We start from the raw sequence: 141,434 nt of genomic DNA, 5'->3' as shown, positions 1-141,434 counted from the left end.
CCTCTTCAAAGGTATAAGGATGAAAATACCCTTATTTTACTAAGTAAATTATATTATTTTAAGGGTATGTTTGTCATTTTATATAGAAAAATAAGAATATAAATACATATAATAAGATTTGAAATCATGGCTTTCAACATTTCTATTTTACCATTTAACTAAAATCTTGTTAGTTATTTATATCAACTTTTTTTAAATATATTCATTATGTAATTCTGTTTTTCATATAAATTGTGAGTGTACTATAATCTAGTGTGCATATATAGAGCTTGTGTGAATTACTGATAGCTAAGAAACAGTGTGGAAGAAAGTGTAGTGAAGATTAAGGATGGTTTATTTTGTTAGGGTGAAAAGTTATATTGCGTGAGTGGTGAAAAAGGAGAAGGAAAGAGAAAGTCTGAGAGAGGCGCAAGACAAGATTATAGGGTGAGAAATGGGTCAACATCCTCCTCGAGGAGGGAGAGGTGCTTATGTAGCTTGATCTCATGGGATATGTGTTTCTTTGTAATTGGTTATTTAATCTTTTTCAAAATCGTTATTAGGTGAGTAATGTGACATTATTTAATCTATAAGATACGTTGGTGAAGAGTAATGATTATCTTGTTGAAATAATCAGTTGTCAAGAGTGGTTGACTTGCGCATTCCCCAAACCCTAGCGAAATAGTGCTTGGGACGAAGGTAGTGTGATAAACGAAGCTAAATAGGCGGAGCGAAGGAGTTATGATGTTATGGCGAGAGCTGTTAAACGACAGAGTTCTCATTAGGGGTGAAGCAAGAAGGGTGGTAACGATCTTGAGCCTTTTAGCTAAATGGTGTAATAGCAATTCTGGTCTCTTTTAATTCTAAAATATTCAATCTCTTTTGCCTTTATCCCTTAAGCTTTTAAAATTTTATTTTGACCCCTCGTCCTGACTTCACCCTTGGTTTCATGTCTTAACAATATTCATTAAAACAAGTCAAATCATTGAAGAGCATTTCAATTTACTGCTTTTATGATAGTTATATAACTTGTTTCCTTTGGTTAACAGAGTTCAATGCCACAAAACAAAGGGTGAGCATTGGGGTTATATCACCCTACACAGCTCAAGTACATGCAATAGAAGAGAAGCTTAAACAAACATACAGTGGATGTTGTTCTTCTTCAGACAGTGGGTTCAGTGTTAGGGTTCGATCAGTTGATGGGTTCCAAGGAGGTGAAGAAGATGTCTTAATCATCTCTACTGTTAGGTCTAACTTAAATGGAGCTGTTGGTTTTCTGTCTAATCGACAGAGGGCAAATGTTTCTTTGACACGTGGAAGGTAATATTGTATAGTGTTAATATACAATTTGATACATGAATTTAGCTTTAATGTTCAATTTGGTTACTTGAGGCTTTTTCTGGTCTCTTAGTTTGGTTCTTGGATTTGGTTTTAATGTTTAATTTGGTATCCAGATCAAAGAATTTGGCTTTAATGTTTAATTTGGCATCTAGATTAAATAACATCATGTGGCCCAATAAATATTTGACATGTGTGCCATTGTAAAAAAAAAGGTACTTAATTAATAAAAAAAACTCCTGTATTAAAATTAATATTAAATGAGATAAAAAAACACTCAAGTATCAAATTGAAAAAAATTAAATATTAAATTAAACATTAAAGCAAATTAAATTAAACATTAAAGCAAATTAAACATTAAAGTCAAACTCAGTTGAAAGAAAAACTCAAATACTTAATAGTGTAATACCCTTAGTATATATTCCCCTTCTCTCTATATTGAGATTAAAGTTTAGTTTATAATTATGGTTTTAGTCCCTCTACTATATTAAAATTTGAGATTTAATTTTTTGGACATATCTATTTTTATAACTCTAGGTTCAAATGGATAATAACATTAATTGTTGCCATAAAAAAGACTGCATGAATTTTCTTTTTAAAAATAGCTTTGAACCTTCAATTGACATAATTGCTTGGATTGTGTGATCAAATATATGATCAATTTGGATTTATTAATACCGTTACAAAAATAGAGACTAAATTATGTCAAATTAAAATATGAAAGGTTAAACCCCGAATTATAGCATATTAGAGGAACTAAAATTAAATTAAACCAAGCTCGACTAACATCACCACTTCATGCAGGCACTGCCTTTGGATATTAGGGAACGAAACAACCTTCATTAAAAGCAATTCAGTATGGACCAAACTAGTCCTCGACGCCAAAACAAGGGGATGTTTCTTCAATGCCCACGAAGACAAGCATTTAAATGAAGCCATTACCACAAGCTTGATCGACCTTCAACAATTCGACATTCTATTAACCATGGATTCTCCATTGTTCAAGCATGCAAAATGGAAGATTTGGTTCAGCAAAGACTTGAAAAAATCAATGTCTAACATAAAGAATAAAGAGGTACATAAACAGACGATTAAGGTGATGGAAAAGCTTGCTAGTGGATGGCATGATGATGAGAAGAAGAAGATGATAGTGGGGGATGATGATGGGTGTTGTTTTGGGCTGTTGCAGGTGAGTTTAATAGGGGATGGTGAGTTGAGTCTGGTTTGGAGTGTGGAACTGGAAACGGTGAAGGAGAATTCCGAGTGGGTCATTCAAGTTTTGAAGGTTTGGGATGTATTGCCATTGTTGGATGTAGCTAAGGTTGCACAAAAGCTCCATATTTTATTTGCAGAATATACAGCGGAGAAGATCAGTAGGTGCAGATATCGATGCACGGAAGGGTAAGTCTTCATTTTTATCTTTCTTCCCTTCTACTACTCTACTGAAATGATTTGTGACATTTCATTTTTAATATATATTATTATCTTAATGTATATCATTAATTCTAAATAAATATTGAGCTAAACTCTAACTTAAATACATATAAGAGTCTAATTAATTTGAATATGAAAATTGATAAATACATTTAAAATTAAAAATAAATATTCTATCAAGCTCAATTGAGGTAACAAAAGGTATGTTTATCTTATAATTATTCTTTTTCATATTTAAAATTAATCTTAATATCCATAACACATATTATTGATATATATATATATGATGTACAGAAATTTGGTAGTTCCAATGAAATGGGTAGTGGAGGACAACCCTATTGAGGGGCATGAAGATGATAAAATGCAGTGCCTATCGACATCTGGGGATGCGCATTCCAATTTGAATCCCAATTCCAATTCCATTTCCAATTTGAATCCCAGTTCCACTTCCAATTTGAATCCCAATTCCAATTCCAGCTCCCTGGGTTTTCATTATGCCATAGCAATTGCTATAATTGCTATCATTGCCATGTTTGTATCCAAATATCTACCTTGGCCTATCTTCTTTAACATTACTTTTTTTATTTTTATTTTAGCTTTCCTAATCCAACTTTTAGGGTTCTCTCTCTGAGAATTATATTAACTTGTTATGGCTTATCACTGTATTTCTTTTCTTTTAAAGAGAAAAAGAGGGTTCTAATGGCCCTCTCTTGTGGGGGGAATTCTTTTCTTTTATTTTAGTTTTTTTTTTCAATTAAGCTTTATCACACTGTTAATAGAAAAAACATGAGTCCAAATCCATTAAAACACATTTTTCTGGATTGAAAAAATTATACATAAAGAGTAGTTCTGAATGTATAAAAAAATGACTTCGAATTTTGCACTTTATGTAATGCAATGAATTATTTCTGAATGCAACTGTAACATGATTTTTATATGCAATTATAATTTGAACCCAACCAATAAGCCACAATGTTCATACAATGAACTCTTATTTTGTTCAACTATTGCCCTTGATAAAAATTAAATAAAATATAAAAGAGAGTAATCTTAAATTTAGAACTCGTCATAAAAATTATGAATGTATTAAGATATAATTCCATAACAACTGAGAATTTTTACATCTTGGTATACATGCATAACCAATTTTGAGATAATTTACATTTTAGGCAATCTTCTCCCAAATATGGAATCATCAATGAACATTCTAGTTCTAAAAAAAATTTAAAAGCTATTTAATTGAAAAGCATCAAAAGCTAGAAAAGAGTGGCAACTGCATATGAGAGACTTGCAAGAACCTATTTTTAGCTTCTTCTTTTTTACCACCAGTTTTGACTAGGAGAGGAAATGTTCCAAAATCTAAAATTACATGTCATCATCAACCAAAAGCCTAGATAAAGACATAAATTAGCACAAATTTCCCTCTCAAGATTAATTACAAAATTAAATTAAATGCTATATATATTATATTAAATATGCCTACCCTATCCTAGCCTAGCCTCTCGCTCCTCCAATTGCACCCAAAACTGGTGAGTCAAATTCAAAATGTGTAACCCCGAGCAGACATCACAGCAAAAATGGTGGGAGGATCTAGGTTTTTTGCTCAAACAATCATCTTTTTTCTCCATCCATCATAATAATAGCTTCAACCAAGAATCTCAAGCAGTTTTATCCAATTTCAGTATAGTCTGGGAGCATTGAACAATCGTCGAGTCCCGAAATAAAGCCAGGGGTATAATTGTGCGGGACTATATCAAGGCTCTCTACTTCCGATGGAAAGGCTTCATCCATGCTTGAACAGAAATTGCTGCCAACACCATTGGTCCAACTGCCGTCATTAGTGACCAATGTTGGGTCACATATTAAGTTGGGGTCTTTTGATGCAATTGTTGATACTGTTTGAAATACTTGCACGGCATGTAAGTTAGGTACATCACTATGCTCCGTTGAGGCCTTCTTCAGTTTTGATTTAGGTCTGGCTGTGTCTGATGCAGGCAGTTTGTGCTTCCCCAAGGACTGCAATTTCGACCCTGACCGTGTTTTGGAATCATTAGCTGGGAAGGCAGCTGAAGCCCAATGCTGACCACCTTCGACACCAGCCATAGCTGCAGCCCTGAGAAAAGAATACGACTCTGCTTGGTTAGCAATCAACGAACAAAAAACTGTACACAAAAATGCAAAACAATATATAATTCTACAGATCAGCAACCTATCAATTAATGGAACCTAGCATGCCCTACAAAACAATGACTTGAAACTAATGTCATTGTCATCTCATTTTGATATGAACTGACAATCTGAAATAGTACGCAAGAGATTCACAAGGACAAATGCTTCTTTCAGACTAAATAACTCCTAGCCAATGATTCACTACCATGGTACTTAATTTGTAAATAAGGCAAGCAGCTATACCTGAAACGGTTCTCGGCCAAAACACTAGAAGCTTTGAGATGGTCTTCTCCAGCAATCTTGTTTATAGATGTAGCAGGATTGGGGCCATATACTGATAAATTCATTACCCGTGGGAATGGAATCATAGAGTCATCATTCTCCCTCTGGATTTCTAGTGTTATCTCTAAACTTTCTTCAATCACCTGAGAATCTTCTTTGTCAGAGAGGAAACCTGCTTCACTCCATTGTCTATTGCTCGCATCATGCAATGCAGCTGATAACAACTTGCTACACTCCCGCAAGTTTGTGAATTTCATCCTCTGTGCTGCTTCCTGTGCAGAACGCTGAGGTGTGTGGCCAAGAAAAGGACTGAGAAACCTTCCCCCTAAACGAACACCATTCCGAGCAGATGAAACATTTTGTCGATGTTCAGGATGATGCGTCACCCTCCACACAGATGAAAGTAAGAAAGTGAAGTGCTTCTGAAGAAGCAACTCATGATCTGGCTGTGTAGCGGCAAAGTTTAACAGCATTCGAATGTTATCCTGCCATGATATATGATGGGTCAGGCTTCTTGCTTCATGACTATCATACACCAATTAATTCGGAAAACGTACTTAACATTTAATGACACATTAAGTCACCATCACAATAAGCACATAAAACATAACAGAAAACTCGTTTATAAAACATCAGCCCTGAGACACCAGTAAATAGGGGACAAAGGGGGGAATGAACTGGGGGAAAATGGGTTGGGGGAAGTGTGGGGAAAAGAATTTGCTTTACAAAAGAACCTGGGTGGTGAGAACCACATTAAATACTCTCTAAGTACTGCCCCTCCTTCCCTCCTTTTTCCCAAAATGAATAAATAACAAAGCCTACAAGTTCATAGATAACTATAGGCTAAATTAATTTATATTTTACCCTACAAAATCTAATACTACAAGCGCACATCAGGGAACCATGAAAACTAATGATGCAAAATTGTTTCAGATACTCATATAGGGCCGAGAAACTTAACTGCAATTAGATAGGGGACTTCTTTGGGGAAAAAAATGTACAAAAGAACCAGTACTGCTTAAATAAAGGACTATCAACAATGAAAATGTGACAACAAATGGTAGAAAACAGGAAAGGCTTGCCCATACAACCCAAAAAAAAAAAAAAAAAACCCAATCGAGGGAACAATGCTGGCAGAAACCAAATGTAAAAGTTCAACAATCTATTTAGAATCTAGAACCTTCCAAAATATGCATCAAAAGAGCTTAAATAGGCTCAAAAGAGACAGAAACAAATCAACTTCAAAAGTTTTCTCATAGTTTATTGGAGCTGGCCATTATTCAGCACACCAGGCTTTACCTCAAATTTGAATAAAACTAGTAAAGACAGTAAGTAAAAGCTTTTGTTGTTTTGGCCAATCCCAAGTAATCTACTAGATGAACATCAAGCTGACTAAAAAAGTTCTAAGCTATTTGTCAGTTACTGCAGTCTAGTGCCTATTGTTGCCACTGAGTGGGCACAAACGAAACCTTAAATCAGGTGATCATTAAAATTTTACAAGTCAGAACAATGCTCGCATCAAATGTTTCCCTATTTCTTGCTTTTGTCCTCTTTTCACCAACCAAACACACACACACAAACACATACCTCTGTTACTTTAAGAAGAGCCTTCCCAGAGCCTGCATAGCTGATCTTTTCATTACCCAAACTGTCCGGTGCAGCAAAAACATGTCTTTGAATTAGTTCCCTGAACCTCTCACAACAATGAACTGGATGGCGGTATCTACCCCTGTAAAAGCCACCAGCAGTCATGCTGTAGAGTGTGTCACTAACCAAACTCCAATTTGGGCCATATTCATGCACAACTGCACATAAAATAGCATCCTCCTGTGCCAACCAAGAATCAGGAGATGGAACACAGTCCTTAGACCAGATATTACCCTTCTTTAATTTCTCAGGTTTTATCATTAAGACTCGTTTCATGGGCATGGATGTAATGGAAAATTTGCCTCCAGTTTTGCTCCTACTAGCAGGTTTCTGCTCAAGCTCAACAGAAAGGCTCTCACATGGTTTTACCTCCACACATTCACCAGGATGTAGCTCAGAAGGCTTCTTAAGTTTTTTGGGCTTCTTTGAGCTCTTCGCTTCTTCACTATCATGCACTATCTCAATCTTCTTACGCTTTTTCTGCATATTTGAAGAGGGTGGTGTAATATCAGAATAAGAGAGCTCTTCTGGCGAGTCGACATCGTCATCTATGAATATAGGTTCTGCTTTTGTGCCCTGTTTTGCAGGTTTCACTTCAGAATTTAAAGATCCCTTCTTCAGAGATTTAAACTTTGCTTTCTTCGGCTTCTTCTTCTTCTTAGATTTTGCCTTAGGTTCACTAGTCATTTCATTCCTGTAGACAGCAGGTTAAAATTGAAATTTTGATCCAAAAGTAGTACATATAAGGTTTTAATTCCTTCCATTAGAAGTTCTACTTCTCAAATTTCAGAAACATGAATCACTAATTTGTGGGTACTTTTCTCATATTACCTTGTTATCTATAAAGAATGTCATGATTCATCTGCAAGTCCTAGTTAGAGTATAAATTTAGAAAGTTGCAGGCTGTTTTGGCTAATTAAAAATCCAAATACAAGTTGTAAACTAAAATTTTCACATTTTAAATAGAGTATCATCTTTAGGCACAGAAATCATGCGCTAGATTCTATCAAGTCCTAAAGGTGCTGATAAGATTCCTATATGATAAACATATCATCCACTACAAAGTAGAACTGTCAAATTTACCAGATAAAATTAAGCAACTACCACTACAATTCGAGTTATATGTGTATAGTGAAATAATGCAATTGCAGATGAATCTTATACTAAATGTATCAAATAACCATCTTAATGAATCATGCAGGAATAAAAAGGAAATAGGAGTGCTAGCTCAAAAGTTTTGGGTTTAAGAGTCAAGAGACATCTTACATTGCGTCAAAATTTGCTTCGTCTGCCTCTTCCTTCTCCTTGGCTTCATGTTCTAGTTCTTCCATTAACTACAAGGTATAAATTTAGGAAACATAAAATAGCTACCTCAAATAAATCATGACAAATAGTTTAAACGGCTATATATAAAAATTTAATTACCTGATGTTGAGCCAAAGCAACTTGCTGCCGATAAGCTTCTGTGGCAAAATCAGCATCCCATTCTGAAAAGGGTTGACAGTAAGGCATCAGCTTCAAGATAGACCCAACTAAGGTCATAAATTTAGTTACTTTCCACAATTTCGAATACTTTTGATGTACAAAGTGGAACTGTATGACCATGAAGGTATGCAGATCATATGAGCCAAATAATTTGTTTCATGCTGAGGATGAATAGAAAAGGAAACAATGTAATTCGCCCTATTTTCCAACTGGTCTTAAAAATTAGAAAACTTCAAAAGTTTAATAAGACAACATACCATGCAAAAGAAAAAAGAAGTTGACAAACAGAACGAAAAGACACTTACTCTCATACACTAGAGGTTCCTCATCATCATCAATCTCAGCTTCCATTTCCTCCTTGTACTTCTCAATTTGATCAAGTTCCCATTCTGCCTCTTCGAACCCAATTTCAGGTTCCGTTTCTCCTTTGTCTATAATGGGATCCCATACTTCCAGAAAACGGATTGCATATCGATCAATTGGTCTCAACTGATTCTCAAGCAATGGGATAGCTTGTCCTTCTGCTGCAGCAGCAGCAGCCATCTTCTTCACGTCAGCCAGCATATCAACATCATCTTCTTTGCTAGCAAGAATAAGAGCTTTGTCTTCAATAGAACCACTGCCATTCAATATTAGCCCGTCATCTTTATTTGAAGTGATCATACATCCAGCCTGATCAGTTGACTCATCAGCCTTCATGTCATCCTCATTTGCAAACTCATCATCTTCCACCTTGCTCATGGCTTCCTCTGTAAACTCCTGATTGTCAACAGCCTCTTCCTGTTCAACTTTCTTCAATGCCATGTAATCTGCTTCATCTTCAGCATACTTCAAAGCAGCTTCTACATCAGCATTAGATACAGAGTCCTTGATGCCACTGTTGAGATTTTTCTCTTTCTGACTCTTAACAGAAAGAGTCCTATGACCCGAAAACAATTCCATGGGATCAAGCTTCTTAAAAAATTCAGTATTGTACCCTCCACTCTGTATAACTAGGTCATCAAGGGCACGCTTCTGATTTGCTTTCTTCAAAATATTTTCTTCAATGGTGCTTTCACTGATTAGACGATAGATATGCACTTCACGTGTCTGTCCTATTCGATGGCAGCGATCTTGAGCTTGCTGATCCATGGCAGGATTCCAATCACTATCATAAAATATAACTGTATCAGCCCCAACAAGGTTAATACCAACTCCTCCACTACGGGTTGATAAGATGAAAAGAAAAATTTTAGGATTAGTGTTGAATCGTTGCATTAATGTTTGCCTCTCCTCAGGTTGAGTGGACCCATCCAGCCGCATGTAAGTATATCCATATATATTTATGAAAGCCTCCAATATGTCAAGCATCTTGGTCATTTGGGTAAATATTAATGCCCGATGACCTTCAGACTTCAATCTTCGTAGCAAAATCTCAAGCTCTTGTAGCTTACCACAGTCGAACTGTATCAATCGCTTATCTGGAAAATATACCTGCCTACGGACAATTGCAGGCCTAATTGGTGTTAGAAGGGCAAACAAGTTTTCAGCACATTTTTCTACAAATGTTGGATGCAGGAACACAGAAGTTCCTGTTTTGCTGCACCAACAAACAGGAGCTGGGGCCCGTGCTGCTGGGATTGCAAACATGAAGGACTCAACCAGATGAATCATTGTCTGGAAGCGTTCAACTGGAGAAAGAACAATCTCAGCAAGCTTAGAGGAGTACAAGTAGGATCGGTTGTCAACCTTTTTACGGTGAATATCAAATGCAGGGTGCTTCACAGATACCAGTTCACATAATGTTGTCGAGTAAACTGGTTTTTTCCGGCATCTCAAAGAATTCCACCAAGCAATTGCTGCTGCTCGTTCTTTTGCTTCTCTTAGCCTCTCTTCTCTTAAAGCCTTTCTAATCTCTTCAAATATATTTGTCCCGTGCAAGTTCCCCTTATGTCTAGACAAGGGCCTAATTTCCTCAAGATTATCCTGGTCAACACGTTCTTCTATTAAACTTTTCGGAGTAACCAGAGCTTCTACTTCATCACTCTCCCAAGACGTCATGCTAAAATCGATATCAGTAAATAAAATTCCCAAACCCTTAAGATCTACAGTTGAAAATGGACCAGGTGAAACAATTGAACATACAGAACTACTCAACTGGATATTAATACCACCCATATCAAAAGAACTCACAATTGGTCGTCCCTCAAATAAGTCGGGATGATTACAGACTTTTCGCAGTTGCATGATAACACTGATCATCCCAAAAAAATTGGCACTAGCAAGAGTGGCTTGTGTCTCAGAGCTGGCAATGAAGTCTTCATACAAGTTACGCTGCCGTCTTGAGAGCCTACAATATATGACATGCTCATGTTTCATTGGAAGCTGCTTTTCGACATCCCTTTTTAATCGGCGCAGTATAAAAGGGCGGAGGACATTATGCAAACGATCAACAACCTCTTTGTTAACTCTTTCTTGTCCTTCTATCATGCCCGATATAGGATTACAAAACCAATCTTTGAATTCTTGATGAGACTGAAAAATGTGGGGCATTAGAAAATGCATTAGTGACCACAGTTCCATGAGATCATTCTGCAGAGGTGTACCGGTCAACAAGATACGCCGTTTTGAATTGAAGTTCAAAAGAGTTTGCCATCTTTGGGATTTCCAATTTTTAATAAGATGAGCTTCATCCAAGATCAAGTATTTCCATTTCTTTCGTTTGAAGACCTTGGAATCCTGTATAACCAGTCTGTAAGTAGTTATGCATACATGAAATGAGTTTGGTTTCAACCAGCCTTGCCTCTTCAATTTGCGCTCTTTGGCACTTCCAAAGTATGTCAGGATTTTGAAGGCAGGACACCATCTAAGAAACTCAGTTTCCCAGTTAAGCATGACACTTGTAGGAACCACAATGAGATGAGGACCCCATATTCCCTTTTCACAAGCTAGATGTGCAAGAAGAGCAATTGTCATGATTGTCTTTCCAAGCCCCATTTCATCAGCTAGTATTCCATTTAACCTTTTCTCATACATAGTAACAAGCCAGTCCAAGCCAATATGCTGATATTCGCGAAGGGGGTGTTTGAGAAGAAAAGGGAACTTTGTACGAACATTAGTAGTTAAGAATGTATTGCCAGTTGGTTGTGCTGATCTCGCAGCAGCAGCAGCATCAGCAATTCTATTCTCACTTTCCATTCCATTTTCTGACTTTCTATCAGGGCTTGCTGCTTCCTTTTCTGCGGGAGGATGTTCAACTCCCTCGGGAGCACTGGATTCAAGATTTTCATCCTTAGAAACACCCTCCTCCTTAGCTTCAACATTTTGATGCATTGTGGAAGAATCCAAGATGTCCTCTGAAAAAGCTGAGGCATAGTCCGATTCATCTCCAGACGTATCATCAGCACTGAAGTCCTATTTAATAAGAGTGGAGAATAAAGAAAAAAATTAGATACAGGAAATGCAATGCTCCAGCGAAACAGAGAAACAATTCTTTAACCTACCTTTTTATACCTTCGAAGCAATTCTTCCACAGGAATTTCACTCTCCTTTTGCAGTAAGGCAATCTGCATAAGAGCTGCAATGTTTAACAGCATAGAAATAGGACAAGAAACTTCTACAGCCAAAGTGAGGATGCAAACAACTGAAGAAATTTTAACCATAAACTCAGGAAATTGATACATATAAATATATGCCATATTGAGTATCCCATTACCTCATCTATGGAATTGCTAGAATCTGCTTTTGCTAGTTCCTCCTCCTCCAACAGTGTTGTCTCATCATCCTAGCCATTGGAAATTAAAAAATAAAAAGGAAAGAAGGCATGTGAATCAAAGTCTCATCAAACAATAATAAATGGTCAAATTTTTATCTTAACCGATTCTGGCCAAAGGGACAATGACATACACCAATAATTTTCCTGACCCAAAAAAGCTGCCCGAACTTTTCACTTTTGTTTGAGAGAGAAAAAAAAAAGGAAGGAAGCCATATAGACACATACATATATCATATTTAACAAAAAAAAAAACATATACTAAATCAATGAATTAAAACAAGGTAACTTATTCTATCCATTCCGACTTTAACTAATGAAATCAGAGTAGATACCATAATTTTAGAAATGTAACCCCTCACAATATAAAATGTGAGTAACCCGTACGGAAGTGTGGGGAAAGAGAGTAGCAATATAAATTTCAACACAGAAGAAAGCTTCATAACACTAAATATGGGGAAAATATACCGATATGCTTTGCTACCTTGCAGAACAGCCTATAATTTCTGATTTCTTCAGAAATAAAAGGTTTGAAAGGTCAACAATAAATTATATGAAAGAAGGATGAACAGTACTAAAGACTTGCTGTGCCTTGCCGCTATTGTATAATATGGTGGCTTATCTAGAAAAAATGCATAGCAATCTTAAACCAAGCAAAAGAGACCCATGGGTACCATTAAAACAGTTAAAGCACTCATTTGTTAAAAACAGATATATCCTTTTCTCTTCTCCCAACCAAACCTGCCTAACCCCTCCGACATACAGACAAAGACAACGCAAACAGTTCACAAATATCAGATACAATCTAGGCAATTTTTTTTTGGTTAAGATATCTTGAATGAAAGTTATTCATTTCTAAAAGCTGTATATGTTCAACCAATGGAATAAATACAATAACATATCATTGCAAAAGCAAAAGAAAGCTTCATAAAACATGAAGGAAGAAAACTGCAATTAGAATGCATACTTGAAAGTGAAAATCTCTTTCTTTTCAGGGTCACTCTAGCAAGCCGTAGTTTCTTTTTAAACCAAATGAACAATCTAACTACAAGGTTAGCATGCAAGAGGCTACTGATAATCTATTCTCATATGCATTCTCATGTAGGCATTCAAAAACTGCAATTATCCAGTAGAAAAATCTATCTTCCTTGGCATCAGAACATGAAAAAAAATCCATAACCAGGAAAAAGAAAACAAGTACGATACCATATGATGTACTGTCTCTTCTCCAGTAAGGGTAAAATCACCATCCTCCTGCAGATGTTGAAACAAAACCAAAAGATTAGCATTTGACATAAAAATTTATATTAACACTTAACAGTTGCATAAAACCAAAAGGTTAGTGGAAGGGGGAGAAGAGAGGGGGGGGGGACAAAGAACCAACTTAATGAGAAAGCCACTTTCTAATGCTGTCCAACCTGCTCGTCACTGAAATCATATGAAACATCTTTCGGTAGCTCCCCAGAGCTTTGTGACAGATTTCTGGGGGAGGATGCCTCAATATCTGATGAGTAGTTTTCTGACTTGGACAAGCCACCATTGCTTTCTTTCTAAAATCAGAAAATAAACATTATTTTGAGTCGTGAACTTCCTTTGCAATTCACAACAACAACCACAAACACATACAACTTACAGAACGACGAACAAGCAAGTTGGTTGTCTCAACTTTACTGGAAGGAGTGGAAGGAGAAATAAGGCTTCCATTGCCTGTGAAGATTAAAATTATAATTATAATTTCAGAAATTCAAGCAGATCAATTGATACATACAGCACAAGTAACAACATTTATAAACAAAGTCTCGCCTTTACTACTATCATCTTGCCCTGATGTACACTCATGTCTGTCCTCCCTATTATCCGGACTACCTTCTCCATCAGCTGTGAAAACTTACATTGATCAACATACTACATTGTAACCAAAAAACAAAAAATAACCAACAATACAAGTGTGAAAAGAAGGGCACAATGAATGGCAGCACACACATCATACACTTCATGTGTATATCATCATAACCAAAAAAAGAATAAACAACTAACAATGCAGCCACTAATCTATATCATAACGTGGAGAAGTTCTAGGGTGAGCATTCTAAAATAAGCTTCCATAAGCTCCAACTACACAAAACATTACCTAATTACAAAAATTATTACTACTTCTGTAATGTTTTGTATATTTATGTAATTACAAAAACTATTACAACTTCGGTAATGTTATGTGTATTTGTGTAATTACAGAAAATATTATTCAGTTGCACAAAACATTACCCAATTACACAAATTATGACAAATATTGTACTATTTTGTGTAACTCCTGTTACACAGAACATTACGCAAACTATTACAAGTTTTGTAATGTTTTGTGTAACATTAAAGCTGATGGGAAGCTCATATGAAGGAGCCTTTTTCAGAATTTTCCCCATAACATGGCATATCACAAAAAAATTACCCCCCCCCCGGTTTGCTACAAAGCGAACATAGGAAAAGAATAATGTATAAAGTTAACATGTAACCTGTTTCCCCAGCATATCGCTTAAGGAGCTCCTCAAGTGGAAGATCTATTTCACTGTGCAAAGCTGCCAATTCTTCTTGTCTTTCTTCAGCAGTTATAAGAGCCTCATCATCCTCCAGTGTTTGCTCATCATCTTCCTAAAACAAGATCATGATGAAAAAATAGTCAGATACTCTAAGCTTGATGATTTACAAAAATAAAAAATTACCTTCAAGAATTTCAATAGAAATTTTATGCTTACAGAGCTAAAGATTAAGTCATTCCATTTTAGTCCAAAGACCCATAACCTTTTCCTTTTTTACTTTCCCTTGTCACTATTTCTCTAAAGGAAATAGAAAATTAGTAAAAACATAAACTCCATCATGTCCCTTACATCACTCAGTGTTCCATAAAGTTCTTAATCCTTTTTTAATACTTTCCGAGTGACACAATATTAACAGGGTACATCATAAAGTGCATTGTTATAGCCAATAAAATAAAAAAGGAGAAAAGCATACATCCAAACTAAATTAAAACACATAGAGAAAAAAAAGATAAAAAGAAAAAGGAATTTTTTAACTAAAAGAAAATTTTCTTTTTTATAAGAATTTCATAGAAGTTTTCTGTTTACATGCCCACTACCAAGAAACTTCCACAAGTCCAACAGACTTATAATTTTCTTTTTCCTTTTTCATTATTTTCTAAAAGAAAATATATAATTAGTAAAAGAATACTTCAGCATCCCATTGCAATAGTAAACATTTCTCATTGGTTAAATATGACATAGTATAACAGGATCAACATAAACATGCCCTTTGCACAAAATTTTAAAAAAGAAAAAACGACAAAAATAAAGAACAGAAACGCATACATATCATAAAAAAGAAGATGAGATTCTAAATTAAAAAATACTTACTGATTCTTGATCAGAGTGTATGCTAAAATCTTCATCAGCATCTGCAATCATAACAGGAGAGGTTCCATGAGGCAGGCAATTAAATTACTTAGATTGATATGGCATTGATAAGGCAATAGCAAGTAAAGGTAAAACTATGAGATTCTGATTACCAGCATTCAAGTCCAAGGGTTCATCAATCTCATTCATATCTGCTTTACCAGGCGAGTTCATTTGATTTTGAGCAGGATGTTGTTGCACAGGTTTGTATGGGTCCACTAAATTTTCTGCCAACATTGTTGAGTACCTAAAGTCCAAACCAATTATAAGTTCACTTTTCCTTAATGAAGGTAATGAAATTTAGGGTAAGAAAGCGACCTCTCAGTTTGCCCTAAAAGAAATTCAAGTTGTTTATCAAGTGTCTTTTTCTTTTTCTCATCAAGCTCCATCTGATGCTTGTAAAGCACCTAGAATCACAAATTTAAATGGAAAAATAAGATTCTTGATGCTAAGAAACTGGAAAGCATTCAGATTAGACCAACTGATTATAACTTGCCAGTTTCTCTATTTTCATCCAGAATTTCTTCACGTCCTTCGAAATATTAAGTGCAACTTTCCGCAACCGCTGTTCCTCCTCCTGATCACAATGGCATACTAGATTTAACAAATTAACAGGGTAAACTGATGCCAACTCAATCATATCGTTACCTTTGATACATTTTCTACTACAAACAAAACTCCATCCTCAAAAAATGATATGTTAAAGAACAACTTTTCAGTTTAGGAAGAGAAAAAGAAACCTTCAACTTCTTTTCTCCCCTGGTGGCCTGATCCAACATGCCCTTGCTGGCTCTTAAGGCAACCTTCTTTGCCTGAGCCAATTTCCATTTCCTCTCTGACTCAAAGTCCTGTTAAAATCCAATTTAGTTAGCAAGAGACGACAGCATGGTAACTTTTCTTATTCTGCTGTAAGGACAAGCATCCAGGCAAATAACATAGAGACATCCAGATATGGAGTACAAATGTCAAAATAACATTTTAGATTTATGGATTGAAAAATGAAAACATTCAGAGGCATAAGTTAGAAAATTACCTTCGACAACCAAACCATTTCCTCTAAAACATGATCCCAGTGAGTTTTAGGACGTTGAGGCTCTTTATGCGCTTCAAGAGCCTAAAATCATGTCAACCAAAAAAATAATCAATACTAGAACACACACTAGCTACACAATCTCTTACCGTAAAATCTAAGCAGCCTGAAGTTAAATCTGGAGGTTTCTTGACAGGCAATACAAGATCAGGACAGTCACTCAGTATCCTTAATCAACTAATTCCATGCATGCCAATATGCATAATTTATGAGAGAGGTCATCTTTAGCAGAGCAAGGACTCCTACATGCAACAAACATTCAATATATGCATATCACCAAAATACCAACAGTGGTTCCTTCAAAAGTAAGAAGATACTGCATTATACAGTTTAAAGTAAAAGGAATGACTTGTTAAAAGGATCATCATGTCTACTCCAGGCATAGCAATCACCAGTTCAAAACAACAATTTGCTCCAAAAGGAAAGGATGAAGAGGCATAGGGTGAGTTTGGATGGGCGGTGCATTTAGCTGCGTTTAGTGTAAAAATAGCGGTGGCGGTGAGATTAGATACTGTAGCAATACTGTAGCGTGAGACAAAAAGTAAGTTAAATACACCGCACCGCAGTCAATCACCCATCCAAACGAAGCCATAATAGCCAACCAAACAATCATCTTAAGTGAAAAAAAAATAGAGCATAACCTTCAAAGGACAGTTTTGAGGACACAAAATGAGGTGGTTAAAAAAACTAGTTTTCGGATCAAAGTACTGAACTGGTTCAGGTTATTGTAGGTTTAACTAAATTTCATTGCTTAAACATAAGCTTCTTCTTCTGTCTTGAACCTCTAACAACAGAAGGCACTGAAAAGTTATGTAAAAAGACTAAAAATCAGTATTGCCTTATGACCTTCAATGCAAGTACCATGATAGCCAAACATTAACTACCACTACTGTTTTCCAACAGGTTTAATTATTGTAAAGGTAAAATTTAAGATTTAGGTGGGCCCATTTCCATTATGACACATTATATAAATGTCTGAATTTTGTGTATAAAGTGTGCATGCGGGTGGAACCCTAAGGACACAACCAATTCATCTCTTAGTTCTAATCTCAACATGGTATAAAGCCATCAATGAGAAAACTCAAGTAGCCGTTAAATAAATAAGTAGAAGTCACCATTGCAGGAGCCTGCAGCAGCTCCATTCATTCTTCTATTGCATCCAATTTTTCATCCGACATGGTTACTTGATATTTATTCATAAGTTGTTCCCCACTTCTATAGTACTCCAATTATCACCAATGAAAAATAAAACAGTCGAAATTATTCACAGGGGTCTAGTGCAACAAAAACCCGGTTTCTTGACCAAGGTTATAGTTATAATTGAACTAGAGATGCATTAACTATCATTTAAACTAACTGTGCAACCTAGGAACATATTGATGCTAAATCATCAAGCATACCTTAGTAGTCTTCTGATATCATTCTTAGATCTACTTTTTGAACTATCATTTATGTGCGAAGGTTTGAAGTCATGCATGCCAAATTTACACTTGTGATGCTGCTCGTATTATGACAATATTGGTGATTTTCTTTAGCATTGACATGATAATGAAGATAGAATGCTTGGTAAACTGCAACTTTCCCATTGCTGAATTTAATGTGCTTATGCCTTTAAATATGGTTTTGACAAAGCAGCAAGAGCAACGACAGCTATTCACTACAATTTTTCTGACGCTATTAATTTGGTGCTTGAACCTGTTCGTATACCCATTTTGGATCTCTTGTTCATATAGTAAATACAGTTCATGCAGCTCAACAATCCACTCAACCCCATAGCATTGGTTGCGCAAGCAGATAATGTTGTCGCGTGTCTTGCTCAGCCTTCCTCTTCCTTATGTCCATAGGTAATTGACATTAATGCCAAAAAACATATGATGAGTGATCCTTACTTGTTTTCTGCCTTAACTCGAAAATTTTACCAATTATTACTTTTATGGATGGCTCAACAAGCATTGGATCTATTAACCATTTCCTTTCACTATCCATATCTTTTGTATTATGTCTTCTTAATTCTGCATCTACTTTTGTTACTTTCCAAGATCTAAGGAGTGGGAAGATGATTGATTCAGGGCAGGTCATGTTTCTTTACTAACTAGAGTCCTTTTATGTTAGTTCATTCAAACATACAAGATCCTAGTCTGTTGCTCCAAAATTAGGTTTCAAATATCTTGTAACATTCATGAAAGTTTTTTTCAAACGACATGGCTTTATTTAACATGAGGTAGATTCAAGTTGTTCTCTATTTTTGCCTCCTTTTGTGCTGAAGTACAAACTCAATTAGATATACCTATTAGCATTTTATGAATGCATCAATGCTCTTGAATATAACATCATTTTCAATATTATATGTTTCAACAAAGTATGCTAGACTAATTTCTTGTTCTCACATATGGGATAATTGGTAAAAAAAAAGGCATTTAATTGAGTTTGGTTTGACATTATTCCTACACATGCAAGTTCCTATTCTTTATTGGGATGGTTTAGTCCTTCATATTATCTAATCAATCGTATGCCATCTTCGGTTCTCAATCATCAAATCCTTTTTTTTTTCCCTTTTTGTTTCCTAAAGAGACTATTTATTCATCACCTTTGAAGGGTTTTGTCCTTAACCTACCCCCAAGTCTCAACTTCTCGCCTTATTCTCTTAAATGCGCTTTTTTTACATTACTCTCATCTTCAAAAGGATATTGTCCTTAACCTACCCCCAAGTCAGTTTCTTGATTCATTCACCATATCAAAGTCATTGGAATTCAATTATAGTATGTATTCTCCGATCCATTAAGGAGCTATAGGTAAAGGTTTGTTGTGTCAAGATCATGAGCACTATCCAGTAATTTGTTATACAAAGGTTGACTGGGCAAGCTCTCCTTCTAATAAACATTTTACTACAAGGTATTGTGAGCTTATCAGACATAATTTGGATTCATGGAAGAATCCAAAGCAAATTGTTGTAGCAAGATCAAGTGCAAACGTTGAGTATTAAAGTCATGGCCTTAACTACACGTAAATTGTTATGGAAAATATATTTACTTAAAGAACTGTGTATTTCACACCTGCAACTATGAAATGTGACAATCAAATTGCTCTAACATTGAATCTAACCTAATTTTCCATTAGGAGTCACTTTCTAAGGAAATCATCATAATTTGTTGGTTCTCACGCTCAGTTAGAAGACATGTTTACAAAGTCTCATTAGGACCCTAGGGTTAATTAAATTTGAAGTGTATAATAGAGTTAGTATAAACATTTGCTCTAAAGTACATACTTGTAACTTTGTGCAAAATGCATCTATATAAGTATTTGTAGACCGATTCACTATTTCTCTTAGCTCTAATCTTAAACATCTTGAAAAGAAAAATGCCATCATTCATCCTACCATAGTTTGATGATTGAAATCCAAATTATAAACAAAAGAGTTGAACACCTAACAATAATATTGTTAAATATTGCTTTTTTATCTCTTCAGCTTTCCTTAAACAATAAGAAAAAGCATTTCCATCACGAATGAATGGATCTTTTCACTTTTAATTAAGCAAAATAACAAGAAAATGTAAATATTATTTAATTTATCAAGACTTGCAGTTATTAGATTTTTTTTCATAGATTCCATTAGATAACTACAAGAAGGTGCTAAAAAATACACATCTAATTAGTTAACAATTATCAATGCTTTGATGCAATATTTCCTCAATTATAAATACAATTTTATCCTTTTGATATAGCTAATGTAAAAAAATAGCGAAAATATAATTGCTTCTAGCCAAGTGCAATTTAGAAACTAATACAACAAAAAGTTCATGCAATCAAGCACATAATATAAATTTTGACCCCCACAAAGATTTCACCTCTAAACTTCTTTAGAGCTAAGCATAAGCATGGATGTGAACAACGCATGATGATAAGAGCAACAAGACTAACAATATATGAGACAAGAAAAGAGTTGCAAGAGACCAAAGCACTAGTACCTTCTGGCGCCTAGCTTTTGTCTCATGCTCAAGCTTAGGCCTCAGTCCTTTAGAAGCCATTATGTTGCTGCACTACCTATATCATATTTTGCACAGGGAAGAGCTGTGGGGGGGGAGCCAAAGAAAAATATATGAATTAGTTAAGTACCAGAAAAAAACAAAGAATTTCAATAAAAAGCATAGACAATAAAATAAATCAAACCAGATTTAGCAAAGGTTCATATAATTCAAAATGATTTATTATTCACAACAAAGAATTTAACTATATTGATAAAAATGATCATGACCTCAATCAGAATCAAAACAGAAGATTCTCAACCAACAAGATCATAGCAAATTAAAATGTTATTTATAGGCAGACAATAAGCAATCAATTTTTACTTCCTCTGCACCATACTACATCTAAAACCACATGATTTAGTGTTACTATATTGATAAAAATGACCTGACCTCAATCAGAATCAAAACAGAAGATTCTCAACCAACAAGAACATAGAAAATTTAAATGTTATTTACTGGAAGACAATAAGCAACCAAGTTTTACTTCCTCTGCACCATACTACATCCAAAACCGCATGATTTAATGTTCAAATTTTGAATCAACTTTCTGATTAGCTATAGTTCATCTGAAATCAAAGTATAAGATAGCATAATGAAAACTATCACCTTAATTTGTGGTCAAATAATATATTTCCTTCCATTCTTAGTTTGAAGAGAAAGGACTGATAGCCAAATTCTCATGACATAGGAAAGTAGAAAGCAGCCTCATGCAAGACAGCCAATAGTCCTTGGAACTCCTAAGGTAGGAGTCCCAACCAAGCTACATCTACCTAATAAGTAATTAATTCTCAATCAAGCTGAAGGAAAGAAAAGGCGCACATGCCCCAACACCCAGGACTTACACAAGGGGAGTGGAGCAACAAACCAACAAAACAAAGACGAGTAGAAGAAATCTGGTTTAAACTCATCAAATAATTAATGGAAAGAAAAACCATAATTGATATCAGTGGAAAAGATTCTTCAACTATAATTAAAATGGAACAAAAAAGAATACAAAGCATTTAGGGATTCATTAGGTGACCAAATAAATACCAGATACGACTATTTTATTCAAATTTGCACTATCCACGCAGCAAAATTCAAATCTAGCAACACTAACTCCAACTAACATGTATCAAAAGACCTTTGCATGAAAATACTAAAAAATTAAAAGGAATTAAAAACCATCGTTTAGACAGAACTGAAGTTACATGCAATTCATCCATCTTGAAAGTAACCTACTCTACAAACTAGTTCATCGTTCCAGTAAAACTCATTTTTGCTTAACTCTACACCAAAAATTCAAAGTAAAAACAAAAATAGCTAATTAGAAGCAACTGACCTAAACATCCAACCAGTTATTACTAAAAACAAAATTCAAAACAATACATCATAATGAATTCTCACAAGAACCCTGATATGCCAAACGAAACTAACTTCATTCCTTACCCTTCCCTAAGGAAATTAATCAATAACAAGGACCCCAAACAATAACTACATACAAATTCCAGATAAACCGAGGAACACAATTAACGCAAAATTTACCTACCCTTAAGCTTTAAACCAAGGAAGAAAAAAATACCCACCACTCTCTTTCTTTCAGAGGTAGGTTAAAGCAAACCCAAACTAAATAAACAAATAAATGAGAAACCAGCTCAACCCACGAATTCAAGGAGCCGTTCTAAATCGGTTTCGAAAAATAAAGGAAGAAGCAAACCACGAAAAACCTAGGGTGGGTTTTAGTTCCTAGACAGAAATAAGCTAAAACAAGACAGACCCATTGCCATTTTTAAGCCATAAAGGTGCTGTGAGATTCGCTATTGTTTTTTAATCAAAGAAGACACGATAGAAAAGAACACGCGAATAGAATATGATAAAATATAAGAAGATAGAGAAAGACCACCGACCCCAGCTTGGAGAGCAGGTTACAGTGGCTACGGCAGCGAGTTGTGGTGGCGGTGATGGCCGAGATATGGAGAGAGAAATAGATCCGGGAGAGATCTTTTTACTTCTTTAGTAGGGTTATAATGTATAAATCTGAAAGTTTTTTGGTTTTGTATTTTGCAATGTGTGACTGTTACCATAGTTATTTCTTGCCCCTAACCAGTAGTGACCTTCCACCTGTCCCGAACTTTACTAGCCCAATAGTTATTTCTTTTTAACTTGATTTTACAATTTTCTAATACGACCCCTGGACTTTTTATTTTTTAACCATTCTAATCCAAAACGAAGCAACAAATTTCCTTGTTTTTTGTTTCCAAATCCAAACCAACATATTTCAGGGGTAAATTTCTAGAAAATACTTATAATTATACATAAATAATTTAGAACCCCGTATAGTTTCAAAACTTCCCATTCAACTCCTTATCCATATTATTTTCAGAGGGTGTAATCAAGCCAAGCTAAATCCAAATACCGGCAAGTTTGAGCTCGAGCTCAACTCGAAATTCAAAACTCGATACTCAGCTGAAGCTCAATCAAACATCTATCTTTAAGTTTGTGATATAAACTTTAACTTGATTAAGCTCGTTTATCAATTTTTGTATTTGAACTCGATTAATCTAGTAAGTATTCAAGCTCAAGCTTTAACTTGATAATTAAGTTTAAAGTTAATAATATATGAGGGCAATAATTAATTTAATAATATACTTTTAAAAATATATATATTAGAATTGAAAAATTCGATAAAATCTACCACCCATTCAAGCCGAGTATTACTAAGGTCGAATTAAGCTCAATTGATAACTCAATAATTACCGCATTGAGTTCCAATTTTTTCAAGTCAAACTCAAGTAACTTGAAAATACATCCTACATCCTAGTTTCAAAATCTTTTTATTTATCACCATTATGTCAAAAAGAAAAAAAAGCAAGCCTTCGATAAGTTTTTTATAATTTTATTGTATAAAATGACTAATAAATTAAATATTTAGCATATTCATATATCCAACAAATTAAATAAGATTCATATGGTACTATTTGAATGGTTAGCAGATAAATGGACTCGGATAACAAATAAAATAAGTCGTTCCGAATATTTAAAAAATTACAAATATCCGAGCCGCTGTTATTCTTAAATAACTCAAAGAATTTGAGCCTACATACACAAAAAGGGTATCATATATAAGTTAATCATGAATCACTAAACTCTTTAATTAGGCCCCTGTTGTAGTTGCAGTCGCAGTTGCAGTTGCAGATACATTGATACTGTGTTTATATTTAAGGTAAGCTTTGATGAAGGCATCCAATTCACCATCCATCACCGATACAATATCCGAAGTCTCGAACCCAGTTCGAACATCTTTCACTAGTTTGTAAGGATGGAATACATAGTTTCGTATCTGCTGCCCCCACTCGGCCTTCACTGCATCTCCCCTTATTTGCTTGATTTCAGATGCACGTTGCTCCTCGGCTATCACTAATAACTTGGCTTTTAATCTGCTAAGAGCCTTGATCTTGTTTGCTAGCTGCGACCTCTCTTCTGCAATATGCGTAACATTTGTTTCAATGATAAATGCTGCTTTTCAAATAAACTGCTTTTGACGGTAAAAAATCATAACGATCCTGATAAATCTTTGAACAAACTGAAACTAGAAGAGCAATGAGGTGAAAAACCTGTGCAACGAACGGTAACACCAGTCGGGATGTGAGTAATCCGAACGGCGGTTTCAACTTTGTTCACATTCTGACCTCCTTTCCCTCCTGCCCTTGAAAATGAAATTTCAAGGTCTTCCTCAGGTAATTCAACGTCTACCGACTCTTCGGGGAGAAGAGGCATTACTTCAACACCAGAAAAGCTTGTCTGTATATAATCCAACGTAAGAAAATAAACGGAGGCAAGGGTTCGATGTGAATGATAAAAGATTCAACAACAACCTGATTTCTAAACCAAAGGTCTCTACGAGGTTATCGGAAGACAAAGATTTTTTTCTCAAAGGAAAAAGAAAAGAGAGGGTTCTGTTTGGCAAGAGGATACCAGTCAAACTGGTATGAAATAGCATAGCTTTTCTTGAAAGAATTCACGGAAAGCGTATTGAACTTCCATCAACCGAGGGAAAAAAAAAACTTCCATCACATATGGAACAAGTCTTTCAGGCAAAGTATCAAAACAACCATCTCATGGCAGCTATTACCGTGTACATGATCTTCCTAGTGCAACAAATCCACTCACAGTATGGATGCTTAGAAGCAAAATGCAAACAAGTAAAAGATGCAGGAAAATTAACCACTTATTATAGAAATTTCGAAGCAATAACGAATGTTGGTCATTGAGATCATCTAATTATTGGATAAGAATGGTTAAAAACAATTACCACAAAAGAAGAGGATGAGTCTTTTCTAAACAATCAACAAAGCATAACAGAAGTTACCTGACGAAGACCTTTAGCATTGAAAGGAGACTGTCGTACTATACGATGAGTTCCTTTCTCTCCAGATAGATAGCCATAAGCAAATCTGCCTTCAACTTCAATTGTGGCCGATTTAATCCCAGCTTCCTCTCCCAATGACTTTTCAACAACCCTTGTCTTATATTTCTGTTTCTCTCCCCATCTCGTGTACATCCTGAGAAGCATGTCAGCCCAGTCCTGTTGGAAAGGATCAATATTTTTACTCAACAAAAGTAAACAGAGATAAAGCTTAGTGGTACATCAGGCCCCATGATAAAAAATTAACTTCGGGGATCCACAATTAAGTCCTCATACTCGCTGATTGTCGTGAATCTGAATATGGATGAATATAAACCCTCTGAATTTGAATTAAAAGAATTTAAGTTGAATATTAGCAGCAGTTTCATGTTGTGGGATGTGTCTATGGTTGATGCTTTGATTTAGAAGAACTAGATTAAACCCCAATATCTGAAACATTTGTACTGTTTATACCAGCTGTAGGGCCCATAATAGAAGTCTTTTTATATAGTAAAATGCTTATAGCTGAAATGCTGATAAATCCCACACCATTTTAGGATAGGTTTCTTGGCTTGGCACCTTATCAAGATAGGGCCAGTTCACCCTGTGCAAATCAGTCTCTAAACAGGTGTCTAAAATGGTCCTAGAGGCAATGTAAATTGTTCCCTTGTTCCTTGTTCCTTGTTCATGTCTGTTATTCACTGTTTTTCATTTTTTCTAAGTTAAATTCTGTTATTAATCCCTGTACTTAGTAAAAGTTGTGGATTTAATCCCTATATTGTTATTTGGTCATTTTAATCCCTGTACTTTCCAAATCTTAAAATTTCAGTCCTCACTAAACAAAAATTGTTAAATTCATTCAATAAAGTTCTACTGTTTCCAAAATCTGATATGCCTAACATATTATCATATGTGTAATGTTATGTCAACTTATTACTCTCTAAAATTCCAGTTAATGGATTATTGACTGTCATTTGCATTAAGACTGAAATTTCAAATTTTGAAAAGTATAGGGAGTTAGAATGATCCAATTGGGGAAAATGGACTAAATCTACAACGGTACACATAGTACAGGACTAGTAATTAAATTTAACCAAATGGATTTAACTGCTACTATTTGGGCCAAGAGTAAAATTTCAAATTTTGAAACATACAAGGACTAAAATTTACCAATCCGAAAAGTACAGAGACTAAATCCACAACTTTTGCAAACTACAGGGACTAATAGCAGAATTTAACTCTAAAAGTGTTAAGTAGTGTTATCCTCCATCTCTTTGTTTCAGATTTATTTTGTCCTTACACTTAAGCAGGGATTATATATGGAAGTTACCATAAATTAATTTTCATCTTTTTTACTGATTATATATGGTATAATTTTCAAATTTGATAGAACTAAAAGAGGCTAACGATACACCCCCCCGACATTTAACAAAATTTGAATGGAGAACATCATTGTTTTATTGGACAAGAAAATAGTAACATAAATCATTCATGCCGTATCAAATATATTACCTGTGCATCGGTGCCTCCAGCACCAGCAGCTATAGAGATGACTGCACCTTCTTTGTCATATGGACCAGAAAGAAGTTGAGTCAACTCGAATCTGTCCAATGCCTTATTTAGATCTTTAATCACATTGACAGCCTCTTCTAGAAGTGCAGCATCTATGGAGTCCATCTCCTCTGTTAGATTAACTATAGTTTCAGCATCTTCAACCTGCATCCAATGTATGATATGAAGTACACTATATAAACAAAACATATTAAGGAAGTAGTACTTTCCCAAGTTCCAGTATAGCACATTTTCATCAAAATCTTAATTAGGATAAGTATCAGCTATAAATTTTAGGCATGATGACTTATTTGGTTCTTCAACTTTACCAAAAAAAAAGTCATTTTAGCCCTCCATTTAATTTTTTGCCAGTTAACATCTGTTAACTTTGCTAATGTGGCATACACGTGATTTAAAAAATAAAAAAATAGAAATTAAAAATTATTAAAATTATTAAAATTATTAAAAAGGTATAAAAATATTTTTCCAATTTTTTTTAAAATTAATTAATTGCTAATGTGGATTACACGTGAACCACCAGCAAAGTTATCAGAAGTTAATTTTTCCATCCATTTTTGGGTAATTTCACAAACAATACAAGTTCAAAAGTTAAAAGAGGCGAAAATTTAAATGGAGGGCTAAAAATTGACTTTTTTGTAAAGTTGGAGAGCCAAATAGGTCCTTATGCCTAAATTTTAACAACTACATGCCTATACAAGTCAAAATGTAAAAGGGAAAATTCATTCTGTCAAATGGTCTTAACAAGAAATTCATACCTTCGTTTTAAATTCATTGAGTAAATTTATTTTGTCTTTGACATCAGTCAGTGCCAAAAGAGTTTCTTGAGCTTTGGCACGATCATCCCAAAATGAGCTATCAGCTGTTTTTGATTCCAGAACCACGAGTTCCTTTTCTAATTGCTGCATACCAGCAGATGTTCTAATTTCATTAACGCGTTCTGAGGCCATTTCAACATCTTTCCTTAGAGCATAAAAATCTGTCAAAATTATTGTGATAATTCAGTGATGCTATCAGCAATATTTATAATGTGCAAATCCAACTTGCATCACATCCAAAGGTAAAAGCAGGACCTTCAGTAGGGGGTCATAAAAGGCTAATCAACACTCTCGATTGTATCAGGAAAAAATTTTTATCAGTTTGAAATTTTCTTCAAACTTTCATCATTACTTTTATACATTTTAACGATAACATCAACAATCTCTTTATCAAAATAAAATGGCACGGATCATCTTAAAGATACCGGATGAGACTGCAGTTGAAAAGGAAGTAGCATAAGAAAAAGCAAGTTGAAAGCCAAGTTGAAGAAAGAGAGCATGAAGTTTTAGTCCTGAAAGGACAAATATTGCACATTAAATCCTAATCCAGCAAAAATTGCTTGAGCTTATTAGAAAAATCCAACTGTTTTTATCTCTTCATTAAGGGCGAGTGATAGGAAATAAAAATTCAACAAGGAAGGAGCCAAAGATCATATAAAATAGTGACCTTAAATAGTTATACCAAAACTAACATTTTCTTTTCCAGAGGGCCGTATGCTAATCAGCTTGTAGAGGGTAAGAGCACCATGGAGGTCCCTGTAGATATTGTATTTTGCCCCTCTACTAAAAAAGGACAAAATAGTCTTTGTATATTAGATCAAATAGCAAACTAGTCCTATTAAAAATTCCATCCATTGCTATTGTTGAAAACTGGTCCATGACCGTCAGCATGAGGTACACGTGGCACACCACGTGGCACCATTTGGTTATTTTGTTAGCCATGCCAGGGACTAATTTACTCATTTTTTTTAGTAGAGAGGGTAAAATGCACTCCAACGCTAGTACAAGGGCCTCAATGGTACTTTTACCGCTTGTAGAGCCATTTGAAAAATGGCAAACTCTAAATCCTTAGCTGACAAGCAAGCATATGGCTCCTTATTAAGTCACATATTCAGGAGCAAGATATAAGAGGAAGGTTTAATTCCTTTATTAGTATTTGCAAACCAGAGATTCTACAATTTCCATTAGAATGGCTATCTTTGAAACTTCATCTACATTGAAAACTGCAGCTTTTGCAGTGGTTACAATGACCAGTGGCGGAGCCGGGGGGGCTGGCAGAGGCCCCGGCCCCCCCTAAAATAGAAAATTTTCCATTTAGGCCCTTTTATAATTTATAAAATTTTAAATTAGTAATGGTAAAATTGTACTTTGGCCCCAAAAATGATAAAAATGTGATTTAATCCTTTAAAAATTATAAAGACATATACTATTAAAATGATGAAATTGCATACAATTTAATTTTGCCCCCCCCCCAAAAAAAAAAAATTCTGGCTCCGCCACTGACTAATCACTATAAAACCAAAGAAGAACCTCAACATCTTCTCAATCATACATGTTAGATTTACAAATCCTTTATAAGAAACTTAATACATTAAGCATAAAATAAGATTAAATGAGCAAAACTCAAACTGGTTCTCGCTATTTTAAGCAAGAAGATGACCATTGTTTCCTGGGATATAATAAACAGCCATTTGAATAACATTACTGGCCTAGTACAACATCTTATAAAACATCAAAATTTTCAGCCCCAAATATATGAATTGGAATTTAGTAAGCTATACAGCATACCTTGCATTACCCATTCTCTTGTACTGGTTTCTACTCCTTCACTCAATTGGCTGTCCGAAGTTGCATATGTAACTGAGTTAATAATCCATACGTTAAAAACAAAAAACAAACATGTCAGCTAAAATTTCAAACTTTCTAATATGCTAAAAGAAAACATAGTAACCAACAGATGCGGTAGTAGCACATTGCACTCATAAGAAGAGAAATCGGGTCAGGAGGGGCAACAAGAAGCCGAAAGATCAGTCTTTATGTACAGTAAAAACATATACGAAGGATATCTTGGTTATGAAAGAGGGAAAAAATAGAAAACATAGTAATTTTAATATGCTTTCAAAATAAATTAAAAGAACTCAAACACACAGCATGAAGGACATAAAACCCACAAATTTTTTTCTCACCAAAAAATCCAAGAAACATATAGGATAATTCGTTTTCTGTGGCCACCATAAGAAGTTGGAGTCAAGTTACCAGAAGAATTGCAAAAGAATCATTAACACGCAACAACAACGAAATGAAATCCACAATTTTTTCTTAGCAGAAAGTCGAAGAGAACATATTGAAACCTGAACGTCTTTGTAGCCAAAAAGAGTTGGATTAAGAGATTAACTTACCAGAAGAAGTGAAACGGGGAGGAGGGGAAGAGAGAATTGCAGAAAAAGGAAATGAAGTGGTCGTGAAATGAGTCAGTGATAGCAAAAATGGAGCTTTGTTGACGTTCGACAAATGGAATGGATTTGTGGGTTTTTGAATGGTGGGTGAGCTTAAAAGAGGGTTTAAAATGGCTTCCATTTTGGGGTTATGGAGGAAAATAGAATTTAGCGGTGGAATGTCATCACTTGCTTTGTTTCAATGGTGGTATGTTGGAAAATGGATAGAGAAAGAAAGGGAGCAAGAGCAACCCTGTAAGCTCCATAACGGTAAAAGGCCGGTTTCCGGTTGCTTCTAATTAGCTTCTTCTTTTTTTTTGGTGGAGTTAAGCAAAAATAAGTTTTACGGGAATGATGGACTAGCTGTAGGTTGAGTTGTTTGGGTGGATGGGCGGAAAATGCTTTCAGTAAAAATATAATTTCGAAAAATAAATTTTGATAAAAAAATAAAATTGTTTAAAAAATGGCTAAGCCTCACTTAAGGTAATTTGCTCGGGTCAAGATTGAAATTTTAATAAAAAAACTCTGAATTTTTTTTGTTTTCCCATTTTTTGTTACTATTTTATTATTTTATTATTAATTATATTACTATTTTAAAGGTATTTACTTGTTAAATTGTATTTATCTGAGTGTTATTTAAGTATAAAAACTTTTTTAAATTTATTCGTAATTTATTGAAAAATATTTATTTTAATATTTTTAATAGATTTGGTGTATTAAAATTTTTAAATAATTTTATATAAAAATGTAATATTAAAAAAATAATAATGGTCGGACTGGACCTGAATTTTAAGCCTATTTTTTAGATTTTAAGTTAGGCCCAATCTTAGTAATCGGGCCTAAATTTTTATTAGAGATCAATCCGAATCCCGCCCGACCTATAAACAACTTTAATTTTAAGGGTTAATGAATTTTTAATCAAACTTTAAAAAGATAAAAATAAGTATTTTTCAAATTAGAGCAATCAAATAAATTTTTTATCTAATATTTTATTTTTTCATATTTTTATACTATTTTTAAATAAAATAGCATCACTTCACCTATATTTATTATTAAACAAATTTCTTGTATAAATTTAATATATCAATTTGTTTGATTTAAGATTTAATATTCAAATATTTGGTTTAAAATTAAAGTTAAATTGATAACATATATTCAAATTCAACATAAAACAATTATCACTTAATAGTGATGCCTAATGTTTACGGAACTAAAATGATGCGATTGATTGAACTAGAACTAGTGGTTTGACCATTGATCTGATTCTTACAATATTGGTGTTATCAATTGAATTTTAATTTTTAAACTAGAGAAATATAAATATTAAATCTTTAAAAGTAAAATTAAAAAATATTAAATTCTAAAATGGAGAATTTGACCAAATAAAAAAATAGTGAAAGTACTTGACAGGTCCCTCTATTATAGAGACATTATCAAATTAATCCCTCCATTATTAAATGGATTAATTTAGTCATTGAACTATTAAATTTTTCAAAATAAAGCTAAATTTCAATAAAGTTAACCTTCACTATTTGAATAACCTTATGTATTATTTAACAGAATTAATATTTTGAAAACTTTTTTTTCTACAAATGAAATCTTTTGTTCAAAGTTTAACTGCAAAAGAAAAGAAAAGAAAAAACCAAATTCGTAACATTTTTTTAAACAACCATTACAATTTGATATTAATAGATTCTTTATAATAGTACATGAATTAAATTGATATGTTTAATAATAAAGGCACTAATTTGACCTGAACTCTACAATAGAGGGAGTTAGCAAGAAATTTTACCAAACAAAAACCATTGAATCAAAGGAATATTGCAATGAAATTTTAGAATACACCCTCTACAGCTTCATGTTTGTGTTAGCAGATCTTTGCTTGGACGTGCCTTCCAAGTTAATCCAATTGACTTCACTTGATAAAATAAATAGAAAATTTAACCCTAATTGATTCTATTAGTCGAGTATTCATTCAAGGTTTTTTTTAATAGTAGTATAATTTTACGTATTTTAATAGAAAATAATAAGAATAGAATTTGAATTTTTCATGCAATTTACGAGGCTAAAATATTGTACGAGTTCTTAAATTAATTATATTTGAAATTTAGTATTTCTATTATTATTTTTAAGAATTTAGTCCCTATAATTTTTAGATTTTAAAATTCAAGTTTAATTATATATGCCTTTTAGTTAAATTCATCGGTGTCATGTTTTGAAATAAATGAAACACGTATTAAATTCATCGGTGTCATGTTTTGAAATAAATGAAATACATATTAGTAGCTATGTAATAAAAAAGTCAACATCATAATGAACTTAAATTTATCAGAAAAACATTAATGGTGTATACAATTGAATCTTAATTTTGAAATCTAAAAAGTAAGGAGACTAAATTCCTTAAATAAAAAGGCATAATGATAAAATTAGCCTCAATGTTTACATCTCTTGTCAAATTGACCCTTATTCTTTTTTGAACTAAATTTGGTTCTCAATCTTCTAAAGACAAGAAAAGTGGAATTGCTTTATTTTTAACCAAAATATTGACTAAAACGTTAAATTTTTAAATATGTCCGTAGGACCAAATTTATGCCCGGGCCCAAAGCTCACAAACCCAAACCCAAAAACACTACACACTAATTTATGCCGTGACCCAATACAAGAAACATAGGCCCAAAAATAAACCCAAACAAACAGAAACTCAAGGCTGTTGCTTGAGCCCTCGCGCCGCACGCCTCTCACCAGCGTCCCACTCTGCCATGCCTCGCGATTCCGAGGTTTTCGCAACTATACCTACAACAGAAAACAACAAGAAGCACAGTAACAAAAGGAGACTTGTTTTTTTCGGTTTATTTCCTTAGGCTATAAAAGCCATACGAAAAGCTGTAAAAGGGGATTTTTTTTTTGAAAATCAGAAAAATATGGAAATCTTTAAGTGTAATTTTCGTTCAAACAAATAGAAACAAGATGATGATAGTTTTTTCCCTCTATTTTTTTAATTTACTGTTACGAATCTTTTTTCTTTCCTCTTTTACTTTAAAAAATAAAACAAAGACTCAAAGGGGAAATCGGGGGGCCTTACCTGTTCTCCGGCCGCCGTTGCGGCGTGCGCGTGGAGAGAGGGTCGCGATGATGGGCGCTTATTGCGCCTTAGCAGAAGGAGAGGGGCTGAGACCTTTTGTTTTCCTTTGATTGCAGCAAATTGCTTTCGGGGCAAGGGGTTTCCTCGTTTGTAAAGTGGTGGGGCCCACGCGTTTTGCCCTTAAAGGGTTAATTTGCGCACTAAATCCCCGTGCATTTTCTTGCTGCCCAAATTTGCTTCACTTTTGTTTTTGATTTCGCCCATCAATTTTATGCAACTTTTAATTTGGTCCATATTAAATGTTAGGTTCAGGAATTTGGGTAAATTACATTTTTAAGCCCCCTTGTTTCACGCGCGCTCCAATGTGATCCTCCTTTCCCCTTTTATTTATGTTTTACCCCAAAACTCCCGTTTTGATTCCAATTAAGCCCTATTTTGTTTATTTTAGACACTTTTATCACAAAATTAATTTTTTTTGGTATTATTATTAATCTATTATTACTATTTTATTTTTTTACTATCATTTTTTTAGTTACTTTCCTATTATTTATTATATTATTTTTTACACTATTATTTATTATACTTATTATATCATTTTCATGATTTTTTTTATTTTTTTCCTTTAATTTAATCAATTTGAGTTATGTTTCACATTATTATATTATTTATTTATATATTTGTTATATGCTTCGTATATATATTTTTAAAGTAAAACTAATTATTTTAAATATAGTTTATTATACTTATTATATTTTATTTATTATTTTTTTTACCGTTTACTACTATTATTTTACTATTATTATTTATAATTTTTATATGTATATATTTTTCGCTACAGTTTTTTTTCAATATAATTATTAATAGACTTACTATATTATTTTTATTATTTTTATATACCATAGTTTTTTTATCAAATATTTTTTATACTAAATTATTATTATTTATTATTTTTCACTTTCACTAATTTAACATTGTTATTTTAACTTTACTATTATCACTATATATATACATCATCATTCGGCATATTATTTTTAATTCTATTATGCATTTTCGTATCGTTAATGTCTTTATTGCTATGTTTGTTATGTTATTATTGTTGAGCCCAATTTATGCCCAGGCTCACACATACAAAATTAAATAAAAAAACTAAACCCAAATATAAAAACACCTATTAAAACCCAATACAAAACAGACCCAAAGCCCAACAGATTACCCAAAACCTAACCCACATCTCTCAACCCAATACACAAAACATAAAGCCAACCCAAAACCCCAGCTGCAGAAGGAAATCGGCGCCGCAAGCTTCGAGACCAAGCAGCGTACGACGCGCGCCAAGCTTCCGAATCGTGCGCTACTCCATGCCACGCTCCCACACCTCCGAGATATCCGTAAAGGGGGGATTTTTTTTGGAAATAAAGAGAAATTACGGAGAGATATAGCAGATTTTTTGAGTAATATTTTAGTACGACCCAATAGAAACAAAGGTGATTATGAATTTTTATTCTTTTTCGAGTTTTAATCCTCAACCCCTCGTTACGAATTTGCTTTTTTTTTTCCTTTTTTCCTATATTAAAACAAAGTTTTAAAAAATAACAATAAAAAAGGATTGTAAGAGGGCCTTACCTGGCTCGTCGGCCACCGCGGTGTGCGTTTGGGGAAGGTGGAGCCGCGACGATGGGCGATCTATGCCCTTGCGAAGGGAAAAGGGGAAAACCCCTCTTTTCTCCCTCTGATTTCGGCTCAAATGAGCCACAAACAAAATAATAAGGTTTTGGGATATTTGATCCCATGGGAACGGCACCGTTTGAGGTGGGTTGACCCATGCCTTTTTTGCCCTCATGGGTAAATTCTGCGTTTGATTCCCCACTTCTCTTTTATTGCGGTTTTGGCCCCAAAAATCCCGTTTTATTTTCAATTACGCCCTATTTCAATTATTTTAGCCACTTCTATCATAAAATTAATTATTTTTAGTTTTTATTTTATTATTACTATTTTATTATATTCTACGATTAATTGTAGTATTATTTTTTTTCCCTTTTTATCCTATTATTTGTTATACTATTTTTATTATACCACTATTTATTATTTTTATTACATTACGTTTGTTTTACTGTTTTTTTACTATTTATTTTAAATCATTATATTATTATTATTAATCTTTTTATATATTTTATTAAAAGTTAACTATTTTAAATATAGTTCGTTATACCCTTTTTTATTATTCCTACTGTTTACTATTACCTTTTTCCTATTATTACTTATACTATTATATATATATATATATTCGTTCTCCCTTTAAATGTAATTATTAATAGTCTTATCATGTTATAATATTATTTCTATTATTTATTAAAAATTACCACCGCTATTATTACCATTTTTTTATACTATATTATTATTGTTATTTGTCTTAATGTAGTATGGTTTTTTTAATTTTACTTTTATCATTGTGTTTAATATCATCATTAACATGTTATTTTTATTCCCATTATATATTTTTATATCATTAATATCATTATTGCTATGTTTATTATGTTATCTTTTTTTACTATGGTCTTGTTTATTATGTTATCTTTTTTTACTATGGTCTTGATTATTATTATTAATTCTCCTTACGGTTATTATGTTTTAGGTGTTAATACATGCACTATCAAGTTTATTATTATATTGTTATTTCTTATGTTGCATACTATCATGTTCCTTAAATTTTTAAATTACCCAAATCCGTTCATTCAATGATTTATTTTCAATCATTTTTAAAATAATGACAATGTTCGGTATTTAAAGAATTCAGAGAATCGTGCCCTAACATACTGGGTTTCGCTTTCTTTGTTTGTTTTGAATATCAGAATATCCCTTTATCGGTTCACTCTAAAAAATTTTCAAAACGAAAGCAATGTTTGGTATTTAAAGAATTCAAAGAATCGTGCCTTAACGTACTGGGTTTCGTTTTCTTTATTCGTTTTAAGTATTCGAATATCCTCTTAAAACTAAAACACACGTTTTAAAGGCAATATCACATTTGAGGGTAAAAAATGTTGTGTCCTAACGTACTGGATGTAATATTTTACCTCAATGTGAGATGGTCTTTAATACACATTTTGATTTACCTAAATGTTTTAAAAGCCAATAAAATGAGGATCGTATTTTGAACTCTGTCTAAATCTTTAGTTTTCGACATTTAAGACACTAATTAGTCGATTAAGTACCAATTTTGGGCGTGTCAAGGGTGCTAATCCTTCCTCGTACGTAACCGACTCCCGAACTCGTTTTCTTAAAATTCGTGGACCAAAATGTTTCATAAGGTGGCCCAATTACACCTCAAAAAAGGATTGGTGGCGACTTTCAACTTTTGTTTTCAAAAGTCGATTCTCGTTTTCAAAAAGATGGTTTCGACAATTATATTTATTACTATTGTTATAATTATTGTTGATTTTCCTTATATTCACTATATTCTAGGTATTAATATATACATTGTCAAGCTTATTATTATACTGATATTTTCATATTGCATGTTATCATTTTTTTGTTAAGTTTCAACCGCCCCAAATTCATTTTTATTCAAAGATTTATCCTCGATTGTTTTCAAAATAAAGGCAATATTCGATATTTAGGACTTCGGGAGGATTGTGCCCTAACTTACTGGGTTCCAATTTTCCTCGTTGAACCTAAATAATCGAGTATCCTTCTTAAATCTAATTGTATGAGGTTCAAATAAAAACCTATTCTTGAAATTCGGGACGTTGCACCCTAACTTACTGGGTGTGGCATCGCGTTATATTGAGGATAGTGATTTCCAAAATCAAGGCAACGTTCGGTATTTGGGAGTTCTGAGAGATTGAGCTCTAACTTACTGAGTTCTAATTTTTCATGAGTCCCGGAGGACCGAATATCCTTCTTTTGAACCTTCATATATGAATTTTAAAAATCGAAGACCAACTTAGTCCCGAAGGTCTGAAATGTTAAACACTAACTTACTGGATATGGCATTTTCCTCATTCGAGATGAATAGGTCTTTACATTTTATCCAATTTATTCCGGTTTTCTTTTAAATAAAAGGATCGTACTCTAAAGTCTTTTCAAATTTTGACACCAAGACATTAACTAATCAAATAGGTACCAATTTTTGGGCGTTACGGGGTGCTAATCCTTCCTCGTACGTAACCAACTCCCGAGCCCATTTTCTCAAACTTAGCAGACCAAAAAATCATTGTTTTAATTGGCCTAAATGTTTTGTTAAAACGATCATTTTTAGGGTGGCCCAATCACACCTAAAAAAGAATTGGTGGCGACTCCATATTTTTAAAGTCAATCCACGTTTTTCAAAACTTAAAAATGGTTTCGACAATGTCAATCCACATATACTTCATATTTTTAATATTTTTATAATTTTTTAATTTATCGCTAGGGTAATTAATAAAACACATAGTGTCATATTAACATGAAGTGCACATGGTCTGACATATGTGTTATCACGCCAACATCATTAAAAAACTAATGCTTTAGTCATAATTTCCATTAAAAAAATTTATTTTAACTTTTTTTTAAAAGATTAATAACTAAAATTAACTAAAAAATAATAATGACAAAATATGTGAATGATAAAGACTATACTTAACATTACCAAATAACAAAAAAAAATCAAATTTAAGAATAGTACATATACTTAAAACATAATAACCAATTTACAACAGTTCATCAAATTCTTAAACAAAATTATTTTTTAAAGAAAAAAGTATAATAATTTATTTAACCCTTAAACTTTAACAAAAAATAAAAATTTATTTCAGCCCTCCACTTAAAATTTCACTTTTTTTAGCCCTTAAATTTATTTTTTGTCAAATTACTTAAAAATGGATGCAAAATTTAATGTTTTGAATTTTGTTGTCATGGCATACACATAGATGACACATCATCATTTGATTAATTTTTTAAAATTTTAAAAATAAAAAATATATAATTTATTTTTAGAAATAAAAAATCATTAAAATAATTTATTAAAAGTATAAACAAATATTTTAGTTTTTTTTAAAATTAATTAAATACACATATCATCCACATGGCAATCTAAGTGTATGTCATATCAGCAACGTTAATAAATATTAACTTTTCTATTATTTTGGGATGATTTGATAAAAAATGTAAGTTTAAGGGCTAAAAGGTGAAAAATAAATGAAGGGTTAAAAAGATTTTTTTTTATAAATTGGAGGGCAAAAAAAGTTATTATGCCAGAAAAAAAGAAGGTAGGTTGTAGAAGATGAGAGATACATCATTGTAGTAGTTGAATGGCTAAGGAAACGCAGGTAAAAGGACATGACACCTGTTAACATCCGTCACTTTCTTGGCTTGTGTCTCACCTATCGGTCAAATTAATTAATTTCATAAGTTTTTCCGACTACACAATTATCTTATCTATTTAAAAATGAAAAAATCACTATTAGTTACTTTGGGTTTTGGTTATTAACTTTAAAAAATTACAAAACAGATATTAAATTATTTAAAAATTTTTATTTAAGTTATTATATTGTTAAAATTATTATTGTATGACTTTTTTTATTAATATTGTTTGCACAAATCGAAAGTTTTTTTTCCTGTACTCATGTATATGTCAGCTTTTTTAACAAAACTGTGAATTAAAATCTAAGCAACTTTCTTTTATTTAATAGTAAATGTTAACTTTGTTGCACTTTGGCCTTATTTGATTCTTTTTAATAGTACATGGATTAAATTGATCTATTTAATAATTAAAGGACTAATTTGATCATATCCAGCTTATAATAAAGAGACCTTACAGCAATATTGTTCAAAACCAATTGAACTAGGCTAAAAAGCTTATTGAATTGGTTGAATTGAATTTTTATTTTTATTTTAATAATTTTTATTTAATTTTTATAAATTTTTAATAAATTTTTAATTAAATCGAACTAATCGAATCAACTAAACTGAAAATTAGTGGTCTAATTAGTTCGACCATTAAATCGGTTCAAAAAAAATTCTAAATATACTAACAAGAATAAAAAATTTAATTGAAAATGTAAATATAATAATTTGATAATCCCACTTAAAATTAAAAGAAAATTATAATGGTACCAATTTCAAAAAGAACAAAAGAATTGGGAAATAATAAGAATTAAGTAAAAATAAGAGGACATAAATGCAAAAATCTAATCTACTTTTGTCTTATCGTTACATTTATTTAATGTGGCTTTTTAAAGCTTTAAGTGAGTGTTCTCTCTTCACAATTATAAATGCCAATCCTACTCAAAACACTCTCTCTCAAGTCAAAGTCCGAATCCAATAAAAAAATATAACCGACGATGCTGAGAGACTGTTTGTGCCCATGTTTCGGTTCCCAAAGCTCCGGCGATACCAGACCGGACCTAGATCCGGTTCTGCTTGTATCCGGAATAGGAGGCTCCATTCTTCATTCTAAAAAGAAGTTGTTTGGAATTGAATTCGAGACTCGGGTTTGGGTTCGGATCCTGTTTTCTGATATGGAGTTCAAGAAGAAGCTTTGGTCTCTTTATAATCCTAAAACAGGTGCTTTTTTTGTTTTTATTTTGGTGTTTGCATGCATCTTTTACATAGACTTGGGTTTTGGATATTATATATATGTATATTGGTTTCTGGTTTTCTGTTTGGTTCTTGGGAAATTGGATGAACGGCAGATATAGATAAGAAAGGGCCGAAGGATAGAAATTGGGTTTTGCACAAATACTAAGTTTTTTTGTTTTTAATGAATAAATTTTTTTTTTAGGCGGAAAGTACTTGGGGGGTAAAGTTAAGTATGGTATTTTTATATATGTTGACTTGGTTTGACTGAACACATAAAAAAAATTAAAAATCAATCTTAGTTGAATCAGATTGTTTTTTTTTTAAATTCATTCCGTGTGGAAAATTTCCTCCATTTTTACTTTATTTTTCCCCCATCCCTCGGTGGTTTGTAGTTGTTGTAGGAGAATATGAGTTTATCATGTAGGAGATTAAGTGTTTAAACATAAAACCTTTGGCAATGCTTTTGTTTTAGATCAGACAAATAAGCATCAGATAGATAAGGAATATCTTTATCAGAGTACTTTTTGGCTCCTTGTTTCAGGCAATTAGTAATATAATATTATAATATTATATTATTACTATTATAAATTCTAAGTCTAAAGATCTAAATGCTGAGCTTGTTTTAGTATGAAACTTCCACTCTTTATATCTTGTATATCACCTAAACTTGATATTTCACTAGCAAAGTAATCCTGAATTTATGCTATGCAGTATAGTTTTAAGTCTTGGGATCTTAATGAAGGCATGGAAAGATTTGCAATTATTAAGTAATTAGTATATAATGAAACTTGATTTGTTTCGACAAGGTATTTTACTGGAGTTTATATAAGCTATACTGCTATAGGACCTTTCATCGAGACCAAGGCCCTAGAACCTCCAATAGCTGAAGCCTCTCAAATGACTGCTTTCTGCAAACCAGTAACTAAAGACCACAAATAAACCTGTTTATATTGTTTTTGTTTCTAGTAATAAATTATTTGTCCTTATTTCATGGTTGTTCATAATGAAAAGTCTTTATTTGTGATCTTTACCTGTTCACTCTTCTCTTATAATGTTCTTTGTGGTTCTATTTTGTACAATATTAATGGATAATTTCTTTATTCCATTTGAAGTAAATTTTCATTTCAATATTGGATCAGTTTAACCATTATTATTGCTGTTATTATTATTATTATTATTTAGGATTTGTTTACATGAAGCTTTTCTGTGGCATAATAGCACTTGTGTGAAGTTGATGTATTTTTATTTTTAGGTTATACTGAATCATTGGATGAGGACGTTGAGATTTTGGTCCCTGATGATGATTATGGACTATATGCAATTGATATATTGGATCCTTCTTTGGTAAAACCAGTTTTTCTACTATTTTGTTGTATATTTCCTTGATAAAAAAAATTGATGAAATAATTTATTTTAAACACAATTCTTTTGTTTGCATTTTATTTCCAAAATAAAAAAAAAGTACCTGACTGAGGTCATAAAACTTTTATACCTCTTGATCCTCCAGGTTATAAAACTTTTACATTTCAGTGAGGTCTATCATTTTCACGATATGATTGATATGCTAGTTGGATGTGGGTATAAGAAGGGAACCTCATTGTTTGGATATGGTTATGATTTCCGGCAAAGCAATAGGTAACTCATTTTCAACTGCTATACTTTTTGGTGGTTGAGGTTGATACTTTTAGTTATATAAATGATTCTGTATCTTCTTCTTCTTCTTCTTCTTTTATTATTATTATTATTATTATTATATTATTATTGTTATTATTATTATTATAAATATGATCATGTCTTAAAATTAAAATTCCTTGATCCTACTCTGCACAGATGTCAGTTTCATGGATGCATGTTAAATTGTTGTCAGGATTGACAAGTTAGTGGATGGTCTCAAAGTTAAGTTGGAAACTGCCTACAAGGCTTCTGGAGGAAGAAAAGTTACTATTATCTCACATTCAATGGGAGGACTGTTGGTGATGTGTTTCATGTCACTTCATAATGAAGTATGCAGTTTTTGTCATGCCGCTGTTGAAAATTTGACAATCATTTATAAATTACATGTTACCTGTTGAAGTTTATATTCTTCAATGGAGGATTGCTTGCATTCCATTTCTTTGATAGAAGTGATAAACTATTGTTTAATGGCAGGTATTTTCCAAATATGTAAATAAATGGATTACTATCGCATGCCCTTTCCAAGGTAATTTTGTTTCACGTCAAATGTTTGAGTTGGGAACATGCAATTTGCAGCCTTCCGTAATGCAAATTTTGGCATATATGATTGGCATGACTTGGCAAATTGACTACTTTAGATTCTTCAGAAAATGTTGGCTTGCTTCCGTAGAGATACAAAAACCACAACAACCAAATTTATTTAATAGAGGTTTGTCAGTATCAAGAGTTTTGTATAGTAATAAATCTAAAATATAAAAATTTCTAAGGTTCCAAGGTCGTAAAAAGAGGTGTAGGATGTTGTGCTGCAGTAATATTGGATGCTCATGCTGTTTCAAGTTTTGTATGTTAAATTTCTGCACTTGCACTTCTTAGTTGCATACGTACTTCACTACTATTGCAGAGAAAAACTGTTAGAAAATACCCCATGAATGGCTTGAAATATAAAGCTTTCTAAATGATGGTAATTAGCTTATCATCATTTCATTAAACGGATTAGTGACAGAGAATTTGATATACTATTTGTCAGCTGCTTTCTTCCTGTTTTTGATGAAATCATGCTGGTGCACATGTGCCAGCTTCCTTTGGATAATTCATCTTCAGCATGTAATACAAACGATTCAACTCAAAATATCCATACATTTTCACATTGTACTTAATTTTCCTATTCATTTTTCAACTTCTTTTTCTTATAAGCTTTGTTTACATCTATAAAGTAGATTGGCTGAGAATCATACTAATGTTAGCCAGTGTTGTTAGCGGAGTTTCTAATGATATTATTTCCGCTTCATCCATTCTTGTTACATTTTTGTCAGCGACAGCTTCTGCCATTCCCCCTTTATGTGGTTTTCTGTTTGGCCTAATATGATTTAGGGTTCCCTTATATCAAGACTCTAAGGTTGAATTGGTGTATTTTCTTGACTCGACTAACTACTGATCCAAAGCTAGTTTAGTTGAGCTGGATAATCCTTTTCCTCATTTTCTTGGTCTCTTGTGATGGTATGTCAAGGAAATTGTATCTCAACATCTTTAGTGACAAGGCTATTGAACCTGGAATATAATCTGACAACTTGAATGACTTTACGTCAATTTCTAGAGTTTGTAAAATTTCCCATCGTTTTGCATCTCTCCTGTAACATCCAATGGTTATTTTTAATGAATTCTGAGCTTAACAGGTGCCCCGGGGTGCATCAATGATGCTCTCTTAACCGGATTGCAGTTTATTGAAGGTTTCGAAGCCTACTTCTTTGTATCAAGATGGACGATGCATCAGCTGGTAATTTCTATATTCAGAGTAGTTGATTCTGTATTTGGTGGACTAGTGGGTATTTGATTTTCAAGAAAGAAGCTAAAAGTGTTGGAGGTGGATATCAATCATTAGTTATTTCTCTTCATTGTTGTTGGTCAGATCTTCAATCAACTAACCTGCTGAATATTCTGTTCGTGTGTGATAATTAGCTGATATGCATGCTTAGGGATTTGTTTGCATTAATAAATTAAGTTGAGGGTGTGTGTATTAGTGGAAGTAATATCAAAGAACCGTGTGGTCTATTGATAAAATTTTGAACTTTTAGTTCTAATGATGAGGGTACAATCATTGACAACCTTAAGTACTGAAATATACGGTTAAGCTGCTTTGTCAACATTGTTGAGACTTTTAGTTGACAACTTCACATGCTTTATAGACACAGGATGAAATTCGACCCCAATGTTTGATCTGGCTTTATATATTTATGTTCATTATTTTGTATGTAGCTGGTTGAGTGCCCATCTGTGTATGAGATGTTGCCAAATCCATATTGTAGCTGGAAAATGCAACCTCAAATTAATGTCTGGCGAGGGCATACTGAAGATGGGGAAACTTCTGTGAAACTGGAGTCCTATAGTCCTATTGAAAGCATCAGTCTCTTCAAAGAAGCGTTAAGACATAATGAGGTGATTAACTTTTATTTCAATATAGCTTGAGAACACTATAAATTCTTGAAATGAAGGTGATGAACCTTTTTTCACTGTGTTATTCCTCTTTCTTGGTTGTGCTTAAAGCTATGAAACTTATCTTGGCTAGGATCATGAGTATGGATATTTTTAGTTTGGGATTTGCTTGGTCTTTTATAAATATTTATGTATTTTTCTTTAAGTATATACCTACTGGAAAGAAAGGAAAATTGTACTTAAATGTTGGAATATTTGTGTACTAGGTTATGAATCCCTTGACAAATACTTCTCTATAAACTCAACATCCTATAAATGTTAGTTCAGCCTAGGTTTATTCTTATTTATATAGGACGCCTATGGGAATTGAGTTAAGATTAAGAACATCACAACGAAGACTAATAGTTAAGGGAACAAGTTACGTGAGGGAAATTTACTAGCATCAAATTTCTGTAGAACTAAACTAGAGATAAGTGAGAAAAACAAATTAAACTGTAAGCATTTTGACCCTTTACTGTTCAAAATCAGTAACAGTTCCTCTCTATGCTTCTCTCAATTGAAACACAATGTACTATCCTTCTGACACCTTATTTACTAGAAAAGAGAAGTTGATTAATGGAATTTTACTTGTACGTCTTCTCGCTGCTGAGTGCTGAGACCCTCTCTAAGAAGGGTGTTTCTTCTATCTTTTGTAATATAAGCCTGACTAGGACTCCAGATATGTTTACTAAATCATGATTGGATCTTTTAAAGCCATTCATGTCTGTTCAAAGTGTTTTGCTCTAAATTTAGTCTTGCTGCTGCAAAAGATTTGTGGAGTTTGTGGTTTTTCTTTTGCATTTTTTCTTTGTGCTTTCTATAATCTAAACTGTACTATTTTACCTATTTCTGGCACTTTTATTGTCGGTGCTGTTGCAGTTAGATTATGGTGGGAATACAATAGCTCTACCTTTCAACTTTTCTATTCTCAATTGGGCTGCCGGGACACGCAAACTTATCAACAATGCGAAACTACCAAGTGGGGTTTGCTTCTATAACATTTATGGCTCATCGTTTGACACACCTTTTGATGTTTGGTATGTGATTGAATCACTTTATCAGTTCGGGTCCATTTGTTTCACATTAAGTGACTTCTGAAAATTGATTTCTGTATTTTCTGTGCTTATTTTTCGAAAAAAAGCTTGGCCAATAGAAAAAGAACTCAAGTCAATGGAAAAATACCCCTTCTCCAGAAAATCTCTCATGTTTTTTGAAAAGCACAAGTTATTTTCTGAAGGGGCAATACCTTCTTGTATAGAAGCTGAAGCAAAGCAAACGGAGATCCACCTCCTATGAATAGAAGTTGAAGGAAAGAAAAAAAGGGTTGATTCCTTTAGTGCAGGGATTGATCCCTTTTTATCAGTGCAGAATTTTAGGAAAAAGTCGAACAACCATTAATGTTTTAAATAGAATCATCCAGACTACAAAATGTACAAACTTTTCCAGGAAAAAAGTCCATTTTCCAGAAGTCTTCATGAAACAAGCACTCAAGCAGTCCTTTAGTTTCCAAATCATTTTCCATTTGGTTTTGGGTTGGATGCCTTGCCGTGTTTATAAAAACTAGGTTAATAATGGTTCCTCCATTTGTAGTTTGTTTCCTAGTATTTATGGTCCAAGTGATGAGCTAGATACTGTCAGTTGTTTTTCAAAAACCTACATACAAGGCAGAGAAATAATTGGTGTTATAGCTCACTTCAGTTACATTTGAGGTTTGTGGTGGCCTTATACCTAGGCTGGACTTTCTTAGCTACTTTCAGTTGACCGATTGCTGAGACAGGTACTTTATCTGCATATAAGGCTGACTTCAACTTAGAATAGCAATGACCCGAGACCCTTAAACCCTGTCCTCACCCGAAACAAACCCTAAGCTACCGAAAAAAATCTGATGAAATAGCCCCAATAGGTGGAGAGACCACCACACATTAATCCTAGGCCGGTATAAGATCAAATATAGCTTATGTCATATGCAACACCATTTAATTTCAATTGATTCTTATGGTTTGTTGCAAAAATAGTACTTGTTCCAACACTTTCGTCCTGACCAATTGTCCCCCCCTGATGTGGCAAAAGGCTATTGTTTCAACTTCAAACATGCAATTATGAATAGTTTATGGATCCATGAATCGGTAGATATCATCCTTGAATTTGTTAAATAATTTTTTCACACCTAGGATGGTACAAAAAGTTCAGACGAAAGTGTTGGGGTTGAAGCATTATTTGATTTGATATCGGTAGAATTTTAACTAGGACCAGTGTGTCTGTAGCAAATGAAATTTACTTTTCATCTGTTCTCAAAGCCGGCTTTTAACATATATGACATTTATATGCAGTTATGGTACAGAAACGTCACCAATTGCAGACCTGTCAGAAATATGTCATACAATGGTGAGTCCTGTGTTCATGTTTACGGTGATAAATTCTATGTTAGAGAATATCCTCTTGGGACAAATAATCTTGACCTTTAGCCCAGTGTTTGAACGTAAAAGAAGTGTTGCTAAAACTTGATTGCTGTTTAGTCTTTTGAACTCAAAACTTTCCTCTCAGTTTTGCTTATTATTCATCAAACTCGAAGTTCCACCCTTGTATACTAACTGTTGATATACTCGTTTGCTTGTTCATTCCAGCCTCAATATACTTATGTGGACGGAGATGGAACTGTTCCTACAGAATCCGCAATGGTACTTACTCTCTTCAACTATTCTTTTCATTCTTATGTTTACCTGAACTTATTTATATAAAATTTGTGATGGTCCTTGGAATCACTTCTTAAAAAAAAGATTTGATTTTTATTTACAGCCAAAAAATGGACCGTAGAGTTTATTACAGTTAGACAGCTGCTATACTTCTTATAGTTAACCAATTAGACCTCTCTATTTATCAACAACAATTGGTTTTAAGTTGGATGCTTAACACGGCATCCAAGTTCAGGTTCCTTTTTGCCGTTGCTTGTTATACGTTCCGAGTTTGCCCTGTGTTAAGCTTTAAAAAATCTATCTTGTTGTCTTACATCATGACATGAGAACCAGGATAACGTATCCAACAAAATTTAAACTATAGTTAACCATGTCAGCACAACTATGTGGAAGTGCTCAACATTCTCGGGTTGGCTAAGATGTCGGATTTTCAAAATATGCACGAGAAAAGTAAATAGAAAGTCTTATACGTATAGTAGTTTAGAATCCTTATAAATATTGTAGGAACAATTTCTTGCTTGAACTAAGGCGATAGCATGCAATGTCATGATTCTTGTTGTATAATTGTTACCGTTCCATCTGGTATTTCAAGTGGTTTTCATCATCACTTCATGAGTCAGTAGTATGCTATAGTGAACTAAAACATTTCGGTCTTTCAGGCAGATAGATTTGAAGCAGTTGAGAGAGTAGGAGTGGCTGCCACTCATCGTGGGCTTTTATGTGACCAAACTGTATTTAAACTTATTCAAAAATGGTTGGGAATCGAACAGAAGATCAAGAAGCAATCGAAGACTTCGAAAGTGGTAAATGCTTCTTCAAACTAGAATTTTTTATGTATCTACTATTTTGAACCAATAGAACTTGTTACTCGTTTATATTGTATCTATTTTTATTGTCAACATTTTTCATGATCATGCAAATAAAATCAAAATACTGACTGAAATGTACCAATATGAGTGTCAATTTCAAGTTTATACATGGATATAGATTCTTTTCTAGCAGTCAGAAACAACCCTTGCTCCTATAAAGTATGGTCTTTATGCTCATGACTTTACTTGTTCAAGAGAATACAATCAAGGTATATCTTTCTTTCCAATTCGGTGTCGAAGAAGGTTATATCAAAGGAAAAATATAACCTTTCTAAGCTTGTGTAGGCACTTACATAACCACATTTGCTTCACACACGTGTTAGGTAATTGATGTAAATGATGAAACCGTGATAGAATAATCAAAAAGTGTTGGGTGTAATAGTAAGGCATATTGCACTCTTAGAGAGAATTTAGGTTCAAATCTTAAAAACGATATTGTTAAAAGAGATAGTCATGAATCTCAAAGAGACATCTTTATAAACTGTAAAATGAAGTAAAAGAGTCTATCTTTGTCATGCCAAAAGTTGCAAATTCAAAGGCTTGTGAAAAGGTACAATTCTTTAGGCTCCCTATCTCAAAGCCCTGCATCATTCATACTAACCATATAACACATTAAGCTTAGCATGATAGTGACCCTCTAATCTCTAGATTCGGATTCAATGCCTTCAAGTTTCAACTTTCATGTAAGAGATGTCCACTTTGAGGGAAGCTATTCATGTATTTAGCTAATATGAACATTAAAGTTAATGCTTGTTTAAAAGCATTAGAGAAAATAAATGGATGGTCATAAGGTCCAGTATTTCATTAACAGGTGATGTGAGCTTCAGTGGGCACAGTATATACCGCCTACCAAAATTAACTCAAGAATGATCCCTTTTTTTTCTTTTACAATGAATTGAAGATGGCAAGTGAGAACAATAAGGGTCTATATTCGGATTATTGAGATGTATATTAATACAGAAATAATTGCAATGAATCAACTGATATCTGTTTCTTTGGAAAGTCACTACTAATTGTGTGTAATTATAAATAATGATGATATGTTTGGGTAACAATTATAATTGGTGGGTTTTATCAAATTTGGTGTAATTAGAATATTTAATTAATTTTTTTAATTTTTAGGGGATAAGTGAGAATTGGAGTAATAACAGTTAAATCTAATTGTAAAAAAGTATGTTTATATGAGTTATAAAAATTATATTGTAAATATGATTATTATGAATGTAAGGAATGATTAAAAAATTACTATAAACTCAAATAATTTATGTATTTCATAAAGATTATATTTTTTAAATTTTAAATTTTTTTAAAAGGTTTATTATGAAAAAATAATTTATATGTTATAAAAATTTATGATTTAGAAGTATGAATATAACTTATTTATATGTTTATGTTATATATTATAAAAAATGTACTTTATAAAAAAAATGTTCATGACTTTTTTTTATCATAACTTATAAAAAATAACTTTCTAAAAAGTGTTATGAAAGTTATTGATAAATCATAATTTTTTAATAAAAGTTATATGTTATAAAATTATTTAATCTGTGTATTATAAGAAATATATAATTTAGTTTAGGTTTTTTTTAAAATTAAGTTTGTATAAGTTTTTATAATTAAAGCCACGTACTATTTGAATTATGAATTCAAATATTATAAGGTCGATATTAATTTTGCAAATACAAAAAGTTTTCTTGTAATGTATCGTGTGGTATGATACCATTTAAGAGAATGATATCAAGCACAAGTACTATAGATAATTTATAGATTCTTTAAGATATTTAAGGCCTTGAAATGTGGTTGAGAAAATATTTATTTTTCTAAAAAAATATTTTTTATATTAAAATTACCTTGGTGTAAAAAACAAAAAAGGTTAAATACATGGAAGAAGAAGATATTAATAGTTTTGATAATACTAATTCAAATCCAGATGATGATGAACTCGATTAATAATATTAAATGATAGTAATGAGCATATGTTAATCATTAAAAAGAGAATAATCCCACAAATATAACTAAATAATTAGATAAAACTGCATATCTTGTTATCAATTACTTTTTTTAGTCCAACATAATTCATATAATGGTTTGATTTTAATTTTTATTACTAGTTTATAAATTATTTTTATCATATTTATCATATCGATAATTTTATAATAATTAATATTTTTTAAAAATATAAATTATGTAACTGTATAATCACAATATATACAACCAAATATGACATAGGGAATTACAATGGAATTACACTCTATAAGTCAAATACAAGGGGATTAAAATTCTTTGTAATTACAAGAGAGTCTAATTATCACGTTAGTAATTACACTTTCATTCAATTGCTTTGTACTGTCCAAATAGTAGAGGTGAGCATTCGGTCGAGTCAAATCGAGTAAAAAATTTTCGAGTTAGTCAAGTTGACAAATCCTATTTTAGCAACCAAACTCAATTTGAATTTTTTTCAAATCGAATCGAATCAAGTCAAAAAATTTCGAGTCAAATCGAGCCGAGTTAACGAATCATATTATTTATACTTAATGTTGTGTTTAGATGGACCAATTATTTAACTAGTAGACGAAGTACAAGAGTATTTAACTACATGAATAATATAATGATTTAGTATTTTAGGTTAATGGGCAAATATTTATCAAAGCAACATAATTTTGCCTTTTAACTTAATTATTTTGAATTTTAACTTTTAAAAATGTAAACATTTATCAAAACGACGTAATTTTATCTTTTCTTATTCGGATTTTTGGATAACTCGAATTGTGTAATTCATATTCGAGTTAAACCGAAAAACTTAATTTTTTATTCGAGTTGTTCCGAATAACTTAATTAACTCAAATAATTCGAACTATTTAATTCAAAATTTGATTTTTTTATCGAGTTTTTCGAATCGAATCGTATTTTGCTCACCCCTACCAAATAGACCCTAAAAGTTTTTCAACAAATAATTATATTTTATGAGATTATATCATGTGGAGCAAGGAGCTTTGTTGAGTAATGTTTTTTCGTATGGTATTACGGAAAATATAGGGGGTATTTATACATGTTCCTACTACTACTATTACAGTTCACAATAGGGTCCACTGTTTTGTCTCGGCCTTTGGGTCGGCGATATTAAAATTCTCTATCTCTGGTGCTGACATTCTCTAGGAGTCTCTTGGCTTATTGGACACTTGCATGCGGATCACGCGGTCCTTTCTGATCTTGGGACTGACTCCCCTAATGAACCTCGCACCTGCCAGTCATGAGTGGGGATCCCTTGCAGGGCTTGCAATCCCATTTGCAGACGTATCTCGCGACCTTGTATCTACTAGGCTTATGTGAGCTCTCCTCTCACGACCTTATTTCTGCAAGGCTTATGTGAGTGCCCCTTGCGAGCTTCTCGCGTGAGCTATCTTTGCGAACATCTAACATTCCCACGAGGTTCTTAGCTGAATATACTTGTAGACGAATATTTTTCGTCCAGGTCAGAGATCCAGGTCCTATCAATCACTTGGGTTGGCAGTTCCAAACTCTAACAAACTTAATATCCACACAAGATTACAATAACATCAAAGCTTAGGTTTCAAGAGACGCCCTTATACATAGGAAAAGGTCAAAAGTTTAAAGTCTATCTTGAAGAGTTCTGTACTTAACATTTCGACTGGATGGTGAGCATTGTCCAGTTGATCTGCTTGACTGACATGGTCAACTGTATGCTCGTTTATATTATGATAGTTGACTTTTAATCATTGGGCTCTTTTGGGCTTTAACCCACTACGGGTAAAAAAATTGTCCCCCAAGTAGCCTAGTACTGATTGAAAAGTGACCCATTACAATATTTTCAGAGAGATTAAGACTGGTGTTTTATTATGATAATGGAGTGGAGAAAAACAATGGGGACAAAAGAATTTTTCTCTTCTCTCTTTACTTTACATCTTTAATAAAAGCATTTACTTTTCTTGGAAATATCTTCCTTCTTTTCAGGTACAAGAGGGGTTGTTTTTCTTGTCAAAAATGAAAACACTGCATGGATGGGAGTGCAATAAAATAAAGATTGCAGAGAAAGAGAAAGAGGGTGCATGGCATTGGCAAATAGCCAAATATATAAAATATAAAAATGAAGAGGGGATACATTTCCAAGAAGGCACGGGTGCTTCTCTCATTTCCATTTCCTCCGATGCATAAATCCCACTCTGTCTTTTTCTTCCTTATTATTATTACTCACTCTCACCCTTTCTTTGATTTTCGTGCTTCATTTTTTTCCCTACTCTTTCTTTTCTTCTCTCTAGTGTAAAAACCCTATTTTCTTTTTCCTCCTTTTTTTTTATATTTTGATTTGTTCTCTGATCCTTGTTTTCTCTATTCACGATATTCAACTTCTTAACACTTGATTCAATACATATTAGTTAAAACCATCATTACAACTAAATTAGATAGCTTTATAATGTTCGACTCTTATTGTAGTTTATATATGTACAAAAATAATATATTTATAAGTACAATACAAAATATAAATATATACCTGCTTAATTATAATATAAAATCAAGTATAAAGCACAACTAATGAAAAATTGAGTCAAATCGAAAAAAATTGAGCAAAATTCATACATATTATACACATAGGATAAAACTGAAGATACACATTTACAATTACAAATAACAACTCTATTTATAGTTTATTTAGATATATTAATTATAATTATAATTATGTTTTAATTTAAAAAATGTATATTGTGTATAATATTATTATTAAAAGAATATATTCACACAACCTATAAAACACAAACTTAGCCTTACATATACATATATATTATATTAATGTGCATCTCCTCATTTAGATTTTCTTTTGACATCAATCTCATTATACGTTCTTATTATATCTGCCTTTTTTTTTATATATATATAACATCTAATACTGTCCATAATCTCTTTCCAATACTTAAATAAGAGGATAATGCGGTTTAGCGCACTCGAACCCATGTCCTCCTACACTTATAACAATATCATATTAATCGAGTCTCGTTCTCATTTAGAGTTTGTTAATTAGACAATTAATATATAATTTTCTTTTCCTTTTTCTAAGTTATAATAAATTACCTATAACACTACACAAGAGACAAAAAAAAGAAAAGGGTAAAAGATAAAATTTGATTATTAAAAGTTAAGAAACTAGAAAAGCATAGTCAAATCTGTCATCCCTTGGAAAGAAGAGACAATTAAAACGGCAATTTAAGATCTTATCCCTCTTTTAAACAGGAAATTAATTAATAGGTCAAATAAGGGTTCACCTAAAAAACTTAAACATGTTCCAAGAGAATTAAAGTATTAAACAATTTGTAGTTTAATTCATATATATATATATATATGCACACTACATTCTTAATTGAAGGTCTCATGCAAATTTTACAACAATTATTTTATTCAACGTGAAGATTATAAATATACAATATTACTGATATTAAAAACCCGAACTGTTTAATGAATTTTGAATTGATATTATTTAAATGAAATGATTTTTTATTGAAATGTGGATGTAAGATAGAGTGGATGGTGAGCATGAAATGGTTATAATAATTGCTTATTTCGCCTCATCTATTTTATTATATGAAATTACTATGTTACTCTTGTATATAACTATTAGACAAGTAAAGATATAAAAATGTATTCTGAAAACCCATATATTTCGTGTTTGTAAAAATTAAATTGAAGTAAAGTGAGTTGGTAGTGATTTTCAAGATTATAGGACAAATCATAAAAACTATGGAGCAGTAATGGTTTTGACAACATCAATTTCATCTCGCTCCATTGTAGGATTGAATTTGAATTTAAAATAACATAAAAACCTAAACATGAAATTTATGAATGGTAAAACTTAATTTTGAGCACTCGACTATTTTTTCTCAAAATTAACTTAATTCATATATATATATAAGTAAAACTTAAGAAAAAGAGGATTAAAATGGTGATAAATGTCGTATTTTTTATTTTAAAGATTTTAAAATATACTGTAAGTCACATTTATCATTACTCTAATTTTAGTTGTAGAATTTTTAATTTCCATATATTAAATAATTTTCCAAATAATAATAATAATCTGTTATTTTAATATTCTTAAAAAATAGTAACATGAAACTTTGATTTGTATGAGTGGAGCCTCGATAAATAAAAAAAGAAATTTAGAAATTCAAACCCATTGGGTCTGACTATCACTGTATGTGTGGAAATTTGAACTTAGAAGACCATCTAATTTCAACAACAATTATCAACTAATTATGCTTTCATTATTTATTAGTGTATATGGTCGGTCATTTTATAACGACAACAAGAGTAGAATGTCTAACCAATTTTTTCGCACTTATATCAACCACATTAATGGTATACTTTGACCTTACTCAGCAATTATTCATGACTTATTATTTAGATATAATCTATAATCTTATCAGGGTAAAATCATGTTATGTAACCAGTTCATTAGTAATGACAACTCCGTCAAAAGATAGATATTGTTGTCACTTGTATACTATATCGATTGGTCGTTATGCAAATTAAGAAAGTCTTTAATTAGAGGCATGTCTCATTTGCGGACTAAGAACTTGACACACTAGCAAAACTTGGAAGAAAACCTTTTTGGCTCTCGAAATGTGAACCATCAACCGTATTCAAACTCTAAATTAACCCTAAACCCTAAAATCTATACATTATGAAATTTAAATTTAAACATGATTTACATAGAATGAAACAATGATGAATATTACATATAACCTTATTATAACATACCCACGAACCTAAAAAATACATAAGTTTGAGTATAAAATTTTGAGCCTATTGCATAAACAATTTTTAGTATTATTGTCAAATTTAGATTTTAGCATTTATATTTTTTGTTAAATTATTTTTTTATTTTTTTGAGTTAAATTGGTTCGACCTCAACATTTCAAAAAAAGTCAAATCTTTTTTTTTAAATAGAAATGTTGACTAAAACATTAATATTTTAACAATGTTGACATGGCAACACGTGTAGAGTTCCATGTATGCTTCATATTGATATAACATTATTTATTTTACATGTCACGCTAGCATATAATCTAAAAATAATAAAAACATAATATTCAAAAAATTAAAAGAAAAAAAATAGCATGAAGTATGCAATGTGAATTGTTATGCACGTCGTCATGTTTAAAAATATAACATATTAGTTAATGTATTTTGGTTAAAAAATAATAACAATTCAACTCTTGTTTGAAAGATTAATGGTTAACTTTGTCTTTTTTTTTTAAGGGCTAAATTAAATCCAAAAAAAATATTAATAAAATATGTAAATATTAAACACTAAATTTAATTTTCCTTTTTTCAACTAAGCAGCTTGTATCTAACATATATGTTGAAAAACAGACTGTGTTACTAAAATAAATTTAGAATTTAATCCAATCGATTAACCCTATTTTAAATATATTATGAGGCAGTGGTTCCCAAGAGGCAAGGTCGTCCTAGGGAGGCACCATGGTTGGCCACTACCAGTGTTTCTCACCATAATTTACGTTACCGCATGCCACGTGGCTATTTTACAAGTGGGCGGCGGCTCCTCCATTTTCCCGGTCTTGTTGTCACCACGACCGGAACCCCTAATAAACCCCTATATTATAACATTATTAACCTTATAAGCTACTCTTTTTACAGCAAAATTACCTTGTTTTCTGCCTTTGATTGATATAGTTTGGATTTTTAGGAAAAAGTGTTTCGCTTTCATATTTAAATTAATTTGTAAATAAAATCATGCAAATATTAGTTTCATAGTCACTTGTTAAATTACATTTATATTTAACTAAGATTTATCACTATAAAATAAATATTTTTATTCGATTTCTAAAATGAAAGATATTAAGCACCTTGAAACAAAGAAATAGAAAAATATTATCTAGAAATAAGATAGAAGAGTCGATTGAGTCTTAATTTAATTAGTATTGGTATTATTATTAATACAAAAAGAAATAAGTTCAAATACATTGAAATACCTTATCTTTTTATTTATAGATTGAGAAGAAATTATAAATAATTTTAAGTATTATATAAAAAATATATATATAATTAAAATTTATAACGAGGTCGTTAAAAAAAAAGATAGAATAGGATAAAAGCATGTGTGTGTGGGAATAGCGGTAGGAGTAGGTAGATGGGTTAGAAAGGAAATTGCAGTGGCAGTGGCAGTGGCACTGCCATTCACTGACCGACTTTTCCTTAACAAAAATTGTTGTTTGTAGATAAATGATAATAATTGATTGATTTGTAATGTAAAAAGCATGGAGTCGTTGCGTACACTGCATGGGCTGCATGCACATTACTACATTGCCTTCACGTTCCACCATTATTCATGGGCCGCCCATCATCTATGGCCCCAACCTACAACAATAGAAAATTAAAATAATTTATTTAATTTCTAAAAATTTAAAAACAATTAAAATATATAATTGAAATAAATTAGTTAAAATTTAGAAAATTATAAAAGAATGTAAAAATTCATTGTATATATATAAACTATTGATAAGTTGTAATGTTTTTTTTAAAAGAACATAAAAAATATAAATTTTGAAAATTAAAATATGTAAATATATATAAATTATATTTTTTTTGCAAAAAATAAGAATATATAATTTATAAAAAATTAAAAATTATTAAAAATAATAAAATCAAATCAAATTAAAATTCAGTTAGCACTGGTGGGGGGGTGAGATTGATTCGATTTCTTTTTAATGTTTTCATATTACTTTTGAATTTTGAATTTTTGGATTTATTTTGACAAAATGAATTTAGTTTTATGGTTTTGAGACATTATTTGTTAAAATTCCAATTTTTTTTCTCATAAGCATTTTTAAATTATGTTAATCAAATAAAAAATAATTAATAACTCTCGCATAGTATTTTTCAAGAAATTTTCACTATTTAAAATATTTTTTACGTCATAAAAAATAAAACTAATTATAAATTGAATAAATATAGAAATTGATCCAGTTTTAGTAACTGTGGTTTTTTAACTTGTATTTCATAAATTTAATGTTAGTCACTGGTCAATCAACATCGATCAATGGTCATGTGATGTCGCATGCTAATTGTTTGGAAGTGTCACATACTGTGTTCTAATAAGTGCCACATCTCAGTTGCTTTTTTTTTTTTAATGTTGTTGACCTAAATGGAATATAACTTTAGGTACAAATCTAAGACCCTAAAAAAATTAGGTATCAATATAAAAAAATAATATAAAATAAGGGCAAAATCATACTTTAAGCCAAAACTTTAAATACACATCCAAATTCAATCCACTATTTATATATTAAAAATATTTTCATATTAATATTTATATTTACGAATAAATTCGTTTATATATGTTTAAAGTTTATTTAATAAGTAATTTAAAATAAAACTAGTTTCTTGTTAGATATATAACTAGTAATATTTTTTTTATTTGTGTGATTTTAGTTATTTATTTATAATTTAAATATTAATATTTTATTTTATCATTTCATATCTAAAAATAGTATATATTTATTATTTTTTGATGTTCACGAACATGTATATATATGCATATTCATTTATTGTTTACGAACAACTTTATTTAACTTAAATGGATGAAAATAAACATATAATTTAAAATAACTAAAATAAAAATAATTTTTTTTACCAAAACCCAAACCAACTTAAAAAAAAAATCAACTTATTCCATCATGAAAATGATTTTTAAATAAAATGTTAAAATATTTATTTTAAGATACTTAGAAAAATCATGGATTATTTAGACTCAAAAGATGAATAAGCTTGGCCCAATCCACATTCTAGTGCATAGGTATGTCTCTAACAATGATGATGAATTTTAATAATGTAATAGGTAGTATATATTTATATAATCCCTCCGTGATTCATGGTTGTTTCTTTTAATAATATTATTTTCAGGGTTTAAACGTGATTTCTTTCTTTAGAAGTACAATGTGTTTACGGTTATATCTAATACTTGTTGATTATCTATAATCTATTTTATCTAAAATACTGATAACTCTTTTTTAACTTTTAAATTCAGTGTGTTTAAATTTACGTCGTCCCGTAATAATAACAATGTCGATCTTAATTGGATTATATAAACACCTTCAAACTTATCTTTTAAAATATTGTAACAATAATACCAATCGACTCATAACTTTTGTAAATTTTTTAAATTAGAAAAAAAGGTTAAAGTGCACGAAAGGTATATGTGTGAACTTATAAAGGAAGGTGATAATTTTGGTAACCCTAAGAAGACGGTGGTGATCCTCAGTCAAAACTAGCATCCTTCTCTCTGTCTCTTTAACCCTAGAATTTAAGGTTATAATTTTATTTAAAAATATATAAAAGGGGGGGTGAAAATTGAAGAGTCCAAAGAGAGAAAAAAATATATAAAAAAGAGAGAGGCATGCATGATTATGATGAGATTACCAAGAACATTTATGTAATAGAGTGCCGGTAGCAGAGGGCAGGGGTTTTATTTTTAAATAATAAATTTAAAAAAAGGGAAGAAGAGGCCATGTGTGTTTACCATATCTTTGATTCCTTTATTGACGGTCAAACTTGTTCTGTTTTTTTTTTTGCACCCTTCGAGATCAATCTCTCTCTCTTCCTTTATGTAAATATTATCTATCTCCCCCACTTTTTAACTATTTATGTATTTATTATTACCTTCACTTCCCCATATAATAGAGGGATCAGTTTGATTTAGTCTTAATACTACAGGGACTTCCCATATATTTTAACCATTACAAATATGTAGGTATCGGGATTCAACATTCATATTTCACAATTAGACCCGAATTTGAATATTTAAAAACCCAAAAATTATTAGTTGAAATGATAAATCAATGATATTTAATACTATATTATTTTAGGTTCAAAATACTCATTAATAATATAATTTAATTTGTAAAATAATAATATTTTAATCATTATTTAATTAAGTTGATGTCACGTATGTTTGGTTAACTATTATCTCAATTAAGTATTTAATATAGATATGTAAATATTTACAATTGATAAAAAATAAATTCAAATTCAAAATAATTAGAAAACCTCTGTTATGCATCATCCGCGTTAAGATATGTGGCAAGCCAAAAAGGCACCTGAGCAGTAAGCTTGCCAACAACAATTTGGGAGGCCACCTAAATACTCACCTTTTTAGAGTGACCACTTGGGCAACAAGTGACTTACTCTTTATTGAAAACATGAAGTTGTTGGTCACTAAACATTACGTGGGTTTAATTGTTTTATCCCATTAAGTTAGAATAAATGAAAAAATCTATCTTGTCAAAGGCATCCTCATCCCATCGAAGGCATCCCTCTCACGCGCTCCGTAATGATACCTGAATGACAAGTCCAATACGTTAACACTATCTTATATGAAACACCTGCCTATAAATACCTCCAAAAGCAATGAATAATTGATCAACCCTTCAAAAATACTAAGTCTATACTCTGCCAACACTCTTTTAGCCCTTAGCCTTTACATTCTTTTCTCCACCATTCAATAATACTAACTTTATGCTCTATCAGCACTCTTTTAACCCTTAGCTTTTACGTTCTTTTCTCCACCATTATCCATAATCTCTAACTCTTCATCTCAATTGAATGAACCGACCTCTATAGCAATTACTACTACTTTTTCTTTATTCTTTCATTATTATATCAACAACAACGAACCCTAAATAACTTTAATCGCAATAGCCACCTCCTCAATGATACTAGGAATAAAATTGGGGACTTTTTAACATGTTTCTATGAATATAGGGGGAGATAAAAACTAAAAAGGGTAAACACTAAAGAGGGGGACATTAGCAATTAGGTCAAAGGTAGCCCATGCATGCCTTGGTCAAGCAAAGCCATGCAGGTTCACAAAAGAAAATTAAGTTAACCAAGTTTTGAATATATATTTACGTGATTGCAATGTATTTTGTTCTTACATTTATTCACGAATCAAGTAAATATATATTTATAAAAATTTACATAAAACCCAATTAGGTTTAGTTGCAAGGGGTAAGTTGAAACTTCGGAAGATATAATATTTTAGGTTTAAATTTCTGTAATAATATTTTATAAAACTATGTTTATATTAATATTTATTTATTTTGTAACAAAAATGGGTTTTTAGTCATTCTATAATTGAATTAGTGTCTCGTCCACTTAGTACTAATTGAGTCGAAAACCTTTTTCTTTGGTACTGTACAATTAGAGGGTTTAATACTCGCATTACTTTTAAAGGAAACTGTCCAAATAAAGGCCTACTACTTATTTCCTCGAAGCTTGAACTTGAGTGAATTCTATAGGTGAACTTCCTTCAACCACCATACCAATTATGAATATTGAGTCGGAAACTTAAATAATAGTTCATAGGCTTAATATAACTTTTGGTATTTGCACATGGCACTTTTTCCTAATTTGGTATTAGACTTTTTTAATACAATTAGGTACTTGAACTTATACTTTTTTTCTAATTTGATACCGGAACTTGACACTTTTTTCTTAATTCGGTACTTAAATTTTTTTTTGTTCCAATATGGTTAATGGGTTTAACACTTTTTCCTAATATTGGTACCTATTTTTTTTATCCGATTTGGCACTTGAACTTGTCAAATGTTATATGAATTACTCAAACACGCTACCAATGTTATTTTTATGAGGTAGTAAAAATAATCAATGTATAATTGACATGTGACCAATGACATGGTATTTCTTTTTTGTATTTTAGATGTTCAATTACTTTTAGTTTCATTTATTTATTACATTTTATTAATTTAAAATAATGAATTTCTTTTATTTGGTTTCATAGAAATATTATATTTTATTCAATATTAATTCGTTAAGCATAACTCAAAGTATAATTTTGTAATACGGATTTTCTTTAATATTGATGATATTTCTGTGATATAATACGGGTTTTTTAGCATCATTAATGTTTTAGGATAATTTGTATATCATTGAATAAGTCTAGGTACCAAATTAAACCTAAAAAAAAAAATAAGTACGAAATTAAAAAATATCAAATTGAGTAAAAAAACAAATACTAAATTAAAGAAAAGGTTATATTAAACTTATGGGGAATGGAAATGGAGAGGAGAGAGAAGAAAGAACACAAAATAATTGGCAAAGAGTGTAAAGGGGTTGATGTGAGAGAGTTACATTTGGATCCTTCAAACATTAGATTTTCTTCTTCCAATTTGTCCCTCAAAAAAATAAAATAAAATAAAAAAGAAGAAATTTTTTTAGAATGAAATAAACTCAAAAAAAGACCCGGAAGCCTAGGGTTAATGTCGTCGGACAAGGGTGCAAACACCAAAACCCTTCTCCATCTTTTTTATTTAATAAATAAAACACTAGATTCTACAATCTCCTTTTTGTGCTTTGCTTTCTATAATTTTTGAAATTTTAATATAATAATTTAATTTCTTTTTTATTGCTTAATTTTTCCACCAACAATGAATCATCTAATAATTATGAGAGTAGAGTTTTTATGTTTAGATTTTTGTCTTTCTTTCTTCTTCTTTTTATTTATTATTTTTCATTCGTAACAATTAATTTTTATTGAATAATTTCATTATAAGTTTTGACCATATTTTTTTCTTTTTTATATAATGCTTAGAATTATCTATAACTCCTCTTTAACTTATAAATAGAAGGATAATGCATTTTAGGGCTCTCAAATTCATGTCAACCACATAAAATTTAAATTTAAAAACTAACAATAAAATAAAATCAGAAAAATAGTGCACAATAAAACTTTCGTAAAAGATCCGAAAATCTCAAAAGTCAATATTTTGACAACATTATTTTTTATAATATTCATCTGTTTTCAAAATTTTCATCATTATTTTTTATAATATTCATCTGTTTTCAAAATTTTCATTTTAAACCATCACACATAAAATGTTTAAGGGTCTGTATGTTTGTATATAAAATATTTTATGGAAAATATTTCTACATTTTTCTGTATTTGTTCCACAGAAAACAACTTGGTCAAAGGAAAATGACTTACAAGCCAACAGAAAAAAAACCCTTTTTCCTATAAAATAACTTACCCTTTTGTAAAGGGTAAATTAGTTTCTAAAAAAGAGCTCCTCTATAGGTAATTTTATTTTTATATAAAAATTAACTTAAGTCAAGCTTAACACTATTATAATGATAATAAATTTTATTTCATTTTTAAAAATATTTAAAATATTAATATAAAATTTTATATTTTTTAATATTATTAAATATACATATTTAATAATTTATATTTAATCATATAATAATTTATTAATATAATTAATTATTTTAATACATTATTTAATATTTCAATTTTATTTTAATAATAAATTTTAAAATAATAATTTTTAATAATATTCTTCACTTGAAAATATTCAATATTAATATTTTAATATTAAATATTTATTACAATTATAAAATAATAAATATTTTGTAGTATAAATGTTAAAATATGTCACAAGTGTATATATTCTTCACGAATTTGCAATATAGTCTCTTTACTTTTATTTTGAAGAATTTAGTCTCTCTACTTTTTAAATTTGAAAATCAAGTCCAATTGTTGACATTGTTAAATTTTTTTGTCAATTTTGTTGATGTCACATTTTTAAATAAAAAAAATACTCATTTGGTAATCATGTAACTAAAATATGACGTTTAATGAACTTGAATTTAACAAAATATTTTTAATATATGCAAAAACAATGTAAAATATAAATTTATAGATATAAAATAAATTTAATTAAACAATGAAAAGATAAGAAAATCTCAAATGTACGTTTGTTTAATTAAAAACAGCTTTTATGAAATATTTTTAAGAAATCTGTCAAGCAACAAAAAATATTTTATATAAATTCATCTAAACACTAGAAGATATTAACTTTTCCAGGAAAATAAGTGATTTTTCAGAAGTTATTTTCAGTAAAACAAACAGACTATAAATTAACAGTTTTAATAATTGAAAAACCTTATTGATATAACCTTAATACTTTAGAATATAATTAGAATGTTTTAAAATATAATTTGTATATGTATGGTGTAATTATCTTTTTCTTTTATTTTTCTATTAAAAGTAAAGAAAATAATTGTTTAAATTTAAACCCCAAACTCGATATTAACATAAACTTAAATAAGGTAAGTTATTTATTAACCATATTTTATTTAATTTTACAATTAAATTTACTGTTTTTTTAAGTTGAAAAAAGCGAGAAATAGATGAATTATTGGAAAGTGAAAAGCATGCAGAGAGAGCCCGTTTGATGCGGGGGGAACAGCAGTTTGATGATTAGGAGTTTGGGATAATACTAAACTAATAGTGATTGATGGATGCAATGTGAAAAAGTTATGGGATATGATTTTCAAGGGGTCTACTACTCTGTCACTTATTATACTATAAATATAATTACAAATAAATAGTTACAAAAATAAAATCAAATAAATATGAAAAATAAATGGATGAAATTGTTGATTCAATCTTAGTTTAATTGGTATAAGTATTGTTATAAATGTAGAAGGATGTAGATTCGAATTCATTGAAGTGTATTATTTTTTTATTTATAGATTGAGAAGATGTTATAAATAATTTTAAGCATTATCTAAAAAAATTATAATTAAATTATTAAAAAAATAAAATTCACATAAGATAATTGTGCATGAGATGTATGTATTTCTTTTATGAATAATATATTAAATAATTTTTAATAAATAATTCTTAACATGGAATAATAATGTTGAATAAATATTTTATAAAAAATGATAACATGGAATAAATGAATCCTATAAATGAAAAAAAAGAGGATAGGGAGCAATGGAAAGGGGGTAGAGGAGACTGACAATGAAAAGACTAGCAGTGTGAGTGTACAACTCAGCATTGAATTAATGGGTGTGGGTTTCTTCTCCCCAGTTTGTCTCTTTTTTATTTTATACCTATTTCTATACCTACAATATATATGGTGTTGAATGTTGAAATGTAAATTTAGATTGGCGGTAAGTGCGGTACGTTTAGTTTATTTTTTTATTTTATGTTATAATATTATTATAGTAAATAATTTTACTGTTGTTATTATTTTTATTCTAATTGTAACTAAACGTATTATCTATCCAAATTTATTTTGAGTCAATTTTGACCGTAATTCGATTCTATAAAAACTTCAAATTTAAGGGTTCCTTTGAGTGTGGCGATATATTTATTTGAGATTAGTGTAAAAACATCGATGATAGCAAAATTAGACAATATAATGATACTGTAGTGTGAGATAAAAAAAGCTAAATACACTGCATTGAAAATAAATGTTCATCCAAAGAAACCCAAAATTTCTTTTCAAGATGATCTAACTTGACTCATTGATCTGTTTTAGTGTTCAAAATTTAAGTTTAAGTCTATTTTACTTGATTTATATATTTATTTTGTTATTCTAAAGCAATCTTCATACATCATTATAATGTTAATTTAGTTTTACAAAACTTTTAATAACAATTTATATTATTTATATTTGTTAATTTCAACATAATTATTTCATGTTTTATTCATGAAAAATATCATATAAGTAATATATATATATATGATGTATTGTCCGTCCGTGTATAATTTCATATACTATTAATGAATGATAACACTCACATTATTATTGAATAAAACAGAAAATAATAGAGTAGTTATAAATAAGGACCAAGCTAAAGGGGTAGACCTGGCCTCTCCAAAATAAAATAAAATTGTCCTTTTGATCCTTTTAGAAACTGAAAAATTTTAAATTAACTTAATGGTAAGTTGTATTTCCACCCTTCCTAAAATTTAAAATTCAATTATGACCTCTCCAAAAATAAAAGGTTATAGTTTAAATCTTTGAAAATTGTAAAGGACCAAGGATCCACTTGCTCTTCTTTGAAACCCTACACAACAACCCTATAGACTACTTTTCCTTCTCCTTCCCTGACTTATCCTTCTACCTAATGTCGACTCTTCATCTATCACAAATAAACTGACACTCTCCTCCTTGTTGATTACTTGTATAACACCTATAGTAATAAGTGTAATTATATTACTAAATTGTAAGTGACACTCCTCTAGCAATTTATACACACGTGAGAATATATATATAACTCTTGATATTTCCTTATAGAGCTGGTGTGAATGTTATTATATATATATAGATGTTTGAATATATAAAGGATGGCTAGCAGCTACAAGTTTTGTTTGAAGATTACGAAACCACATGGGTTTTCCCATAGTTTAAGACCCATGTGTTACCACTTGGAAGCCTTGCTTTATATATAAAATAACTTCAACTATCTACCAAATTCAAAGCTATCAAGATAAGCTCTTGACTTACCCTATTCTATAAATATATTCTTATTTTGCAACCTAACTTTTACTTTACCCTTTTTATTATTTTTTGTCTCTCTCATAAAAAATATTATTTTTTAGTACGGTATAATTAGAAGGTTAATATTTACACACGCATTAGAGATGTACCTACATCACACTCGCATACACTACGTACATTTAAAAAGAGTTACTCAAATAAAGGTTTAACACGTACTCTCTTCAAAAACTTAAATCCGAATAAGTTTTACGAGTAAATATCCTTTGACCATCAGATTAAACACGAGAATTCCAAAACATCATTTTTAATTCTAAAGAAACATGTCAAGTGAGAAAAAAGCTACTATGTTCATACTAATGTGTGCTTAGTGTTAGTATTTGAAAGCTATTATGTTTATACTAATGTGTGTTTATAGGGTTAATATTTGATACATAAAAAAAATACTAATAGTATTTAATATAATATTCTTATTTAAGAAAACTTAAAATTTTAATTGTTTTACTATTTCCTAAAAGGCAAGTGTTACCCATTTAACTCATTTATACATGTATGAAATAATTAGATATATATTTGTTATACATCAATGATCACCAATCCGAATCTCAAGTAGGATTCAGGTCGCCTACCCGTGACCCAAATAGGTCCTACCAGACAATTGAGTGTGAGGTAAACTATGAGAGGATAGTGAGGGGAGCTCGCGGACCCAACTTTCAAAGAGAGTTCGCACGAACTAAGGGAAGGTTGCAGTCTCAGTTCATGTATACTCAAGGAGCTCGCAGAAGGGAGACCGCGTGGTTTGGCAGGCAACCCAGAGCGAAACACGTGTCCAACATACCTGAAGTCCGTTCAGAATGTTAGTCCTAAGAGTAGGTGGGTCAAGTCATGAACAGTAAGGTCATGTCGTGAACAGAAACAATATGTATAAATACCTAAATGTTCCCATCAATAAGATACGAGATAAAATTACTCAATAATATTTACTAACTTTTAGTATCAATGTGATTACATTGTATAGATATAAAATTATAAAAATAATTAAAACATAATACAAAATAATGTATGATATTATTAAAAAAAATATTTTGATTTTATATAAAGATTCAACACAAACCTAATAAAAAAGGGAGAGAGAGGGATTGTTAAAAGATCATATGAAATCTCCCTTTTATAAATGATTTGGCCACCTCCTTACTTTCTTCAATTATGGTTTCTCTACATACCCGTTAAAATATATGTCTACTCCCTTTCTCAACCAAAAGTAGGTCAAATGATTCATATATTCTTGTAATTTTTTTTATATATTATAATTGTATTTATAAAAGAAGAATTTGTATTTAATACTCTGACTCAGAAATTTTATAACTTCAAAAAAATAAGATGAGTTGATTTTAGTGGATTTTTTTAAATTTTTTAAATGATTTATGATAATTTAGTTTGTTTTGATTTTCTTTTATATTGATCGAGTATTTAATTTCTTTTAACTTATTTTGATAAAATGAGCAAGGGCGTAGTTCAAGGTTGGTAGGAGCCTGACCCCCTTAAAATGAAAAAAATTCATTTAGACTTTTTAAAAATTTAAAATTTTAAATTAATAAAGGTAAAATTGCATTTTTTCTCCTAAAAATGATAAAGATTTGATTTAATCCTTTAAAAATTATAAAAATATAAACTATTAAAATGATGAAATTATATTTCTACTATCGTAAAAATTATAATTTAATTTCAATCCTCCCTAAAAAAAAATTTCTGACTTCACTCCTAAAAATGAGTTCTGTTTTATGACATTATTTGGTGAAGTTTTAATGTATTTTTTATAAATACTTCTAAAAAATTATTCTTTCAAGATGAAAAATTCAATAACTCTTATATAGTATTTAAAAAATAATTATTTATATAGTATTTTAAAGTTATTTTCACTACTTCAAATACAAAATATTTACAATTTAATCATAAAAGTTAAAATAATTAAATAAAAAATAGAACTCATTTTGAATTTAATAACCATATTTTTTAACTTATCTTCCGTGAATAATTTAAACACCTTGAGTTCATATTGATTTTCGATTTCTTGATTTTTTTTTCTCAACCCTAATTAAAAGTAGTATGTACCATTGATTGAACTTTGTTAGTGAAATTTAAACACCACTTATTTGCATACATTTTTTTTATAAATATTATATTATATAAAATTTAATATATCTATGTATTCACACTTTTATAATTTTATTATTGAGAAATTATCACTTTCAAATAAAATAAAAAAAATTCATAAATAAATTAATTATTCTACCCTCTAAAAACACAAGTTAATTAACATAATCCTAAACTCGTTCGTGAAACTTTTTTCCTATACAATAATAATCATTTATGCCTCGTTTGATTACTAGTATAATAACATTAAAAAAACTTAATTATTATAAATGTATTGCACTATTTGATTATAAAAACACCTATAAAAAAATAAATAAAAATACGTACAAATAATTTTTCTCTCTTTACAAAAAATAAATCACGTAAGTGACTAAAAATTACCAATTAAATTAATTTATTGGTAACTCGTATAATAAAATATGTATAAAAAATAATATAATATATATATTTTGATATTTTTCGTATCCGGAGTTCGTGAATGTGAAAATAATGTATTATATTAATGTAAGTGAGGAGTGAAATCAACAATCCTATGACTGCCCTCTTACATTTATGATATTATTGTTGATGAGAGAGAAGTTTAAAAGAAAAGTGCAAGTAGAGAGAGAGAGAAGGGTGTGGGTTTATATAAATCTTTCATTTTCTTTGTTTGAAAGAGATGATTTTTCTCTTCATTTTCTTGGCCTTTTCCTCTTCCTTTCTTCCTTATTTACACCTTCAAAGTTTTGCTCTCTTATAATCTTCTTTACAGTTTCAACTTTCATGCATGACCTAGTTCCACATCTCCCTTTGTTCATCATTTCACTATAAAAAGAAATCACTAAAAAATCTTTCATTTTTTGTTTTCGTTATAACTTTTGTTATGGCTTCCATGAACAACTGGTTAGCCTTTTCTTTATCACCACAAGAACCTGTTGATCATCATCATCAATCTCAAACCACAGTTTCCCGTCTCGGTTTCAACTCTGATGGTATCTCCGGTACCGATGTCTCAGGCGAATGCTTCGATCTCTCTGGAGACTCATCGGTTCCTTCTCTTAATCTACCTCCACCTTTTGGCATACTTGAAGCTTTCAATAGAAACAGCAATCAACCCCAAGGTTTGCTTTGGTGGTACTAACTAGCTTCATATAAAAAACCCTAATATTTTCCCATTTTCATTTTCATTTTCATTTTATTTTTGTTGCAGATTGGAATATGAAAGGCTCAGAGCTTTCAATGGTGATGGGTGGTAGTTCATGCAATACCCAAGAACCAAAGCTTGAAAACTTCCTTGGAAACCATGGCTGTCACACCATGTACGATACAACCACCGGTCAATACCCTCTTTACACCACCACCACCGCAAGGACAACCAATGGAGGAGGTGATGAGGATAACAGTACAAACAACAACACTAACCTTACTCACGGAGCCAGTAATAGTAATACCAATAGCGGCAACTCCATAGGTTTATCCATGATCAAAACTTGGTTAAGAAACCAACCTGCACCACCACCGACACAAGTCGAGACTAAAAACAACGGTGGTGGAGGCAGCGGCGGAGGTGGTGCACCGCAGTCTTTGTCTCTTTCGATGAGCACTGGTGGCGGCGGCGGTGGAAGCGGTGGAGAGAGTTCTTCCTCTGACAACAAGAAAACACCACCACAACCACCGTCAACAGGTGTAGAAATCACCCAAACCGGCACCAATGAAGCGGTGGCAAGGAAATCTATCGACACTTTTGGCCAAAGAACTTCCATATACCGTGGTGTAACCAGGTTTTATTATTATCATCATTTTCCTTTTAACTTTTTCCTTGTAAAAACTTTAGGGTTCTTATTTTAAATTTCTGGGTATTTGTAGACATAGATGGACAGGTAGATATGAAGCTCATTTATGGGATAATAGTTGCAGAAGAGAAGGACAAAGTCGTAAAGGAAGACAAGGTATATCGTCTTTCCATTCACTAATAATACATATTTCTTTAATTCTATCACTATATATACGCACAAAGGGCATTGGAATTTGTTTCTTCATCCATTTTCCAATAAACTAATATTATTATTACTTACTAACTCATTGATTCCATTTTTCTGCAAAATTTCACATGAAACTGATTGTTGGGGCTATCAACAACATGGTTTGCAGTTTATTTGGGTAGGTAACAAAATGGATATATAAATAAATGCTTTATATATTCCCTTTCATGGCCTAATATTTTTTTTTCATTTTTTTATTTATAGGAGGGTATGACAAAGAAGAAAAAGCAGCTAGGGCTTATGATTTAGCAGCTTTGAAGTATTGGGGTACTACTACAACAACTAATTTTCCGGTAAGTGTATATATATTACAAGCACTGTCTTGTTCTTGCTTCTTCTTCCATGCAACTGTGTCTCCAGTGCGTGCTTCAATGGTTTTCAAAATTTGATATAATATACAATGTTGTTGTGTGTTCCTAAAAGGGCATGCCCAATTCCCCATTAATAGGAAATTATGTGCCTATATTTAAGGGTCTTTGTTTACTATTAATTATTTATTATGTTCTTTTTTTCAATTTTTTTTATAGATTAGCAACTATGAAAAAGAGTTGGAAGAGATGAAGCACATGACAAGGCAGGAGTATGTTGCTTCACTGCGAAGGTATAGCATTATATAAACAATGGCATTTGTATATATATTTGATGGAACAAAACTTATATATACAAATATTACAAATGCATGAAATAATGGTACAGCTTTATGTGTTTCAAATTTGTTGCAGAAAGAGTAGTGGATTTTCTCGAGGAGCTTCCATGTATAGAGGTGTTACAAGGTATATTTTTTCTTTAAGTTTCGAATTTTGGGTTTATGTTTTTATGTGATGTTAATGAATCAGATGATGAAATATCGTGTAAAACTCTTGAAAACAGGCACCATCAACATGGAAGATGGCAAGCAAGGATTGGAAGAGTCGCAGGAAATAAAGATCTTTACTTGGGAACTTTCAGTAAGTTTACTTCAAATTTCTGCATTGTTGGAGGTTTAGTCGGTTTTAGGTGGACGGCACTTTGAAATTTTTTTTTCTGATGGTGTCCGGCCTTGGCTAACTGGTAGCGTACATGGCCTTCACTTGCGATTTAAGGGGCACGGGCTCAAACGTTATTAGTAGGAGGCCGTGCGTCACTACTCGATTGAACAAGGCATTTTTGCTTTGTGTACCCTACCTTTAACTGGGGCTCTCGAAAGAGTCAGAAGACACAATATTGGCCCGTTGAAGGGTACTCTATTGACTTCGGATGGATGAAATCTCGAAAACCTTTCTGAAATGAGTCCCTACCCACAACTTGCTTTTTTTTAATAAGGGGAAGGGGTAGAGATTGTCTAAGAATCGAGCTCGGACTTGATGTTAACGAGACTTGATACATGTCCTTTTGCCACTCTACCTATGATTCACTTGAAATTTATGCATTTTTAATCATTCGTATCATGTGTTAAACTATTGTAGGACCGATATTTGATGATGCATTATGTATATATGAATGTAGGTACACAAGAAGAGGCAGCAGAAGCCTATGACATTGCAGCCATAAAATTCCGAGGACTGAATGCGGTAACCAACTTCGATATGAGTCGATATGACGTCAAGAGCATACTAGAAAGCAGTCAGTTACCGATCGGTGGCGCCGCCAAACGATTGAAAGACGTTGAGCAAGCGGAAATGGCTATGGATATGGTACATAGGTCGGACGGTGACAACATTAATACGCATTTACCCGACGGAATCAACACTTACGGTACATCAGGATGGCCTACCATTGCATATCAACAAGCTCAACCTTTCAGCATGCATTACCCTTACGGACAACGAATTTGGTGCAAACAAGAGCAAGATTCCGACCCCGATCACGCCTTCCACGATCTCCATCAACTCCAACTAGGAAGCACCCACAATTTCTTCCAACCATCCGTGTTACACAACCTAATGGCCATGGAATCTTCCTCAATGGAACATAGCTCCGGCTCTAATACCAACTCGGTCATCTACAACAACACCGTAAGCGACGGTGCCGGGTACGGAGGATACGCTATCCCTTTAGGAACAGTCATTCCTACTGATACCAACCAAAACCAAAGCAACGATTTCGGAGACAACAGCAACAACGAAGTGAAAGCACTCGGGTACGAAAACGTGTACACATCATCGGATCCATATCATTCGAGGAGCATGTACTACCTTTCACAACAATCATCATCATCAACAAGTCAAGCCTCACCATGCAACAATTGGGTGCCCACAGCAGTTCCCACCATTGCACAAAGGTCAAGCAATATGGCTGTATGCCATGGTACCCCAACATTCACAGTATGGAATGATACATAAAGTGGGATATTATATATGTATGGGCCATTTTTTTTTTGTTCTTAACTAATTGACCCTTTTTGGTTCATAGCTATTGGTTTGTTTTTAATCTAACCTTTTGCAGCATATGATAAATTTAGATTTAAATTATAGGGGTCCAAAATCTGATGTTTTTAGCAATAGCATTAATTTGCTATTGAATTTTGGGGGAAAAAAATCAGGTTAGGTTATGATGGCGATCCTCGGATAGTTTATATAAATACCAGGCTTTGTAATTTTGAATAACATTTGTTTATCAGTTTATCTAATTATGATACAAAGAATGGCATTTTGTTCCATTTTTGTCTTCTTTTTTTCCCATTGAATCTGGTTTTGAGCTTATGATGTTTCCATTAGAGATGATATAATTTTCTATATCTCAACTTAGAAAATTTAGTTTATTTGGTAGTTGTACCAATTCGATTTATGAACTTGATAATCACATTTGTTTTTGTTTATAAACTTAAATTTTATCAAGATTTGATGACATAGCCAAATATTATTGGAACAAGATTGAATCAGGTGAATGCGAACTAATTAATATAACAAATTGAAATAAAAAAAACTTCCTTCGATTGACTTGGAAATTATTTCAAATTGATAAAAATAAAAATGGACAAAAATTGACAATTGAACAAGTTAAATTGGCTTTCTAAATTTTTTATTTATAATTATTAATTTGATTATTATTGATTTAGCAATTAAATATGAAATTGGTTGAATTGAAAACCTATAATCTAACCCGTTCAATCAACAGTTTAATTATTAAATCAATAATAGTTACACTTTAAGACTATACTATTTCATCAATTGAAAATTTGTATAATTTTTAAAATATTCAAGTGATGATATGACAGTATGATATTATGTTACACAATCAATTTTTTTTTATATTTTTTAAGTTCAAAAAATGAACTGAAAATATGTACAAGTGGCAAGGGCAAAAAATTATACCACTCTTTTCCATTAATTTGTTGTTATGGATCTTTACAGGCAAATAAATTAAACCATATAGAATTGAGCTTCAATTTTAGCACCCAAATTCAAGCATGAATTAATGAAATTGCCCTAATCCCTTTAAGCCCCATTTCCAAAATCTAAATGTATTTGCAAACCTGCCAGTCAGATGGAATAAATTGAAAAACCGGACACCGACTATGGTAACGGTACGAAGAAAAATGATAAAACCAGTTCATTTTAATATGAATTAATTTGACTTCATCGAATCACAATGCGTTTAGCATATTGCCCTTTTCCCTTGCTTAACTACATGCATTTTAAATTCTATCACCAAATTAGCATCTAATAAATACATTAATTTGATAATCATTTCATATTATGTTCACTGCACTCTTCTTTTGCAAATTTTAAAAAAATATATTTTAGACATCCTAACAGGTTTTGTTCAACTCAATAATCACATTGAGTATATCCAACTGAAACACTAACTTAATAAATTAAAGAATAAATCTGGACCAAACTCAACTTATAAATAAAAAGGAAAAAAGCAAAGAAAATTGGTCCAAAATATCTCAAATGCAAACTATTTCTTATCACAAAATTCTCGACTTTTTGAACAAATATGGTACACTGCCAAAACCACAAACAAGGAAAGAAGAGAAGACTAGGAACATTGAACATTACAAATTATAGTATACGCATTGGGCCAATGATTTATTCACTTACATAATTTTTCCATTGAACAAAAACATACGTTCCAAACAAGTAACATTCATGTGTCCTCATAATGTCCCCCCTGGTTTCATTTTAGTCTTACCTTACATGCTCTCTGTAAGCAAACCGTCCAGACTTTTTTACAATCGGGCATATAAACAGACATCAGGCATCAGCAGCCTTCTCGATGGGTGCATTAGCAGCATCAGCACTTGAATTGCCCTTCAACTTGGCACGTTTAAGTTCCACGTCTTTTACGGCTGCCTTTATAGCATCTTCTGCAAGCATACTGCAATGCAGCTTAACCGGTGGAAGTGATAGATGTTTCGCAATCTCCCTGGCAATGTTTATGTTAGTGAAAGAATAAAAAAAAATATATAGAATGCTCACCTTTGTAGTCCAGCTCGAGTAAATTTGATTGAAAGAAACATTTAAAAGGGAAATCTGTTTTCAATTTATGGTATTAACAGCAAACAAAGCCTCAGTTGTATACCCTACAATCTACATGCCCGGGTACACAAAACAAGCATTCTTGGACATCACTCTTAAATTTCCTTACCTCTTTTCTTCTACAATATGTTATATTTCCTATTAATTTAATAAAATATATAGCCTTAAAACCTAGAAGGGTACAGACAGATCAGCTGGTTAACCCACGAAGCTATAAATTAGCTTATGCTCTGTTTTGGGTAATTCTATGGACTACGCTCAATTTTTTCTGGTCTTATACATAAGAAAGATCATACTTTTTTACCCGTACCTAAATATGTTTCGAACAAAAGTGTTAAGACAAGGGAACGCTTAGAGAAAATAAAAAATCTAGGCAACAATAACCCATATATCTATATAATCACCTTAGAACTACTATTTGATGTTTTGAAGTTACCTATGTAAGGAATCAAAAAACAATTTACACCGTATATATTGCAATGAAAGACTAGCAATCACATCAAATATCTTCTTCTTTCCCTATAGTTAACTTGGTCAAAGTCTAGGTAAATGTCTTTTTACGTTGTTATTAAATCAAAATCTGGAAATTAATCAAAAATGCTCAGTACATCAAGTTATAGCATGGTTTGATCCTCAGAGAAACCTTATTTGAGTAAAACATCCATTTTCTATGATTTGATTACCACTATCAGACCATAATATATCATGCAACAGTATTTAAACTAAAACTTCAAACATTTGTAAATAGAGAATAAAGAACATTCTATAGTACTAAATCAACAAAGAGTTAACAAGCATAACCCAGAATTGTGTCTACAGCATCAAGTAATTATGACCATACCTTTCTAACCACAAAAAGTTCAAATTAAACGAGATCTAAGAAGAGAAAGCAGGAACAAATTAATCATGTGAGGGATTTCGATTTCATTTGCTATATATATGTTTAAATTAATTTAGGAACATGGATTTAAAATTCCTATCTATCTATTAAGGATTTCAAATTCACTTTCTTGAAACCCAAATCTATCATTCTAAGTTCCCAAACACTGCGTTAACCAGTTTCAATATCAGATAACCAAATTTCACCTATCTAATTCCAAAGATAAAATATACAAACCACATATAAACATGGAACCCGATAAGCAAATAAAGAGAAGAGAAAGGGGAAAATGGGAAAACTACAAAACATCCTTAGAAGAAACTATGTTATCCAAGCTCTTTGTTGTTTCATAAAGTAACCATGTCCCACGCATATTCAAACATGAACATGTAGGTAAGATGTTTTGGATCAATATCCAAATCTGAGTCCAAGTAAATATGAAGATATGAGTCGAATTCATAAAAATAGACTAATTCGAGACAGGGTACTCGTACTTACGTGTTTTTAATGGTAAGAACCTCGTCCATGCTTTTCCCTTTCACCCATTCAGTAGCTGCAACATGGAGAAAAAAAAAACTACATATATTAAAAACCAAGGTACTCATAGCTCCTTTCACAAAATTTGAAGGCCATTGTCATGATGTCGGAGCTACAAAATATTGCATATGATTCATAGAATAGATTAGGCCCTCTCAATAACATTGACACACAAACACTTGGTTTTAGATTATTGCTTTCTTCATCCCTAAAATTAACCAAATGGAACAGTAATTTAACATAATCATTCTATTCAATATTATGGATAAATCGTGCATTCTCTTTATAAAAAAAGTTTTAGTTTAAGTTTTTAAAGTAATTATTTACTTCCAGTGCAAAAACGGAATTTTAGTCAATCAGTGCTTTTTTCCATGAATTTTGCACCGGAATCAAACAAAATTTCATTACCTAGCAATCGAAAATTGAAATTAGAAAAAGAAAAAGAGAAAGAAAAAGAAAAAGAAAGTGGCATACCAACAGAAGAAGACGCAATCGCCGATCCACAACCGAATGTTTTAAAGCAAGCATCAACAATCTTCCCCGATTCCTCGTCGATTTTGATTTGAAGCTTCATAACATCGCCACAAGCAGGAGCTCCGACCAAACCGGTGCCGACGTTCGGATCGTTCTTATCGAAGGAACCGACGTTACGGGGATTGTTGTAGTGGTCGATGACCTTTTCGTGGTAAAGACGTGGCAGAATCTGAACGGGCCGTGACGGGATCTCCCTTGACGTTAGCCCAAGCAACCGTTTCGACGCCAGCCTCAACATTTTCGCCGTCGATTTTCAATTTTCACTGCCAAAGAAAGAGCTTTTCTAGGTTCCGTTAGGGTTTGTGTTTTGCTTGCTTTGGATTTTGTACATGTAAAATATAGCATGTATAGGACACGTGGAGGGTATTGAGTTGGACACGTGAGATGTATCTCTCCCCCCATATTGCTGGATTGGATTGAACTTTTATCATGCAACGTCATCAAAATCAAACGGATTATATTTTTTTGGTCATAAAATCTAACGGATTATAAAAATTATTCAAAAAACTATTCCACTGTAACCCTAATTTCCTCTTTTTAGTTCCCATCCCTCTTTCAAGGGAACTAGCCCTAGACAGCCGCCCATCTACTCTCTAACACCGACTCAATTCAATTTAACTCAACTCAAAAATTTCTTCCCAAAATCAATAATATTCCCAATTTTTTTTAGTTAGAGGGGGGAAGGCAAAGCTCCAAAAACAATGGGTATGAAACTATTCAACGACGATGTTGGTCCCGAAAACGACGACATATCGAAGATTGAAATCAACAAAGACTATGCTCGAAGATTCGAGCACAACAAGAAGCGGGAGGATCTACAGAGGTACGAGGAGCTCAAGAAGAAAGGTCACGTTGAAGAATCTGATGAAGAATCTTCTGATGATGATGACGACGACGACGATGAAGTAGACTTTACTGACCAAATTGCGAAAGATGAAGATTTCTTTAAAGCTCTACTTCGGGTAAGGAATTTCTTTTTGATTTTTTTTAAAGTAAGTTATTTTGAGGCTAATTAGTGTCGTTTTTTAGGGTTGTTTTTCTATTTTTGTTATGATATTGCTTTTTTATTATCATCTAGATTCGTTTTTAGGGAATAAAAGAAGCGATAACCTAACTGTACTAAAGTTTCATGCATTCGGCAGTTAGAATGTTTGTAATTTTGATAAGTCTGTGAGTTTAATCACTTAATCTGATTTGGTTTTGAATTAAATACTTGTTTTAGTAATCTGAGATCATTGTTGTTGTTGTTCTGCTAACTGTGTGAAAATTGAAATTTTTGTTAATTTATTAGTGATCTTTTTATCTTGAGATTTCAATGTTTTCATGTAGGCGAGAAGCAGTGATCCAAAATTGAAGGAAAAAGTGTTTTTTTTTTTTTTTTTGCTAATTGGTGTGAAAATTGAAATTTTTGTCAATTTATTAGTGATTTTTTGTCATGAAATTTCAATGTTTTCATGTAGGTGAGAAGCCGGGACCCAAAATTGAAGGAAAAAGATGTGAAGCTTTTTGAGTCTGATGATGATGATGAAAGTGGCAAATCGGACCAAGAAGAAACCGAGCAGGGAAAAAAGAAAGATAAGAAGTCAATGTATTTAAAAGATGTGGTTGCAAAGCAGTTGATTGAAGAAGGGCCTGATTTCGATGAACAGGATGCTTCTGTTAAGACGAAGAAGAAGGTAAAGACTTATGATGAAGAACAAGAAGAGATAAAGAAGGCTCTTTTGGATGCAACTGAAGAAATTGAAAACAAAGATGATGGAGATTTCTTAAGAGTAAAGGAAAAAAAGGGTAAGGATGATGAGGGAAAAGAAGGCTTAAACCATGGTGAATTTTCTAAGAAGTTGGAAGAATATTTCGGGGAGGATGCTGAAATCGATGAGAACTCGAAGTTCTTGAAGGAGTTTTTTAAGAACAAGATGTGGATCGATAAGGAGAGGAAAGGCGGGGATCTTGAGATTGATAACGACATAGTGGATGAGGTGTTGAGGGATGAAGAGGAGATTGAGAGACAGGAGGGGTATGAGATGGAGTATAACTTTAGGCACGAGGAGAATGCGGAGGATAGAGTGATAGGGTATTCTCGGAAAGTAGAGGGGACAGTGAGGAAGAAGGAGAGCAAGAGGAAGGCGCAAAGAGAAAGGAAGGAGGAGAGAATGAGGGTTGCGGAAATGGAAAGGAAGGAGGAGTTGAAGCATTTGAAGAATCTGAAGAAGGAAGAAATTAAGGAGAGAATGAAGAAGGTTATGGAGATTGCAGGGATTAACAAAGACGATTGTCCGTTTAGTGCAAAGGATTTGGAGGAGGAGTTTGATCCTGATGAGTATGATAAGATGATGGAGGCCGTATTTGATGAGAAGTATTATGATGACGAAGATGCTGAGTTAAATAGTGATAGTGAAAGAATCGAAAAACCAGACTTCGATAAGGAGGATGAGTTGCTTGGACTTCCTAAAGGATGGGATGTGCTAGAGTCTCATGATGGTTTCTTGGCTGCAAGGGAGAGGAATAAGAACAAGTTACAGAGTAGTGGCGATAATGATTCAGGAGAGGAAGAAGAAAAAGGAGAGGATGATGTTGAAGATGAAGATGAAGATGAAGATGGAGATGAAGATGAAAATGAAAAAGAAGATGATGGTGATGGTGATGACGAGGGCAAAGAACACGAAAGTGATGATAATGAAGAAGATGACGAGGAAAGTAAGGAAGAGGAGACTGAGGAAGGTAAGCGGAAGAGGAAGCGTAAAATGTCTGTCGTTCAGAAAGCTTTAAACGAAATGTGGGAGGAATTCTATAATTTGGACTATGAGGATACAATTGGAGACTTGAAAACAAGATTTAAATATGTCAAGATCAAACCTAATAGATTCGGGTTGAAGCCTAGTGAGCTACTAGCTTTGGATGAGAAAGAATTGAATCAATACGTTTCTTTAAAGAAGCTTGCACCATATACAGATAAGGAATGGAAGGTACCCAATAGTAAGAGGTACCAGCAGAAATTGAGGATTAAGGAACTTCTCAAGGAGAAGCAAAGACATCAAAAGGTCAGTAAGAAAAGGTCAAGAGAAACTGCCGAGCAATCAAAGGAAGATGAGAGCACAAAATTGGAGGATTCAGAGTCATCAAAACATGGCAAGAAAAAGCGTCGTCAAGCAACCAACATATCAGAGTCGAGACGCAAAGCATACGGAATGATTTCTTCTAATCCAAAAAAGAACAAACATAAGCATTGATCAAATCGATACACTTCCATGGAAAGGTAGTTTTCTTGTTAGCCGGTCATTTTCTTACACTTCCATTGAATCTGCTTATTTAGTCTTGATATTAATGAATGCATCGTGCGGTGGGCATTTGGGGATGCACGGACTGGCAAAGTGAAGGTTAGAGGTGCCTTACAGTTTTGAACTATGTAGTGCTTATTCATGAAAGTGTTATTGACCTTTTGTGATATATTTTGATCTCTCGAGTCAATTGAATCAGTTTTGGTATTTAGATTGGTTATAATGTAGCATTCTTTTTTTTGGGGGGTGGTAGCTTATTATTTTATAAAGGTTTTATGGTTCAGAAGGTTGCATGAGTTTATAAATGTAATTGCATTTAGTGACAGATCATTTTGCTGTTGTCTTTCTTGATTTATAAATGGCTTTTAACAAGCAATACATGTGACAGGATGTTGATTCAGACTTCCATACCATTAACCATGCCTTTTTTTTTTTTCATTCAACTTTTGCCGGTAATATCGACAGCTTATTTATGGGAATCAGAAATACCATAGGGCGTGGGAGTCCTTTGTCAAATCCTTGCTTGCCCTGCGCAGGAATCATCACAGAAAGGAGCCTAACAGTCAAATGGTGCATCACTAGTCCATATAATAGCACATGACATTAGGAAGAAATCACCATTTGTATCCTATAGGGAGTAGCCAGCCTTGCACAACAAAATAGCATGGCAGCGTCAATACTGCCCACCCCAATGGCGGTTTTTGGGGTTACCAGCCTAAAACCGAATATGACATCGTGGTCGCGACCTAAAACAACCATGTAGGGGACATGACTAGGGGTGAGCAATCCGTTTAGTCTGTTGGTTTAGTTGGTTTTTTTTTTTGGAACAAATTTAATCGAATTTAACACATTAAGACCGAACCAGCTGACTTTTCTTGATAAAACTAATTAAATTGAATTGCCGTTAATTCGGTTGGCTTTTGCAGTTAACTGACTCCAATTTTAAATAATTAAAAATTAAATATATTTGTTATTTATTATGAAAATAAATATATTTTAAATAATTAAATATGTATATATAATATAAGTTAGTTTTTTTTGGTTCGTTCAGTTTCAGGATTCAAAAACCGAAAACCAATTGAGAGAAGCAGTTAAACTGATAATGAAATTGACAAAACTGTCCAAACTGACTAAATCGAGACCGGAAAAAAAATAAGTGTCAGGTTTTTTGTTTTTTCGTTAAAATCGATTTTTGCTATCCTCTACCGATGACTACTCCCTTTCCACCACGGAAGGTCATCCAAGCCATCAAAAGGGAGCCTCTTTGATGAAAGAGACACACCGCCCTTGCTTAACGAGGCCCCGAAGACGAAAACCTTCAGCCCCAAGGCATGCCCATGGCGACTCCAAAAAATGAACGGGGAGGATGATCGTGGCCTAACAAAATACGTGATGGGAAGAAGCAAAAAGGAAGGGGAAAAAACAAGAACAAAGGAGAGTGCCAAAAAAGAAAAGAACGAAGAGGCAAGAAGCCCTAGGAAGAAAGAGCAATTTGTGGCGGTCAACTAGGTTGCCGACCACATGAGCGGCGGAACAACTAGGCGCCTCAGGGTTGTAAAATGAGAGAGAGAAATCTCTCCATGGGAAGTACTTGCGTATCATAAAATTCAAAATTATTAAATTGATTATAATTACTTTTGCTAGTTGCTCTAATTCATGAGTTGAGAATTAGGAGAATTAGGAGTAATTATGCAGCATCGTGATTTTCAAAACATTTGTATATTTAAGAATTTAATTATGTAATTATAATTCGTACTATCTGAAAAATTAAGATGTATAATTATTTATTATCGATAAAATCATTTAAAAAATTAGATTTTATTGTAATTGTAAGAGAATATAAATTAAAAAAAAAAGAATATAAAGAAACTTATGTTATGGAATAATAATCATCTTAAAAAAGATTATCTAATCTTCTAAAACAACCAACTTAAAATCAAATTCTAAATTAAACTACCTATTACTGAGAAATTACTAAAAAGTAGAAAAGAAAATTTTAATTTTTAATTTTTAAATGTGTTTGATAATTTATTTAAATCGAGACGATTGATTAAATTAATTAGTCGGTGATCTGAATTAAAATGATTGTTAAAACATTAATATTTTTTAAAAAAACTTGTGGATGAACAAAATAAGAAAAACCTTTTTATAGTTTTCTAAAAAAAATACAAATTGAATTATGGATATGGTGTTTACAAATAAGGCATGTAAATCGCCGTTGAAAACGCCTATTTCCCTACCATTTTCCCTCCTCCATTTTCATGGCTTTTGGCCTTTGCCTTGGCCTCCTTCTCCTCCTCTTTGTCTCTCTATCTCTTTGTCTCCCTTTTGTAAAATAAAACAACAAAAAAAACCAGAAAAATAACAAAAATTAATAAAATAATAAAATAAACCCCCGAAATTTTGAATGTATTGAGAGATAGGGAGGAGGAGCAATAACTTTTTTAAAACATTTCTTTTGGGGGCAGTAAAAATGGATCTAAGGAGATTGGCATTGGCGGCGGTGACACTGGTGGCGGCATTGGTGGGGGAATTTGGTTGTAGTGCTTATGGGAATGTTGTCACTTTTGATGTAAAACATAAATTTGCAGGTAAACGAAATCATTTAAGGGCTATGAAAGCTCATGATATGCGTCGCCATGGCAGATTTCTCTCTACCGTTGACGTTGATGTGCCTTTAGGTGGTGATGGTCATCCTTCTGGTGCTGGGTTAGTTTTTGTTTTTTTAATTCTTTTATGAATTATTTTCATCCAATAAATTATTATTTGTTGTTGTTTTTTAATCTTATGTTTGAGGAAACAAGAAATTCTTCTCGTGAATTTTGTTTGGCTAGATTTGGTTAAATTCTGTAGAAAGTCCTTGTAGTATGCGAATTCAGTGTATTTTGATATTGACTAGTCCAAAGTGAGCAACTAAACACTATTAATATTTGTAGGCAATTGTACATATAATAACAAATTAAGCCTATGTAAGGATTGAGTCTAAATTTATTATTATATAAATCAAAATTACGTATAATTGACAAAAAGCATTTATTGTTAGTCTATAGTTGCTCACAACTTTTTTAGAAAACAATTTACTAAAAAAGAGGTGTTTTTACCAATTTGGTTTGGCTAGATTTGGTTAAATTGTGTAAAAGGTCATTGTATTATGCGACTTTGGTGTATTTAATCACTTTTTCTCAGTAATTTTCTAAAACATACAATAATGTGACAACACTTTAGCATTTTAGTAAAAATACTGATTAAAATCATTTGATTAAAAAATATCTCTAGATTGAAATACACATTTCGAAGAAATAGAGATTAAAAATATTGAATTTTAGTAGGACTAAACCCATAAAAAACCATAGTACATGGACCTTTTGTTAGGAATTTGACCACTAGATTTTGATGTTTGGTTAATAGTAATTGGGTAAATAATGTCCAAATTACTAAAAAGAAGGCATTTTTTCTCACTTATTTTCAATATTTAGTAAAAGTATTATGGATGTCCTACTAGTAATCAGATTGTATTTTATTGTCTTTACTAGAAAAATAGACAATTTAGTTATTCTATATTAGTTCAAAGAGCACATTGGTCCATTTTGTTAATAATCTCATCTATTTGTACTGTTAAAAACTGACGTGAACAGTGATATGTAACATGCCACTTGTACATTATGCTGATGTATAGGGATCAATTTTGAACCGTAGAAATGAATTAAATTTTTAACAAAACAGCTAATTTATTATTTGATTTAACATATAGACTAATTATATATTTTTAGGGAGTACTTTTACCTTCATATTTCTATTTTCATCTTTATGCATTAGAAAATTCAGCTGTTTAAATTATATGGTGACTATTATTTTTAAGTTTAATTGCTTAATTTATTTTCATTGCCTTAAAAACTTAACTCTTCTTCTTTCAGGCTTTATTTTGCAAAACTTAAAATCGGTAACCCATTAGAAGAATACCATGTACAAGTTGATACAGGAAGTGACATTCTATGGGTTAATTGTGTTGGTTGTGACAAATGTCCAGAAAAAAGTGATCTTGGTGTATGTTCCCTTTTTAATAATTTCATATCTATTAATCTCTTTTTAAACTATGATGAAGAGTTTAATTATTTAATATTGTTTTTAATTGCAGATATCATTAAAACAATATGACCACAAGAAATCATCCACTTCAAGTTTGGTTTATTGTAACAATGAATTTTGTGCTGCTGCACATGACGGTAAACTCAAAGATTGTAAGCCTGATCTTCAATGTGAATACTATGTTACTTACGGTGACGGGACCTCAAATGGTGGATACTTTGTAAAAGATACCATAGAACTTCAGCAAGTGACTGGTAACCTTCAAACTTCACCCACAAACGGGAGTATAGTATTCGGGTTAGTTCATGAACATGCTACTTATAATAATGGGTGAAGCTAAGAATTTTGTGGATGAAGACTTTTGCTCGCCCTTTGTTTGGTATATTCGTATAATGGGTAAAGATATTATGAAAGTTTTTATATTAGAAGTCAGATCACATTTTGTTCGCTTTATTAAAAAAATAGATAAATTAGTTTATGTACATTAGATTAAAGAGAAAATTATTCTTTTATGTTAAAAATCTTATTCATTTGTATTGTTAAAAAAATAGGGAAATTTTTAACAAAATTACTAGTTTACTCTTTGATCTACTATACAATGGCTATTTTGCTCATTTTTTTTTAATATAAAGAGCAAAATACAATTTGAATTCTAATACAGGGTCCTCTATGTTACTTTTACCGCATATAATAATACTTAGTTTATTAAAAAATTAAAATGTTCATGAATTCATTTGAAAATGACCATTTATTTGTACCTAAGAATATATATGTATATATATATATATATGTTTCTAATCCATTTCCTATTCTCAATTAGGTGCAAATAGATGGGTGGTTCTACTTTGGTGCTCTTTGGTTAATGTTTTTGTTTGCATTGGCATAGTTTTTGAGGTTAAAATATATATTTCCTGGTAAATGTAATGTTAAAAGGGTAAAATATTTTGGTGGGTTGATAAATCAAAGTAAAAAATCTAAATAAAAAGTCTTTTTTAACTTTTAAAACTCAACACGTGGATGAAATGATTTTATTATTATCTTCATAAATTTGGATTTGTTGATACAAGGTTCAGATTTGAAGGTTTGATGACTATTCACTTTTGAAAAATAAAGAATTATAGAGCTGAGTGATCACGAGAGTATAGTAAAAAAAGAGGGAGAGAAGATTAGTTCTCAAAAGTCCCCAAAGTGGGGTTCTCTTGCGGAGGAAAATGTGGGAGAGAGTTTCAACAGTGGGTAAAAGTGTATATAAAGGAGTCTTTGGTAGAATTACGTAATGATGTCTTATTAAGTATAGGATTGCTACAGGGTAACTTTGATATGATCAAGGGTGACGGGAGGGGCAGACAGGAGTCTTCATCCTCTTAAAATTATAAATTTATAATTTTTATCTTTTGAAATGTATAAAATTATAAATTAATAATAATTTACTCTTTTAAAAAATTATAAATATATTAATTAATATAATAGTAAAATTGCATTTTAACTCTTATCAAAATTTATAACTTAATCCCAACCTCTCAAAAAACTTTTATAGATTCACCCCTAGATATGATAGGAATAGATTATTTACGAATAACAAAACTCGAATTATTTACATTTCAATTTTATCCCTAGATATGATAGGAATTGGAACATATTTTGATGCACTATAGTTTTTTTTTTGTTAATAATGTAATTTAGAGTTTTAAGTACCTTTTTCATTTTTTTTTTCAATTAGGTGCGGGTCTAAACGAGCTGGTCAGACAACTACATCAAGTGAATCAGTTGATGGAATCATTGGATTTGGACAAGCAAATTCATCCATGATTTCACAACTAGCTCAAAACGGAGTAGTGAAAAATAAATTCGCACATTGTTTGGATAATGTGGACGGAGGTGGAATCTTTGCAATTGGTGAAGTGGTAGGACCTCAAATGAATAAAACTAAAATGATTGCAGGACAGTAAGTCATCTATTTTTACATTTCTTACTTCTTTTTTCAGTACCTATGGTTCCAATATAAATTAATCACTTATCAATTTATCTTTGAATTTGGTTTTATTATATAAAAAATTTTACTTAGGACTTTAGGCTCCAAGATGGTCAAATTTTATACAAAGTCCTTAAATTATGTGTTTTTGAAGGATTTAGTCCTTACTATAATTTGACCGGTTTTAGTTCTTATACTTTTTAGTTCATATGATGTCAAACTTTTTTCTTATTTAAATGTGAAAAAAAAATTCCCAATTGTAAAAAAAAGAAAAGAAAAGAAAGTATATATTTCATGCCATCATATATTTTATAAAATAGTCCCTCTACTTTTTATATTTCAAAATTCGGTCCAATTATTAATTTATTTTGTTAAATTATTCCTATTATTATGAAGTGTGAATTCATAGTCTATAAATTGATAAATATACTCTCTCTCTTTTTTATGAACAATCTTATAGGTCACATTACAAAATTACACTAAAGGAAGTACATATTGGAGATACCATAGTTAAGCTTGAAACAAGCTTTTTTGGTAGTATTGATGAAAATGCAGCAATCATTGATAGTGGCACAACCTTAGCCTATCTTCCAACCACAATTCACGAACAGGTTATTCAAAAGGTTTGTATCAATTGCCCCCCTTATATTTACTTGGATTTTCACATTAATCCTTTACTGATTACATTGTATGTTCTTTTTTGTTAATTAGATTACCTCCGGAAAGTCATTGGAAATGGAAAAAATAGAGGGCCAATTTTCTTGTTTTAAGTATGACAAAAAGTAAGACACTACTATTATACTCTCTTCTATATATATACACAATCATATATACATGAATAAACATGAACCTTAAAATAAAGAATAGAGCGACAGTTAATTCCTTAACTTGGTAATTATTTTCAATTTAATTTCTAAACTTTTATTTTTGTTCATATTAATCCTGAAATTTAGTACTTTTCTCAGTTGTAGTCAATGTGCTAACAATGAACTCTGATACCATGTCACATCTTCACCTAAAAATTATTAATTTTTTTATAAATGAACTAAGTGGTAAAATGACATAATCTCATAGTGCTTCGTCATCACAGGGACCAAAATTAGAAAAAGTCACCAAGTTCCAATACTAATATGAACCCAAAAAAATTAACGAACTAAATTGAAAAAAGTTACTAAATTCAGGGAGTAAATGTTATTTTTTCTCTAACTTGTTTAATATCAGGTTTGATTTTTTTATATAATTTTATCTCTAAATAAATACAAGGTATAACTGTTGTAACAGTTTATTGTTTACTAATAATATCCATTTTTTGCTTCATTTCTTGTGTTGTTGCAGTGTTGATGATGAATTTCCAGTGATAAAGCTCCTTTTTAAAGATTCTCTTGTTCTAACAGTTTATCCACATGATTACCTATTCAGATTTCGTGTAAGTACAAAAAGTTTATTTAATTGTATGATCCAAAAGCATGATTGTTGTTATTATTATTTGGCAACCAATTGTTAGATTCTTTTTGTGGGTTTTAGATAATTTATTTGATTTTTGTGTCTGGGAATTTTACACATTAATTATCAATGTTATTTAAGTTGGATTGATTGAACAAGAAATCAGTTTAGTATTAATTCGATAAGAAGTAAAAGAATTAGTTGATTTACAAATCAATATGAAGAGTTGAATCGGGTTGAATTGATTTTTATAATTTCTTTAATAATTTATGTCTTTTAAACCAATTGGATTGATTGTTCGACCATCAATCTGTTTTAAAAAATATTAATTAACATATTCATGTGCCTTTTTTAGAATGATATGCGGTGTATCGGTTGGCAAGATGGTGGGTCTAAATCTACTAATGAAGAGGAGATGATTCTTTTAGGAGGTATGTTTTAATTTACTATTATAAATATTATTTTTTAATTTGAATAATTAATATAATTAAAAATTTTCGTTTTACATACCAAACTCGAAATTTAAATTTTCAAAACAAAATTATGATTACCAAAATAGTTTATGTTATAATTTATTTGAATTTCTTGAAAATGCAGATTTGGTGCTTTCTAATAAGTTGGTCATATATGATATTGAAAACCAGACCATTGGATGGACTGAATATAATTGTGAGTATCCTCTTGTTAAACGACTTTTGTTGATTTCTTCAATTATTTTTTGTTTATTTTTTACATTACGTAATATTATCACAACGAGATCTGAATCGAAAATTGTAAATTCAATTAATGATATGTTATAAAAAATAATTAAAATTGTTTTAAATCAATAAAAACTAAAAATCCAGCAGAGAAAAACTGGTTAAATATAATTGATTTTAAAATTTCAAACTTTTACCTTTTTTATTAATTATTATTAATTTATTTTTAAAAAAGCTGAGTGGATATTAATTTCTGAAGAAGTCTTTAAAGTGTCATTTTTCTGGAGTTGATAGATCCTTCAATTGATAAGTAATGTCTTCAAATTGAGACATAATTTTGTCTTCAACTCTGACATAAGTTCACACCGAAAGCGAAATTCACTAAGCAAGAGTGCCTTGTTAGATTGACGCATGGATCACTTATCAAAAGTAGGGTTTAAATCTTTGTTCCTTATATAACATCTAATGAAGTGTATGCTAATATTACCCTTAGATGCCATATAAGCAAGAGTTTAAACGCTAGTAAGCACACAACACAAACATCTCCTTGATAGGTGACCCATATATAATGAACTATCTGATTCAACAAGTCACTCTTGCTCCGTAAACCCCACTTCTAATTTGGGCTCTTGACAGAATTAAGAGACAAAACCTTAACTTAACTCAGGGATAGGACCAACCTATTAAGAGAATCGTCAGCTCTGAATGTACAACACTTTAAAAGCATCTCTTCCAGGAATCGACCTCCCTCAACAAAAATGATTAAACCGAAAACTAAAAGTTCAACTTTGGCCCGATTCAGCGATTCTTATAACATTTACATTATGTTTGAGACTATTAATAAGATGGTAACAAGTTATATTTTGGTGAATGATAGGCACTTCAAGTGTTAAAGTGAAGAATGGAAACACAGAGTATAGTGTTGGATACCATGTTGTTAGTTCAGCATCAAGTTTTACCATTGGAGGAATTCTAGCATTTTTGTTCATACTTTATTCCTTTACTTCCCTTTTCTATATAGCTTAGATTAATTATACAAAACATTATTCTGTTCCAATTTCTGTATTATTATAAATATCAATTATTAGCATATCTTAATTAAAGATATGCTTACTTTATTGCTGTAAAATTGCCTTCCAAATACTTAATTTCCCTTATGGTGATAAAACATAAAAAAAAAAAGGAAATTATTTGAATTTGAGAAGAATTATATTTGTTCTTACCTGTTTAACCATGCTACCATATTAATCAAATTAATGGAATTCAAATTATTTGATGGAAAAAATATAAAAAATATTTTAATTATATATTTTTTTTAAAAAAATTGATAGACAAACATCTAAAATCATTTGATTTTATTTTTCTTTTGACCATTATGCTTACTCATATTTCATTCCTATTAATTATTAATTGAATAAAAAAATCCTTATTGAATTATATTTTGTATGATAGCAATTTTAATAGTTTGGTATCTTAAATGAAAATTTTTAAATGATTTAATAATTATTTTTTAACTTTTTAAAGTTAAATAATCAAAACATAAATTTACTGATAATTTAATTATGTTGGAAGTAAACTTGTCCATAGGCTGGGCTATCCAGCCAGTCTTAAAAGTGAAAGAGTTTAGACAAAAATATAGTCCTAAAAAATGAGTTTGGACAAAAAATAAAGTCCGTTTTCCACATGTAAGAGTTTTTAGCCAATGCCCAAATTTGCCAAAAAAAAATGTTGTTGCTTTGCTACTGTTTTCCTGTCATTTTACTATTTTGTTGTTGTTGTTATTATTTGAATATTATATTTATTTGTTAAGTTGCACTTATTTTAATATTATTTAAGTATAATTTTTAAAATTTATTTTTAATTTATTAGAAAATATTTAATTTAATATTTTTGATGTATTATATATTTTTTAATTTTTTTATATAAAAATAAAATAAAATAAAATTAATATAAACCGAGCCTAACTCGAGTTTAACATCTATAATTTATATTGGGTTTTGATAAAAATTTAACCGCCACTCAATCTATAAAGCGGGTTTATAATTTTGTTAAGAACCGACCAACGTACGGGTATACTTGGAAGTAGCATGTCCAATTAATATAACTAGAAAATAAAGAATGGGGAAGTAGCATTGGCTGGCAGGTCCCATGGTAAGAGCAACGACGACCACAATGAAACAAGTAGACGTGTCTGAACTCAAAACGACAGACAATTTTCATCGCACCTTATCCGCAGATTAAAAAAAAAAACTGAAAAAAATCACAAAATCGAAAAAAAAAAAAGGGAATCGAAAAAAATATTGAAGCCCCCGAAGCCACTCATTCTTGAAACAGAATGAGAAAAAGACACAGATATGAGTTCTGCTTCCCTTTCCTCCTCTCTCCCGCCCACCGCCTCTGCCTCCGCCGGTTCCCGCCGCAATCCCCACCTCCGGATTCCCAAAACCCTTTTCACTTTTCACCATCCTCATCATCATCATCATCACCACCCTTTTCTACTCAGAGGTCTGTGTTTTATTTATTTATTTTAATCTAGAATCCACTTTGTTCTGCGGTCTTCTTCGATTATTTTATATTACTCGGATTTTTCATGAAATATGTATGTTTTACTGCTTATATTATGTATTACTGTATACTCCGAGTCTAAAACAATGTTTAGTCTTACTTTTCTTTTTTGAAAGGGTTAATATACCATCTGGTACTAAGTTTATCTTCAATGTTCAACTTGGCACCTAAATTTGGATTCAATGTTCAATTTGGTACCCAGAACAAACGGCATCATTTGCCCCGATGAATTTTTGACTGTGTGCTGTAGCAAAAAGAACATAGATACTTAATTGGGACAAAGAAAAATGCTTAGGTATGAAATTGAACATTGAAGCCAAACTCAAGTACTTAATTTGGATAAAGAAAAAAACATAAGTATCAAATTGAAAAAACTGAGGTACCAAATCGAGACAAAAAAAAAATTAGTTGTCAAATTGAACAATTCAAGGTGTTTTATGTAGTACAAAAAACATGAATTGATTATTTCCAATGTCTTGCAGTTACAAATGAAACTAGCAGGACTGAAGTGTCTACTACTGATCCTATCAATGAGAGATTGGAAAGCGATAAGATTGTTGATGGGATGGACTTTGGCGAGCTTTGCAACGAGTTCGAATGCATTAGTAGTCCCTTAGTCGAATCAACAGCAAGACAACTCGTACGTGACATCCTAGAGCTCCGAGAAGGGAACCGTGCACTCGGAACATACGCTGTTTCTGTCAAATACAAGGTTCTTTAAAGTTCGGTTTTGTTCTCCTTGTCGTGTTCAAACATTTACGTTTCATCGAATACTAATGACACCGTTGTAATGCAGGATCCAGTACGAAGTTTCACTGGCCGTGAGAAGTATAAGAGACCACTTTGGATAACCGGTGCTTTAGAAAATCCAACTGTGGTACGTAAACTTTTATGTGTCCTAACGTGCTATCGGTTTTCAATTACTGATATTTTGTTGCTCATATTACTCCAGAGAGTGCAAGAAATGGTGATGCTATCGACGAGCGTACTCAACATCAAATGGACAATACAAGGAAAACCGAAGTCTTTCGTTGCTGGCATAGGCGGTGATTTGATAATTAGAGTTAATTCGCAGTTCACTTTGAACCAAATTAGTGGGCAGGTGATTGAACATGAAGAGCTGTGGGATTTATCATCTTCATCAATCATTGCTCAGGCATTTTTTTGGACATCCCGTCGTTTCTTTGCCACCGTCGAAGCGGCAAAGGACTTAGGCGATGGAGCCAAGGACTTGTCGACTCGTTTTTCAACTAAGCAAGAGAATACGGAGGTTTACCCGGACCCCTCCGGTGACCCATCTAAGGTGAGTTAAGTTATTGCAGTAAAATGCAACCTCCTTTCACCACCTATGTAGAAGGATGAGTGTCAGATTTTGAGAATCATAGTGTCACTCTTATGAATGAAACGTATCATACAAAGGTGTCGGGCATGAGTACTTTATGGAAATGAAGAGTCGAAATAACATCGGCAGTTGACTCTATCCTCATTGTTTGGCCTCAACAGCCTCATGAGGCTTTGATTGAGCAGCTACCTCGATGAGTTTTAACCTACATTTATACGGACTCTTCATTCTTTTTAACGTACCTATGCTCGACAACTATGTCGGACACATATCATACATGAATTATAGGATATGTTTCTCCAAATATCCGAAAATACGTAAAATTTTGAACTTACCCTTCTCAGACACATAATCATACTCGACACTTTTGACTGCGAAGTTTTATTCAATGTAGTCTAAATTAGACCGGACTGGCTGGTTGGACCTTGACCAATACACCAGCCCGAACAAAGGGATTAGACTGGTTTTAGAGCAAACTACTTAGAACTGGGGGTTCAACAGCTACCGGTGAACCGGTTGAATCAATAAAAAACCATTTGAACCGGTTTTCTTACATAACCCAAACTAATGACCCACTCGAAAAAAGTCCAACCAGCCCAACCCAATTCCTTAGAACCAACTGCTCTAACCCATCCAAATACTTAAAAGATAATTGATTTTTCAACTGATCAGATCAAAAATCGATGGTCTGATGTGTTGGATCATCGATTCAATTTCAAAAATACTTGAACATGTAGTGATGAAGATGTTGTATTTGTGTCTTACATAATTTGTGTGATAATGTGTGAGCAGTTCTTTCAAAGGGACGATGGATTCCAAAGAGATGTATACCAAATTGCATTGTTTCTGGCAGTCCTCTACTTTGTTGTACAGTTCCTAAGGACAACCCTTTAATACCCAAAATAATTTCTTCATTATATATATTTTCATACTTATAATTATTGTAAATTTGTAATTATATACACCAATACTCAGAATTTTTTTTTCTTTTTTTTTAAATGTATATTCGGAAAAACCCTTATAAAAAAAATTTTAAGCATATTCTTAGTATTTCTTTGTGTGGACAAAATTTAGGAAAATGAAATATTTTTTTTGTGAAATTCAATGATTATTTAGACTTTTTACCTTTGAAATGTGTATTTTAAGGTCAATATGTTTTAGTTTCACATAACATTTGTTTTTAAATGTGTATTATACTTTAGCCATTTTTTACATTGGAATAAGGTTTTTTTTTACATCTAAAAAAAATATTTAATATTTATCTACCTATACAAAAAAAGTAGGGCCAATAGGTTAAAAAAGGTCACGTCAAATTAGAGATAAAATGATAAATTTAGTCCTACAAAATTTAGCAAAATTGTTCTTTTGTTGATGGAAAATTTGAATAGACTTTTAGAGTTGACAATTTTCACCGTAGTACACGTTTACTTTAAATTTTTTTAATTAAAATTAATTTAAAAAATCAAGAAAAAAGTTCAAAAAAAAAATCTGCATCATCAATTATGTATGGCTCCCTAAATTCTTCAAATATTTATTTTAGTCCTTAGAATAAATATTTAAAAATACGGTAAATTATGTTTGGCCTCTTTTGACTTTCTTTTTAATTTGGCTACAATATTTGTAAATGAGACATTTTTTTCTTAGGAATGACAAAACTCGAACTATTCGATAGATTTCAAATTCACTTACTTCGAAAAGAACGACTTTTTATTTTTAAAAAATGAATGCGAATGAGGGCAAGATAAAACTTTTTTTTCTTTAAAGGTATTAAGTAATTATGGCAATTATCTAATAACGTTTTAAGTAATTTTAAAGCCAAAATGGTACGTAACTAACCATATAGACCGATATGGTAAAATACCGATAACCGTGATAAATTTAAAAAGAAAAAAAATCATTTGTAGTAATATTTAAAAATTCAAAACAGACTTCTTTAAAAAAATCCAATAAAAACTAATATAAATTACACCGCAAGTCACTCTAAAATAAGTTGTTTCTATTTTGGTCACTTTAATTTTTCTTTTGTCAATATAGTCACTATAATTAAGGTAATTACTTGAATTGGTCATTGTCGTTAAAAATTTTGTTAGTCCACTAATGGATTGCTGATGTGATATTTTTTTACTTTTGACTAATAATTAAGATAATTGTTCGAATTGGTCACTGCTGTTAAAAACTCCGTTTATCTACTAACTGCTAACGTGACATTTTTTTTTTTACTTTCGACTAAAGTTAGAGATCTCTTTATAATTAGTCTAAAATTTTTTTTTTTGTTTATTTGCAACATAAGAATAAAGTTTGTAAGTTCTCTTTTTTCTTCTTGTTTGTTTCCTTGGAAAAGTAAAAAGAGAAAAATGAGAATAGTTTTGACTCTTTTAAAACAACCCAACCCCAAACTCAACCTCAACTTGACATCCTCATCACCATTTCTCTTGTCTTGTTCTAGCCTTGTTGTTTGCCATGGGGTTCTTTTTACCCATTGGTAATAAGCTCGTATTGCAAAATCAATTTTTCAGGAAATCAAGCAAGCCTTATCAATCCAATAATATTTACACAATCAAATATTTCAGCAACAAGCTACACCAAAATCAACAATTTTACTATAATTAAAAAAAAAAAACCCTACCCATTGGCGTAGAGAAAATAGCATTAAAATAAGAGATTTTGACATTTAAGACGTGATTGCCTCCATAGAAGAAGAACCTAAACTAAATGATTCAGATGATCTCCAACCACATTCTCAACTTTTTTTTATAATTTAAAAATTAAAAGAAAATGACAGAGTTGAAGATAAATTGAGAGAGTTTTTGTTTTTTTGGTTAAAATATTAATCAAAGAAAGATTTGAAGTTTTAATATTTTAATTTTTGTTTCTTGCGTGTTTAATACTAATACGACTAACAATGGTCTCGTTTACTAGATATTGTTCATGAGAGTGGAGTTGGATTGTTTTAAAAGAGTCAAAATTATCCTCATTTTCCTTTGTTACTTTTGTTAGGAAACAAACAGAAGAAGGAAAAAGAGAAAACTTACAAACTTTAGTCTTTTGTTGCAAATAAACAAAAAAAAAGTGTTTTGAGCTAATTACATAGAAGTCCTTAACTTTAATCAAAATTAAAAAAATAATCCGTTAATGAATTAATAAAATTTTTTATAACAATGACTAACTCGAATACTTATCTTAATTAAATTGAGTAAATTAAAAATAGAAAATAAAACGGCCAAAATAAAAATGAGAATATTTTAAAATTACCTACAAAATAATTTACCTTAAAAAGTATTGAAAGGAAAACAAAAAAAAAAATCCAAAGAAGAAAACAAAAGAAGAACCCACCTTGAAATTCACGTCCCCCACTGTACACTCATCATTAGCCTTTCATTGCCTCTTCATTATTTTACCACACTGCTATTTCTGATTCTCTTTTTGTCCTTTTTTTGAAACATTTTATTTAAACCTACAATTAAATCTATTTTAAGGACTTTGTGACTTTTTTATTTAGAATTTTTAAAATTTTAAAATGAGTTAATTCACTAAACATTCTTAAATTACAATGTTTATTTTAAATTGGTCTTTAAATTTTAAAATATTTTAATTACATCCTTAAATATATTATATTAATTAAGTCATTTCATTATTCAAACCGTTAATATAACTATTAAATGACAAGCAAAAACTCATGTTACATAATTTAAAACGAAAACTTTAAAGAAAATAATAAAAAATAAAATAAATTCGAAAAAAAATGAACAATGGTTTCTATAAAATTTTCACAATATTTATTTTTCTTTAAAATTTTTATTTTAAATTATGTCACACAAGATCTTATGTACATTTAACGGTTAAATTAAATATTTTAATAACAAAAAGATCTTATTGATATAACATCGGTATTTTAATGATGTAATTGTAATGTTTAAAAGTTTTAAGGACTGATTTAAAATAAGAATCATAATATAGGGTTGTTTGATACAACCTATAAAATTTAATTATTTTTATTAATTTAAGAAAATAAAAATTTAAAGTCAATTCATAGTCTAAAAGCTATAAAGACTTGGGACAAATTAAACCTTTTTTTAATACACGATGTTTGTATATAAACAAAGTGACAAATTTCTAATTTTATTTATTCTAAAAAAAATATGTAACGTTATTTTATATGAAAAGATAAAATTACTCTTAAAAAAAGATAAATTTTTCATAAATTTCCGATTAAGGTGACATCAACTCAATAAAACACTTAAATATAATAATAGATATCTAATTTAATTATAATAATTAATTAATATAAAATAAAATTTAAAATATGCTAAATTTACTCACTGAAATATCTTTAAAAATTAAATATATTATTTTTTAAAATTTTAATTAAATTGAAAGAGCATTATACTTATCGAACTTACAACAACAACGATACAACAACGATGCAAATCGATTTAATACTCAATCTACAGTTTTATTAAATCCAAAATTTAAAAGATTGTTATTTTATTTTATTTTATTTTAATCCCTCTATTGTCTCAACTGCCAATCTTTACTTTTTGCTTTTTTATGTTTACCAATTTCTTGACTTTACCCATTTTAATATAATAATAAATTAAAAGCTCCTTTTTTGTACCCATCATTGAATTCATTTTCTTCTTCTTTCTATTTTTTTTTAAATTTAATTTTCCCTATCAAAATCAATCCCCATAATTTCTCTCTTTTCTCTTTACATTTTCTAGTGTATATAAGAAGTTTTTATGTTCATATAGCTCTCTATAGCACAAAGGCCTAGTAGCCATGGATAATAACATGTATTCTTTCATTTCATTTTGCATGTTATTGCTTTTTAGTACATTCATTGAAGCGGCTCCAAATGATTCTCTTATAACTCACCTACCTGGTTTCAATGGTGATTTTCCATCCAAACACTATTCTGGGTAACTTTTTTTCCCCCTTCTTTTCATCTCTTATTTACTGTTTTACAGCGGTTAATCACCGACGGCGAGAATTAAAATCGTAAAATAATGATCGTAAGGTGTTTGTAGATATGTGAGTATAGGGAAGAAGAATCTCTTCTATTACTTTGTAGTTTCAGAAAGAAACCCAGGGAAGGATCCAGTTGTGTTGTGGCTAAATGGTGGACCAGGTTGTTCTAGCTTTGATGGATTTGTTTATGAACATGGTACTTTCCTTTAGCCCCCACTCTTTTTTTTTTTAATTATTTTTCGATTCGATTCTTTTTAAATGTATTGAATTTACTAAATACGTATCAATTTATTCTTCATACATGTATGAATATTGCGGAAGACCATAATTAAGTATTCTTTCGAGAGTAAAGACCAAACATAAATATGTTACATTTTTCGATTGTTAATACTATAAACTTTTTTTATTAAATTAAGATTGATTATTTTATATCAAAATGTTAAATTTAATAATAATAAAATTAAATATGTTAACAATTAAATCTAAATTCTAAAATTTAAAATTTTTAAAAAATTAAATTTACGAAAAACATAATTTTGGAATAATTTAAAGAAATAAAAACATTTCAAAAACATCATTTTCTTATCTTAACCCCTAAAAAATATAGGAATCATTTTCATAAATGGGAAAAATACAAGGGCTGACTTGACAATATTTATATTTATATACTAAACTTTCTTTTAATGTAGATATTTTGTAATAAAGACAAAATTATAATTCTCAGATATTTCATGAGATAATTTGTACCATTAATATGTGGTACTGGTCTTTGTTACAATTAGCTAAGTCTTCTTTTTCTTTTTCCTTTTCTTTTTCTTTTTTTTAAATCTAATTATTGCATAAATTAAGGCGAGAAAAATAATATATATATATTGAAAGAAAAATAAATAGCCACAAATTTATATATAGATAAGCAGATGTGTGTGGTTTTTAGTTCACAGTGATGCAAAAATTGATTGCTTTCGATCTGTCGTAAAATAATTACTATAATTTTATCAAATTAGGACAGCTAGTTTTTTGCTGTTCTTTTATATGTATAGAAAGCTATGTATCATAAGCCATTAATTCCTCAATTTCTAAAAAAAATATATGAACCCATCAATCAAGCTGTATCATCTGACAGCCGAGATACGGGTGTTGAATATGAATATATGTATTTATTATAAAAATACTTTAATTAGATATCAAAATATTTGAATTGATTTTCGAACGAATCATTTGGAATTGATGAAAAACGAAAAAATAAGATAAAATAATTGAAGGTTAAAATAATTTTTATTATTTATTTAATTATTATTGGACTCGTGGATTTGTACGAAAATGAGTTAAATTATTAATATTAACACATCTGTGGCATGCATCACACCCTACTAAATAAAGGGTATATGTTAGATAAACTATAAATATTGTTTTTTTGGTATAATATGATTAGAGAGTTAATATTTAAATATACTAGTAAGGACAAACTTGTATGATTAAAAAGAATTTGCTCAAGGTCTAGCTCGTTTTAAAAATAGGTTTTATTTTTGCGCAAACGAGCCTTCGGGTTTGGGTAGGTGACCTGACCCATGATCAGTTTTATTCATACCATACATGCATACACTAAGTTCAAAAAGAGTTATCCAAATAAAGACTTATCACTTATTCCCTAAAGGCTTAAACTCAGATAAGTTTTATAAGTAAACATTTTTTACTATTAGATCAATCACGAAACTTCATATAAACTACAAGTTAATAGAGTTGGTAAATATCACATGTATATACGAATTTTTTTTAAGGACAATAACAAGGTTCGAATATATATTAAATAGACGAATATATAAGAAAAAAAAAAGTGAAAGGTCCAAATAACTTCTTTATTGGTTTAATATGTGTGATTTTTCTAAATTTACTATAATAATTTTCTTCCATACTCATAAAAAAAAAAGGATAATTTCATTGCAGGTCCTTTTAATTTTCAAGAGGGAAGCCCCAAAGGAAGCCTTCCCACATTACATCTCAATCCGTATAGTTGGTCTAAGGTTCAACCACTACATGGCACACCCCCTTTAAACCAAAGAACTAAATCTTAGTATTTGTAATCTTTTGTTAATTATATTTTTACCATTTTTTTTCAGGTCTCAAATATTATTTACCTAGATTCACCGGCCGGTGTCGGGTTCTCTTATTCTTGGAATATAAGCGAGTATATAACCGGAGACCATAAAACCGCAACCGATACACATGCCTTCCTCCTCAAGGTACTTAAATCCTATTTTATCATCCTGCCGCAACCGTTATTTGAATCCTTAACATATAGTGATTAATTATCGAGGAATTAAATTTTTCGTACAGTGGTTTGGTCTCTATCCGGAGTTTGTTAGCAATCCGTTCTATATTGCCGGAGAGTCTTATGCCGGAATCTATGTGCCCACTCTTTCTTCCGAAGTGGTGAAAGGTAATCTCCTTCTTGTTGATAGTCAAGGGTGGAACATCAATGGACTCTAAACTGACCTTGGTCCCTCCAAAATTTTGGAAAATTTTCATTAAACCTTTCAAAATTTTGAAAATTTTAATTAGCTCCCCTAAAATTTTTTAGAAATTCTAATTAAACCTTCCAAAAATTTTAATTAGACCCTCCAACGTTTTTAAAAATTCTCATTAATCCTCTCAAAATTTTAACTAAACCGTCCAAATTTTAATTAAATCCATAATTTTTTTTTTTGAAAATTTTAGTTAGACTCCTGCAAATATTATATGCACTTTATGCCACTAGGGTTAGTCCATGTAAGGCATTATTAAACCTTGATTAGTATGATAATAATTTACCTTGTGGTTTTAGGGATCAAAGTTGGTGCAAAGCCCACAATAAATTTCAAGGTATATATTGCAATAATTCTATTAAATTACAACTTTTTTTTAACCAAAAAAAAACCTTTAAAATTGAGGAATTTGTAAATGCATATATGTAGGGTTACATGGTGGGAAATGGGGTGTGTGACCCTGTTTTTGATGGCAATGCTCTAGTCCCCTTTACACATCGGATGGCCCTTATTTCAGATGATATTTTTCAGGTACCAAAAATTATATTTGATATACCGAAAATATATAATTCTATTATCTATTTTATATTCAAGTTAATTTTTTTTATTATCGATTAATATTATGATGAATAATATGAGTTTATTGCAAATAATCTAACACTGATACGATGCATAATAACTATTTGCAGGGAGTTGAATCTAGTTGTGGGAAAAATTATTCAAACCCTTCTAAGATTTGTGACGAAAATATAGAAAAAGTTTACGAGGTTATGAATATATGCCAATTTTAAGTTGTATTTGTTTTTTCAAAAGTTTACTATCAAATGATGTCGCGTCGTTGAAAATTTAAGTATGCAACACTTTTCAGGCAATTTCCGACCTAAACATTTATGACATCCTTGAACCTTGCTACCATGATCCTACTTCACAACTAGGCTCAAAAGGAAACAAAAGCTTGCCAGTTAGCTTCCAACAATTAGGGGCTACATCGAAGCCTCTTCCTGTGAGGACTCGGATGTTCGGTCGTGCTTGGCCGTTTCGAGCACCGGTTAAGGATGGTATCGTCCCTTTATGGCCTGAACTAGCACAAACGAACAGCCGCGATGTCCCCTGTTTCGTAAGTTATATCATTGGATTAATTAGTTATTATTTATGACATATAGTGATACGTTCTTTTCGTATTTGTAGAATGATGAAGTTGCGACGCTATGGTTGAATGATGCAAAAGTTAGGCAAGCTATTCATGCCCAACCAGTAAGCTATCAGGGATTTAAATTACGGTCGTAATGTAAAATGACAATCTTAAATTTGCAAATTCGAGTCATTGCAGGAAAATGTATCCGGGACTTGGGAGTTATGTACCGATAGAATAAGCTATAACCATGATGCTGGGAGTATGATTCCGTACCATAAAACCCTAACACTCCAAGGTTATCGAGCACTTATTTACAGGTATTTCACTATTAAACCATATCCGGTTTTGCCCACTTTAGTTCTTTAACTATCATTTTTGCCTTGGATATCAATAATTTTTTGAGTAAAATGATACAAAAATGATAGTTTAGGTACCAAAATGAAGAAGAAAGTATAATTCAAGGGCCCAATAGTGCATTAACCCTTTAAGTTTTAATCGCAGTGGAGACCATGATATGTGTGTGCCATACACTGGAACCCAAGCCTGGACCAGGTCACTCGGATATAAGACTATTATTCCATGGAGATCATGGATGTCTAATGGCCAAGTCTCTGGGTAATTTCTCTTTTAATCTATATTTATACATATATAGCTTTTTAGTCCCTTGATAAAATGGTACAATTTCCTTTTTAATCCCTTGATAAAATTAATATTTGTATTCACCAAGAAGCTAAACAGTGTATATTGTTTTATGTCCTGCAGGTACTTGCAAGGATATGACCATGACATTACCTTTCTAACCATCAAGGTTCGGAAATATTTTACTCGATATTATTAAAAATGATTGTATGAATTAACTGAATTTAAATTTATAACTCGAATGAATAGAACGATTTTAGGGTCTTATTGTAAATTTTTTTGGAAAAATGAGATCAGAAATGAAGGGTGTTTAAATGTGCAGGGAGCAGGGCATACAGTGCCGGAATACAAACCAATGGAAGCATTAGACTTTTATAGCCGATGGTTGGATCATAAACCAATATGAGGATGAAATTGAAGAAAAGATAGCACTTCTTTGTCAATCTCCAAATATACCCTTTTCTTTTCCCCCATTTTTCTAATTAAAATCAATGAAATAATATCATTGGGGTTTTTTTTACTTTTTACTCTCTGGTTTAATCAAGTTAATTTAGAACACAATTTTTAATTAGGAGCTTAAGGTAATTTGGTAATTTGGTCAATTTTCAAACTTTAACTTCAATTGTTAAAACAAATATGTAAAAAATATAAGACCCATATTTTAACCAAATTAAGATTATTTGAGTAAGAGTTTGATCCTTTGTCTTGGTTAGCTTTTATATAACAATTAGTATAATTTCCATGCTTCGCATTAGTTAATTATTTTGAGTTAAATTATGGTATAAAATTTAAAAGATATTATATCTTTTAAGTTTAAATTCGTTGATGTGACATTTTAAAGAAAGAAAAAAAACCTTAACCTACATTAACTAATGGTATTATAAAAACAATTAAAAAACTAAATTAAGTTAAATTAAAATACAAAAATTAAATCTCAAATTTAAGTGTAGCATAAGGACCAAAACTGAAAATTGATAATTATTATAGAATCTCAAAAAGATAGAGAGATTAGAATTGAAAACTAACCATCCTCTTATAGTTTCAAAAATTAAAAAAGAAAACAATATAATGGACAGGTGTCATATACAATAACACTACAAAAGCTAAAAAAAAGTTTAAATCAAAATTCAGTACCTCTACTTTTATTTATGGAATTTCATTTTTTTTAACTTTTAAAATTTCAAAACTTAAGTCTATAGTAAATTTATTATTGTAACATTTTTTAAATAAAAAAAAAACTCGCTTTAAAAACATGTAATTAAAAAATGACTTTGTAGTTAACTTGTATTTAACAAATAAAAATTAATTAACATGTTCATAGTTTAACCTGAATTTTAAAATCAGAAAGGTAAAATGACTAAATTCCATGAAATAAAAGGGACTTGTGGCACATTTAAACCCTCAAAAAATAAAGCAAAAAACAAAAGAACAGGATGGAATATCATCTCAATTTAAACCCTAAAGAAGCTTTCATTGTCAACAAATTTATTACCAGCATATGAAGTTACCAACAAATCACACATGAACCTTGAAATGATAAAAATAATAAAAATTAAAGGAAAAAAAATAAAATATAAGATAGAGCTGGATTTACAAAAATTTCCAATTCTACCCACACTAAAATGCATGGAAAAGAAAAGTTACAAAAATTTTAATCCAAGGGAAAAGCAAGGTACCTTTTTACTTCCCAGCCTTCTCCTCCTTTTCCGGAATAAACCTCGGGAGATTAACGAGCGTATTGACACGAGACACCCCTTCGAGGGCAGACCAATTTATTCCTATGTCCAAATTCATATCCTCCAGCTTCGAGGGGTCTTCATTCCCTTCTAGGGATGTTTCTTCTTCTGTTCTGGTGGTCCCGGACTGGTTGAGAGGGGTCAATACATCGAGATTATTGTTTTCCTCAATGTCATTGTCGAGTTGGTCCTTTGAAGTTGGCTGCACTTCGGTATTGCCGTTAGAAGCGGTCGACAAATGGTTCGAATTAGAATCGAGGAAGAGGCAAACAACAGCACAATCATCGACTTTTGAAGTTGGGTATTTATATCTCCAAGCTCGGATTGCTACCTCAACTAATGCTCGAGCCGCAGAGAAACGAGCTGGGGCAGATGCTATAATCTCTACTGCTTCTTCATTTGAAAGGACATCCCATATCTGCAAAATATTGAAGTGAACCGTTAGAAATCAAGACACAGACCGAATGACATTTGATATCTTGAATAAGAATTCTCGTTACCCCATCTGTAGCCAAGACAACAAATTCGTCATTTTCTGTTAAGTGCCGATAAGTTATTTCGGGCACCGAGATCAGGCCAAAATCCTTTAGGCAAAAATCTCCGAAAGCCCGAGCCATGGCAAGGCCAGGTGAATCATTGTTTGGTAGCCAAACTCGGGTAACCTCAGGTTCATCATGAAGAGCAAATACACGACCTTTACATCTTCGAATCCTCTCTGCTTCAGCTGTAAAGAGGTTAAAAAAAAAGTATTCAGCACGAGCTCAACATTACACGTTATAACAAGATGCGTTGGCATGAGAAATGCTATGGAGAGCATGACACAAATTCTATTACACGTGCGGATACGCAAAAGTTCCAAAAAGAGAATCGCTGTCAGTTTTATATAATACGAAACACGAATGCAGTTGATAATAGCGTGCACTTACATATAACTAACTCGAAAACATACCAGGAAGATTCGGTTTGAGATCAACAGTTAACTGAACTGCAGTAAGCATATTGTTTTTGTCCCTCGTACCCAACACAGCTCTGGAGTCCCCAAGATTTCCAATGACAAGATATGGACCCTATACAAAAAGCCAAGACAATTATGATTTAACTAAAAAACACATCGTAACATGATTTTCCGAATAAAGCTTTTAAAAGTTGCAGCTCTATACCTGTTTGACTAAAGTTACAGCCGTTGTCCCACTGCAGAAGCTATCAATACTTGGGTGCACCCTAAGTTCCCTGTCCATCGCTTTGAAAGCCTTAAGAAAAGACTCTTTAAGCGTCTCGAAGATATCGGGGTGCTTTTCTGATTCCAGAAAATCTATGGAAGGCCTAGATTCCTTGTCAACCGATAAAAGAGACATATCTTCAGAGGTCATGCTTCCTAAACCGAAGTCTCTAAAAACATCCTCACTGGATACATTAGCTTCCCAATGAGCACTCAGCTTTACCGGAAGATGGTCTCTCACCCTCTTTGCTACCAAATGACCGTATGGACCGTGCCCATCAAAAATACCACAGAATACCGTATCTGTTCTCGAACCGAAATTCTGGGAAACAACAGCCATTGATAAATGAGAAACGGAACATTATAATGGTAAATTTATACCTTGTAGCCCCTTCAAAATATAAAAATTACAAGTTAGTATATTGATAAATTTGCATTCATCTCTGCCCCTCTTAAGACAATTTTCTAGCTTCACCCTTGGTTCTTCCTCTCTCTCACACGAGATTTCCATCACTAAAATAAAGATAAAAGTGTCGTAAAACCAACAAAGAACCTAAAAGGCACATAAACAAATTAAAAGAAAAAAGGGGAATCATAAATTAACATTAAAAGATATCAACAATTTTATATTATAACACCAAGAAGAAGTATAAAGATCAATTGCTTGCTTTCAAAGCCATACAAGAAAACATCACACATAAAGTCAAATATTTATCAAATGGCCATTGTTTTGATAGAAACAAGTTAAATATTAAAAAAATACCAACAAGTTATATTATAAGATATATAATTGCTTGCTTCCAAAGCTATATACAAGAGGAAACATCATACACAAAGCCAACCATATATCAAAATGACCATTGCTTGATAGAAACAAAGATTTTTAATTAAAAAAAAAACAAGTTAAAACATTAAAGGATACCAACAAATTATATTACAACATCATGGGGCTAGCAAGCAGTTCATTCATATAAGAACAATTATAAGATAAAATTGCTTGATTTCAAAGCTATATATACAAGTAATCATCATACATAACCATATATACCAAATGATCATTGCTAAACAAGATTTTTAATGCAAAAAAACCAAGTTAAAACATTAAAAGATACCAACACCATGGGGCTGGCAAGTAGTTCATTCATACAAGAAGAGATATAAGATAAAATTGATTGATTTTAAAGCTATATAGATAAGGAAACATCATACATAAAACCAACCATATAAATCAAATGTTCATTGCTAAACAAGATCTTAATGCAAAAATGAGATTAAAACACTGAGCTATACCTCCCAAACAATCATGGCATCTTGGTTGGTTCCTTTCTTGCCCTGTTGAGTAAAGAGTGAAGCAACATCAGTGGACCCATTCAAGAAAAACCTCCCTGGAATCCTATGCAACGCTTCGTCCTTACGGTATTCGAAGGAAGAGCCTCGAGAACCGAGTCTCTTCCTCGAGTTCCTCTTCTTCATGTTCGCCAAATGTGGAGATAAAGGCGAACCAGGGAGAGGGCTCCTGCTTTCAGCAGAAAAGCAGGACCCCATTCTGAGGGCCCTGATAATGCTTAATATGCAATCCAGACCAGCCACACAGTAATAACCCCTGTTTCTTTTGATGGATCCGTCACTAATTGTTCAAACAGACACCCCCTTTTCTTATTTTTCTAGCTAATGTTCAATTTCTATTACATTCTTCTTCTTTTTTTCAATTCAATGATTGATAGTATACCTTGAATTTGTTCTTTAAACACCTTAAAATTCTAAATCTTAAAGCAAACCCTATTGAAATCGCAGCTAAATAAACATACCCTTTTTTGAGAGTTTTTTTTTTTTTTGCCCTTCAAATCACTAAAATAATGATCTTATACTACAATTTCCAGATACCCTTTTTCTTGTTTCAATCTAAATGACCACATCAATTAACAAATTCAATCTCATAAAGTGGGTTTTTTCCCAATAAAAAACAAACAAAAAAAATCTCAGAATCGGCCAAAAGATAAAAAGAAACAAATAAAGATTGATGACTGAAAAACTTTATAATTTGCAAAAAAGGAGAAAAAAAAAAGGAATCTTAAATTTGGGTTTTTTTTTTCCTATCTTAATCAGAAAACAAATAATTTAAAACAAAAAAAACTCATAAATTTGTCAATCATTAGAAAAGAATTGAGAAAGGTGCTGATAATTTCCACCATAAACTACCCAAAAGAGATCAAACCTTTTTTCCCAGAAAATCAACAGAAAAGCTAATCAAAATCCATGGACAAAGATCAGCTAAAAAAAACCCAAAAAAAAAGGGGCTAAGACAAAGAATGGGAAAGGAGTGAAAAAGGGTAGAGAGAGATATTTGGGGTTTTAGAGAGAGAAAGAAGAACATGGCATTGAAAGGGGAACAGCAAAGAAAGAACAAGGCAAAGGCAGCAGGTACTAATCACAGAGAAATAACCGCAACTACCAACAAAACTTGTCCCCAGTACTTCTTTAAATGTAAAAAATTAAATAAGGAAAACTTATCTAATCCATTGATTTCTATTTTCTAAAATAATAATAATTTAATTTTTAAAATATAAAAAATAAATATAATTATATCATAGTAATGATAAATTTAACCCTTGATATTTACATTTTACATCAATTTGCCCCTTATTCTGTTTTTAAGCTAAATTTCGTACTCAACCTTTAAATAAGAGTCAAATTTAACTATCAATATTTTAAAAAAAGTCGAATTAATATTTTTAACAAAAATACCAACTAAAATGTTAATTTTTTAAACATGACAATCTGCATGGCAATCCACGTATATATATTTTTAAAATTTTTAATGAACTTTTATATTTTTATATTTTTTAATATTTTATAATATTCAAGTTATTTATTAACGTGACATATAAGACAAATAATCTTTTATTAGCATAAAATACACATGGATTACTACACGGGTTACAACACTGACATCATTAAAAGATTAACATTTTATTCAATATTTCTATTTTTATAGATGATTTAATTTTTTTAAGTTAATAACTAAATATAGCTAAAAAATAATATTCAAATTGACAAAAAATGTAAATGTTAAGGATTAAATTTAGAATTATGCTTAATTAATATTTATTTATTTTAAATACTTTACATTTTATTTTAATTTTAATTTTAATTTTAAATCTGATTTAAAAATTAAAGTGCAATTGGTAACGCTATTATATAATTTCTATTAAATTTAAATATGTATTATCAACTAGGCTTTGGTATTTTAAAGCTAGAATTTTGAATATTATAATGTAACATATTGAAATTTAAAGGAAATTAGTTAATAGAATTATCAATCACATTTTAGTTTTCAAATTCGATAAGTAAAAAGATTAAATTTTAAAAAATAAAAGCAACATGATTAAATTTTAAAAGTTTAAAGAATATGAAGATTAAGGGTATAATTTAAAATTTTATTTTATTAGTAAAATAAAAAAATTTCAAATTGTTCCCACATCTAAAATATAATTAAAACAAACTATATAATAATTTAATTTTCACAAATGAGATTAATATAATATAAAAAAACTTAACAAAGTCAAAAAGTTATAAAAAAATTCCAAAATTTTATTTTTAATATTAATAACTCTAAAATTATATGAAATATTAAAAATATGATATAATATAAAATTACAGAGTATTTGAAGGTTTTCTTTTCAAACTTTAATGTATTTTTAACTTTTTATTTTTTTTCAATATATATATTATATCCAAATTTAACATAATGTTTGAATTTTTACCCAAAATTTTAGAAAACGTGTTTTTTTTTTCAAAATTTTTAATATTTTAGCATATTTATTATTTTTGTTTATAAAAAATTAACATGTTTTAACTTTTAAAATATTTTTTTGACATAATAGTTAAAATCTATATAAATGACCACAACAATTATATAAATAATAAATATTTTAATTTATTCATTTTTAATATATCTTTTTCTATGTTTTTACTTTGACCAGTTCTTTTAAATTTTATATTTCTAGTATTAAATTAAAATTAATCTATAATTTTATTAATATATACAATCAACCCGTACATACATCATATAAGAAAGAAAGTAGTTTGAATGATATTGTTTTGCATTAACTAAATAAATTAAAAATATATTTACTTAAAAATGTAATAATAAATCAATTTGATTAATTATATTGCAAAAAGAAAATAAATCATAAAATAAAAAGATCAAAATATCTTTATGATCTCTCTCAATTTTAATATTGAGGAAATTGATCCCTCTCAAAAGAAAATCGGAGCAATTTAATCTCTATCAGTTTCGAAAGTGAGTAATTAAGGATTATTAATCACGACATTTAATGTTTATGACACATAATTCTAATTGGTAAAATAACAAATTTAACCCTTAAATTATTTTATCTTATTTTTTGAATTCTTTATATTTTTTTTAAATTTTGTATTTTCTATATATTTTATTTGAGTTTGATATTTCAAATGTAAATAGTATATCCATCAATTATTAAAAAATTTATTTGAGAAAAGATGGCTTTCATTTAATAAAAAAGAGTACATTCATAAATTGACCAAATAGAGAAAAAAAAAAGGAAAAAAAAAAAAGAAAATACATACCATAAAACGGAACGTTGACGGAAAATAAAGAAAAGCAAATCAAATACTCTCTCTACCAAAGCCCCTAAACAGAAACCAAAAAGTCTCCTTGTCTAGAAAATTAATCAGTGAGCCATCACCATAGGAGAAACAAAAAGCGAAGCAGAACAACCAGTTTCTGAGAACTAATCCGGTGGATCCACCCACCACCTGTCGACAGCAACAGTAAATTCCACCACCGAAGGGACCTCCTTCACCCAGAGTTGATCTTGTTATTTTTTTAAATGCAAATAAAAATATATTAAACGTAATTTATTAATTATGTTCAAACATATCATGTTATGATTATTATACTATTTTGATTGTATTAAATGTATGATGGCTTCACATGTTCACAAAAAAAAAAACACTAATTCTGAATTTATTGCACTTAGGATTAAAGGATAAAAGTGCTAATATTCGAATTAATATTTGGATTTATTGTCTTCTTGTGAGACGTAATTTGGAATTTTGGACAAGTGGGAACATTATTTGGGACACTATCTTTTTTTAAGTAAATTGAAAACAACAATTTGCTTTTTATTTTATTTTTTTATATGAGATCTTTTTGGGGATTTCATTTTTAAAAATAGATAAATAATGGGAAAGGATAAATTTATTTAGGGGCAAATTGAGATTTGTAGACGGTCATTTTCCACTTCTGTCCAAACTTTTTTATTTCCTATATTTAATTATAAAATAGATTAAATTCTATTATCACTCATTTTTTTAGTTTTTATATTTTAATTTCATCAAATTTACTTCTTGTATTTTTTAAATTTTAAAATTTCAATCATAACCTAAAATGTAACAGTTAAATCTAGTTAGTTAAATTCTGTTATTAATTTTGTACTATGTATAAACTGATTTTTTTTTAAATAATATGCGAAAATAGCAATTTAACACGACATTACACATATGTTTAAATTTTAAAAATAGCATAACTTAATAAATTTATCAACTACCGTTTAGTAAATACTACAATTTTAAAAATAAAAAACATAAAGAGATTAAAAATAACTGCATCAAAATATAAAAACTAATAGTAAAATTTAACCTATAAAATATAATCAAAATTTAAAAATGAAAAGACTTAAACTGGAATGAATATGGATAGAAAATTTAAACATGGTTTACACAAAATAAAATTTAAAAATTCTCAATATTCCCAAAAACGATAACCATGCGACTAAACCAAAACATCATCGACAGATTAAAATTATTATACTATTTTTTAAGTATTTGACTGAGTTTATATGAATCATCAAATGGGTTTCAATTTAATTAAAAAATTATCAAAACTTATTCTTTTTATAAAGTAACAAAATCATTACGAATTTTTTTTTATCTTTTATATTTTTATATAAAATTTAAATAAGACCGCAATTTGAACTTTAAGCATCATAATAATTCTCAATGTCTCGATTTTATCATCTCAATTAAAACTTAATTTATTTTTAATTATTTTTATTAAATTTTTTTTCTAAAAAAATCTTTCTTTGAAAACAACTTATTTGCCAATTTACATGTGGTTAGCATTTTTACAATAAATAAAGAAAAAAGTAGAGGATTGATTTGACCCAAATAGTTGAAAGCTAAGCTCTTTCACCAACTTCAATAAATTAAGTAGTTAGAGTTTAACATCATATTCATTTTACCAAAAATTTAGAAGATCTTTTTTGTTATTTATTTTTAAATTCAACTCACATGTTGCATGCGTGACATAAAAAAAAAATTTCCTAACTGCTTTGCTAAGGTGGTGAATGTGAATAGAGGGTATTGTTAAAAGTGACATTAAAGGGCTGGACCAGGCGCTGGTCAAGTCTGAATGCGATGGAGACGAATATCATCACAAATTCTGTCTCATATATCTTTCCAACATTGCATGAGTTTTTATTCAGTGTGACAAAATGTTTTTATGTAAAAGATTATGTGGTCGAACTTTGTCATCTATGAAGTTACACTTCATCAATAATTTTTTTTTATATTATAATGTGTCTTAAATCGGTATTAAATAGTTAAATTTTTAATGTGTTATGATTGCTCGGCCAATATTGATTTATATTAATGTGTACTAATTCATATTGATTGATACAAATTTTTTATTATTTTGATTTTTTTATAATTACATTTAAAAGTAAAATATTATAGCTTAATTAAGTTATTAAACTTAATCAATAATTTTATATTTTATATTTGCATATAATAAATATATTTATATGTGTATATGTATATATGAAAAATATTTAAAAATATTAATAAACTTGAAATAATACATCGAAACACACCAATTTCAATATCTACCGATATCTTGCATATTTAGTAGTGGTAAAGATTATATATTATCAATATATATGAAATAACTACTCAAGAAATCCTTATATTATAGAGTTGAGAGCAATTTAATCCCTCTTCAAATTAATGATGCAATTAACTCATTATATTATAAGTTTACGTTTTGGTCACTCAACTTCAAAAAGTTATAAAATGGTCATTGAATTATTTGAAACTTTCCATTTAAGTCACTGGTTATTAGAATTATTGTTGTATGGTCTTCATTGTCTTTTCCTTCGATCTCCAACGCTGACTGCCATATCAACTTGGATATAATTAATGAGTGGTCTTCTACTCGTCGATGAGCATTGAGTGCACCACCAAACCAACCCTCAAATCGTCACTCGGAGCTCGTTAGCCTAACTTAAAAAGAAACTTAACAGCTCAGTGACTTAAATAAAAACTCTCGAATAGTTTTGTGACTTAAATAAAAAACTTTCAAATAGTTTAATAACTATTTTATAAAATTTTGAAACTTAACGATCAAAACATAAACTTACTAATAATTTAATGACCTTATGTAGTTTACCTATATTCTAATCAACTTTTATTTTCATGTAATATTAAGAATTTTATTTCCACAAAATTTCAACTTTTCTTCTATTGAAATTTCAGTAAAAAAAATAGTTTATTTTTTTAAAAACTACCTATAACCCTTTCTCAACCTTTAAATAAAATGATAATACGCTTCAACAAGCTCAAACCCACGATCTTCTATACTGACAATAATACCATTAATACCAATCGAATTAAAATTCAATTAATTTGATTTATTTTTACTAATCTCTATGTTTCTCCATGTTCACCACTTAATGTAATATGATGGACCTACAAGTTAGATGATATATATTTTATTTATATTTATATTTTGATAATGGATTGGATAAGCTTTCATTAATTTAATATAAAAAAGGAACATTAATTAATTATGGAAATGCCAAAAGATTTTGAAATAAATATAAATGGATAATGTATATTAGAGAAGCTTAATGGTAACACAATAATGTTCTTCAATTATTTAATATATTCTTTTAGCCGAAAAGTAATATTATATTACCTTTTTGACTCCATCACAATTTTATATTATATTTATAAAGGCTATCCAAAAAAACTTCATATTATATTATATTAGAGCTGCAACTTTAACAGTAAATTATTATTTTTTATTAAAAATTAGTTACAGTATGTCAGCACGAGGTATACGTAACACACCACATATAATTATTTTGTTATTCTGTTAGTTATACCAATTTTTACAATGGAAATGGATAAATTTTTAATAAGAAATACTAATTTACTCTTTAATCTAATGTATAAGAACTAATCTGTTCATTTCTTTTAGTGGAACGAGCAAAATGCGATTCAACTCCTAGTGCAAGGTCCTCCATGATACTTTTACCATTATGTTGTAATGAATGAAAACCACACTTACTGATCGAAATTTGAGAGTTTAAATAAAATATTTAATTTGAAAAATAAAATTAGAAAAAAAAACCCTATTTAAAATGTAAGTAAACTTGTGCTCTAATATTTAAAGTTCGAGCTTGATCCAACCAAATCTAGATAACTATGTGTGCTATTGATACCATGTATGAATCTGACTTTATCTAATTAATAATAATTTTATTGATTATAACCGGTCATTCTTTAGTTAGAGGTTTTTTTTAAATAATAAAATCTAATTATTATAAAGCTTTTATTTAAGATTTAAAACAAAAAACAAAATTTATTAACTCTTTTGTTACTATATTTATTTTTTCTCAAATTTTACATTTTAAATTATATCGCATAAGATTTAACATCTCATTTAATGGTTGAATTAGCTATTTTAATAACGAAATGACCTAATTAACATAATTAGAATGATTTGATATTTAAAGACCAATTTAAAACGAGCACTGTAGTTTAGAGATGTTATATGGTCTTTTTTATTCTTCTTCTTATTATTATTATTATGGATAATAATTTATATTTTCTCATTTTTAATAAAATTTCGGATAAAATTATATAAGTACTAGTCTTTCAATAAGTATACGGTAATCATACATATAAGAGTAAAATCGATGATCTTTTTGTTTTGGTAAATATATAAAGCTTAGATAATATATTTAAGATAACATCCACAACTAATTTGTCCTATCTGTAATCAATAACGATTGTTGAAGATCATTCTCTAAAAATTCTTATACATACCTTAATGGTTTATCAAAAAGAATCAATTTGTCATTATCGCCATCATCTATCTTTACGATGCTTTGATAAAAAAAAAAAAGAAAAAGAAAATTCAATGTAAAATATTATTTTGACAGGCATTCCATCATTGTCCTAAAACTTGTCAACCTCAATCGTGTTCCGGTTACATATCATTAAATGAACGGCATTTAATCGTAATGGAAAGTCCACAACTAAGCATCCACTTTATAAATGTTTCACATGACGTCCAAATTCTTTTGAAATGACCCTTTTTGTCGTCTACCAAAGCATAGAAAAATTATAATTGTTATAGTAGTCCTCAATTTGAATTTTTCAAGTTCGTAATAAAGTGTCTTGTTTGATATTTAATACTTAATTATATAATTTTATCATATTATTATCATCGTGATTTGGAAATGATTAACGAATAATCAATTGAAGTGGTCACTATGGTTCATATTGCAACAGATTTATAACTTGTAGTATTTGAAGTTGGTAATTTTCGAAATAAAATCGTTAAGCGTTGAATAATGTTTGATGTTGTGGAAATATACATGTTCAACTATGAAGATCAATTTATTCAAAGCAACTTTTCTTAAAATTGAATTGGATCGGATCAAGTAAACGAATCACTTGGATTGTGGAGTTTGGATCGAGATACTATTGGTGTTATTAATCTTTATTAATATGTTGTATTTTGATATTTTAATCGTTGTTTCATAGGGATTGGATTGTATTTAATCTTTAATATGTTAGTAAGTCTTGAACTTTTATATATTTGAGAGACTTGTATAGGTTTCGTAGTTGAGTATCTAGAGCACTCATCATAGTGGAACTTATTTCGTGAGTGCATTTGAAAGAGTGAACACGTTTCGTTTATTGCGTAAGTTCTTAGGAGAAGAACTTAGAGGTGAGTAATCTATGTCTTTAGATATAAAAGGGTGCTATACAAGAGTGTGAAAGAACTAGGTTTACTTTGGTATTTCTTTTATCCATTTTTGTTATTGAACTTGATAGTTAGATCTATTTTGGTCTCTAAATTTAGATTCTGTTAAGATTTGATTATGTGATTAGTGTTACTGGAACATGACCAAATCAAACGGATTGAGAATTGATTAGCATAATGGTCTAAACAAAGGGGTTGAATCATTTGACCCAAACTTTGATTGAAATTGGTAAAAATTGAAAATTAAGAGTTGAATAGGTTGAAATGGCTTAATAATCTTTTTTAGAATTTCAATTATTTTTTTAATTATTGTTGATCCAGCGGTCGAACCAATCCAACGGGAATAGGCGGCTTTGACTTGTTCAACCACCAATTTAATCATTAAAACAATAAATGCGACACTCTAATTATACCACATCATCACTTGAAATCTATATAATTTTTTTAATTTTCAAGTGATAATTTGCCACAATCTCAAAGTCATACATCACCAAACTTTTATATTTTTAAAGTTCAGAGATCAAAATGGACCTAGTCGTCAAGTTCAAGTGCCAAAGTAGAAAAAAATACAAGTACAAAAATAAACCTAGTTGCTAAGTTTGGAGGCCAAAAATTATATCATCCCTTTTTTAAAGGGTTAATATACTATTCGGTACTTGAACTTGATTTCAATATTCAATTTGGTGGTACATGAGTTTGACTTCAATATTCATTTTGGTACCTGAGTTTTTTCAACTTGATACTTATATTTTTATTTGTCTTAGTTAAGTACTTGATTTTGATTTTAATGTTCAATTTGATACCTAAGCTTTTTCTTTTGTCCCAATTACGTACTTGCATTTTTTTACTAGAGCATATGTGTCAAACATTCACTGGCTCATATGATTCCATTTGGTCTAGGTATCAAATTAAACAATGAAATCAAACTCAAGTGCCAAATAAAATATTATCCAATTTAAAATAATATTAGAGGGACTAAATTTCAAATACGTGAAAAGTACATAGACTTGGAGCATATTTTAACCAATTTAAAATGTTTTGCGAAAATGGAGCCGGGCGAAAGGTAGTTTATGTTTATATAAATTTGAGCGAAATATTCTCAAATTATAATTTTTATTCTACTTATTTTTAAAGTTTCAAATTATTCTAATTACATCTCTAAATTATTGGGATTATATCAATTAGGTCTTTCTATTACTAAAATTATTAATTCAACTATTAAATGACACGTAAGATCTTATGCAACATACTTTAAAAAGAAATTAAAAAAATGAATATGGTAAAAATAGATGTTTTAAAAACCTTAGTTTAAAAGTTTTTACAAAATTTTTATCATTCATTTTTTGTTCTCAGTTTTCTTTATTTTTAAAAGTTATTTGACACTATTTTTTTTAATTTTCATTTTAAATTTAGTTACATAAGATTTGACATATCATTTAACAATAAAACTTACAGTTTTAATAATGAAAGGGCTCGATTGATAAAACATTGAAAGTTTGGGAATGTCCTTAGAAATTTTTAAAATCTAAAGACCAATTTAAAATGAAGACCATAATTTGGGGATGTTTAGTGAAATTAGCTCTCACTTTTCATTTCAAATTACTTACGTGGCATAATTTTAGTGGACACTCTAAGTGAGGTTTATAATTTTCCTAATATTTTTTAAAAAATAAAAATAAACGCCCATAATAAGCAGGGAGTTAGGAATGGCGGGAATTTGTGGTCCAAATCCGATTCTACATCTCCACCGCACCACCAGTCAATCACCGTTAAATTTACACAGAGTCCACGGCGGAGCACGGTGGTGTTGCTGCTCAGTTTCACCGGAAAATGAAAATAAAACTAGAACGCCGCCGCTTTTAAGACTGGCAGTGAGTGGTGTTACTGAGTTGCTTAGGCTCTTTTCTTCTTCTGCCCAAGGCAACAGGTAATTTAACTTTTATCCCCCCCCCCTTCTTTCTTTTGAAAGGCAAAACAAAATTAGAGGTTAAAAATGATCTGATAATTTTGTTTACCATCTTGATTTTCTTGAAGAGCTGATTACCAATTGAAGACTGAGGATAGAGATGAAAATTCAGCCTCCGATATTGATGATGTTTTAAGAATCCTTAAAGCTGATTATGAGAATGCTTACTTTGTTACAGGTATACTTTTGATTAATTTTTCTTTATTTTGCTAATTTTGCTGCGAATTTTAAATGATCTTTCAAGTTTTTTTTTTTTTGGGGGGGGTGATTTTCGTGATTTCTTTCTCGAAAGATGTTTTATATTGTTGATTTTCTTTAGTTATTAAAAATATGTGTATCTAAATAGACTTCTTACTGTTCTTCCGTCCTTGAACAGTCACTATCCATAGGCAAATGGTAATAGGAAAATAGCAAAAGCCTAAGATAGCCATTGCTATGTTTTCTACCTTTCATGCTGTAAGGTAAAATTACCTTTGCACTAAATATTTAATTTTGCTCCCTTTACTCAAAAAAATAAATAAATTAGTTCTTGTAACTTAGATAAAAAGTAAACTAATAATTTTATTAAAAATTACATCTATTTCTATGTCTACATGAGGTAGCATGGCACACCATGTATAACAAGCTGATTTTTCATCAGCCACGCTAGTTTTTAACAGTAAAAATTGATGAAATTTTTAACAAAAATAATTAGTTTGCTCTTCAATTTAAAGTACAGACTTAATTTGCCCATTTTTTTAGAAAAAGAGGCAAAATGCAATTTGACTCCAAGCACGAGGGCTTTCATGGTACTTTTACCAGTTTTGTAGCTACTTAAAATAATCTATTTGAAAATGGTGTATTTTATACTTACTGTTCAGGAAATTTCAGTTCTGCAATCTATGCTGAAGATTGTCTCTTTGAAGATCCTACTATTCGATTCCGAGGTTAGATGAATCAAAGTTGTATGTCATAAATGGGATTTATATTGCCGTGTCTAGCATGTTGGAATGTTTATTAATGTCTTTTTTGACACTCAATTGGAAATGTATGCAAACTTTTGTGCAGTGGACTAGAACTCTAATAAAAACGGAAGTTTCCCCGTCAGATGCAACATATGCTGTTAGAGCGTTTGAAAATGGGACAATAAGGCTTTTAAGACATGCTTTAATGTCACTTTCTTTAAGATTTTAATTGCTCTTGGTATAGCATTTAATAGGTGTGCTAAGGAGTTATCAACGCAAAAAAACCTTTGAGATATATTGAAATCCAATGATTGAATACGTTTTGTTTTGATGGAATAAATCCATTGAGCATTGAGTTGTGCGTAGCTAAGCTATCAAACTTCTGTAGAGAACTGCTAGAAAACTTGTGGTGCAAGAAAGAAAAATTGAGAGAAATAAGATATAGTCTTGGAGCGTGATTCATTGCTGTTAAGGCTTTAATTTTGTCTTTAGAATACAAGTTTTAAAACAACAAAAACAGAATAGTGAAAATAACATTATTGTGTTTTATATAGGCACATTGTGTTTTTTAATCACTCAATACATAACTTATGGCACAAGTTACATTTTTCCATAACATAGCAACTTTCTAGAAAATCTATTTTTCTTCATTATGAGTCCTTATACTAACATTGAAAACTACTAACAAGAATTTCTACAACAATATATTACATGAGAATCTTAGAAATGCTTTTGAAGATGGAGAATTAAAACGAAAAGGTTTCACTACCTTTTTCTTGTGAAAACTATTTATTGGGATACTATATGTTTGTTTGTACTGACTAGCTTGTCTAAATGAACCCGTTTGCTTAAAACAGATGAGTAGCTTTAGTTTTGATAGAACTATTTGTTCCAACATATCTCCAACAATTAAGGACGTTTACTTCTGTATATATGAAAAATAGAACATATATCAGCATGAAATCAGTTTATTGTCATTTCTTGTAGTTTAATCTGCTTGGAGTACAATTGGTAATTGATATACCTAGATAATGCTACTTGTCATCCCACTCTCATGTGCATGCATGATGCTTTTACAGTTTAATATTTGATTCTTCTATCAATCATGGTAAAATACCTTCGACTGTCTCAAAATTTAAATAACATTTATGGTCTATGGTAAATTCAGGTAAGGAGCTGTATTCTCGCAATTTGAAATTGCTTGTTCCTTTCTTTGACAGCCCTTCAATTAGATTACAAAAGATTGAGAAGGTAGATCATTCTTTACTATTTGGAACCGACTTAACTGAATATACACACACATACACACATATAAATTCTATTTATATAAAAGATCATTTGCAGTTAGCTCATTTTCAAGCAAGAGCCATTTTTTTATCCAGTGGTAGAGATACTATGTGGTCTAGTTCTGATTATCTCATATGGATCATTAGAAGCTCACACCACGAAAAGACCTGCTAGACGGGAACCGCCTTGTTTCAAGGCCTTCATAGAGCCAACCTTTTTTCCTTAATGCTTAGGCAGAACCTTTGTCGATCTCATGGCTTGAATAGAAAGCAACAGAGGTGGTTAAGCTTGGGTTCAAAGGCGTACATTTACATTTAAAACCCAAGATTCACACACTAGCTAAACCACCTGCACTATTTCCAACTTATCTAGTGGATATCAAGGAGACCTAAGCACATAATACATCCTTATAAGTCTTCATTACTCCAGACAGAAGGATTCTACCTTGAATATATTTTAGAACCCTAGTATTTAAAATGTCTCTTCAAGAAGGCATTGAATTGTGCTTTTATTCTCTCAGCTACTTATAAATTTGCATTATTGGGTTGCTTCCTTTGATCCTCCCAATGTTTTCCTTTGACAAGGTATACGCTTTCTATTTGCAGGGTGCCAACATGGAAACAGATTTTGTAGCGGCAACTTGGAGATTAAGGTGCTTCACTTTCATATCCTATCTGGTTTTGCTGCAATTCATAGTATCCCAATGTGTCTGAATCACTCTAGAAACCGATGCCTACGAATAAGACTATGACAGAGCTGGTGGTTGAAGCGGTTAAACCATTGGGTTTTGATTTGTCTAGCCTGATTAAATAAATTATTAAAAATTCATAAAAATGTAAAAAATTATTAAATAAAAATAATTCAACTACCAATTGAATTGATTCTAAGAGATTTACTTAAAAACCGATTCAACTCCTTCATCCGAACCGATATACCAGTCAATTTCCGGTTCATCTATATTATATCTAAATCGCTTATTACAAAAGTAGATATTGTTTAGAGATAACTGAATCCATGCTAAACCTTTTTTTTTGGTTAATATCTATGTCACTTGGACTCCACGTTTATATCGAATATGACTATGTTTCAAAAATGACCCTTTTTTCTAAGTTCTTTTATTTAAATATGTTGGATATCTGCTGAGCATTATTATGTCACTTTTGAGCTAATATGTATCTTTATTTGCAGAACCTACCTGAAGCTTCCATGGAGGCCTCTTATTTCAGTTAATGGAAGCACCATCTATGAATTGGATGAGAAGCTTAAAGTAAGATAAAAAAGCTTTTATTTTTTTATCAATGGCATTATTTAATTATTTAAATGATTATTTGTGTATAACTAAGTTGAACTTTAATTTCTGATTGTACGGCATGCTGAGAGTTGGGATGTGACAGCACTGGAAGCAATTGGTCAGATATTCACCCCTAGTATTGGAAGGCCAAATGAGTAAGCATTACATATGCTATTTGACTATATTTTAAATTACAGTTGAACATCTTTTTTATTACATCTATTAAAGTTGTTTGATCCTCAAGTTAGGTTACCTACTTTAATCAATTTTCGTTACTTCAAGTTTGTGGAAAAATTAATAAATGATTAGGTATAATGATAAAATATATTATATTACTAAAAAAATATGTAAGTTAGTTATTATACATTAGACTAAAGGATACATTAATCATTTGTACTATTAAAAATTAATCTGATTAATGAAATAACTAAATAATGACATGTGATATATCATGTTGAAATGAACATTCATGATACTTTTACTATGAAAACTCGTATTTTAACTCTTAAATAAAATTTGACTCTTATTTAATCATTTTGAAGTGTTTAACCCTTATTGGAATAAAGCAAGTTTAACCTTAATTTGTACCATTTAGCCAAATTATTTCAACTTAGTTCGAAATACAAAGTAATTGATCTTGCAATTAATAGTATAATCAAGTCAAACCAAACCTAAATAGTCACAAATTTGAGAGCTCAAGCTCAACACAAAATTCAACGCTAGATATTAGATTTCAACTCGATCGAATATCAATTTTTAAACTCGAGTTCAACTCAAAACTTAATGAAGCTCCTCAAAATTAAACTTATTAAGTTTATTTATTAATTTTCATACTCAAACTTGAATAGAAACTCGATTAAATCTGTTCATACTTAAAACTTTTTCTAAATAACAAGGATAAAAATATAATTTCATACTATAAACCTAATTCAATAATTATCAAATCAAATTCAGTTTTTCTTTAGAATTAAACTCAAATAAGGAAAAAAAAAATCGCAAAAACAGTAGCACAAAATTTATAACATAATAAGATTAAGCCATCCAAAAGTTGAAAAAAGTTGAAATTCGCAAAACATAAAAAAGAACCCTTTTTTTTTGTTATGAATCAATCAATACTCTGCATAATATCCTCAGCACTAAACTTAGTACTTTTATCCTTATCGGCGGCAACCCTTCCTTTGGCTTTCCGGTCCAACAAACTCTTCCGGTCCTTATCGAGTCTCAGCTTCGTAATCACCACTTTCGAAGGGTTGACCCCAACATTGACGGTTGACCCATTGACCTTCTCCCGAGTGATTCGCTCGATGTGGATCACCCATTTGCGACGGTATACTTGAACCACTTTCCCTTCCCGGCCTTTGTATGTTCCACGTACGACTTGGACCTCGTCGTCCTTGCGAACCGGCATGGACCGGACGTTGTACTTGGACCGCAGCTCCGATGTCAGTGGAGCACTCATTAGGAGTCGGCGGACGCTTGACGGCGCCGTGAAATGGGCCTTACGGTTCTTGCGCCGTGAAGAGGAGACGCGAGGGTTGTACTTCATTTTGTTTTAGGGTTTTCCGCTTTGGCTCTTCACTGAAGCTGCTGGAGGTAGATAATTTATATAGATTTTAATTTGTTAAGGGAGCCATATTAATTAGTTTTAGGTTAATTGGCAATTTTTGTTCTTGTTTTCGCATTAGGGTAAATTTTTTTTATGTCAAAATTAATTCTCAAACTTAGCATTTGTTCTCGCATTGACAATTATTTTTTTCTCCAAATTAATCCATAACATTTCTTTAAAAATGTGAGACAAAAAATTTAAGTCTCAATGTGGATTTTATGGACTAATTTGAAAAAAAAAATCAAACTTGAATGTGAAAATAATTGTCTAGTTTAAGCCTTAAAATTAGATTAATTATCAAGTTTAAAAATTAATTTGGATTAAAAAAAATCCAAGAGAATGATTGCAAAGTTTAGGCTCGAATAATGCATCAACTCTTTAGGTACTTTTAGATTTTTTTTGGACTTAAATCACATTATGTAATAGATTTGTTTAATTTTTTTTATTTAAGTCCGGATATATTTTTATGATCAATTCAATTATGTTTTGCATTAATTTGAATGTAATTATAGTTATTGAATATGTATTTTTTATGATTATAATTGTACTTAATTTCCTTAAAAATCTACCCTTTATTATTTTCTCATCTAATGCCTACCTCTTTTTGCTACTTTGACAAATTTGGTCCAATTTTCTAAAAGGCATATTGACAAATTGGAGTTACTCTAATTCTTAATCTACTTTTGTTTTCTATTGTGCTATATTTAAACTTGTACACCAGTTAAATTATACATAATGATTAAACTAATGGTCAATTTAAAAGGGATCAAATTGAATAAGTTCGAAACCGAATGCATTTTCTGATAGAATAAGAAAACAAAATTCCAACCGAAAACAATACTATGATAATTTTAACTCAAAACTTAACCTAAACTTTCTTTGTATAATATAAATTGTTACAATACAGATCAAATGTGGGTCTATGCAGGATCAATTTCATTTATTTTCATTTTTATGTACATCATAAAGCTATGCAGGTGTTTTCACTTGCAGCAGATGATTCACCAAGAAACTCTGACCTCAACTTCATCAGCAGCCTGCCAAGATAATTCAGGCCTTCACCATCCCGCCCACCACCCCAGAAAAGGTCATGAGGCGAAGCTTCAACTAGGACCGACCCGGCAGTCGATAGCAACATGGAATTCAAGTGAGGATATATCGAGAACTTGCATTTTAGTGCCCTATACATAACATCAATCTTCACACTTTCCCAATCAGATCTCACCTGCATCATTTAGCTCCGTCAGGGAAAACTGTAATCTCCAAGGCTACGTTACTCAGACTCGGGTGTGAGTGTCGTAGATGTGTCCAATATGGGTACGGTCAGATTTCTCTAATCTTTTTCATGTATTTAGAAGATCCTAGGAGGCTCTATCCTCATGTCCATGTGTTGGACACGAGTGTTAGACATGGGTTCTTCAACAGAAAGGAAGTAACATAACACAGAGGTGGTCAGCCAGACAAATTTGCAACCTTGACCAAACTGGCTTTATTCAAGAAAAATGGAGCACAATAAACTACTTGATATAATAGATAGAAGATAGATCCTAGACCTTTAAAAGAGTTGGAGACAAATATACATCCAATACAGGTACAGTCAGATTTCTCCAATTTTTTTCATGTATTTGGAGGATCCTTGAAGGTCATGTCCGTGTGTCGGACATGAGTGTTGGACATGAGTAGTTCAACAGAAATGAAGTAACATAATTCAGAGGTGGTCAGAGTCTGACAGATAGGCAACCTTGACACAACTGGCCTTAATAAACTATTTGATATGATAGAAGATGGATCCTAGACTTCCTAGAAGTGTTAAAAGTGGAATAACTTGTAATTTTCAGAATTTTGCAGCTCCGAAAATAACAGTGTATCGTTCTATGCCAAAACCAATTTCTAGGACTCTTAATGGTTGCTAATCGATTAAAAACCATAACCACTAGATGTCCATAATTGAATGCTATATAGAATGAATAGCAGATTTGGTCATCCCTGTATAGACCAATCCAAACCACCCCAAACGGAGCACACATGTTGGAGCTTACTAATTTCCTCCAAAACCGGGCATACAACAATAAACTAGAAACTATAGGCATTCTTGTAACATTTAGAATGAGGTTTTAAGCAATAATAGCAACCTTAAGGACTAGAAGAATGTTCGAATTTTTCAGTTAAGCATACCAGATGAGGGTGTCGCCGCTGTGTTAGCCTTCCCAGTCGTGCTGCTTCCTCTGGACTTTTTGCTGATTTTATTTTGTCTATGCAATCCTGTGCTAGAGGATTGCTGACTCCGATGAACTTGTTTGCCTAAAAGCACAAGAGAGCTTTAATGAATGTAAACGTGGTTACGTGTAATGGAGCTTCCAAATAATGGGCAATACCTGGTAATAATGCTCTACGCTAAACCAAGTGACATAATTACCATCTTCATCGGGCATTTGAATTGGATGAGGAGAAAAATTTGAGAAGGCGCCATAAAGATCCCATGTTTTATAGAAGAATATGATGCTTGTCTCAAAAGGAGCAACAGTAGGGTCAATAGCAAAGGTTTCATCTTCTGAAGGAATAGTGGGCGTTAAATCTGGTATAGGCTGAAGAAATCCACTGATGAGCATATCAGGTCCAATCTGCGTTCAAATGCAAGAAGCAAAAGATGCAACACAAATATGAATATGAAGTCAGAAAAATATGCTGTACAGACGTATCCAAATGGGGCATGCAGAGGAAAGGTCATAATAGCAATCATACTTGCTCAAATATTTGAACTTATAATAATAATAATAATAATAATAATAACAAGAACCACCACAATCACCTAGCAATACATGTTCCCATTTATCTCCATTTATTAGTTTGAACTTTGAAATGCAATTTTTCATATTCCCAAAGACAACAAACAGGAAACATAATCAGAACATGGAATAATATGAAATGTACTTTATGTCATCCCCCCAGAAAATGTCTCTTTCCCTCACAACATTTAAGAAACAAATACACAGACAAATAAAAAGTGGGACACATTGATCTCGAAAAACACTTCACCTGACCTAGTTGAGGAAAAAGAGGAAATAGACTAAAATTTCTGACTTGCCCCTAACTCATCATACCACACAATGCTTCAATGAAATAAACCAATCATTTCATCAAACTTAAAATAGCATTTCCTGTTTTTTGCTGTTGCTTTTGTCATTGTTATAGTTGATGCTGCTGTTATAAAGTCACTACTCTATTTATACATTTACCAATAACAGTGAAAAAACATTAAAGATACCAACCTGCTCAAAGCAAACGTCAATCAAATCCAGTGCTTGAGACATCTCAACCATCCCAAGCTCACCCACAGGAGAAGGAGCATTCTTCCCACCAATAATTTTAGGAGCAACAAATGCAAAAACCTACAACCAGAAGGCCAAAATGATAAATGGATAAGAGACAAGTAGCAGAAGCAATATTTGGAATTAAATCTCTATGCCATAAGAGGTTGAGGAATCCTTGATTCATAACACAGACTAAAACTTGCAATAGAAAGACTTAAACTGGCACATAGTTGTCTTTCCTGAAGAAGTCGGAAGGTTTCTAGACAGAGATGTTGGGGTATAAACTATTATTATCAGTTGAATGACATTTTCACCCAATTTTTAGGGCAAAAACATATAATCCATAATATGGATACTGAACACATACAAGAGCCAGAGAAAGAATTGATATCCTATTGAAAGAGAAAGGTCTGAGACTACATAGAATTCCAAATGATTAGCTCTATCCAGCAGAACCTTTAAAGTAAATAAAAATTAAAAACCAAACTATAACCTTGTGTATTACACCCGATGAAATAGCAGATGCAGCTAGAGTTCCTCCACACTCCCATAAAATGGAGAGGTATCCACGGTCATGAAAATATTCCATTACATCCCTAGGGTTTAAGATGTCTAACTCCACTACCTCAACTCCTTTAGATGCAAGATATCTCTGGAAACTCCTCCTTGCTCCCCTTTGTGTTACAACTACAGTAGATACATCAGATAGGTCCCAAAGATTTGCCTCCTCAGGAAGATCAAGCGATTGAGACAGTACAATTCGAATTGGCATATGCCCACCTCCATGTCTTGCTGTCAGTCTTGGGTCTACATAAATAAAAGAATTAGTAGGGAATACACAAACATTCTGAGGTTAACCCGCCACCTTATTACCAAAGGGGCAGAGGTGGTGTTCATGATACTTACTGTCCCTACGCACAGTGTTCCCTCCAACTATAATGGCATCGCTTCTACCCCGTAACTCAAAAACTCGATTCCTAGACAACTTGCTACTTATCCATGCCGCATGTCCACTACTTGCAGCTATTTTACCTATTCCATCCAAGAAACACTGTCTGAAGTGACCCATATATTTAACAGCTAGCTCAAAAGTAAGAAAACAATTAACAACCTTCAATTAAAGTGAAAGAAAAAAATGAAGGATAAAACAAAGACTAAATTTATTTAATGCATAATACTCACCATCAAGGGTCATTGCATACTTGAGAACAGAAAATGGAACACGAGAAGCAGCTCTATAAACAAAAGGTAAGTTGACAAGGAGACATGCCTTTCGAGCTTCCTACAATACAAAGTTCTGATATACTAAGTATAATGGAAAGCATTTTTCATTTGATAGGCAGCATTAGAATACAAGAACAAATCATAATATTGATAGACCAGCAAAAAATAGATGATGAACACAAAGACATCTGAAGCATTCACAAACTATAATCTTCTGGAAACTTGCAATCCCTGGTCAGCGATACTTTGCCATCTAACTCGATGCATTCCCATTAGACATGCTATTCCCTTTCTTCTCCTGAAACTTTGTTTTATAGAATACATAACCCCAATCAGATCAGTAAACCAAAGACCGTTTATCAACAAACTCTATTCATCATAAGTGATGAAAGAAAGATTGCAGCATAGGCTTTGAATCTGCTAATCAACTTGAAACCTTTCAAACAGAACACTTATATTCTTCAAACAGTTACAGATAATGGTTTTCTCCTTTCCCTCTGACAAGGTAGAGGCATGGAGATCAAGTATGACATCGATCAAGGATGTACATAATCCAGAAGGAAACCATAATGATGAAACAATACTTGTGATCCAGATATATCAGTTGCAGAGATATAAAAGATGGAAGGAGCTATAGGTATGCATAATAAGTCTTCCAATAAGAGAAACGCATGCAGGTGGGCAGCAGATGCAAGTTAAATCATTGTTAGAACATCGTATCCCAAATAAGGGAGGAAAACAGATTAAATAAGCGGAGGAAACAAGAAAGAAATGTGTACATTACTATGGTAATAACTTGATGAATCAAAACTCTACCCAGCAGGATTTGTGAGGCAAAAGAATAAAAAATGTGGAAATGAAACATGCCCCACATGCAGTTTAAAAGTTATACCTCCACAAGTTTACTTTGCATATCCTCTCCAAGAACATCAACCTGCAAACCTTGGCTCCTAAATGCACGTATAGCATTTCCTCTTAGATGCTGCAGAGGATGCCTCATTCCAATAACAGCCCTTGTGATCCCTGCCTAATTTACAGAATATCAATGATCTAGCAACTGACATAATAATATGAAAATTAAAGAAAAAAACGGGGGAAAAAAGTTATCTCTGCTAAGTGAAGCGACAGCAGAGGAAAGAAACTACTAGAAACTAATCATGGAATTCAGAAACATAATATAAGTAGCCAAATAAATCATAAACAACACAGGATCAAAGCAACCGGGACTTAAAAAAGAATTATAAATTAAGTCTCTAAGATTTCCAAAGGCTCCAACTTACAGAATTATCTACTCCTAATTTCATCATTCAATAGTGACTTCAACTTCACTTCATCTTTAACTCTAGAGGAGTTCACGGTGCACCTAAGACCTAGGCCTCAGTCCCTTTGGCATTTAGGTTCTGGCACCCAAAAACCTCTAAATGAAATATCAAAGCAGATTATATAATTGTAAATAGATCTATCAAACATTAGCCACTTGACAAATTACCTAGTGCCTTAAATTTCAGTCCTTGTTATGCCAAAAAAACATGCAAATTTAGTAATAAAAACTAAATAGACAGATCCTTGTAAATGCAGAAAACACATTCACTCATAAACTAGTTTTAGGGAAAATCAATTTTGGTATTATAGTCATTGCTACGTGGTTGCTATTTCAATTTTCCCTATGAGATACTACAACCTCTTCAATTCATCCCCAAAATAAAAGGAAAAAAGAAGGCAATTAAAACCTGAACAAGAGCGGAGACGGCGGTGTGATCCCCATGGCAATCTCCAGGCTCCATATTAACATAAGCGGTCGCGCCTCTACACCGTTCGCCGGCGGCCTCAACTGCCAGAACCTCCGCCGGCTTTGTACCTTGGGCATACAAGTAAGCTTCCCCAACCACCTCGGCCGAGGGTGTAACAATAACGCATCCAAAATTTGGGTGCGGGGAAGTAAACCCAGCAGACTTGTCGGATATAAGGGCGGCGCGTTTGATGTACGATAAGTCTTGAAGATGCGAATGGTTGTTGGCGTTAGTAGCTTTGCACATTATTGAAGATGAGGAAGCTACAACTGCAAATGAGAGCGCCATTTTTCAGTTTCCACTGACCTTAGAAGAGAATGTGAATACAAGGATATTGCAATGGTAGCAGTTTCTGGAAATCTGTTTGGATTTAGTAAACAGAGTATATATTTGTTTTTATTTTTTAAGAAAAAAAGTTGAAATTTTGATATATGATATTTGAAAAATAAAAATATGTAAAAAATTTGGAAGAAAAATAAAAAAAAATGTTTTTGTTATCTTCCTAAAATTGATTTACGAAAAATTTTGGTTAAAAAACTTTCGTGAGATTGGAAATTTGAAAATAAAGGTTTTAACATTTTGGATTTAATTGAAGAATTAGGATTGATTTAAATTTATGTAAAAATAATGTATAATCGTTTAATTTTTCTCTCAATTTTTAATTATAAATATGAGTAAATTTTTTTAAAAATAATTAATTTATTCTTTGATGTTTATTATTTTTTTAATCCTAAAAATTAATAATTTTTTAATAAAAATACTAATTTAGTCTTTAATCTAGGATATATAAAACAATTTGTTATTTTTAACAGTAAAAATAAATAAATTTTTTAATAAAAATACTAATTTGCTCTTTGATCTAAGTTACATAAACCAATTTACTATTTTTTAAAAATAAAAAATTTAACAAAAAAATATTAGCTTATTCTTTAATCTAATATACATTAATTAATTTATTATTTTTTACATAAACAAAATACAATCTACCCTTTACAACATCAACTTCAATAACACTTTTACCAAAAACAATATATATCAAACTAGAAATGTCCATACTTTTTCATTTTATATTTAACATTAAAAACTATTTTATTTTATTTTATTTTTGTTAACAACAAAAAAATTTATTCAATCAATTATATTAATTTAAATTAACTTTGTTTTGTTTTATTGTTAACATGGTTATTTATCTAAAAGTTACTCGTTTTTTAGAATAGATTTCTATTTTTATTTAACAAATGTATTTTTTAAAATTTTCAACACTTGAAAGATTTATTTTCAAAAAAAGTTTTAACATAAAAATATTTTATATTTTATCAAACAAAACATGTAGCTCCACTTGTTCTTAGTAAATCAGATTTAATTCCAAAATAGTTCACCTTAACTATCAAATATTTTAATATGGAAAAATATCCAAAGTTCTAAAATCACATGCAAATGCAATTTCCAATTCAAGTTAACTCGCGAATTCAACAACAATTGATAAATAATAAAAAATCATAAAAACTGAAAAAATTTATAACTCAGTTCAACCGCTGATTTTTTGTCTAATTCCCGGTTCAATCTCTTTGTCCGAACCGGTATGCTAGTCGAATCCGATTATAACAACACAGCATACTCTTTAAACAGCCCAAAGCAATGACAAGTAATACTGGATTAGACAAAAGCACGTGCAGAAGAGCCCATGACTTACAACAGAGATGGTACAAAAAGCACCATATTTCTTTATTTAAGTTAATAATCCATTAAGCTTAGCATACGAGCGCAGCAAATATTTTAGCAGGCACACACCAAATGTTAAAAGAATCCGGCAAACATATAGCTTAATAAAGACAAGGAAAAGATAACAAGGTTAATTATCATAACTTCTTGATTGTTGATAACACTATTATTATCGACGCGCTTATTCCTCTTCTTCGGCTTCCTCCAGCCAATTCACGAAGGGCTCCAGGGCCTTCACGAAGGTTTGCCTGCAATAATATCGCCATACGTTCTTAAAAGCTCATATATGAAACATAGAGGAATATAATATGGATGTGGAGAAAAAAAAGTATATTAAGCTAAGGGTTCGAAAATGAGAAGATGATGGCAATAAAAATGGTTTTCATACATTTTCCAAACAGTCGTGCTAGGGCCTAAGCTGAACCACAGATGATATTTCGTACATGTCAATGATATGAAAGCAAAAATATGAAGAGAAAACATATACCTGCCCTTTGGATTTGATCCTTTGCGGAACCAGTAAAGAATTGTGTCTTCCGCAAGGACATCTTGGTCATAGAGAGACTTCACAATCTCCGGGAATAGCTTCATCAATTTCGCATCCTCATAGCATTGCATCTGAACCTTATACATAAGCTCCAGTTCAAGTTTTCCACTGCTGCAGAACGAATTTAACAGCTTTGCCCATGTTTTGACCTTTATCAAGAAAACACGGCCAAATCAACAACTTGGTCTGGTGCTTTGACAATGAATAATAGCATATAGCTTTTAATCCAGCTGACAGAACTACATCGACTTTTGATAATGCATTGCTACAGCCAGGATTAGAATTTAATGACAGTGGGTAGAAAATTGAGATACACTGGAATTGAAAACTGTTGAACAAGTAAAATATAAGGAGAGCCTGAGGTGTCTAAAAATAATTGGTGCTATAAGAAATTAACGGACAAGGGTCCCTTGCATCAGAATCTGATACATGCTAGGAATGAAAATAGCTGAATAAACTCGGGTCCGATAGTTATGCATTCAAGTAGAACATAACCATACGACGAGAAGGCGTCCACAAAAAATAGTCAATTTCAGCCAACACTTCACTTCAGAATGCTTTTAGGAAAAAATACTCTTTTGATGCCTTCACACAACTATAAAATAACAATTTCTACACTTTGCTCATCAATTTAAACCAAGTATCTATTCAACCTCTTGAAGAAATCAAACAACATCCAAGAAAACACGAAAGAACTTGATCAAGCTAGCTAACACTACTGTCCCTAATTAGCAAAACTACCGCTGCAAAAGTTTGATAACCAAGAAAAGTAGAATTTAAAAAGCAATGAGCCACAAAAGCAGTCCAAATAAGAGAGGAAAGACCGTAAATATCAAACAAACAGTATTATCTAAACTGTAGAATTACAAGTGAAATACAAATTCAAGTAAAAAACAACCCAGCATGTACCAGAATTCATACTCAACAATCGAAACCATGCATGCAACTAGTATTATCTTATTTCAATTATGAACCTATTTTTGCTAAAATTAAACATTGTAGAAAATTTTATTTCAGAGGAAACAAAGACTGGCACACATGTACTTATTTGGGTTCGCCCATTGGAGAATTGTGTTGCTAAATACCTGCATCTCCTATGATAAATTGAGTTTCTTCAAACAATGGTAGGGAAAAAACAGTAGAAAGACAAAACACATACCTGTCGTAAAGCTGAATTGGCATTCTGCTGCTGGTTCTTTCCAGACCACTGAACAGCATCCATTATTACATCCCAAAGAATTCGTACAACCTCAATATCAGGTAATTTAGCATCCTTAACACGTTGTTTGACATTCTCAATGACTTCAGATATATCAGATTCTTCTGCTATCTGGGTTGTCAAAGCAGACTTCATTTCCTTAAGTTTTACCTCAAATATTTTTTTCTCATTGTATTCAACCAAGGGCACCAACCCTTCCTTGCTGAAAATCAACATAATCAGGCATGAATAAGTTTCAAAACAATCAATAAACATGCTTTTGTAGAATGACAGAGCACAATGCCATTGTTTGACTAGCAAATACAAGGATATAACCAAAACATGTATGGAAATTTAAAATGACACAATTCCTCTTTCTTAAAGTAGAAAACTTACGTGAAATGTTCAGAGAAACCTTCAGGGGATCGCTTTGCAGATGGGAAGAAGTCCATAAGATTGTCCTCCATTTTCCCTCGCTTCAGAATTGAAATTAAATCGTCAAGGCTATTATCCACCAGATACTCCTTGAAGAAGTCTGTTATGAATGAAAGAACTAGCCCTTTGACCACAAGATTGTCCTTGAGCAGTGGCTGGAACACAGTCTCAGGTGGCAGCCCTGATAGCTTCTGGGAAAAAGCAAGTGCTGTGAAAATTGCAAGCTTCTTCCTTTCATTGTCCTCAAACAGCTCCAAGGACTGCAAGAATCTTCGCATAACATTTTCAAGATTCTTTATCAGAAAAGGCCTTCGACGCAAGATTTTCTGTATGTAGATCACAGATGGCAAAATGGTTTCACGTTTAGCCTCACACTCTATTACAGAGTAAGGGTGACGCTCCCCCTCATCAGGTTTGATTGTGCCTGGTTGTGTGCGGCCTCCGGTGAAAACAACCTGCAATTGCCAATTTAGATTGCTCCAAACAGTAGAACTAAGTTTCACTAGGGGCAAAGGGAGGAAACAAGCAATTAGAACCAGGTTTGAAGAACTTCAAGCTCTGGTAAAAAATCAGCAATATCTAGATTTACTATTTTTTTATTGGAAAGCTTTTTAGGCCCTGTGCAGAATTAACTAATACCAACTGTAAAAGAATGAAATGAAAACTAAGATACACCAGTTGCAAAAATTATCTTATGAAACAACTTAGTCATGAAAATTAGAAACTATAAAACGGACACTCTTAACACTCAGGCAGATACCTAAGATAATAATAATTTGGAGGATCACCATAATCATGTTTCAGGAATAAGAATTTTGTCAAAAACTCTAAATATGGCCCTTAACAATGCCAAACTTGATTAAGTTATCAAACCTCTAGGCATGTACACTTGGAATTTCAAATGTTAGCATCAAAACATCAACCCAATAAACACCTAGCAAGCATATACCACAACGGAAGAGGAATCCCTTATCTAATTTTCTAGCAGATCCTATTCTTAATGCATTTTTTAAAAGGAAGATGTCAAAACAGTTGATATTTTAACCTGAAAGGAAGAAGCTTACCTCAAAGAAAGTGTCACCGTATCTTGAGAAGTTAAGATCAGAAGATTCAAGGTTCTTGGCAACAAGTTCCTGTATGACACGAAGTGTTAAACCAACAAGCGTAAGATATCCAACTGTATGTCTAAAACTATGCTTAAGTTCAAACCTAGATTAAAAATATGTATATTGTGACATTTACCAGATCACCAGCATTATCCAAATAGATCTGGACTACTGCATCAGCAAATGCTGCAGGGTCCAGAGGTGCAGCAATATTCCGTTTGCGGGTCTTAATCCGCGTACCACTGCACAACAGATAAAATGAAACTTAAACACAAACTTTTGAGAAGTCTGTTAAAAATTAATTCAGCATCAGCTCCAATCTAAGCCATAAGTTCCAATTTTGTGAAGGTACTATAAGCACTCCACAGCTTTTGAAAACAAATTAAACATTACCCTGAACAATAGAATAATAAAACCAAATTTTCTCAGAGAGAAACACAGAAAGGCGCAGTTTTTTAGGGATTTTTGGTATGAAACATCAAAGAATGGATGTCTAGGCAGCTAGGCCTAACTTTGTATACTTATAATCAATTACCAAACTCTAAGAAATTGTCATAAAAAGCTGATTTCTAAAAAACTAGAGCATAGCTTGAATTTCGAGTAAATATCAAATAATAGCTTATTTCTAGAAAACTAAGGCATTAAATGTTCATAGACTAGGACACCAAAACAAAAATTACAGCCAAAAGACATAAAATTTGTCTTATTACCTCAAAAATTCATAGCATATGTCACGCAATAAACACAAAGAACTCATAATACCAAGCATTTACAGCTAGCCCAGGTATTATCTTTAGGAATGTTGGCTTCAATAGCATAAAAAATTTAAGACAAATTTAAAAAAAAAATCTTGCAAAAAAAAAAACTTACCCGAGAGTGGGTTTCTCCTTCGAGCTGTAGATATGCACAAAACATTAAAACCAATTAGTAAGTCATCAAAAAAATAAAAATTTCACAGAAAAAAAACATATGGCTGTAGAAACCCTAAATAAATATATTTTAAATTAGTTTAATAACTAGAAACAAAGATCAAGAAACATAAAATTCCCAAAAATCTTATCAAAAAAATCCCAAAAATTTTATGTAACAAATCAAAAGCGAATCGATCTGGTTTACACCAAAAGGAAACCTCCAGATCTCTGATTCAAAAAAAACCTAAAAAATTAAATACCTCATAAACCAAGACGAAGAAAGGATCGGAGGAGAGGAAAGTCTCTCTTTAGATTTGGGAGTTTTTTTTTTTTTTGGTGGGGGGGGGGGGGAAGAAAGAGGAATTGGGGTATGCTAGATTTTAGACAAAGATCTTATAATTGTGAGTTATTGTTATTTATGTATGTGAAATTTTCTTTTTCTATTTATAAAAAGTGTACGAAAGTGAAAAGAAAAATAGTATGAAAGAGAAAAAGAAAGAAAATATATTAAGGGGGTGAAAATGGGAATAACAATGTGTTCTTTTTCCTATTTTCTTTTTTGAAAAAAAAAGACACAAATTATACGAAAAACAAATTTTCATAAAAATTAATTTGAATTATATATATCTGTTCGCAAACTAAGTAGGTATTTGAATTTAAATTAATCATTTTAAAATATATTGAAAAAAAAGACACAAATTATACGAAAAACAAATTTTCATAAAAATTAATTTGAATTATATATATCTTTTCGCAAACTAAGTAGGTATTTGAATTTAAATTAATCATTTTAAAATATATTTTTATTTAGAAAATATTTATTGTTTTATCTGTTTTTAATTGTAAAATCATATATTTAAATTAATTTGGATACAAACATAATCAACTTGGATTTAAAAATATAAGTAATTTTTAAATAAGAAAATTAATACTTTTAGGTGAAAGATGATATTTTTTATATTTTTCCAAGGTTAAGTCAGTTGAATATGCCAAAAAAAATAATTCGTTAAACAAGTCGTGTGTTTTGAGAGAAAGAATATGAAAGCACGCCTAGCTGCATAGTTGGTAGAAAAGTTCGTCCAACTTGACACACTTTCACATACTCTCAAAAAACGGCCTATTTTTAAAAATTTAAAAAAAAATTATTTGGCAAATTAACTTTGTTAATTTAGTCTATTTTTAATATTATTGGACCGCGTAATTCGTAAGCATCAAGGCCCATTAAGCAAATTAGTTTGACTTTATCATTTATATAGACACAATTACGAACATTTTCATAATTTACTAATAAAATCTTTCTCATCATTGAGATATAATGATATAATCTCGTCACCAATAGATGTTAAGATTAAGAAATCATTACATCAAGAATCTTATAAAATCATTGATTGATATAGTTTTGATTTTACCCTAACTTCCACATTCATACTTAGGTAGTGAGATTAGACTCAAATACCTATTTTCACTTTTCTGATATCTCTTTTTTATTTTATTTTTTACTTCTTCCCTAACCTTTAATTGCAGTGGAGTTGTACGTGGAGTTTGATGGTGTTGATTGTGGGCATAAAATTCCCATTTATCCAAGTTTATTTACTTTGGCTTCGTTTGGATGGGCGATTGACTGCGGTGCGGTGGATTTAGTTTACTTTTTGTCTCACGCTACAGTATAGCTACAATATCTAATCTCACGGCCACCACTATTTTTACACTAACCGCAGTTAAACGCACCGTCCATCCAAACTCACAATTTATCCATTATACAATATCAATCGAGAATGCCCTCAACTTTTACCATTGTTCCCACTCATGAGTCCACGATAGATGCAATTCAAAATTTGTATCAATTGTTAGTAAGTTTGTCACTGTCGCAAAAAAAATTGTATCTATTCTCGATATAAAATTTTTATCTCGTACAAAAAAACATAAAAAAACAAAGCAAAAAATTACTACACGACTATATGACCATCGAGATTTATCACAAAATAAACGTTTCTTGTTATGAGAATTGTTTAGTTGAGGCACAGTAGATATTTCATTATCTTTTCTACAAGTCATGTATTAATTGTAATTTAAGTGGAAAATTGTAATTTTATTCAATAATATATGCAAATAATTTATTTTAATATTCATTTAAATAGCTTTAATTTTTTTAATCCCAACAATAATTAATAAGTATAGAAATAAAAACACGAAAAATATTCAGCATTTGTATAATATCCTAAAACATGCATTTAAATATTTTATTTATTTTTTTAAAATTATTTATATAATTATTTAATTTAGTTAAAGTTAAGAAAAGGAATCAATACCCAAATTAAATTAAAATTTATGTTTTATTCTTCTTTTGATTCTTCTATTATTCTGTTTGAAAGAAAAATTATTTGGGGAATAAAGCTTTAGCTCGTAATTATCAAAGTGAAGATATTGATTTTTGAATACTCGAGTCAAGATTTATCTTATGCAATTATATACGTCGGTCTTCAATCACAAGAGTTTTATTGATTACTTTTTAATTTAGACTATTCCAACTATTAGTTCGTTTATATCGTAACTGTTTGATTAAAAAAAATCATTATTGATTTAAATTGTTTTTTTTAGATAAAGTATAAATTTATCATTACTAATTTAAACCTTTTTTTTTAGATAAAGTACAATTTTATCATTATTTATTTAAAATTTAAAAAATTATAAAAAAATTAAAGGAGAAATTTCCATTTTAAAAGGGTCAAGGTCCCTACTCCTCCCTAGACTAATTATTTGAGATTATGTATCTAATATTTTTCAAATAAAAGTATCGAAAAAAATTATTTAAATATTAATTTGGACCTAATTATTAAATTTATGTGCTAAAAATTACATTAACTTGTTAAACAAAATTCAATATTTCAATTATTGAGTTAAAGTGAAGTTTATGAAAATATTAATTTCATAAATAAAATAGCTTGGGATCGCAAAAAGAGTTGGGCTTGATGAGTTTCTATATGGGCTGGTAGGGTTAATTATTTAAAATAAACTGAGCTTCAGAGCATGACGGGACAAGTTTAATTCTTCAATTAATTAGGTTGGGTCGACATAGAAAAAACCTGTTTTACCCCCAAATTAATTATCAAGATACCATTTATATGTATTATTAGTTTAGAATATATGATAATAAAATTTATATTAATATTTACTCTTAACATAATTATGCATAGAAAATAGTTACTAGTATCATTAAAGATAAAAGAAATTATAAATGGTTATTCTATTTTGATAATAAAAATAAAAAATAAATATTATAACATTTTGGATCGAGTCGAAATTAAGTATAAATTTATTTATTTTTAAATTGGTTCAGGCATTTTAGATGGGTCGAAATTAAATATAAATTTAATTTTTTTTAAATTGGTTCAGGATGAATAATTTAATATTTAAATTCGATTAAATCAAAATCGAGTTATACTAGAAATAAATTGGATCGGAGTTGGGCGGGAAAGAAACCGTCTCGGTCTGACCCATTGTCATCTCTCTCTATATATTTAACTGAAACTATGCTTAGCTAACGACACCTCTACTTATATAGAATAAGATGGGCTGCGGCCCAAATATTTTTCAGATTTTTTCATGGCCGAGGACAGCCTGCTGGTCAGTATTATCATTTAAAAGATAATAAATTTAAAATTCCTTTTATTAAATAAGAATTATTATACCTTGTTTAAACAAGTCCACTTTTTAGTTAAATAAATCCTTAATATATAACTTTTATCCATGAGAGTCCTTAATTTTAATATTAGTGTAAAATTATTTTGAATTTTTAAACTAATTTACATTTTATGTTGATGCAAATATTTTATTAAATAAAAAATATATTTTTTAAAATTAAAACAAAATAATATTTTTAAAATTCTTGAAAGTGCTTATCTACCTAACATTTAATCACTCTTCTGAAACTTTACATTGCTATTTTAAATTTTATGTTGATTTAAAAGTGTGTATAATTTTCGTTGCATCAACAAAAAATTAAGAGCATAAAATTCAAAATAAAATTAATTTAATATTAAAATCAATAGCTTTTTTAAGTGAAAATCATAGAATAAGGGCTTATTCAACTACAAAAATAATTTAAGGGATTATTTAAATAGAATATAGTAGTTTAAGGACTTTTTTAGTATATCAACCTTGAAAACTTTGTTGAAAACTCGGTTGACAAGTTTGCCTGTTCATTTATGTATTTTTAGTACATAGTTTAATATTTTAAAAAAACAATTAGATATAAATTGTTACACATACCTCGTCAGAGATACTTTGCTAGGGATATTCTCAACACCTGATGCCACTAGACTATCGAATTTCGACTCTGCCATCTACCTTGTTTGCTAGTGATCTCTTTCTTCGATTAGAAAATTGTTTTGCCATGTTGTAAGAAACATGTGAGTCATCTATCCATGACAACCTAATCACTTCAACAACGTGTCTATCGCTTGTCACATACATACTTTGTTATCTAATCACTTCACATTGCATTGTTAATCTTATAAATAACTAATGAGTGATAGATCAACCTATCAGGAAGCATTGCATGGCCTGATAACCCTCCTACTCCTCAACAAAGAGGGGACTTTCTCACTCTCCAAATCGACTCTCTCCTTTTCCATCTTAAGCCTTTCACTTTCCTCTTTTACAAATTGATTTTGTTTTCCTACAACACTTCCACCTCCATCTCACAATTCTTCGTCCTCGTTGAGTGAATCAATCCCAACTTCCATGTCACGTTCTTGTATCAATATATAACTTTTATCGCATCTATTAAAATTTAAAAATTAATTAAATGTATTATTAATTAAGATTATAGTCTTTTCTAAATTGAATTAGACTCGAGATATAATTTTGAACATCTAATATTTAGAATCTTAAATATATATTTATAATTTAATTTAATTTAATTTAATTAATAAGTTCTAATTCAAATACAATTTTGTTGAAATTTGTTTATCTTAAAACTTAGTTTTAGCTGGGGCTAAATTGATCGTACGGGACAAATTATCCAACTCTTGAATAGGTCTATTGTTAATTAATATTTTTTTAGTATAATTTGTTCAATCAGTACAGAGTAATTGAATGAAAATGTAATTATTATGGTAATAATTATACCCTCTTGTAATTACTAAGAATTGTAATTCTCTAGACATGTTTGGCTGATAGAGTGTAATTACTTCGTAATTCCCTATATCATGCTTGGTAGTACAAATTGTAATTATAGAGTTAAATAATTTATACTTTTTAAAGATATTAATTACTATAAAAAATTATTAGCATGATAAAAATCAAGTAACAAGAATTAAGATAAAGTCATTATATATATTGTGTTAGTATAAAAAATTTAGTTGATAATGTAATTACTAATAAAAATAACAAGAAAAATGTTAGCATATGTAATTTTATCTAATTATTACAATGCTACATGTTTGTCACGTTATTCCCTCTTTATTATTTAACTTAAGCTCCTTTTCATCATATGTTGGTCATTAACCGAATTCATCATCATCATCAGAATTTGTATCATTAAAATTATCGATATTTCTTTTCTTTTTTTCTTTTTTCCATGTTATCTTTGAGGTATAGATCATCTCAAATTCACTTATGAATGAAGTTATGAAGTACGCGACATACTAGTATGAGCTAACTTTGTTGTTTTTATGGTAAACTAAAGTGATGTTGTTAATACAAGAAATATTTTTTAGAACAACAAATATTGTCCTATCAACCACATTTCAAAGCCTAAAATATCTCAATTTAAAGAGTTTGTAAGTCATCTCTGGTGCTTGCATCTAGTTCCATTCTCTCAAATGGTATCGTACCTCACAATATAGTGCAATAAAACATTTTGTATTTGCATACTTAGCATCTACCATGTAATTTTTGAGTTCAAGGTGCAAATAGATTCGTAACTTTAATCATATAAACTTAATTTGGAGAAAGACTTATGTTATGTTATAGCAATTTTTATAATACGTAAATTAATTAAAAATAATAAAGTTTATAATACATAACATTTATAAATAATTTTTATAAAGTATCCAATAACTTTTGTAACATTCGTGGGGTATGACACCATGTAAGATAATAATGCTAGACACAGCTTATGAATTATTTAATTTGAAACATTCAAGGTTTCAAAACGTGGTTAAGAAGAAATTTGTTGTCCTAACAAAAATATTTCTCGTATTAACATTACTTTAGTATAACATAAAAAAAATATTGGATCGTTCTAGTATGTTGCACATTTCACAACTTCAATCATAGATGAAATAGGGATGATCCATACTTTGAAAAGTATATGAAAGAAGGAGATCTTGATGCTGCAAATTCAAATTCAAATAATGATGAACTTGGTCAAAGGCCAACAGATGATGATAAGAAACACATGTTAAATATTAAAAGGGAATAACCCAACAAATACGAACTAGAACAAATAAATAAAATTGCATATGATATATATATATATATTTGTAATCATATTATCAATTACTTTTTTAGACTAACACAATGCATATGATTATTTTATTTTATTTTTTGTTACTTTATCAAAAGTTATTTTTGTCGTAGTAATTAATATATTTTAAAATGAAAATTAGTTAATTGTGTAATTAAAAATTATACTACTAAACATGTCTAGAAAATTACAATTTATTGTAATTAGAAGAAAATATAAATATTACCCTAATAATTACATTTTTATTCAATTACTCTGTATTGTTCAATCACACCCTTAACTCTACAAATCTTCTAACTCAACAATTTTAATATAACGAGATTTTAAAAAAAAATTCATGTTCCAAGGTGGCGTAGGTTGGTTTTTCAATTAAAATCTTTAGATCAAATCTGCCCACCCTAATATATTCATCAATACACCCTCATTTAATTTTATAATTTGGTGCCAATTGAGTTTTAACTCGATTGGTATGAATATTGTTGTTAGTATAGAAGGATATGAGTTCGAATGTATTGAAGCGTATTATTCTCTTATTTAAGAGTTGAGAAGGAACTATAAATAGTTTTAAGCATTGTATCAAAAACAACAGATATGACCACAACGAAATTGTTCAAAAATAATTTCTATAACTTGTTTCAATTGCTTTTAATTATAATTTCTTATTTTTATAGTATAACAAATATTTTAGTTTTATAAATACTTTTGTATATTTCATCGAATAAAAATCAATATAATAACAAAAAAAATTATTTAAAATTTCGAGATAAATTAATAGTAATAATTTTTAATAATAGAAAATATAAAAAAAAAGTTAAGTTGGGTTAGGTTGGGTTGAATAAAAAATCACTTGACTTGCTCTGTTAATTCAATATCAATATTTTATGATCTAATTTTAATCCGAATTAAACCATTCTTTTTCGACCCTAATCCAAATTAAATCATTCTTTTTTGACACTTGAACAAATCTATTCTTGATTATTAATTTTTAAGCTTGGTGCCCAAGTCAAGACTTGTAAATTTGGCATATTTTAACTTAGGTTGGACTTCATGTATTGACGGCGGCATTACTTAGGAGTTGGGACTATTTGACCGTTGAAAAAAACAAATTGGGAAAATTTAAAATTTGGGGCACCTAATTTTCTGTAAATTTTCAACTATGATGTATATCCATAAATCAGATACATTAGCATGCTTACATTAGGTTTTTCTTTTTTCTTTTTTGTTTAATCTTGTCTGATTTGAATGATGCAATTTAGAAAACTGAATTATCAAATAGTATCACTTTGACTTAATGGGCTGCCAATTTTGACTTATTATTTTTGTTTATGAACCGGCAAAATTGACTCCATATGGCCCGCCAAAATATATTAATCTATAATAAAATATAATATATACTTTTTATATATTTATTCAGCTGAATAAGAATCGGATTAAATTGATCAATTGAATTAATTAGTTTGAGAGTCGATAATTATATTGATTCGGGCAAAAAGATTGAATTAATCTTTTAATACACTATTTAAAACCGATAAAAATCGGAATTCGAGATAAAAAATAACAATTGAACTAGTTGAACTGGATTATAAATTTAATTTTTTTATGGGAAGGGATCCATATTTTACACCATTTCGTGGTTTTTTTGTATGATTAATACTTTAATGATACAACCATCGTATTTCATATTTCACTTATATAAATTGTGCACCTCAAATTTAACATAAACAAAAAATTTCTAACTATTTATTTATGTAAAAAATTCAACCGTTTAATAAATAATAATATTTATAGTATTTTAGATTGATATGATAGATATTTCGGATTGGTTCAAAAATTTATATGCATAATAAATATAATTATATCAATAAATATAACAATTGAATCGTGAAAATATTAAGTATACAAAAAATATATGGAAGCGTGTAAAACTATTTTAATTTTACACTGATGGTAGTAGATCCCTCCCTATATTTTTTATTACATTGAAATTATTTATTTAATTATTGTTTCACCAGTTGTGGAACCAATTTTGTGTTAAAATAGTTTTAATTGAATTATTAAATTTTTTAAAGGAGCCATAAATAATATTTTCTATTTAACCAAAAGACTAAAAATGGTTAAATTGAATAATTAAAATTTGGAAGGGGATAAAAAAAATTATACCATTAAAGCAATGCCAAGGCCCCAACATGAGAAAGTAACATAAATACAATTAAATAAGTAAATGCACTAAAATCTACACAAAACGAATTATTCTTGTATTAAGATTTATATAAAATTGAATGTGGTGTGTGATGGTATGATGGTTAATCGTGTTCCTTATTTTAAGTATGGTCTGAGTTTGAGTTACGCTAATCGTGTTTATTGTTCGGGATTTACTCTATTATTGTTAACATTTATTGTTAAAATTCAATCATCACTTTAGAAATGGAGCATCAACATCTACTCTCGTAATGAATATTTAGAATACAAAATATTAATGATTGAACTCCGATAAATATCTTATCGAAATTTGCTTTATTTATTACACTCATCCTTTGTTTCCTATCTTTTAACCTTTTTCATATATAAAAAAATAATAATCAAAGCCCTCAAAAACAACCAACTCTACAGATTGCTTGGGGACACCTCTAAATGGTAGGGTATAGGTTTTCGACAAATCTTATCACTTGTGTGTCGCGTGCAACTCACAATCACCTTTAAAAATAATTTAAACAATTCCATAAATCAATTAAATTATTTTTAAAAAGGTTAAAATTCGTAGTTAATCCATATACTTTGATAAAATTTGATATTTTGTCCCTCC

The 141,434-nt window shown here is 30.8% G+C and overlaps 16 protein-coding genes across 31 annotated transcripts in view; 8 read left to right on the top strand and 8 right to left on the bottom strand.

The window, feature by feature from the left end:
* LOC107928303 (uncharacterized ATP-dependent helicase C29A10.10c) overlaps positions 1-3,579 on the top strand; it is a 6,793-nt gene extending 3,214 nt beyond the window's left edge. Inside the window, exons 3-6 of the mRNA XM_016859497.2 lie at positions 1-11; positions 1,029-1,299; positions 2,122-2,718; positions 3,046-3,579. The exon at positions 1-11 is cut by the window's left edge and continues 1,385 nt beyond it. Coding sequence (XP_016714986.2) covers positions 1-11; positions 1,029-1,299; positions 2,122-2,718; positions 3,046-3,382 — 1,216 coding nt within the window. The 3' untranslated portion in view covers positions 3,383-3,579. The remainder of the gene's footprint in view (positions 12-1,028; positions 1,300-2,121; positions 2,719-3,045) is intronic.
* Positions 3,580-3,965: 386 nt separating this feature from the next.
* On the bottom strand, positions 3,966-22,666 carry LOC107928336 (protein PHOTOPERIOD-INDEPENDENT EARLY FLOWERING 1). Its single transcript, XM_016859523.2, has 21 exons — positions 22,530-22,666; positions 20,584-20,686; positions 16,562-16,642; positions 16,269-16,376; positions 16,025-16,105; positions 15,847-15,935; positions 15,642-15,775; positions 15,490-15,530; positions 14,596-14,731; positions 13,889-13,963; positions 13,719-13,792; positions 13,504-13,635; positions 13,292-13,339; positions 12,029-12,097; positions 11,817-11,879; positions 8,640-11,727; positions 8,275-8,336; positions 8,116-8,183; positions 6,790-7,543; positions 5,164-5,687; positions 3,966-4,864 (listed from the first exon to the last, which is right to left on the bottom strand). Exons 2-21 carry the CDS (start codon positions 20,641-20,643, stop codon positions 4,420-4,422), a joined length of 6,132 nt encoding a protein of 2,043 aa, XP_016715012.2. The 5' UTR covers positions 20,644-20,686; positions 22,530-22,666; the 3' UTR covers positions 3,966-4,419.
* An 872-nt stretch (positions 22,667-23,538) lies between these two features.
* LOC107928337 (peptide chain release factor PrfB1, chloroplastic) lies at positions 23,539-30,229 on the bottom strand. The gene is made up of 7 exons (XM_016859524.2): positions 29,814-30,229; positions 29,203-29,274; positions 27,355-27,575; positions 26,540-26,743; positions 24,992-25,207; positions 24,237-24,423; positions 23,539-24,102 (listed from the first exon to the last, which is right to left on the bottom strand). The coding sequence occupies exons 1-7, from the start codon at positions 29,989-29,991 to the stop codon at positions 23,777-23,779; spliced, it is 1,404 nt and encodes a 467-aa protein (XP_016715013.2). The 5' UTR covers positions 29,992-30,229; the 3' UTR covers positions 23,539-23,776.
* A 2,020-nt stretch (positions 30,230-32,249) lies between these two features.
* Positions 32,250-34,978, bottom strand: LOC107928338 (uncharacterized). Of its 3 annotated transcripts, XR_005899943.1 has the most exons (3): positions 34,555-34,872; positions 32,932-34,306; positions 32,250-32,642 (listed from the first exon to the last, which is right to left on the bottom strand). XR_005899943.1 is itself a non-coding variant. In XM_041075216.1 (2 exons), exons 1-2 carry the CDS (start codon positions 34,769-34,771, stop codon positions 32,551-32,553), a joined length of 309 nt encoding a protein of 102 aa, XP_040931150.1. In that variant the 5' UTR covers positions 34,772-34,890; the 3' UTR covers positions 32,250-32,550. The 3 variants fall into 3 exon arrangements, 1 of the variants encoding a protein (XP_040931150.1); XR_001692595.2 differs by having other exon boundaries at positions 32,932-34,978; XM_041075216.1 differs by lacking the exon at positions 32,932-34,306 and having other exon boundaries at positions 34,555-34,890.
* Positions 34,979-39,143: 4,165 nt separating this feature from the next.
* Positions 39,144-48,239, top strand: LOC107928340 (phospholipase A(1) LCAT3). 6 transcript variants are annotated; one of them, XR_005899942.1, is made up of 12 exons: positions 39,144-39,471; positions 40,739-40,830; positions 40,994-41,121; positions 41,354-41,489; positions 41,635-41,686; positions 42,834-42,934; positions 43,414-43,593; positions 44,509-44,608; positions 45,960-46,014; positions 46,254-46,307; positions 46,982-47,125; positions 48,003-48,162. XR_005899942.1 is itself a non-coding variant. In XM_041075215.1 (12 exons), the coding sequence occupies exons 1-12, from the start codon at positions 39,249-39,251 to the stop codon at positions 48,009-48,011; spliced, it is 1,332 nt and encodes a 443-aa protein (XP_040931149.1). In that variant the 5' UTR covers positions 39,144-39,248; the 3' UTR covers positions 48,012-48,239. The 6 variants fall into 6 exon arrangements, 3 of the variants coding, with proteins under 3 accessions (XP_040931149.1, XP_016715017.2, XP_016715016.2); XM_041075215.1 differs by having other exon boundaries at positions 44,509-44,666; positions 48,003-48,239; XR_001692596.2 differs by lacking the exon at positions 48,003-48,162 and having other exon boundaries at positions 44,509-44,666; positions 44,771-46,014; positions 46,982-47,112.
* Positions 48,240-67,310: 19,071 nt separating this feature from the next.
* Positions 67,311-71,341, top strand: LOC107928277 (AP2-like ethylene-responsive transcription factor BBM). The gene is made up of 9 exons (XM_016859466.2): positions 67,311-67,784; positions 67,874-68,444; positions 68,530-68,612; positions 68,815-68,823; positions 68,910-68,998; positions 69,233-69,306; positions 69,428-69,478; positions 69,576-69,652; positions 70,191-71,341. Exons 1-9 carry the CDS (start codon positions 67,547-67,549, stop codon positions 71,024-71,026), a joined length of 2,028 nt encoding a protein of 675 aa, XP_016714955.1. The 5' UTR covers positions 67,311-67,546; the 3' UTR covers positions 71,027-71,341.
* Positions 71,342-72,574: 1,233 nt separating this feature from the next.
* On the bottom strand, positions 72,575-75,492 carry LOC107928382 (iron-sulfur cluster assembly protein 1). The gene is made up of 3 exons (XM_016859593.2): positions 75,060-75,492; positions 74,547-74,601; positions 72,575-73,055 (listed from the first exon to the last, which is right to left on the bottom strand). The coding sequence occupies exons 1-3, from the start codon at positions 75,355-75,357 to the stop codon at positions 72,884-72,886; spliced, it is 525 nt and encodes a 174-aa protein (XP_016715082.2). The 5' UTR covers positions 75,358-75,492; the 3' UTR covers positions 72,575-72,883.
* A 123-nt stretch (positions 75,493-75,615) lies between these two features.
* On the top strand, positions 75,616-80,155 carry LOC107928361 (protein KRI1 homolog). Of its 3 annotated transcripts, none has more exons than XM_016859564.2 (3): positions 75,616-76,081; positions 76,580-78,375; positions 78,863-80,155. In XM_016859564.2, exons 1-2 carry the CDS (start codon positions 75,821-75,823, stop codon positions 78,347-78,349), a joined length of 2,031 nt encoding a protein of 676 aa, XP_016715053.1. In that variant the 5' UTR covers positions 75,616-75,820; the 3' UTR covers positions 78,350-78,375; positions 78,863-80,155. The 3 variants fall into 3 exon arrangements, with proteins under 3 accessions (XP_016715053.1, XP_040931148.1, XP_016715052.1); XM_041075214.1 differs by lacking the exon at positions 78,863-80,155 and adding an exon at positions 78,461-78,722; XM_016859563.2 differs by lacking the exon at positions 78,863-80,155 and having other exon boundaries at positions 76,580-78,722.
* A 565-nt stretch (positions 80,156-80,720) lies between these two features.
* LOC107928312 (aspartic proteinase 36) lies at positions 80,721-87,725 on the top strand. Its single transcript, XM_016859505.2, has 10 exons — positions 80,721-81,106; positions 82,312-82,441; positions 82,533-82,780; positions 84,204-84,428; positions 84,916-85,078; positions 85,167-85,237; positions 85,791-85,881; positions 86,254-86,329; positions 86,496-86,567; positions 87,474-87,725. The coding sequence occupies exons 1-10, from the start codon at positions 80,871-80,873 to the stop codon at positions 87,620-87,622; spliced, it is 1,461 nt and encodes a 486-aa protein (XP_016714994.2). The 5' UTR covers positions 80,721-80,870; the 3' UTR covers positions 87,623-87,725.
* A 963-nt stretch (positions 87,726-88,688) lies between these two features.
* On the top strand, positions 88,689-91,420 carry LOC107928264 (uncharacterized). Its single transcript, XM_016859450.2, has 5 exons — positions 88,689-89,101; positions 89,644-89,873; positions 89,958-90,038; positions 90,114-90,464; positions 91,296-91,420. Exons 1-5 carry the CDS (start codon positions 88,951-88,953, stop codon positions 91,395-91,397), a joined length of 915 nt encoding a protein of 304 aa, XP_016714939.2. The 5' UTR covers positions 88,689-88,950; the 3' UTR covers positions 91,398-91,420.
* A 3,626-nt stretch (positions 91,421-95,046) lies between these two features.
* Positions 95,047-100,287, top strand: LOC107928248 (serine carboxypeptidase 1). Its single transcript, XM_016859433.2, has 14 exons — positions 95,047-95,422; positions 95,531-95,667; positions 97,416-97,492; positions 97,589-97,711; positions 97,806-97,908; positions 98,293-98,330; positions 98,423-98,524; positions 98,683-98,760; positions 98,862-99,110; positions 99,182-99,247; positions 99,324-99,445; positions 99,630-99,743; positions 99,891-99,936; positions 100,090-100,287. Exons 1-14 carry the CDS (start codon positions 95,283-95,285, stop codon positions 100,171-100,173), a joined length of 1,479 nt encoding a protein of 492 aa, XP_016714922.1. The 5' UTR covers positions 95,047-95,282; the 3' UTR covers positions 100,174-100,287.
* A 926-nt stretch (positions 100,288-101,213) lies between these two features.
* On the bottom strand, positions 101,214-105,194 carry LOC107928352 (probable protein phosphatase 2C 33). Its single transcript, XM_016859549.2, has 5 exons — positions 104,013-105,194; positions 102,664-103,044; positions 102,453-102,570; positions 102,004-102,227; positions 101,214-101,921 (listed from the first exon to the last, which is right to left on the bottom strand). The coding sequence occupies exons 1-5, from the start codon at positions 104,265-104,267 to the stop codon at positions 101,448-101,450; spliced, it is 1,452 nt and encodes a 483-aa protein (XP_016715038.2). The 5' UTR covers positions 104,268-105,194; the 3' UTR covers positions 101,214-101,447.
* A 9,316-nt stretch (positions 105,195-114,510) lies between these two features.
* Positions 114,511-121,043, top strand: LOC107928373 (uncharacterized). 4 transcript variants are annotated; one of them, XM_016859584.2, is made up of 8 exons: positions 114,511-114,748; positions 114,856-114,965; positions 115,648-115,713; positions 116,900-116,982; positions 117,624-117,670; positions 118,207-118,285; positions 118,397-118,464; positions 120,909-121,043. In XM_016859584.2, exons 1-8 carry the CDS (start codon positions 114,528-114,530, stop codon positions 120,913-120,915), a joined length of 681 nt encoding a protein of 226 aa, XP_016715073.2. In that variant the 5' UTR covers positions 114,511-114,527; the 3' UTR covers positions 120,916-121,043. The 4 variants fall into 4 exon arrangements, with proteins under 4 accessions (XP_016715073.2, XP_016715072.2, XP_016715071.2 ...); XM_016859583.2 differs by having other exon boundaries at positions 118,379-118,464; XM_016859582.2 differs by having other exon boundaries at positions 120,885-121,023.
* On the bottom strand, positions 119,303-119,902 carry LOC107928374 (60S ribosomal protein L26-1). Its single transcript, XM_016859585.2, has one exon. It carries the CDS (start codon positions 119,853-119,855, stop codon positions 119,415-119,417), a length of 441 nt encoding a protein of 146 aa, XP_016715074.2. The 5' UTR covers positions 119,856-119,902; the 3' UTR covers positions 119,303-119,414.
* On the bottom strand, positions 120,738-126,614 carry LOC107928372 (riboflavin biosynthesis protein PYRR, chloroplastic). 4 transcript variants are annotated; one of them, XM_041075213.1, is made up of 9 exons: positions 126,181-126,614; positions 125,343-125,477; positions 124,409-124,508; positions 124,133-124,258; positions 123,720-124,033; positions 123,185-123,304; positions 122,332-122,536; positions 122,091-122,216; positions 120,738-121,140 (listed from the first exon to the last, which is right to left on the bottom strand). In XM_041075213.1, the coding sequence occupies exons 1-9, from the start codon at positions 126,526-126,528 to the stop codon at positions 121,130-121,132; spliced, it is 1,485 nt and encodes a 494-aa protein (XP_040931147.1). In that variant the 5' UTR covers positions 126,529-126,614; the 3' UTR covers positions 120,738-121,129. The 4 variants fall into 4 exon arrangements, with proteins under 4 accessions (XP_040931147.1, XP_016715066.2, XP_016715065.2 ...); XM_016859577.2 differs by having other exon boundaries at positions 122,291-122,536; positions 123,852-124,033; XM_016859576.2 differs by having other exon boundaries at positions 122,291-122,536; positions 126,181-126,613.
* Positions 126,615-127,929: 1,315 nt separating this feature from the next.
* Positions 127,930-132,705, bottom strand: LOC107928359 (basic leucine zipper and W2 domain-containing protein 2). The gene is made up of 8 exons (XM_016859561.2): positions 132,420-132,705; positions 132,119-132,142; positions 131,385-131,490; positions 131,207-131,275; positions 130,104-130,597; positions 129,669-129,930; positions 128,450-128,658; positions 127,930-128,210 (listed from the first exon to the last, which is right to left on the bottom strand). Exons 1-8 carry the CDS (start codon positions 132,422-132,424, stop codon positions 128,144-128,146), a joined length of 1,236 nt encoding a protein of 411 aa, XP_016715050.2. The 5' UTR covers positions 132,425-132,705; the 3' UTR covers positions 127,930-128,143.
* Positions 132,706-141,434: the final 8,729 nt, after the last annotated feature.

Source organism: Gossypium hirsutum, chromosome A08 (genome assembly GCF_007990345.1).
Source record: "Gossypium hirsutum isolate 1008001.06 chromosome A08, Gossypium_hirsutum_v2.1, whole genome shotgun sequence".
Taxonomy (NCBI): Eukaryota; Viridiplantae; Streptophyta; class Magnoliopsida; order Malvales; family Malvaceae; genus Gossypium; species Gossypium hirsutum.
The sequence above is the reverse complement of the archived record's forward strand: the minus strand, read 5'-3'. Positions and strand labels throughout refer to the sequence as shown.

Excerpts from the sequence above, each read along its gene's own strand:
- LOC107928359 (XM_016859561.2), bottom strand. Across the intron at positions 130,598-131,206 it reads ACGGTGACACTTTCTTTGAG|GTTGTTTTCACCGGAGGCCG; the intron begins GTAAGCTTCTTC and ends TGGCAATTGCAG. Across the intron at positions 128,659-129,668 it reads CCAATTCAGCTTTACGACAG|GTCAAAACATGGGCAAAGCT; the intron begins GTATGTGTTTTG and ends TTCTTGATAAAG.
- LOC107928340 (XM_016859527.2), top strand. The coding sequence starts at position 39,249 with ATGCTGAGAGACTGTTTGTGCCCATGTTTCGGTTCCCAAAGCTCCGGC. Across the intron at positions 41,490-41,634 it reads TCATGTCACTTCATAATGAA|GTATTTTCCAAATATGTAAA; the intron begins GTATGCAGTTTT and ends GTTTAATGGCAG. Across the intron at positions 46,308-46,981 it reads TTCCTACAGAATCCGCAATG|GCAGATAGATTTGAAGCAGT; the intron begins GTACTTACTCTC and ends TCGGTCTTTCAG.
- LOC107928248 (XM_016859433.2), top strand. The coding sequence starts at position 95,283 with ATGGATAATAACATGTATTCTTTCATTTCATTTTGCATGTTATTGCTT. Across the intron at positions 95,423-95,530 it reads CCATCCAAACACTATTCTGG|ATATGTGAGTATAGGGAAGA; the intron begins GTAACTTTTTTT and ends AGGTGTTTGTAG. Across the intron at positions 99,248-99,323 it reads AAGCTATTCATGCCCAACCA|GAAAATGTATCCGGGACTTG; the intron begins GTAAGCTATCAG and ends GAGTCATTGCAG.
- LOC107928374 (XM_016859585.2), bottom strand. The coding sequence starts at position 119,855 with ATGAAGTACAACCCTCGCGTCTCCTCTTCACGGCGCAAGAACCGTAAG.
- LOC107928361 (XM_016859564.2), top strand. The coding sequence starts at position 75,821 with ATGGGTATGAAACTATTCAACGACGATGTTGGTCCCGAAAACGACGAC. Across the intron at positions 76,082-76,579 it reads TCTTTAAAGCTCTACTTCGG|GTGAGAAGCCGGGACCCAAA; the intron begins GTAAGGAATTTC and ends GTTTTCATGTAG.
- LOC107928337 (XM_016859524.2), bottom strand. The coding sequence starts at position 29,991 with ATGGAAGCCATTTTAAACCCTCTTTTAAGCTCACCCACCATTCAAAAA. Across the intron at positions 29,275-29,813 it reads TCCCCGTTTCACTTCTTCTG|TTACATATGCAACTTCGGAC; the intron begins GTAAGTTAATCT and ends TTATTAACTCAG. Across the intron at positions 27,576-29,202 it reads AAGAGAATGGGTAATGCAAG|ATTTTTATGCTCTAAGGAAA; the intron begins GTATGCTGTATA and ends TAATTTTGACAG.
- LOC107928352 (XM_016859549.2), bottom strand. The coding sequence starts at position 104,267 with ATGGGGTCCTGCTTTTCTGCTGAAAGCAGGAGCCCTCTCCCTGGTTCG. Across the intron at positions 103,045-104,012 it reads ATGCCATGATTGTTTGGGAG|AATTTCGGTTCGAGAACAGA; the intron begins GTATAGCTCAGT and ends GTTGTTTCCCAG. Across the intron at positions 101,922-102,003 it reads TTGTCTTGGCTACAGATGGG|ATATGGGATGTCCTTTCAAA; the intron begins GTAACGAGAATT and ends AATATTTTGCAG.
- LOC107928382 (XM_016859593.2), bottom strand. The coding sequence starts at position 75,357 with ATGTTGAGGCTGGCGTCGAAACGGTTGCTTGGGCTAACGTCAAGGGAG. Across the intron at positions 74,602-75,059 it reads GATTGCGTCTTCTTCTGTTG|CTACTGAATGGGTGAAAGGG; the intron begins GTATGCCACTTT and ends TCCATGTTGCAG. Across the intron at positions 73,056-74,546 it reads GTTCTTACCATTAAAAACAC|GGAGATTGCGAAACATCTAT; the intron begins GTAAGTACGAGT and ends AAACATTGCCAG.
- LOC107928264 (XM_016859450.2), top strand. The coding sequence starts at position 88,951 with ATGAGTTCTGCTTCCCTTTCCTCCTCTCTCCCGCCCACCGCCTCTGCC. Across the intron at positions 89,102-89,643 it reads CCACCCTTTTCTACTCAGAG|TTACAAATGAAACTAGCAGG; the intron begins GTCTGTGTTTTA and ends AATGTCTTGCAG. Across the intron at positions 90,039-90,113 it reads CTTTAGAAAATCCAACTGTG|AGAGTGCAAGAAATGGTGAT; the intron begins GTACGTAAACTT and ends ATATTACTCCAG.
- LOC107928373 (XM_016859581.2), top strand. The coding sequence starts at position 114,528 with ATGGCGGGAATTTGTGGTCCAAATCCGATTCTACATCTCCACCGCACC. Across the intron at positions 114,749-114,855 it reads TCTTCTGCCCAAGGCAACAG|AGCTGATTACCAATTGAAGA; the intron begins GTAATTTAACTT and ends ATTTTCTTGAAG. Across the intron at positions 114,966-115,647 it reads GAATGCTTACTTTGTTACAG|GAAATTTCAGTTCTGCAATC; the intron begins GTATACTTTTGA and ends CTTACTGTTCAG.
- LOC107928312 (XM_016859505.2), top strand. The coding sequence starts at position 80,871 with ATGGATCTAAGGAGATTGGCATTGGCGGCGGTGACACTGGTGGCGGCA. Across the intron at positions 85,079-85,166 it reads ACGAACAGGTTATTCAAAAG|ATTACCTCCGGAAAGTCATT; the intron begins GTTTGTATCAAT and ends TTTGTTAATTAG. Across the intron at positions 86,330-86,495 it reads GGAGATGATTCTTTTAGGAG|ATTTGGTGCTTTCTAATAAG; the intron begins GTATGTTTTAAT and ends TTGAAAATGCAG.
- LOC107928336 (XM_016859523.2), bottom strand. The coding sequence starts at position 20,643 with ATGGCTTCTAAAGGACTGAGGCCTAAGCTTGAGCATGAGACAAAAGCT. Across the intron at positions 13,793-13,888 it reads GCAAGATGATAGTAGTAAAG|GCAATGGAAGCCTTATTTCT; the intron begins GCGAGACTTTGT and ends TAATCTTCACAG. Across the intron at positions 4,865-5,163 it reads TTGGCCGAGAACCGTTTCAG|GGCTGCAGCTATGGCTGGTG; the intron begins GTATAGCTGCTT and ends TTCTTTTCTCAG.
- LOC107928338 (XM_041075216.1), bottom strand. The coding sequence starts at position 34,771 with ATGAGGGCAAAAAAGGCATGGGTCAACCCACCTCAAACGGTGCCGTTC. Across the intron at positions 32,643-34,554 it reads CGCGGTGGCCGACGAGCCAG|GTATAGTTGCGAAAACCTCG; the intron begins GTAAGGCCCTCT and ends TTTCTGTTGTAG.
- LOC107928277 (XM_016859466.2), top strand. The coding sequence starts at position 67,547 with ATGGCTTCCATGAACAACTGGTTAGCCTTTTCTTTATCACCACAAGAA. Across the intron at positions 68,445-68,529 it reads ATATACCGTGGTGTAACCAG|ACATAGATGGACAGGTAGAT; the intron begins GTTTTATTATTA and ends GGGTATTTGTAG. Across the intron at positions 69,479-69,575 it reads ATGTATAGAGGTGTTACAAG|GCACCATCAACATGGAAGAT; the intron begins GTATATTTTTTC and ends TCTTGAAAACAG.
- LOC107928372 (XM_016859576.2), bottom strand. The coding sequence starts at position 126,528 with ATGGCGCTCTCATTTGCAGTTGTAGCTTCCTCATCTTCAATAATGTGC. Across the intron at positions 123,305-123,719 it reads CATCGGGTGTAATACACAAG|GTTTTTGCATTTGTTGCTCC; the intron begins GTTATAGTTTGG and ends TTCTGGTTGTAG. Across the intron at positions 121,141-122,090 it reads AGCGGCGACACCCTCATCTG|GTGAGATCTGATTGGGAAAG; the intron begins GTATGCTTAACT and ends TAAATGATGCAG.